General features: G+C 31.4%; 13 protein-coding genes and 1 non-coding gene across 25 annotated transcripts; 7 read left to right on the plus strand and 7 right to left on the minus strand.

The window, feature by feature from the left end:
• Window positions 1–6,287: 6,287 nt before the first annotated feature.
• On the minus strand, window positions 6,288–11,904 carry LOC101208017. Of its 4 annotated transcripts, XR_969161.2 has the most exons (11): window positions 11,496–11,897; window positions 10,705–10,832; window positions 10,536–10,607; window positions 10,207–10,352; window positions 10,003–10,117; window positions 9,841–9,921; window positions 8,717–8,854; window positions 8,014–8,101; window positions 6,889–7,014; window positions 6,665–6,758; window positions 6,288–6,565 (listed from the first exon to the last, which is right to left on the minus strand). XR_969161.2 is itself a non-coding variant. In XM_004148470.3 (10 exons), exons 1-10 carry the CDS (start codon window positions 11,791–11,793, stop codon window positions 6,736–6,738), a joined length of 1,215 nt encoding a protein of 404 aa, XP_004148518.1. In that variant the 5' UTR covers window positions 11,794–11,897; the 3' UTR covers window positions 6,288–6,735. The 4 variants fall into 4 exon arrangements, 2 of the variants coding, with proteins under 2 accessions (XP_004148518.1, XP_011652669.1); XR_004215147.1 differs by lacking the exon at window positions 6,889–7,014 and having other exon boundaries at window positions 11,496–11,904; XM_004148470.3 differs by having other exon boundaries at window positions 6,288–6,758.
• A 1,936-nt stretch (window positions 11,905–13,840) lies between these two features.
• On the minus strand, window positions 13,841–14,345 carry LOC101203507. Its single transcript, XM_011654369.2, has one exon. The coding sequence runs from the start codon at window positions 14,275–14,277 to the stop codon at window positions 13,978–13,980; it is 300 nt and encodes a 99-aa protein (XP_011652671.1). The 5' UTR covers window positions 14,278–14,345; the 3' UTR covers window positions 13,841–13,977.
• LOC101203906 (transcription factor MAMYB) lies at window positions 13,847–17,037 on the minus strand. 3 transcript variants are annotated; one of them, XR_004215148.1, is made up of 3 exons: window positions 16,042–17,037; window positions 15,622–15,820; window positions 13,847–14,441 (listed from the first exon to the last, which is right to left on the minus strand). XR_004215148.1 is itself a non-coding variant. In XM_011654368.2 (2 exons), exon 1 carries the CDS (start codon window positions 17,004–17,006, stop codon window positions 16,077–16,079), a length of 930 nt encoding a protein of 309 aa, XP_011652670.1. In that variant the 5' UTR covers window positions 17,007–17,037; the 3' UTR covers window positions 13,847–14,441; window positions 16,042–16,076. The 3 variants fall into 3 exon arrangements, 2 of the variants coding, with proteins under 2 accessions (XP_011652670.1, XP_004148501.1); XM_011654368.2 differs by lacking the exon at window positions 15,622–15,820; XM_004148453.3 differs by lacking the exon at window positions 13,847–14,441 and having other exon boundaries at window positions 15,190–15,820.
• A 1,220-nt stretch (window positions 17,038–18,257) lies between these two features.
• LOC101204155 (expansin-like B1) lies at window positions 18,258–21,197 on the minus strand. Its single transcript, XM_004148454.3, has 5 exons — window positions 20,730–21,197; window positions 19,762–19,868; window positions 19,458–19,636; window positions 19,115–19,247; window positions 18,258–18,779 (listed from the first exon to the last, which is right to left on the minus strand). Exons 1-5 carry the CDS (start codon window positions 20,875–20,877, stop codon window positions 18,579–18,581), a joined length of 768 nt encoding a protein of 255 aa, XP_004148502.1. The 5' UTR covers window positions 20,878–21,197; the 3' UTR covers window positions 18,258–18,578.
• A 1,533-nt stretch (window positions 21,198–22,730) lies between these two features.
• Window positions 22,731–31,736, minus strand: LOC101208260 (dynamin-related protein 1E). 4 transcript variants are annotated; one of them, XM_011654370.2, is made up of 16 exons: window positions 31,375–31,736; window positions 31,221–31,284; window positions 30,543–30,650; window positions 29,257–29,358; window positions 28,084–28,134; window positions 27,930–27,991; window positions 27,392–27,482; window positions 27,222–27,286; window positions 26,789–26,983; window positions 26,567–26,686; window positions 26,411–26,481; window positions 25,847–26,072; window positions 25,541–25,591; window positions 25,081–25,452; window positions 24,838–24,973; window positions 22,731–23,731 (listed from the first exon to the last, which is right to left on the minus strand). In XM_011654370.2, exons 1-15 carry the CDS (start codon window positions 31,648–31,650, stop codon window positions 24,848–24,850), a joined length of 1,980 nt encoding a protein of 659 aa, XP_011652672.1. In that variant the 5' UTR covers window positions 31,651–31,736; the 3' UTR covers window positions 22,731–23,731; window positions 24,838–24,847. The 4 variants fall into 4 exon arrangements, with proteins under 4 accessions (XP_011652672.1, XP_011652673.1, XP_004148519.2 ...); XM_011654371.2 differs by lacking the exon at window positions 22,731–23,731 and adding an exon at window positions 23,961–24,601; XM_004148471.3 differs by lacking the exon at window positions 22,731–23,731 and having other exon boundaries at window positions 24,609–24,973; window positions 31,375–31,735.
• Window positions 31,737–33,258: 1,522 nt separating this feature from the next.
• On the plus strand, window positions 33,259–33,454 carry LOC116402999. Its single transcript, XR_004215730.1, has one exon. It is a non-coding gene; the product is annotated as a U2 spliceosomal RNA (small nuclear RNA).
• A 759-nt stretch (window positions 33,455–34,213) lies between these two features.
• Window positions 34,214–38,581, minus strand: LOC101204395 (ras-related protein RABH1b). The gene is made up of 6 exons (XM_004148455.3): window positions 38,290–38,581; window positions 37,114–37,184; window positions 36,179–36,267; window positions 35,839–35,950; window positions 35,049–35,139; window positions 34,214–34,761 (listed from the first exon to the last, which is right to left on the minus strand). Exons 1-6 carry the CDS (start codon window positions 38,404–38,406, stop codon window positions 34,615–34,617), a joined length of 627 nt encoding a protein of 208 aa, XP_004148503.1. The 5' UTR covers window positions 38,407–38,581; the 3' UTR covers window positions 34,214–34,614.
• A 2,637-nt stretch (window positions 38,582–41,218) lies between these two features.
• On the plus strand, window positions 41,219–44,285 carry LOC101204642 (nuclear intron maturase 2, mitochondrial). The gene has a single exon (XM_004148456.3). It carries the CDS (start codon window positions 41,598–41,600, stop codon window positions 43,764–43,766), a length of 2,169 nt encoding a protein of 722 aa, XP_004148504.1. The 5' UTR covers window positions 41,219–41,597; the 3' UTR covers window positions 43,767–44,285.
• A 414-nt stretch (window positions 44,286–44,699) lies between these two features.
• LOC101208499 (putative invertase inhibitor) lies at window positions 44,700–45,689 on the minus strand. Its single transcript, XM_004148472.3, has one exon. The coding sequence runs from the start codon at window positions 45,494–45,496 to the stop codon at window positions 44,951–44,953; it is 546 nt and encodes a 181-aa protein (XP_004148520.1). The 5' UTR covers window positions 45,497–45,689; the 3' UTR covers window positions 44,700–44,950.
• Window positions 45,690–48,876: 3,187 nt separating this feature from the next.
• LOC101208742 (cytochrome c oxidase subunit 6B) lies at window positions 48,877–51,023 on the plus strand. 2 transcript variants are annotated; one of them, XM_031882121.1, is made up of 4 exons: window positions 48,878–49,175; window positions 50,049–50,149; window positions 50,556–50,637; window positions 50,777–51,023. In XM_031882121.1, the coding sequence occupies exons 1-4, from the start codon at window positions 48,963–48,965 to the stop codon at window positions 50,828–50,830; spliced, it is 450 nt and encodes a 149-aa protein (XP_031737981.1). In that variant the 5' UTR covers window positions 48,878–48,962; the 3' UTR covers window positions 50,831–51,023. The 2 variants fall into 2 exon arrangements, with proteins under 2 accessions (XP_031737980.1, XP_031737981.1); XM_031882120.1 differs by lacking the exon at window positions 50,777–51,023 and having other exon boundaries at window positions 48,877–49,175; window positions 50,556–50,770.
• A 2,398-nt stretch (window positions 51,024–53,421) lies between these two features.
• On the plus strand, window positions 53,422–81,899 carry LOC101208985. Of its 3 annotated transcripts, none has more exons than XM_004148474.3 (23): window positions 53,422–53,576; window positions 54,380–55,345; window positions 56,485–56,600; window positions 57,126–57,334; window positions 63,163–63,282; window positions 65,544–65,672; window positions 66,055–66,180; window positions 66,767–66,822; window positions 66,970–67,069; window positions 68,564–68,681; window positions 68,842–69,051; window positions 69,653–69,977; window positions 71,222–71,315; window positions 72,473–72,581; window positions 72,683–72,948; window positions 76,767–76,891; window positions 77,444–77,678; window positions 78,517–78,705; window positions 78,786–79,075; window positions 80,402–80,597; window positions 80,687–80,926; window positions 81,048–81,133; window positions 81,596–81,899. In XM_004148474.3, exons 2-23 carry the CDS (start codon window positions 54,519–54,521, stop codon window positions 81,750–81,752), a joined length of 4,323 nt encoding a protein of 1,440 aa, XP_004148522.1. In that variant the 5' UTR covers window positions 53,422–53,576; window positions 54,380–54,518; the 3' UTR covers window positions 81,753–81,899. The 3 variants fall into 3 exon arrangements, with proteins under 3 accessions (XP_004148522.1, XP_031737959.1, XP_031737960.1); XM_031882099.1 differs by having other exon boundaries at window positions 56,488–56,600; XM_031882100.1 differs by having other exon boundaries at window positions 81,023–81,133; window positions 81,596–81,734.
• Window positions 81,900–83,278: 1,379 nt separating this feature from the next.
• Window positions 83,279–86,728, plus strand: LOC116402414 (60S ribosomal protein L7-1-like). Its single transcript, XM_031881633.1, has 6 exons — window positions 83,279–83,598; window positions 84,968–85,169; window positions 85,675–85,772; window positions 85,861–85,998; window positions 86,093–86,195; window positions 86,273–86,728. The coding sequence occupies exons 2-6, from the start codon at window positions 84,978–84,980 to the stop codon at window positions 86,489–86,491; spliced, it is 750 nt and encodes a 249-aa protein (XP_031737493.1). The 5' UTR covers window positions 83,279–83,598; window positions 84,968–84,977; the 3' UTR covers window positions 86,492–86,728.
• A 2,152-nt stretch (window positions 86,729–88,880) lies between these two features.
• LOC101209229 (cation/H(+) antiporter 1) lies at window positions 88,881–91,575 on the plus strand. Its single transcript, XM_031881743.1, has 4 exons — window positions 88,881–88,976; window positions 89,071–90,060; window positions 90,233–91,158; window positions 91,293–91,575. Exons 1-4 carry the CDS (start codon window positions 88,881–88,883, stop codon window positions 91,573–91,575), a joined length of 2,295 nt encoding a protein of 764 aa, XP_031737603.1.
• A 23,095-nt stretch (window positions 91,576–114,670) lies between these two features.
• On the plus strand, window positions 114,671–117,288 carry LOC101213134 (BOI-related E3 ubiquitin-protein ligase 1). The gene is made up of 4 exons (XM_004148325.3): window positions 114,671–115,705; window positions 115,799–115,887; window positions 116,069–116,406; window positions 116,488–117,288. Exons 1-4 carry the CDS (start codon window positions 115,659–115,661, stop codon window positions 116,998–117,000), a joined length of 987 nt encoding a protein of 328 aa, XP_004148373.2. The 5' UTR covers window positions 114,671–115,658; the 3' UTR covers window positions 117,001–117,288.
• The last annotated feature ends 13,838 nt before the right edge of the window (window positions 117,289–131,126 follow it).

Consider the following 131,126-nt stretch of genomic DNA (forward strand, 5'->3'; position numbering starts at 1 on the left):
TTTCATTATTAACATCTACCAATGAACTTATTCTATGATCTATAGTGCACTTTCTACTAAAGTATTCAAAAACTAAGTTAAAAGTTTTTGATATCATCAAAATTACCAACTAACCCAACGCATCATTAAGCGAGCAAAAGATCTCAGGGTGATCGGATACATCTTTGTTGACAAAAGTGAGCCAATGGAATAATATTGTATGATCTAGTTAGGTATTGTTTTCTCGAGGAGAATACAAATTTGTTGTTACCAATACCTAGTGAATGGTCTCAAGAGAGGCAATGAAAGTGAACATAGACTGGGTTTTGGTTGGCTGCAAGAGGTGAGGGGGCATTGGTGGCTTATAGGCTTTAAGACTTCACTACTGCACCACCCTACTCTACAACACTAAAAAGAGGTTAGGAAGGTTTTGGAGTGTTGTTTTTGTATGTAATGTTGTGTTATGTTTCCATGTGGTGGGGTCTCGAGAGGATATCAATATATGTTGCTCATGGTGTACGTTGTGGCGGATTTGAACCTTGGGGTAATCAACCATGTGGTTTTTCGTGGAGGTGTGGTGTCTCAATGCCTTTACTTGTAGACTCCATTTAAGGATTTGTTGACGAGTTTTGAAAGCATGTGCCAATGGTGGACGATGAAGTAAGGCCTCAATTAGAATTGTTGTAGATAAAGGCTATGGTCTCTCCCCTATGGCTTACTCCCCCTCCTGTGGTTTTGTTTTTATCTCATAAGGACGATTAGCGACCAGGTGTAGTTTTGTGGGATCATAAAGGGTGACTTGGAGGGATGGGAGTATGGTACATGTGTGTGGAGAATATGATCTTTACTTGTAAAGGGGTGACCACCGCTAATGATTTAAAAATGTAATTACATTTCAAGTATTCGATTCAATCAACGTGGGGTCAAATAGTTTGACAAAAATACATTTGATAAAAGGAGGAGAAAGTTAATTTTATTGTTGTGAGGTCCTTCGTGGATGAGATTATTGAGTTGATAATAGGAAAAATGGTAGAGTGATTGTTGATAGTTGGATTGGTCTCTTGATTCTAAACAAAATTTGTTAGCTTATTGAGAATAATTATAGTCGTTGATAGCTTTTATTGTACGCTTAAAAAATAAAACAATACTATATTGTTAATCAACTTTCAATCAGAAATTATGAAGGAAAAAAAAACAGTAAGATGATAGTACGATATTGTTAATTAACTTTCAATGATGAAGAAGAAAAAAAATAGTGAGATGATGATACTACATCGTTAATCAACTTTCAATTAGAAATTATGAACGGAAAAAAAAATAGTGAGAAAGGAAATTTGTAAGAAAACAAATTAGAATAATTGAAATTGTAGTTCTCAAATATAATGGTTGGAAATGAATCATAATTTTTGTTTTTAAATAAAAGTAGAGATAGTGAGGTGAAAAGCTGTTGGATAAGAAGACCGGGAGGTACATGAAGGCAAGTTTGTATTGGTCCAGCGCGACCACATAGTAAAGTTGTCTGCCACAAAGAGGAAGAGAAATGAGAATGGGGCTCACAAAAGATCACAGGCAGGTGAGCGTATCTTTGGAAACAGTGTTGGGTACTAAATCACTTTGTCATCTTTCTTCTCAAACTCTTCTACACATTACAAAATGCTCAAACATTTTAGCTTTTCAATCCCACAAAAACTCAACTATCCTTTTCAATCTTCTTCTTAAAAAAAAAAAGGAGAAACCATATCTTTTCAATTGTCGTCGTTGAAAAAGAGAGAGAAAAAACACTTCTATTTGATCGCTTCAAAACTAAACATATACCTAACGTTACGATGGTGAACTTTTCATTGTTTTTTTCATCTAGAGAAGTTCTAAATTTGTTTTGAAGGTTAAGGTATATTTGAAATCAAAGTTTATTGCAAAAAAAATGCAAAATAAAATAATATGACTAGGTTTGATCGAAATTTAATGTTTGGTTCAATTTTTCCGTGCACCGCATGGTTTCATAATCAATTCATAAGGTATGCTTAAGATCGAGTCATGCAAATCAATTAAAATTGAATCTTCATGACACAAATAAAGTTGCACCACGTTTTTTCTAGGGGAAACATAATGAATCAATGATAATAAAAAAATCGACTCCATTGATTATAATTGTTGTTAGGCTATGTTCCATAATTGTAATAAAATATCAAGACCGCTTTCAAATCTATAGTTAAATAATGTAATCTAAGCAAGAAGTGAAATTGTATTTGAAAATGATGTAAATCTCACTAGCCCGTTGTTATTTTTACAAATATTGTCATCGTATAAAAATTGTAAATCTATAAGATTTACTTCACCACTACCGCTTAATCAAACTAAATCCAATTATTATACAAATGCTCCATCAATAAAAACCCATTAAAATTACACTAATTTTTATTACACATCAATAAACTTGACTTTAGCTACTTTCTTTCACTGGTTTAAATCAACTTCATTGTCACTTTTTTTAAATAATAAATTTCAATCAATACACGCCTCACTCTTTATAAATTAATTACGAACTTACTTTGGGATCGAATATAAACGACCTGTGATCTAAATTAAATTTAAAAGCAGAAAAAAAATATAAAAAAAGATGGCAACTCCAAATTAGTGTCACTAGTTGACAAAATGATCAAATTATATGGTCCAAAGTAAGGGTGAGTATCAATCGTGGAGTTGATTTACTGACCAAATCGACAAATAGTGAATGTTCGAACCAACTCCAATCATAAAAGAATACAAACCAACCATTGATTGTTTCATAGTTGGTTTAAGTTTTTGAAATTTCTAAAAAAGGTTGCAATTTAGATTTTTTCCAAACTGAGATCGATCAAATTCATCCTCACCTCCGACCAACCACCTTTTCTTTTGATCGGTTGGCAAGTTGAAAAAGGAACCAAAAAGAAATTAAAAGGTGATTGAATTAGAGGAATTGTTAAATAAAGCTTCAAAAGAAAGGGTAATGAAAGTAGAGCAGAAAATTTGAAGTATTTAGGGGAATTAGAGAACTTTTTTTTAAATAATATAAATTTTGAAATATAAGTAAAAAATAAAGTAGATGAAAAACTATTAACAAAAATAGATTTTTTAGACGAAATCGTGGACCATGAACTGGACTCCACATTTTTCATTTTTTCCTTATTTACATATATATATATACGTATGAGTTTCACACATTTTTTTTTCTCATTATATATATATTAATATTTAATTTCAAAAAAATATTTATTAAATTAACTTATTGATTTTCTTTTTTATTCTTTATATATATATAAATATATTAAATATCTCAATCTCCCATCTTCAATATTTTTTATTGAATTCATCTTATCTTTTCTAATTTAATGTAATTATTTCTTAATCAGAAGTATGCATATATTTTTTTTTCAATTTTCAATTTCTTTAAAACAAACACATATTATTAACAAAATATGTTATTAAAAAAATTAAAATAGTAACAATAATAATAGAGAAGTTGAACTTACTCCAAAATAACAATAGTAACAATTGAAACCACCAATGCACATTAATCATGTGAGTAATTGAATAAAAAAATTTAATGTTTATGACAAAAGGACAAATAAAAAGAATAGTAAAATAATTTAAAGTTGATTTCAATTACAAATTAGATTTAAAAAACTTAACTAATAATTGTCTGTTACAAATTATGGTAAACTTGCAAGCCTCTTAATTATTATTTTAATTCTTCTAATATATTTTTTAATAACATATCTTTTGTAATATGTGTTTTTAATTAAAAATTGGAAAGAAAAAAATATGTATAATCTTGATTAAAAAATAATTAATTAAATTAAAAAAAGATTAATTTAATAAAAAATTGAAGACTGAGTCTAAGATATTTAATATATATATAAAGAAAAAAAGAAAAAATTAATTCGATAAAAAAAGTTATTTTTAGAATTTGAATAATTAATATATCTATATAATATGAAAAAGAAGAATGGGTAAGACTCACTCATAATATATATAAATAACAATAAAAATAAGAAAGTGTGAAGTCCGAATAATATATATATATAAATAAGAAAGTATGGAAGCCGTACCATCTAACCTATTTTTGTTGATAGTTTTCCATTTATCCTAATTTTTATATATGTTTCAAAATTCACATTATTGAAATGAGTAACATAACATTGTTATACCTTATATTTTAAAAGAATTCGGAATTGGAACGAGTAACATAACTTTAGGAGAAGAGTGTTGTACCTTTGGTATAAGTATTTCATAATGAAACCAAAAGGCAAAGATATGTTTGTACACTCGACCATCATCAAACTTTCATCTCTCCTATCATTAATGATCATACCATATGTAGTATTTACAATTATAGCAGCCAAACTAAAAAAGTTGGTTTTTTAGCTTTAACTAATTGCCACAGAGAGATTTTTTTTTTTTTTTCCTTTCTTCAATGTAGTTTTCTCTCTTTCTAATTCTTTTTTCTTTGTTTGATTTATATAATTTTAACTATATTTATTTCTATTTAGAAAAACAAAATTAAAAACTAAGGTTTTTCTTTTAAAAAAAAAGTTGAGTTATTTTTAATAATACTTTTTCTTTTTTCAACAAATATTATTTTATTTGTTAGATTCAATTTTTTTTACTCATTTTTGTTTAATTATTTTTAACTTTTAGTAGTGAAATATGCTTTTATTTTTTAATTTATAAATTAGTCAAGTCACGAAATCTCGACTATTGTTTTATTTATAACATTTTTAAAATATTGGTTTGTGAATATTGTTTTATTTATAGCTTTTTTCAAATAATGTTTGGTGACTATTGTTTTATATACAACTTTTCCAAATATTGTTTGGTGACTTTTGTTTTACACTAATCATCATCAACCACCTCTAATCACCATCCATGATTGTTAGTCAGCTCCTATCAAAACCTCAACAAAATATTTTTTATTATAATTTACAATATTTATCCAGTTGTAATAAAAAACATTAAAATTTTATTCTTGACAAACTCTTAGACTATAAGAACATTGCGGTTATACTGAATTAATTCACTTCATCATAGTTGTAGAAGTTTTACTTTATATTTAAACTAATTATAATTTATTAGCTATTTTAGCCATATTAATTCATGAAAAAAACAACTAATAAACTCAAGTTGGAGAAAATATACCGGTTGAAAAAAAAACATTAACCATAATTTAAAATATTCTTTAAAAAGAACCATCAATTTTTAATTTAGTTTTCCTAAATACAAAGAATTTTTTTAAAAAAAAAAAAGACAAAAAGAAGAAGAAAAACAATTCTACTTATCAAATTATTTTCAAAAGTGCCCCTTTACCAAACTTTTTTATCCTTCAAAACTGCTATATTTTTCCAATTAAGCCTTAGTTTAACAATCTAACTTTGTGATTTCCAAGGGACATGATACTCATTTCCAAGTTCTTTTATGCCAATTTTCAACAACTCAGCATAAGATCTAGAAATTTTCTTTATAATTAGGTAAAAAAATAATCTAAAAAAATGTAAAAAGTAAAACTTGAACGAGAGTTGGAAGCAAAACTACCACCAAACATAACGTACTAATACTATGTCAGTTATATATATATAAATAAAGAGCATGAAGTTGAATGACTCCATGAACGCGTATAGTAAATCTACTGTATTTGAATCAAGTTGGTTCCTCCACTCTTTACATGAAAAAAGTCTTTTAATTTAAAAACTCGAGTACAGCTATACTTCAGTATCTCTTTGGCGGATACTAGCTAATCCTTAAAAATTAAAGCAATCAAGGACTAGTCCATCCATTTTCAGTAAAAAAGGTCCAAACTCCAATCTTTCCTTGGTCTAGCCTCTTTCTACCAGAAATTTTAACACTATAGTTGCTCCTTCAACAAACAGTTACAAAAAAAGTTGGAATCAAACTTTAGATAGTTTTACTCTCTTAATCCAAGTTGGTGTCACCTCCAGTTTTGGCTTACCTGATTTTTCTAAACCATTTGAACTAATGACAGATGCTAATGGCATAGGAATTGGAGCAGTTCTGTCCAAAGACTGCCAAGTTCTTTTTAGTGAAAAGCTAAGTGATCCGACAAAAAAGGGGTAAGATATCAGCTGGAAGTGGAACTTTATTCTCTAGATCGAGCTCTTCATCAATGGGAATACTATCTGATTTGGGAAGAATTTATCATCCTCAATAATCATTATTCTTTGAAATCTTTACATTCCTATAAGGATCGGTCGCATGTATGCTAGATGGAATTCTTTCATCCATAAATTTGACTTTGTGATTAACCATACTCCGAGTTATTCCAAATAGAACTATTGGTTTGATGTATTGAGTAATACAATCTCCAAAGTTTAAGAATACAGATTGATTGTCTCCTTTCAAAATATTAATTCACAAAAAGACAGTTCTTTAGAAACAACTTTTGAACCGCACACCCAAACAAAGTTCTCAAAAATGGCCTTTCTCAAGGTGGGTGGGGCAAAATGGTCCTCCTGAGAGAAGCAAAAGGGAATAATGATACATTACAGTACCTTCTACCCTACAAATTTGCCGCCATGGAAGTAGTTTACACGCCCTTAAACAAATACTTCGCTCAATTAATTCATGGCAGCCATACAACACAGCAAAAGCATAATAATTATGGACTTTGAATATTGATTGCTAAACTTGTTACCTGTTCTGATGATTCTTTTTCCTATTAAGCTTCTATTCCGTCTCTTAACATGTACCTGAACGAGCTCCATGTCATAAAACTACTGCCTTTGGGTCTGCGTGTAGTTTAATTATATTTCAAAGTCAAGAAGTTGATCAGATGACAATGATGGAGCAAAAAATATTTTAAAAAAAACTATAACAGGAAGCATATCTTTTTGTGTAAAAGATCATTTCACGACTCACTGTTTTCTATTTTATGATACATTGGGTCAGGATTTACTCCTATTGCCTTCCAGAAATTGGATTTGCTGGCGGAATTGGATTTGCTGGCCAGTTTCTTTTTCATTGAAGAGCTCAAAGAGCCTTCCACTGTTCAACAGAATCATGGACATTAGAATGTAGTGGCGATAGAAAGAGATAGGGGGGAGCATTGGTCAAATCAGTTTTTTGACCAAACCGTCACTGAAACGACTATGGTCAGATTAGTAAATGATCAAACCGACTCCAACAATGAAATACAAATCGACCATTGTTCAGTCGATTAGTCAGTTTAGGTCAATTTAGGTTTTAAATCTTTTTAAAAAATATCATCTGTTTGGATTTTTTTCCAAACCGACACCGACTGAATCCCTCCTCATCTCCGACCAAACCACCTTCAGTTCGGTCGATTAGCTAGGTTTTTCGGTCTATCATGCTCACCCCTAGAAAGAGATAGCAGAACAAATACCGTATCCCTCAACCAGATGCAAAGGTGTGTCTTACTGGCACAGTGAGCCTCTAACATTCCTTTTAGTGCTTCTAATAAGCTTAAATAGATCAATTTTACTCCTATTTTCGACTTTGACCTCCCAAATATATTGGTTTTTCGTTTCTTGTTTTTGATATTCTGTTCTTAACTCTTGACTTGAAAAGTTATGTTTTAGTGTCTCAAGGATTGTGAAGACCTATTTTAGTCCTCATCGCTAACATTTTTAAATGTTCAACAACAACCCAAATCCAGTTGGAAATTCAATACTAATCTCCACTGCAGTGCACGCGACTTAAAAATGTTTGTCCATATAAAGATTCACTAATTAGGATTTGGCATACATCATAATCTAGAAACATACGTGTTTTTAAGATTTCATCTCATGTGGGGTTGAAAATTCATTAAACATACATGTTGAGAAAGTAAGGATATCTCAAGCCCTTAACCACTATGCTAAACTCATGTTGGCAGGCATGCTAAACTATGCTAAACTCATGTTGGCAAGCCCTTAACCACTATGCTAAACTTCATCCGTTCACCACAATTTCATTTATAGATGAGAATGTTCCATTCTATATGAGTTAGAAAGAGAGATAAAGAAAAGGGCACTAATTTGATACCTTGCCATTCCCATACTTCTTTTCCATCACCCTTCACTAGTCTTGGGTAACGATCTATTCGTGAATCTTCCTGAACCAACTCTTCTACCTACATATAATGAATAAATTGTCAAGATTTATTTAAGAAAACAAACTTATAAAACGTCAATTAAAGTTATTTAAAAAATAATAACAAATAAATTTTATTGAACTCGTGTGTGGTAAAAAAGTACAAGGGAAAGCATCAAGAATGAAGTGACTGTAAATTGCCATGTGTAGAGGGCGAGCAGAATGTGTGGTCTTCTTATTCATGTAGTTCATTAGCATAGCATAGGATTGCATATAATTACTTGATTTCCAAATAGCAATTGCTACAGCCAAATAGAACCTACTTAACAGAATAAATCTCGTAATGAATCAAGAAATTATGTCATCTAAAGTTGTGATATGAAAAAATACAAGGAATTTTAGTTAGGTTTCAACGCGACCTAAGTAGTATAGCAAACTTTGAAGCCCAAACATTCAGAACTCCACCAATCAGATTGTTATTTCAGATAAATGTTTAGCATTTAAAACATATGATGCAATACAAAACAAGATGATGAAATAATTTATGACTTGATAGCTCTTAAGAAGCAAGTCAAATTGTTCTTCACCTCTAAGATGAGATATATAAATTCAAAATAAAATAAGACAAGAGGAGTGTCATAGAGGGACATGATACCTTCTTCCATAACAAAGGATTCCTCCTCTCTCGTGGCAAAAGAAGATGGTCACGTAACCTAGAAGCAACAACCCATGATTCACATTGACCGCTGTTTCTAGTTGACGTTAAAGCATTTTCCTCAAGTATTTCGCAAACCTGTGAGGAAGATAGAGAAAGTACCGCTAAAATGGAAAAATCTACATAAATGACTTTGTACTTGCAAAATATTTACACCTATTTTCTTGACAATAGAAGACGTTCTTAATAATATAAAACAAAAACTTTAAGGAAATAAATATAAAAAGGTTTCGTGCCTTCAATAACCTCAATACAATAAACTTCAAAAAATAATCTTGTTTGGAAATCAAGTGCATACTAAAATTCCTTTGGGGTTGTTTGATGAGGTTGTTCGGTGTTTGTTGTGCACAAAATAGAAATGGTAGAGTTGGAGAAGGGAAAAATTATCTGCCATGCTTTCTTTATCATTTTGCGGACATTTGGCTTGAGAAGAATAATAACATAGTTAGAGAGGTTAAGAGATCTTGTGAGGTCTCAGAGGAAACTTAGTTTAATGCCTCATTGTGGCCATTCATCACTAAGGTCTTTTTGTAATTATGAGCTTGGTCTTTTTCTGGGATATAGTCCTTTTCTATAGTTAAGATCAAGCTTTATATATATTTTTTGTGTGTGTGTGTGTGTGTGTGGGTGGGGGGGGGGGGGGGGGGGTCGGTTTCTTTTGTATACTCTTGCGTGGCCTTTAATGTCGAAACTGTGGTTTCTTATCTTGTCTCACCAAAAAAAGAAAAGAAGAAAAAGAATCTAAAGTTCATTTGTTTGTTTGTTTTTTTTAATAGAAATGGCAGCTTTCATGAATGGAAAAAATGAAAGAATACAAGGTTATAAAAAAGAACCAGTCCCCCCTTTAAAGAAGGGAGATCCAGCTAAGAATAATGTTTTCTATTCTAAGTTTCATTTGTGGAAAGGTCTTTTATTTGACTGTGTAGTATGTTAACAAAGTTAATCAGATAATGCATGTTTTGAGGACAAAATTTCGGCTTGAAATAGGAACCAACCCAACGACAAGACAAAACCAGCAAAGAAAAATTATTACGCAAAAAATAAAATAGAAAAGGTCATAATACCTGGTTGTACAGATCTTCAGCTCTATTTGTTAGGTATTGTCTTCGGTAAAGTTTCCATAGTAACCATGTGCATCCCACAAGCTGTACATCTCAATGTCATCAACTAACTTCAACATATTGTAAAACCTAATCAGTTCAAAGCTCCCTTGTAGAGTAGAATACCAGTAAGAAAACTGGCAAAACAACAAAAGCATGCTGCAAAACCCAGTGACGAATACGGCAAGTAAAAGGCTTGTAACTTTCAGCTAGCAGATCTGGGCATTTCAATTCCTTGATCCTACACAAGGAGGATGCAAAGAAATTCAATCAAATGATACACTGTTTCCACTGAACTTCAAGTTTTATACAAAATATTGAAAAGCATACCCGAGAGAATTTTGTCGTGTTTGAAGTAATCCACCAATAGTTTCCAAGGCCTTGCTCTTTGCATACATAAGGGTAGTGTTGTCAGAGCCAATACTTTCCACCAGCTCTTTACCATCTAGATCATCCCATATATCATTCTCTTTAACCTAGCAAAAAATACTCGGTCCTTTCAATTCAAAGCTGCAACTAAATTTCAGCCATTAACTCTAACAATTAACAGAAAGAAATTCATTCATCACGACAAACTAAAAAGGGGCAAGGCTAGAGAGACTTATAAGAGGAAATAAATACAAAAGTAAAACTTTGTTAGGGACATTGAGATAACAAACCCAAACTATCCCAATTCCATCGCATAAGAACTTAGCATTTGCTTCACAGAGGTGAGATTCTAGCCATTCTGACTGCAAGAATGAGATAAAGTGTGAAATTTGAGTCTTTGACAAATAAAAAGTGGACAAAGAGGATTCCAACTACAAGAGAAAAAATCTCTATACGTACAAGTTTATTAACTGCTTCATTGATTACTCCATCTTCTATACACAATCTTCCATGCTTTCTATAACCATGAAGGCATTCCAACTTACCATCACGGCATTCTCCATGCCTTGGACAAGGCTCACAAACATCTGAAATTAGTTACATTACATGATTTTGGTAAGAAGTATGGAACCATCAAATGGGAACCAAAATAATGAATACCAACAGATCGCTCCAAATGAAACTAGTTACATCGCTTTTACATTCAACTCGGAGAATATAAATAACAAAAACAGAATGTTATGAAAAGCAAACATTAGGGTAAAAGAAAAAGGGCCTTTAAGTATTTACAGAAAAACAATCGATGAAATCAGAACAAAGAAGAGACAGAATAACTTCTAATTGTATATCACCTCAAGATAACATGACAGATGAACATTTAATTTCCTTTCCACGATAAAACGGCTAAAGATAGACATAAACAAGCAGCGGCAATTTGATTCTATAGCCGCCCAAGCCAATTACTTCCAAGTTCCAGCATAACAAAATGTACTACCTCATGCCGACATTGTCCTTAAAAACATTCATTTCATGCGACTGGAAATCATTGTTGGCAAAAGAAAGAAAGAAAAACTAAATACAAATGTGTAAAAGTGAGCGAAAAGATGTATCTTAATTATGAATAACATTACTTCATAAATAACGAACATATACTACACATCGTTGAAATTTTCATTTCCAATTTCCTCATCTACGATTTTCTAAAACACTAAACACACAAACACAAGAAACAAAACAATGCCAAGACTTACCAGAAATAAAATCCGAAGAATCAGCGTCGGTGTCACAGAAAGGGATGGGATGGCGACTTGAAAGTCTAGATACGAAGAAGTTACAGCTCACAAAAACAAAGCAGGCGATGATAAGTACAGTAATGAGCGCAGCAAGATCATCCTTCGAGGGGAAGAAATCGCGAGGCGGTTCCTTGATAGACTTCAGCAACAACGAAGAAGATGAAACAGAGGAATCGACGCCAGAACCAGAACCAGAACCGACATCAGAATTCGGGTTACGCTTGACTTTCGTTCGCTTCTTCGGAGTTGAAGACATGGATCAACGTAGTTAGTTCTTCAGGCCTGCCTTCTCTCGCCAGCAGCAACCTTCTTTCCTTTGTTTTTGGTTTTCGAATGGTTATATGTGATTTTCTTTTAAGAGTGCCCCCGAGTATATCGAGAAAATTACGGAGTTTAATCTCTTAAGTTTCGTGGTTTAATGTTTATTTGTTGCTTAGGTCTCGAAAATCACATTCATCATGAATGTTCTAAGAAACTCTTTTTTGTTTAATTTTTTAAAAAAATGTTTAAAATATACTTAACAATTTATTTTGAATAACTCACCACGCTCTTTTTTCTTCAAAATAACTCATTTTTAAAACTAAACACATGAAAATGTAATTTTAACACATTTTTAAATTGTCCATTTCAATCTTTAAATTCTCTTTTCATGTTAATGTCGAAGATAAAATTGAAAACCGAGGAAGTGTATCTTTCAAACCAGACCAATTTTACGTAACTGTTAGTTGACAGCAAGCTAAGATAAAAAATCGTTAATGCGCATCAAGGATCGAGATCGAGAAACGTAATTGAGTAATTGAGGATCGTAGATGTATTACATTGACCAAGATCTAGAGATGATACTCCAAAAAAAATGGAAATCGAGATGAGATACAAGTTGCTTGCTGACTGCTGAACACATTTGTGTATGGACAATTGGGTAACTTCACACAAAACTAACAGAAGACCATTCATCATCACAAGCAACTAAAGAAAATTTCCGCAAGAAAATTTATATTCAAACTTTAATTTGATTATATCCTAAATCATAGTATGTGTTATCAACCAATTTTTATTTTTTGCTTAACGTGATTGTGCTTAATTTTCTTTCAAAGAGAAACGTGTTAATAAATATGCAGAAAATTCAAAATGTCATATTGCTTTAGAATCAAGGGTTGTTATACAAGAAAAAAAAGACATTATTTTGAAGTAAATAAATGGTTTGATTTTACCACTCAAATTGCATAAAATACCTCTGCTCCTATATTTTAACTCTATGAGTGGAAAGATGGGTTATCTTTTTACCCATTAACTTGAACTTCTGGGTACTGAGTTAGAGTTATATTTAGTCCTTCTGGGTACTGAGTTGGAGTTATATTTTGTCCGTAGCCACCCTAAGCTAATAAGAAAGTGAAAAACCTATTGGGTGTTAAGTGTCTGATCACCTAATAGATGAGACATTAATAGTCTCAAACGCAAAGCAATTCTAATGAAGTCTATGCAATGCCAACAAATTAGAGAACGAATGTGTTAATGAATCAAGACTACATCCAAATATACGTATAGAAACATAAATGATTAAAAGAATCAATAACTGATATCTTATTAGGTGCATCTTTCCTATCTACCACTTAACAAAACAAACTACCAAAAACATGGTAGTTTGTAAGAATCTTATTCGCTGTTGATTAAAACAAGTAGGTAACTCGGCGAGAATGCATCTTTTGTAAGATGGCAGAAACATCAATTACTAAATCTAAATTTCGAAGTCGGGTCAGAATCATGGTTTAGAGGGTTCTTTCTCACAGAATAGAAAAGCAAGATTTCATTGAGCAAAGGAAAAATTGGTTTTCACAAACAAGAAGCTTTCAATCTCTTATGGCCACACCATTACACACCAATCATACACTGGAATCATGGGTACTTGTTAAAATCACTTTTTTTTTCAGTACTTTCAATCACTCAAAGTTTTACATTAAAAAATGTAGTTTTCATATCATCCCCATTGGTTTGGAAGGATTGAAAGCATGTTTTACTGACAAGTTATTTTAACCATTCACTATTGCAAAATAACTAACCCCAGCATGCTTGAACTCTAAACCTGCCCTAAATTAAGAAATGGGGATAAATACTTGGTTGCCCCAAATCTCTAAATCAAAAGATGAACAATTTCTACTACCAACAGATATGCGAATGCAAACGCAAATGCAGTAAATTTCTTTTTCAATTATCAAAAAGACGATTACGGATTGTGATCAGCAGAAAATGGGAAAGGAATCCATGAAGAAAGAGAAAGAAGCAAGAATATTTAAAAAAAATCAGAAGACAACTAAAAAAGAAAAGTCAATTATATGCGAAAGGAAAATCCAAAGTCTCCTCAACAAGGTCGTAATTCACAAAGCTTTCTCTGCTAGAATAATCGTTTATAAACTTTGAATTTAACTTACATTCTCAAGCATCCTCAGAAGACGACACGAAAAAGAGGCGCATTGGAGTCGCTTGCCGGCAGAATCTCCCAGCGGCAGGGCTCGAATTCGTCTGAGACAGGGCAGTAACCGGTGAGAGTGACCTTATCGGAGGAAGAGGAGACGGAGCCGAACTCGAAGATGGTGACAGAGGTATCTAGTCGGGGGACTTGGAGGGCGCCATTCAGACCGGGGACTTCGGCAGGCTGAGAGAGGTTCTTGGGAGGAGGCTGCGGGGGCTTGGAAGTGGAGTCGGATGGCGGAGATTGGCCTTTCCACCACGAGAGGAGACCCATCGGGGAGAATTCGCGGGAGATGGAGTGAAGAATGGTTTAGGGTTTTGGAAATGAAAGAGGAGTTTGATTGAATGTGGATAAAAAGCTTTGGAGGTAACGTCGGAACGGTGCGTTTCTTCTGAGGTGTGAACATTCCATTTCCAACCCCCTCCTCAACTTATTCCCTACTTAAAATAAAATCACCACACTCCAATTTTAACGTTTTTAAAATTTAAGGATGTAATTAATTTTTAAATATTGAGGGTGTAATTGCCACTATGTAGAAATGATTTTTGCAGTTTTGTTCGTTTATTGATTTTAAATCAAAATTATTCATTCTAGCTTTTTTAGAGAAATTATTATTGTTTTGTGCTAAAAGAAAATATACTTTTAACTTACGTGAATGCAATAAATCTTTATCGTTGTTTATCATAATAGAGCATTCAACTGATGAACATGGTCGTCTATCGTTAAAGAACATTCATGTGTTAAAAAATGCATTGAAAACAATTTAATACTATATAAAAAATTAAAATGGTTTCTTTTTATATATATTTTGAGCAACATGCATCATTAGAAAAAAGAAATAACTAAATTAGGCCCATAAATGTCAAAAATACCCCTCATTTTTCAAGCCATTTGATTACCATTCATCTAATTACCAGATCTACATTTAGTATTTAGTTGGTCTTCTGAAATAGCCTTTTTATTACTTTTGCATTGGCATTTGATTACTCTTTTTTGTCTTTCTAATTTAATTAAAATTTTGCAACCTAATGCAATTTCTCATATATTTTCTAGTAACAAAAGTTTATAATTTTATAATTAAAATACTTTTTAAAAATTTAATTTATTAACATAAATCCATAAAATTAATTATGAATTCTTACTCAATATTTTTTTATTAACTAATATATGCTGATAACCAGAAGCTTAATCCAACAGTCAGCTATGCATTTAAAAACCAAAGAATCCCAAGCTTAAATCCAACAAGTTTGCATTTAGAACACAACATACATACATGTACATTTAATTATACGACGTGCGAACCTGCTCACTAACCAAACTTCACACACTTGTATATTTACCTCTAAACTTAGATTTCCTTCCGTGTGTGTATCTTTTCGAACTTTTTTTTACGTTAAAAAATTAACGGGGTGAGATAGCCCTACAAAATCAACCCAATGAACTCAACCTACAAAGGTTGGATTGTGTTGTGAACTTGTGAGGTGATTTTGGACGAAATAGGCCGAAAGCAACCTAAGTCCAAGAGAAAGTAGACCCAAGCTCAAAATAAGCCTAAAACCCCAACTAACCATTGAGCTAATCATATTTGATTATAGCTACATTAGGATTAGGATGTACCTCTAATCAATTTCTTTATATTTGAAACTGGTTGCCTCTTTTCGATTCTAGAGTTCTCCCTGTAAGACTTTTTCTTTATTTTGCAAGTCCTCTCTTAGGAGGGTGTGTTCTCTCATACATAGAACTCCGTGGGAAGTCCAAGATATCATCCAATCCATAAGGGAGTCTCAAATCCAAATCTCTACCCTTTGCAACTACCCTGAATTTGTCTCAAACAATTGAGCAGTTTTCATGGAACAATAATCTAAACAAAAGAAAGAGCATGGTATTCCTTTGCATCAAAACGTTAGCAGATCCATCCAATCAATCACCAAAGAAAATGAAAATGGTACGCAGATTGCAAAATTTTGATATATAACCAATCAAATGTGTAACAGCGGATGGAAACAAAATTTAGACAAATTCAAGAATTTCTATTACCTGTTTGATCTTTGATAAACTCCATCTCTATTCCCTCAAATTTCATTACCAGCTTTAGAATTTCGAAAATCCTTTTTCAATTCCCCAACTCTCTTCATACAAGCTGCCTTCGTCTTCCCCGGAACAGCAGCTGCGATTTTCTCCCATCTCATCGCTGAATCCTTTGGAAATGCCTTCAAAGCATTAAGCAATGCAATGTCTTCACCTGAACTCCAACCGCCGGCGACGGCGGCCGTGGTGGCTTCTTCATTGACGTTCTCAATTCTCTTATCCATTGGTTTCCTATTCTTCAGAAATTGAGCATATGAATCCTCATCGCCTAATTTCTTCTCTCCCATTTCCTTAGCCATTTTAATCACATTCTCCACTTTATGCCTTCCACCAAACGCCTCAGCAATTATCTCCCACCGTCTCGGTTTCCCCACAGGATGTTTCGCTAATTGCTTCTTCAAAAACCCTAATTCCGCATCGTCCCATTCCGCTTCCTCAATCGCAAAATCGACTCCATTTTTGCTACTCCGATGACCTACACCATTCCTGTTATCAATTTTCGCAGAGGATTTTTCAGCGACTTCGATTGAAGCAACGGCGATTTCATCGGTAGATCTACGCGGCTTTGAGCGCTTTTGAACAGGTTTCTTCTTCGAATCGTCCTCTACTTCGGGTTCGTCGTCGGGGATTTCGAGGATCGGACCTCGACCGACACGAATGTCGCCACCGGTGAGGGAAATGGGGGCAAAAGGGCCGAGGAGAAGGGAGAGAGAAAGCCAGATGAGAAGGGATCTGAAGGGTTCGAATTGGACGAATACGATTGAGAGAATGAGAAAAATGGAAGAGATTAGGAGGGTGATTGAGAGAAATAGCTTGGTGGAATGAGAATCTGATTGGAGCTCCATCGCCGGAGATGTATTGGCGCGAGAGTGGAAGAGGAACCTGGGCTTCGCATCTTCGTCCAGGAACTCCATTTTCAGTTCAGAGCTGAAGGAGAGAAAGTTTGACCGTTCTGCATTTTATAGGTCTGCGGCTGAATCCAAACGACGTAGTTTCTACGGTTGGAGGGTATTTAAAAGAAAATACTAATAATAATAACCATTTTTAATCCTTAAACTTTCCCTAAAAATAACAATTTAATTTCAAAGCCTTATTTTTCTTTATACTTAAAATTCAAGTCAATTTTCATTGGCTAAGAAGAACGAAACAACACCTTCGACTATCATCACCAACTTTCTTTCACCATCGTTGCCTATTAACTTTTGTTGGTCATTTTTATATGACTGTTGTTGGCTTTTTTTTTCAATTGTTTTATGGTATTCGTCATCGATCAACTTTTGTCAATTGTTTTTTTTATCGGCCAAGTGCCAACAACTTTTCTTGTGATTGTCACCATTTGATTTTCAAGGACCATTGTCACAATCTCTGATTATCATTTTACAGTGATTGTCTCCAACCACCTCAAACCACCATCCTCGATGATTATTGTCAAACTTTTATCAAAATCTCCACGAACAAATTCTATATATATATAAAAATTTACTCTATTACAAATCAAACAAATGTTTTACATAAGAACACTTTTCAGAAAAAAGTTGTCAGAACACACTTGTTTTTCTTTCAAAGAGTTTTTTGCAAAATGTTTATTGATATTGCACTGTTTAGAAAACATTTTTTTTCTTAAGTGTCATTCCAAACAAACCCTAAATTATATAACAATTTTATGAATAATATATCAATATTTTTTAAAAAAATTACAAATATAGCTAAGTATATTATAGTCTATATTCCAATATTTGCAATAACATAAACTCCTTTTGCTATATTTGCAATTTTTTTAAAATATTGATACACACAAATACTTTGAATCTAATTGTTATAGTTGCAATCATTCCAAGTCAACTATTTTGGCTAAGCTCACTCTAACAACATAGTTAATTAATAATTAAGTATTTGTTTATATAATTTCAAAAAAACATTTGGGTGATTATAATGTAACTCATGGTAAATCCAAACGGATTGAGCCCTTGATCTTGTTTGTAATTTTTAAGAATAGTTGCAAATATACCAATCAAAATTGAAATATTAGTATATATAACAACAACAAAATTATAAATACTAAAAAAGTATTAGACTTATATAGTTGATAGATTTATACTGATAGATTGCCAACGACATAGTAAACCACAAACTTATCAATGTAGGTTGAGAAAAATATTTGAATATGATGCCAATTAAAATTCGACATTTACGTCTTATACACTTATATATACCACAAGAACTCAAATATGTTATAAAAATTACATATACCCAACCAAATAATAGAATGATTACACATATGATTCAATACAACTCGGCCAAATATTCCAATTTCGAAACCAAAAAAGAAAAAAGAAAAAGGGAAACTACAATCAAACAAAAACAAGAAGAATTTTAATTTTCATCTAGTGAAGCAATTTATTTCCAATCAAAATAACTATAAGAAAATTTTAAAATAAAAAACATGAAGAAAAATTCTCTATATATAAGATGGAATGATGGTGAATTTAATTAACTTGAACTCCAGTGTCGTAGATATCTCCAGCCTTCCAGTCACGAGGAATATCATTAATGGGGACAATCCACTGCTCGTCTCCCTCCTCATTTGTCAGCAACATTCTCAACGACAACGGCCCCCTCGGTGGCGATGCTGTCGTCCACACAGTACCATAGCTTCGATCTAATAGCTTACACACGAAGTTCTTCGTCTGCAAATTGTATACGAACAGTTTACGGTTTTGATAAGTTTGAACTTATGGAACTCAAGATTAAATAGTTTAGGTCTTATACATTCAGTGAGATTTCTTCGAGCATGTCTTCAAAATCCATTTTAAGTGTTGTGTGAAAACTAAAATTTTACATTCTCTTCAAACTTATTTTTAGAGTTTGGGTAAGAATTCAATTGTTTTGTTACCTTGAAAAGGAGGAAAATCATTGTGATAAAACAAACACGTACTACTTTCAAAAACTAAAAGTGAAATAATTACTAAATAGGTACACATCATGATGATAGAACGAGCATATATAATGTTGAAGTACATACCTCACAAAGCTGAACTGCTGTGATATCATTTTTGCCTTGTTGAAACCTTATGACAAAGGCCAAGTAATGAGGAGCATTGCTATTCTCATCAATCTTTATTGTTATGTTTTTGTTTGGGTAACTGCAAGCCACTCTGTTCCACATGAAACAACAAAAATAGAGTTCAGAATAAATAAACAGCCTTTCTAACTATATCAGAGAACTTTTTGGACTATCTACCTAACTTATGACTCATTACGATTACTAAACGTATGTAAACAACAACAAAGTTCACTTTTTAGAAAATACAAACTTAAATGTAATTAGTGTCTCAAAAGTGTCGATCTTTATACGTAAAACTAACCGTTTGTATTCAATGTCAATGACACCAAGGGCCATCAAAGAAACAGCGGCATAAGGGGTTTGAGCCAACCCAGCATAGGCTCTTCGGCTCATAATAAAATCGCCAGGACCTGAGCCTTGATCTGTTATCACCACCATTGTTCCTTTCTCGGAGCACAATTCACTGTCTATGCACCTTATCTGTTCAATATAATTAATATTCCCAACACAATATATTAATATAACTTTTCTTTTTAAAAAAGGATTAATTAAGTTTTTGTAGTAAGAGATATATTGATATTGAATATTAGTTGATATTTGATCACCTGATAACAAGCTCCACAACCAAGGCCATTTCTGTAAAGATCAGAGGCAGTTGCAACATCTCCGTCGTTAATCGTTGCTCCGAAAGTTCCATACCCACATGCTCCATCTAAAATTAAATTAAATCGAAGGACATTACTCAAACGGTGCCGTATGGAGTGAAATAATTATAATTAACTAAATAACTATATTTGGTTCTAATAGTTTTGTTTAATTTTAGTTTTTGAAAATTAAGCTGGTAAAAGTTATTTTTATCTTTAATTTGTTTTTCCATGTTGGGTCTTTTTTACATTCTTTTAAAAATGAAATAAAAGTTTGAATTTAAAATGTCTGTGGTCTTACATTTTGAATTCTAATATCTTTTTATTTTTAAAAATAACAAAATAAATCAAAATATTTACGAGTTGTAACAAAATTAATTATATCATTAATAGTCTTCTATCACTATAGCATAGTCGGATAGAATTTGTTATAGGTTGTAAATATTTTATAAAATCTACTATTTTTAAAAATTTCTCTTTTAAGAATAATAAAAGGCGTGGTGAGTATAAAGAAATAAACATAAAATTTAAAAACAAATTATTTTATTTGTTTTTAAATTTTAAAAAATATATAATAAATTTTTAAACTTTCAATTTTGTATCTATTCGAACTTTAAATTTTTAGTAAGGGTCTAGGATTGTAACTTTTACTTTTGTGTCTAATCTGTCTAATATTGGTTCTTTTTTTTCAAATAAATGATTTCACTAATCAAATACTTTTTAAAAATTTACAAATTAACTTATAATAAAATAATAAAAATTCATTGATCTATTTTATTTTTTAAAGTTTAACAACCTATTAAATACAAAATTACGAATTTATAAATCTATGGTTTTTAAAAGTTTAACGACCTAGTTGACACGAGCTTGAAATTTAAAGTATTAAAACTTGCTATTGAACTAATATGAGACTAAGAGCAAGCACTTACGATCGGTTCCTTGCTCCTCCGAGTTAGGGTAATGAGCAGCTCGAGAGCGTGTGAAACAATCGTTACACGTGGCACTCTCGAAAAGCCTTTGCATGAGAAGCAAAGTTATTACGAAAGCAAAAACAGAAGAGAAAGAAGAGAGAGCCATGATAAAAGAGCAGCACACACACACAAGCTTTAAGGATGTTATTGAAGAAAGAGGAAAGAGGAAAGAATTAGAAGATGTGGAGATGCATTGAAATGGGGCAGTGTTTTTGAAGTATTTATAGTGAAATTTGGGTTATCCCTATCCAATTTCCTTTAGCTTTCGTTGTGTGTGTGTATATATATATTATAAAACAAATTGAATGTATTTTTTAAAAAATGTTTAGTGGAATTCTGTTAGTCTTTTTAGCTTTTTCCATAGACCCTTTCACTATGGTTCATTTGAATTCATTTTTGTGTTGTTGGACGAGAAACAAAGACCACTTTATCAGCTAATTAGATTATTAGTTTTTTTTCTCCCTTTTTTTATTTCTGTTGTTAGTGATTGTAATCATCAAAAAGGGAAAAGTTGGCAATATAAACATATAATATGTAACACGGTATCCTAGCATTATGAAAAACGTTTCCTGAAATTACGAAACTTCGTCCTCTGTTTCAAACCTACCCAAAATCATGTGAAAATTTGTTAGAATAAGAACTTCCTTCTCTTGAGTATAATCTAGGCGAACATCATAGTCACAGCTACCACATCAACTCTTTTATCCAATATTCAAACAAGTTTCAACTTCAACGATGATTTTGAAGCATTTAAGAAATGTTAAGGATAATAATTTTAAATTTTAGAAAAAGTAGTAGTTCTTTTTAAAAGGTTAAGATATTGGTAAAACAAAAAAAAAATGAAATCGTCATTTTCCTTCTAATAATATTGATAATTCAAATGTTAAATAACGATAAATATGAAAAATGTCATACAAACAACATATATATTAAGTAATTTAAGTACTACAAGATTAAACATGTATTAGGCATAATTTAAGTTCAAACTAGGTTATATAATTGGGCCATTTGGATTGAATATAATGTAAATTAATTAAGATTAAGATTTTTCTCTTTCACTCATTAAAAAGAGCATCTTTTTGGGGCACCTTCTCCAAAGCTGTTGATATCAAAATCGTGGAAAGTCTAAGAGTTTAAGATAAGTTTAGCCTACGGTTGTAATTATTTGATGAAGACATATAGAATTGAACCGAAACACTGAGTCAATGAGTCACCTAACTTGATCTTACATTGAAAATATATTCAATGGTTTTCTTCTTAATAAGAAAATACCCAATTGAATTTGTTTGCCTCAAAATAGAAAAAAAGTTCGGTGGATTTTCACTAACAAGGTATTGGTCAAATGCCATATCCGAGCATCTCTTTGTCTTTTCACATTGTGTATCAATGAAAGTCAGTTTGGTTTCCACTAAATAAAAATTGAAGCAAATCTATTATCCATTCGTATATTTGTGTTTGATATTGTTACTGTGAATGCAATCATCTTTTACCAGCTCATATGGCATCATTTTACAAACTTCTAATGCCATTGCGCCAGGATGCACATCTTTCAAGCAACAAGATTCTACCGGGTGTAAAGCTTGGATGACATCATAGTTAGGTGCTGATGATATATATTTAAATTCACCTTCAACCACCAGGTTAAGCTTTTAGGTGAATTGTCCATTTAATATGGTATCAAAGTAGGTTCAAGGAGGTCCTTTGTTCAAGCTCCTACATTGTTGTTTCCTTCTTAAACTTAAGTTTTTGGGGGAATTGACGATTTAATATTAGGTAATAAACAAGCTAATATGAGATTTTTATACGAATGACCTTCTCATATGAGATTTCATCCACCCTTAAAAACTAATGTTATATAACATGTTGTGATGTCCTAATTGGAGTAAACAAGTTAATATATTCCTGCTCTAGCTTCTTGTTTTTGTTTCTCACTCCCGTTTCTGTTGTTTCTTGCTCTTGTGAGAGGAAAAAGTACTGGCATTTAATCATCATGAAAGAGAAAAACAGAAAAATAAAAGGAACAAGAACTAAGAGGGAGTGAGATCGTAACTCCCAGGCACAAGAAACCAATTTTTGAGTTAACGGTACAATTATCTATCACAAAAGGATTACATTAAACAAGAGTCAACGATAATTAACTTGTCTTCATTTCTATGAGATCCAAAGTTCAAATCTCCTACCCGACTTTTTTTGTAGGAAGTTCACCTTCAAGTATCCCAATCAGAACGTGAACAATATCTAAAAGAAAGAGAAAAGACCCCTTGATACTTTCTAAGAAACTTATCTGCAAGAGATGCAAGAATGAGTTCATTGAATTTTGTTCAGCTATAGGTTTTAGGTAGAAATGAGCAGCCTTCCCTTCTATGCTGAAGTCCAAGATTGACCCTTTTATTTTTAATTGAGCAACATGGAACACTATGGTAGTTGACAATTGAAAAATGGCTAGTAAAGGACGGCAAACAACTTTTACACCGACGTAGATTTACAATAGAAGAAACCAAAAAAGGCTAAGACTTGGGAAAAGCATCATTATTCATGACATGGAATCCACTCTCTAAATAGTTCATCCCATCCTACCCAATGCTTGCTATGGTCAATCTTTTTGAGTTCTAACATCAGATCAATTGGTAAGAAGTTCGGATATATGTTAGGTTAAAATTTCCAATAAAAACATATTACCGTAGTCCTCACTAATAGTCTTGAGCCGAATATATAAATGTTTCTCAAATTCCTATTGAGGACTTGTTTGGAAATCGATTTTTTTTCCCTTTCTTATCAGTTAGCACTAAACTAGTGGTGGGGACTGCTTTCAAAATTTATTGAAATGACCTTTAAAAGATTAAAAAACTAAATTTAGACATTTGATATTTGATGGCATATTAAAGGGAAAATTACCTTTTTAGCCTCCCAGTAATGCATGGGTTTAAACCTTGAGTTTTCAAAATCACACACCAGTTTCCCTATTAAAAAATGAAATCAAATAGGTCTCAAAGTACAGCCTCCCAAAAAAAAAAAGTTAGGAAATTCAGCAGGATATATCAAGTGGTGAGGGGGAAAAGGCTGACAGCAGCCAGGCTAAATGCATTGACATTTGGACATTCCACATCAAAACTTATGGAAAAAGCAAAGCCACCCACAAATAAGAAAAGGAAAGGCAATATAAGTTCCAATATGAATAATCTCAGGGAGTGGTATGGAATATTGGATATTTATATTGGAGGGAAAGAAAGTGAAATAATATTATGGAACATTGAGACATAAAGTATGAAACTTTAAATTGGGTTAAAACCATCAAATTAGATGACGTTTTATGTATATATTTAACATATATGAAAGTTAAATTTGAGTGAGTTATGTATGATTTTGGTCAAATAACAACTCAATTGAGTTAAATTTGACAAATGCTAGCCTATAAATAGTAACATGTTTCTTCCCCTATAATATCCCACTTTAAGTCGAAGAATTCTCCACTTTCTTTTGATCTTGAGTTGAGTTGAGAGCAAGTAGCCAGTAGTTTTGTCAAATCCGAGTAGTTCTATGTTTTAGTTTTAATAGAACTAGTCATTGTATCTTGCTGAGCCAACTGCTATAGTTTGCTTGCAGCCTATGAAAAGCAAATAATTGTCTTCAAGACAATACTTATCACAAAAGTGTCTTGACTACCTTTTCAACCTCACAAGCTTTTGAGATTTTTTCTATGTTCTATGTTATGTCAATTTGTAAATCTTAGTATACCATCTGGCTCACCTACTTTTAAGTTTGAACATTATTACTGTTGTGGTGTAAGGATATGATGATTTTCCTTTCTTCGTGCACCCTTCTACGTCAATCTTCAAGTTGAAAAAAATTGATGAATTACTTGAATTGATATTAATCAAAAGTTAAGGGAAACAGAAAAGGCTTGGGGAAAAAAAGGAAGGACAAAGCAAAAATCAGAGCCTTGCCAGAAAAAGGGACCTAATCTAAGAAAAATCAAGATCAATGGGGGGAAACTCAGATTAAGAGCTTTATACTCATATGATAGCTAGCAAACTAAGGGAGCAAAAGTTGACCATAAAATCCATACCATTGTGTTTTCAAAACCATGAGACCGAGTCAATCTCATCCCTTGCTGATTTATGTAGTTCAAGCCTTTTGACACATTGCTTTCTCCTTTCAATCAAATCAGGATCTTCATCCAGAAGAGCTGCAAGTTGATTACCCTACAAAAGAATCAAGTAGTAGGCATATAATTCAGTGAATTGCGAGGGAAAAATGAAAACGTCTTTACAAGTGAACAAAAGTAGATTGTCAGCTACAAGTTCAATACCTCCATTTGTCCCAATTGCACATAAAAGTAATCTAATATAGATCGCTTTGCTTCCCTAACTTGACAATGAACAACAGCCTTTGGAATAGTGTTCCTCAGTGTCTCAGACACCATCCTGATATATGAAGAAATATTTGATGCTATCTGGTGAAAATGCGCCTCGGTGTACCTGTCTGTGCTAGGTGTAGCTGGTGAGTTTCCTCCCTTTTCATCTTCCTGTTGGAGCTTTCGAAAGAAGTCTACTGTTAGGTAGGAGGATTCCATGTCAACCAGTCGCAAGGTTGTCTTTTTGCTATCTTCTCGAAATCTCTCTAACGCTTCGTTTGCAGCTCTCGAAACTTCAGCTTGGAGAGTGGGAAAGCGCTTCAGCTCCTGTTCCATTTGAAGAAGTTAGCTCAGACAATCCTAAATTCCTACTTTGATTTAGCATTATCAAAATGTAATATTTTTTTAATGGAACCTGAGTTTCTGCCATTGATCTTCTAACGAGTTCCTTCAAAATGAAATGAACCTAAAAATACCAGATGGAAATTTTTCATAACAGGATTAAAAATCAATGAACGTTTGATTTAGCTAAAATAATCCACCTATTTACGTACACGTAATCACAAGGTATAGTTAGATAGAATACAACAAATACACTATACAACATTAATTAAAGGACGTTTTCTTCACTATTTGATAGTCCATTACGTAGTCAAACCATAACAATAAACAGCTCATATCAATAGGAAAATATGGCATGGGAAAAACAGGTGGCACTTACAGCATCAACTGAAGCTTCAGCCGGACGTCTAAAATAATTAACTGCTCCTTCAATAAGGCGCCGATACCCATGCTCAGGTGCAATCAGATGGGGTTGGTATCCATCGGCCTCCGATATTACTTTTCTCACATTTTGCAGTGAGAGATACCGATCAAAAGGAAGCCTTCTCAAAGCATGAGGAAGCTGATTATCAAAAACGCTATATATCCGGTCACCACCAGGTCGCCTGAGATTTAAAGAAAAATAGTTATGTGAAAACAAAACTAAGCATAATCCTTGTCCAGCTGTGTGGTTGAAGAAAACATCAAATATAAAGTATGCCTTTTACGAGTAATGTTAACTTGGACTTCAATCCAAAAGCCTGACAGCTAAAAAAAAATTGGCGTCTTTATACAAATGATAAGAGAAACATGCTCAACAAAAGACACACACACATAATGTCATTGACAAGCCTGCGCATCAATGAACAACGAAATTCTTGGTAAATACATACATATTGAAAATCAAACAACGGTTAAAAGATTTTGCTGATAAAATTCAATAGAAAAGGCATAGGTTATATACCCCCCATGGAGATGCTCCTTGAACACCAGGTCAAATGCACGGCAAAGTTCTAGGATGGTATACAATTGAGCCTGTTATATGTCAACCAAACAAATTTAGTTAATAGAGAAACAAATTAGATAGATCCAAGTTATTGAACAAGAAATAAACGATTACCCCAGAGTCTATAGAAACAGGCTTCCCAAGATGATCAAGCTCTGCTTCAATTTCATCAATGCTTTTGTTAATTAACGATGCAATGCCAGGCATACGAGTCTTTATCTGAGACTCTAGGTGCTGAAATCAAACCATTTGAGACTGTTATTTATGATGCCAATAGGAATTAAGTGAATACTGAATTAACGACTGAGTAAGAATGTTAATGCATCTCAGCTCAACCTTTGACAGGAGTTTTGCCAGATACTCTGACCCCATTGTACCAGCCAAGTGTCTGTAGTCAATACTAGAAGCAAAGAATTCACGCTCCCTTCGTCGAGCGGTAATCATATCAATATTCTTATTGATATCAGCTTGAGAACGGTTGACAACTCCAACCCAAGGGTGTTGAAGCCGATAGGACCTTCCATCAAGAACCTTCAAAGAGCAATTTTAGGAAAGCGTGAGGAAAGAAAAGGGATGCGGAAACAGAAGAATCGAGGATCACAAAGTTATCCATCAATGCATGCAGTGCTTGCTATTATTTTAAACCGTTTTGAAATAACATCAAGGGAGCAATCTCAATGAATCACGTTATTTAGTAAAGTGGCATCATTTAATGGGCAAGCGATGAATAAAATATAGAACTGAACACGTAAAAAGAATTAGATCTTACCTCCAAAGCATTTGTTCCTTTATCCATCAAATCAAGCTTTGTCAACACCCCAAAGGTCCTTTCACCTATGGAAATAATAGAGAGAGAAAACAGATATAAACATGCATTATAACTTGTATATAAGGCTGCATAATTCATTCATAATTGGAGCAAACGGCCAAAGAACATGCCTGTGGGATCAACCTCTCGAGAAAGCTTGATAGCATCAGATGTTGCAATATCTTGATTAGCCGGAGTTATGGCCAAAATAATGCAGTTTGGCTGAAGTTAAGAATTTAATTTATCCATGAACGAATCAGGAAACTTTTGCTTGCTGAAAAATTCAAATAAACATTCTAATAGCTTTCCTCTCGTTTATATCTTTATTTATTTAGACTCAAAGTCCATTAATGTAATGAGAGCTGCAACTTGTTTAAGGAAGGATCACTGAATTGAGACATCAACTTAATTGATTTCATCCAACTCATTATTTCAATATTCTCTTCTAAAACTAAGGTCTTCTACAAATAAGGGACGAAATGGAGCAAAAATTGCCGGAAAAGTAATAAATCTCTGTTTACATTAACTCCATTTTCTATTTTTCCATAAGATTTTGATTGAGACAGGCCAGCATGCGTAGTTTTCAGGCTAATTTAATTTATTACAACTCCAATGAAGTAACTCCATTAACTGGCAACTAAAGTTTTTTAGTAAAAGATACTTCCTTACCTTCTCGATATAAGTACGGACCATTGTCTCAATATCTTGAACGATGCTGTCAGGCTGTCCTTCTGCATCAGATAAATTTATTAACCTCTCAAAACGTGGTTGGAACTTATGATGTAATTTTATAATTATATAGGATGAAATTGTGGAAGCTTACCTACAGCAACCTTTGTTAAACCAGGCAAATCTATGAGTGTCAAATTGACCACTGCAATCAGATTAATGTCAAGAAACCAAAATATATTAATCATCAGTTAACACAGATAATTGATTACATAATAATATAGATTAGCTTCATCCATGAAAGGAAATGCAAAAGATATCCACATGATGATATACACGAGCAAAGCAAGCATTTTCACAATACAAAAGTAAGAAATTAAAACTATCCTAAAAAAGAGACAGCTGATTCTTTGAGATGAATGTCAAAATCATCAGAAACATTCACCTATCCTACATATAGTTCAGTTTTTCGTCAAACTAAGCAATATTATTTTAACTCTTTCTGGAGTGGAGACAATCAGAAGAGCAGCACCTGATGTGTGAGTGTAAATAATATGGATTTACCTCATTAAGAGGAAGAACCCTGCAATTATATTCTATGAACCAAATAGGCAAACCAAGCACAAGCCTGTTTTGGGATTGTATAATCATCCAAGAAACGTGGGAGCTAAGTATTTGAGATGTAGGTCAAAGAAAACAGAAACGCTGCATCTATCCAATGTAAGATTATAATTCTGCTAGGTATCTTAAACCTGCAACCAGAAAGATCCAAGAATTGAAAAACAGAGGAATTCACCCTCCATTATGAAGTTCCCTGAAGACAGAGTATCTGATTACAAGGAAAGATAATCAAGAAGAAAAAGAACGACAGGGAAACTTTAAGAACAATCCGCAGCTATTCGATGGAGCTGATTCTCTCCTGTGATGACAACACTCACTCCAGAAAGATTCCCACCTCTCAGCGTTGCAAAAACCCTTAATAAACCTTAACCAGACTGGTCCCCACCCCAATTCATCAGAGCCTTCTAACCAATTGTCCCTTGTTTCTTCCTCAAGTAAACGTTCTTAATTGGAGGTTTCACAGAGTTTTCATTGATTTATGTAGTAACGTTTTATCACCTAATCAAATTTAAAAGTATGGCATAATATAAAGAACCCATTTCAATGTATAGTGTGTTTAGCTACAATGAAAGCAAAAGCTAATGATCATCAGTACAAGTAAGCAAGGTAAGAAACTAATGAAGATAAAACAGGAAGAATCACTGAACATACAGAAAACAGATATTGTTGAATAATGAGAACCACAACATAAATCTAGATTTATTACCATTTGGAGAGTAGATACTGAGATGAATTGGAACAGGAGAAATTTGTTTTAACCTCCCAGTCAAGCTATCAGTTTCATCTTCTATTTCCTTCCTAACCAACGCTGCAAAAAACTAATAGAGGTTGAGAATAATGCCAGACAAGGTATCTAGATAATTTTACTGATTCTATGATGGAAAGAACGATAAGATATACATCACAACATTCAGCTTTGTAAACTAGGAAGTACTGCATCTTTCATTTCAAATATGTTGGAGACGTTTCAAGCAGAACTTTGTGTGTGTATCTAAAAAAAACAACCCAAATTTAAAAGCAGCCTTTTCTCGTTCAACTTTGATTGTGATGCAAGATAGCGACAGATATAATTGGAGAAACAAAAGAATATTTAGCCAGTTTAGGTGTATTTAGAGTTTGGAGGACAGATAAAGTACAACAATAATCCAATTCGATAGCTAAATAGGTAGAGACTCCTAGAGACTTTAGAACTACCACGATAGTCTATACCATGACTTTGAATCTTAATATGTCTCCATTAATCTGTTTGATTGCCGTTTTTACCTAGCATTTATAGGAATGCGAAAAAATTTGTGGTTTTATTAGTAAAGGTAACATTTGTCAGGGAAGAAATTGTACTGAGAAGCATAGATATGGATACAAGACAAAACAATTACACATTTAATAAAATATACATTTGTAAAAATATATATATCCATTTATATACGAAGAAAATTCAAAGTCGATGCATTTATATGCTTAAAAAATGAGTTTGATGCATTTTGCTCTCAATTCAAAAAAAGTGTTTACACATATTTAACAAATGTTGGACCCAAATTGACTCTGTATAGCTAGTGTCTAACACAATCATTAAGTGTCCAATACAAGTGTCCGACTTGTGTCCGACTTGTGTCCAACAAAGGCATGCTAGCAAAACTAAATTTTGTATGCTTCTTAGATAGTACACAACAAACCCTTCTCTCACCAACGTTTCAATTGTATACTTCAATTTATCAACCTTCAATTTTTTTTTCTCTTTTTTATGAAAAGCTGCTAAAGATTATAAATAATGATGATGATAATAATAATAAATTCTTTAATAACTAGTAACTACAAAACTAGAGTAATTATTTCCCCTCAAGTAATGGAAATAGCATAACACGAAGCACTCTGAAGCTAAATATGAAACTGAAAGCAAGAGAAGGAGAACTTTTCTGACCAACTAGAGGATATTTTATTGTCTAAAAATACAGAATGAGACATTTTATAATATTAAAAAACAAAATACCGTACAGAAATCAGTAAATTTTTTCTTCGGCAGATGAAGAAACTCTGCATACTCCTCTCTTCCTGGTTCAACCTTTTGGAGCTGCAAGACTAGAGGCCTCCGCGTAACAATTCCTGGAAAATAAAATTATCAGTTGGTGTGTTTAAATTATTAAGGAAGAGTAGGACCGTCGACGGATATTCTTAATCTTTGGTCAATAAACTGCTAGGCAGTAGAAATTCGAAGAATACGATTGATTATAAGGGATTTTGCCCGTTCAGACAGCGAGGTATTGCTATCCTCTCGAAAATAGTAAGTTCTAACTTAATTGAATGTAACATCCCGGACAAACTTCTAGCATTCCCTCCAGAATATAGATTCTTCAAGTCGCTGATAGTAGAAGTTCTTGGACCAACTTTAACACTGAACACATGCCTCGTGACTAAATCAATTAAATCATTTACTCAAGGTCCTCTATAGTTTTGTTGCTTTCCCTTCTCCATTACAGACTCAAATTAACAGTAAATATCAAGCTAATGTTTCTTCCGTAACTCCACACTTCGACGTAGACACACAACATATTTAACAGAAATCCATCCGAAATAAAGCAAAAACCATCACGAAACTCAACCGTTAATCATTTTACCACTTTCTAGAAAAAGAAAAACAACAGAACTAGAACCACCACTACATCCCTGACTAACCTGATCCCCGGGGAAGAAAATCACGACCAACAATGCTCTCCAACACCGATGATTTTCCAGAGCTCTACATTTCCAACCAAACACAAACAAAATAAAATTTAAAAAAAAAAAAAACAATCTCGCATGCATCAATAAAAGTCAGAGCAAAAATTACCTGACCGCCGACGACAACAACAGACGGAAGAGCCTCCCAAAGAGTAGGCAAAGCAGAGTCACCGCCATAATCACCAAGAACAGTACAAGCTCTCTGAATACGGTTAACAAGGGCGATCAAGGACTCCATGGCAGCCATTGCGCCAAATTGAGCGTTATGTACTAAAGAAGTAGAAGAAGAAGAAGAAATGGAAGCATGAGAGGAGATGAGGGAGAAGAAAATGTGTATGATGAGAGTGAAGAATGAGAAAACGTTGAAGAGGAGAAGCAGAGGCATTTCCTCGTGAATATATTATAGTTAGGGAATATGAGCGTTGGGAGACGAAATGTTGAGCGATTTCAACGGTGACACGATTCAACGTTCGTAACTCCCTCTTCTTAATCATCAAAAGAGTAATGAAATAATTATGTTTGTTTGTGTTTTTAGAGTAAAACGGTATCAAATATTTAAATTGGGTTTCAAATTCTTGCTTTCGGCGCCATCTCTTTGGTTGCCAATCACATTCTATGGATCATTTAGATTATAGTAATCAATCAAGGAATGTAATATAGGTGAATTTTAGTTTTTCGTGTAGTGATTCTTTAGCATATGCAGTAATTATATTTTAGGTAGGTTTATCTACTTACCGTCAAGTGTTTTAAAAATAGACAGCTTAGTTAATGAAAAATAATAATATAAACTGCAAAAATTGTCAACAATATCATATTTAATGAAATATATATAGGAGAAATTGGAATTCATCACTATTTTAGCAATAATAATTAATAATATAGCAACATTTTAAAAAAATTACAAATATAACAAAACTATCAATGATAGACTTGTATCGCGTATAGACTTCATATGGTATATTAGTGATAGATCAATATTTGCAACAATCGTTGGTAGAATTTGACAAATTTTGCTATATTTGCAAAAAATTTAAAATTGTGTTATATACTTAATTAATTTGAATTTAATTACTAAATTTGCAACTATCTCATATACATAACATATAGTAAAAAATTTATATTCTATCAGTAATAAGAATTAATAGATATTTATATGTTTCCATCAGTAACATTGAGAGACCCGATAGAAGTTTGTGGATATTTTAAAAAATACCCATATATACAGACTATATAATATATAACAATTTTTATATTCACGTTTTTTGATAAAATGTTGAAATATTTACAATATATAAAAAAAATTGAACTTATGTTGTACTTTTGTAAGTATTTATTTGTTTATTTTGTTATATTTGAAAAACGCTCTTAAATTATGATTAAAATTTTGACATTGTAATTTAAAACTATACAACAAAATTGTTACAAGTTTATCACCATTGGGTTGTATGCATGTCAAAGTTTATATGATATAAACTATCACTTATGGACCATATATTGAAAATATTTGTCTAAACGATAGAAGTCTATCACTTATAGATTTTAATATATTTACAATTTTTTTAAACGTTGATATATAATCAATTATCACTAATAAAATTGTTACTAATTATAATTAACATGAAATAAACTAACCAAATTAAAAGTGATTTTTTTAAAAGAAAAAAAAAACTATATATACTCTATAAAACAAAACAAAATGATTCAGTAAAGTATACAATTTTTGTTAAATGTTTTATTTTTGACCATTTTACCAATTTCATTACGAAATAAAATATTATAGTGATAGCAAATCCAGTTATAATTAAGATTATTGTTATTATACCAACCGATTTAATTCAAAAAATTCACAACGATGAGCTGTAAAAGTCCCATTGGAAAGCACCTCTGAATTTAAGGAGAGAGATTTGGAAGTCTTTAGTCCCACATGGGAAACTATTACCAAATTCTGCGGCATCCGCCAATATAAAACACGCCTTTGATCATCAGAATACTCATACCTTTCTCGGCCTTTTGGCTAAGATCAAGTGTAGTATCTGTTCTTATCAGTTTAATATCTGATACGTGGGCCATCGGCCCACACGATATTAAATTTATTTTTTATGGGTCAAGGCCCACCGAAGTAGCTTGCTACTTGGGCCTTTGCGCGTCTCCCTTGCCTTGCACTACTGCTTGGGCTTGGCGCAACCCAACAAAGCTCAGTCAAAGTAATTGTTTTTTTCACCCCGCGTATCTTTGTACTTGCTCTTAAATTTAAGTTTATATTATATTATATAAATAGCTTCTACAATATAAGGTTGTTCTTATTCTAAACGTTTCTTCTACACACTAACATCAGATTTGTCATTGTTACTAGGCAGGGGGTGTTATATAGGTATTTGCTCTTTTACGTTATTTAATTGGTTAAATTTTTGTTAATCATCTAGAGATTTGTTCATTTTTATTAGATAAAATGAGAGAATTAAGATACATTGTAGGAGTAAGAAACCGATCAAATGAGAGAATTAAGATACATTGTAGAAGTAAGAATGAAACCGATAAAATGAGAGAATTAAGATACATCGTAGGAGTGAGTAAGAAACCTCCTTTCATAACAATGAGCGATTAGCACGGACCTCCATTTACTCAATGATTTGCATTATAAATGGAAGAAAATTTTGTTTTGAACAGCAGGGAGAACAAATCAATTTATATTAAAATATTTTTTTCTTCAAATTATAAATTGAAGTTTTGGACTAGGAATATAGAAATAGAAGTCAATTTAAATTAGATGAATAAAAGAATTAAAGAAGAGCAAGATTTTTTTTTTTATAAACTTTATCGCTGACATGAGTTTTGTTATAATTGCCATTCTTGAATTCTTTAAAAAAATATTGCTATACATTTATTTGATCTTTAATTAAATCTTAAAGACATTACCTATTGCAATTAGCATACAACCATTGAAACCATTTCAAAGAACAAGGCAGAACATAACAAAAATCCAATGGAAAAACAAAATATTCTAGAGATGAATTACAACTTACAAGAAAAAAGCAAAATTCTGTAATCGAGTCCAACACATAATAATATTTTTTTTTTCTATTTTTTACACATCTCCCGAATCCCAAAACCCAAATAATGACTCCACCAACCACCAATACGTCAAATGACTCCATAAAATAACAACTCAGTCTTCTCTTTGCCACCGATTACATTTTACGAATTTAGTTCTGCTCAAGAAGGCATTCATAGATATAAAACCTCATCTTTGTTACCTGAATGGCTAACAGTTCAAGAAGGTCGAGGTGTTCAAAGCAAAAACCAAGAAACGCTGAATTCCTTCAATAACCCCGCTCGTATTTGTCCTTCATTAGCACGCGCATCCACTCGACTGCGGCTGGGATTGTGCGGCACCACTTCCTGTGGACTTCAGGTTAACATCCACCATGTCTTCTTGTTTTGTTGATGAGAGAGTTTCCATTCCCGGCAATGCTGCAGCAATTTTTCGGAAAAGTGCCTGTGGAAGTAATATAGTTCACCAGTTACAATGACACAAAAATAGACAAATTTAATATAATATCATCGCACTCTCTTGTGAGCTAGAAATATGAAGAATACCCAACAAGTGAATCAATATTAATGGGGAGAAAACAACATTGTAAGAATGGATTACTGGCTTTGATGCTATCTTAGGTCCAGGATGGATCAAGACAAATTTGAAATTATATTATCTAAACATGATTTAACGTAGATTCAGGTTGGAGGTATAGGTATGGTAAGAATGAAACTTCGTATTGATTTTACCTTGATATTGAATCCAGCTTTAGCACTTGTTTCGATAAACATGACATTTAGTTCACGGGCTTTGGCTTCTCCTTCCTCTATGGAGACTTGCCTAAGGATGCAGCATATGGGAAAATGGTGAGACAAAATGCCAAACAAGACTTCTTGGAAATGCACATATGAATACGTAGAGCAAGAAGAACAGTTGTAGTATTAGCTAACATGAGATTTCATCTCAAAACCAACTAGCAATGAGAGAGTAGCATTTAATTTCTATTTTATTAAGATTACGAGGTCCCTCGGTTTAACCAATGTGGAATCCTCAACAGGTAGATCACAACATCATGTTCTACACAAACAATATTTACTATTTTTCCACACATCACATACAATATGAACGTAAGATTATCTGATGAAGATACAACATACAACAAACTGCTGATATTATACAAGTAGGAAGCACTTGGAAGTATTTCCTAAAAGTTGAAAACTATGTATCTATATGGGGCGGGGGGGGAATTACAGATTGTTTGATCAGTTGCCTCATAAGAAGTACAGTAGTATTTGCATTGTGTAAGGAGGAGAATTTAAATATATGACCAGACCTTAATGTTTTAACTAATTAACTAATTGAATTATGCTTTGAGTATTTAAAAGGTAAAAAAGATATGAGAACTCCCTACATCCCTTCAAGATCATCAAAAATGTTTTGCTACCACTCAGATTTGGGTTTGCAAATTATTCTGATTTGAAACAGCCAAAATGATGGAACATGCACACAAAATAAAGAAAAACCATGGCCACCTATTACCTCTTCTCCACGAGGTCCGTTTTGTTCCCAACAAGCACTATAATGACATCACTGCCTCTCTCAGTGCGCACCTCCTCAATCCACTTTGAAGTGTTTAGGAAAGTTTGCCGGCCTGAGTGGCAACAGGATGAAAACAGTTAAAATAGTCCATTGACCACATCATGGCAAGAACTCCCAATCAAGTAACTATATGAGATTAAGGACCTAAAGGCTTTCGGATATTAGATCCCAGATCCATCCCAGGAGTATACAAAATAGTTTATCACATGGAAATAATACACATTTTCAAGTGGTTGCTTAATTATTATTCTCATTCTACAGAAAATTTCAGAATTCATACTTGCAACATCATAAACAATGACAGCAACAGATGAGTCCCTGATATAGCTTGGTATTAAACTTCTGAATCTTTCCTGTCCAGCAGTGTCCCTGAGAAACAAAGAGATAAAATTTTAAAATATACAGCAAAAACCCATATTCCTGGAAAGGAATAAGGAAGTTAAATGCTTCAATTAAATAGAATTAGAAGTGTCATGAATATATGTGCAGAATTAAAAATTAATACATTAGTTTAGAAGATGTGCCCAACCATCAAAGGACAAATTTGATTAGCACACCTGCAACATTATCATTTATTTGATTGAAGATATAGAAACCGCAGAGATATATTAAACGTTGCTTGTCACTTAGCTTCTAGATGAGATTTCCATAGAACCTAATTAGTTCCTTGTACAGTAAAATGAAGTCTTGTATATATTTGGAAAAGGATAATACACTTTGCATTCTTTTTTTGTCTCTCCTCTTTCAACCTTGAGTGGAAGCAGGCATAAAGTGAACAGGCCAGGCCAAGTTAAAAGAAGAAATAAAGGTTCTCCCCGGTAGGCCATGTTCAGAAAGAAAGTATGGTAAAAGAAAAGATTAGCAAAAGAGACCCAGAAAGAAGCCACGAAACTCTAATGAACTGACTCCCCATTCGTTCTGACAAGTGGCATTTGTATTTGTTTGAGATGAGTTTTTATTTAGACTTCATGATTGGAAAGAAACAATAGAATCTTTCAAGAGGTTTTTCTTGTTTTCTGGGATCAAATTATTTCTAGGGACAAATAATTCACACAAGTTCTTCCATTCTGAAGGGCAAATAAATCACATGCTTAACAACATGAAAATGTGATTTAGGGACAATTCTTGTAGAAGCGTAATGTGAATTAGTAAAACCAATAGAAAGCAGTCATCTATATATGAAAAATCATGAAAGTTAATGAATCTTTATATTACCACAACTGCAGTCGAACGGTACGATCTTCCAGATACATGGTTTTTGAGAGAAAATCAATCCCAATGGTAGCCTGAACAATGACAAAAAAAACAAATATATTGCAAGAAGTGAATGTGCGGTATAAATTTGAAACTGAAATTTAGAAAGAACTTCATAGTATCCCACCAAAGATAAAAGAAGGATGAAAATGAAAGATGGAAATGTGTATCTACCATCCACGTCAAACAGGATGAATCTAGCATATTTTTTACTTTTTATCAACTTAAAAACTAATCAGTAGCACGATCTACAAGATCACAGATAGCTAATCACTGATTCACTCCTGCTCCCTCTATAAATCCTGTTCTCCATAGTAGCAGGACAAATGTCCCAAGAGTCCAAGACCATATGGGACTTAACATGTCGTGCCATCATCATCAAAGCAGTTACAATAACCAAGATACATCCGATTTCATGAATCATACTGGGTTACAGCTTGGTGCAATTAAAATTACCAAATTTAACATAAAAATATTTATGAATCTTTGCCAATGTGTCAGAGAGAGATAGTCGAAGCATTTTTTACATACATGACATGGAACGAGCACATAATTGCACTATCAAGTCGAGAGTTGGATAATTAGCAATGCTCACCCAACTCCATGAGGTAAGGACTAAAATAGTGGTTGTTTATACTAAAAAGTCAACGAACTATTCTTCAAATTAATTCAACAAAGTAACATAGAGGAAAAAATTATGCAAAGCGTACTCAATAAACTAGTACTACATAGTACAAACTAATGTTGTCGACAAGAAACAACAACAAAGTTTGACACCATCCACCTGGAAGCAGCAAGGTCAGAATCATAGACTTAAGACTCTGCTTAATTACTGAACTCTTGACTAAAAACCAATATATTGAGACAATTACAGTGTGTAAAGAAAATGCTGATCGCCTACGAACAAAAACCAAAAGATCTAAAAACATAAACACGGAGTTCTCATCCTCCTCAATAACACAATCCAAACACAGCAGAAAAGAAAGCCGCATAGAATCGAAGAAAACTGCAAGAGGAATCAAAATTAAAGATGAAACAACAGGATCAGGCATTGATTAACAGTTTGGGAACCGATCCAAGCGCGCAGTGTGATAGAAACGAAGGATCTACACAACCAAGGATTGAGCAAGGAATTACCTGATATGTATTGTCGAATTTATCGTACATGAAGCGTGTAATGATGCTGGTTTTGCCAACAGACTGGTCGCCGAGAAAGACGAGCTTATACTTCGCCAGAGCTGAGGTGGGAGCCATTTCTGGAGAGATCTGTGATTGAAAATTCCGAGAGAGGAAGAATTAAGGGATGGAGAAGAAGATTTGGGAATGAAATGAAATGAGTTGCAAATGGAAGAAACTATGGATTTTGGTTTGTTCTTTGTGTTGATCTATGGATTTTGCTTTCAGTTTCGCACTAACTCATCAAAGATCCAAACTTCTTTACAAACGGGTCGGATCCAATTTCTCGGTTTGTTTTCACCCTTTAATATATTTTTTTTCTTTCGGTTAAATTCAAGATATTAACAAAAAAATAAAAATAAACGTAACATTTTTAAAATAACAAAATAAAATAAAATATTTACAAATTATAACAAAATTTTGAATTCTATCATTTATAAAAATCGAATTTTATTACTATCCATCGATATCAATATCTATCGATGTCTATTATTGATAAAATTTTGAAATTTGAATATTGTAAATATTTTGTCAAGTTACTATTTTAAACAAATTTTCTATTTTTATATGTTATTCTCAACTTGTTTAAATGGTTAATATATATATTTTTTTATAAAAAATGTAATTCTTGTTATAAAATAAGAATTGAACACAATTAAACTCAATTGTGTCGTATTTACAAATAATCTCTACGACCTCTACTTATATGATTTTAAGAATAATTGTTACAAAACCAAACATAAAAGAAAGCAAAAAAGTTAGGAAGATCCATGAAGACATTAATTGATGAATTTATAACCTAACAAGATCACGGACATTTAATAATATTTGATTTCGATTTAGAATATTCATAATAATGTTGTTGTTTTTTTATTATTATTGTTAATATGTAATATTTGACACCTTGATTATATTTTTCTATGAAAACGAATTTTGACAAATATATAAATGAAGCTTTATGAATAAATGTGTATTTCATTATCAATGTATTTGACTTGTGTCAATACCAATGTATTGGAACATTGACTTAAAGTCTTATTGAGTTCCTCTTCCAAGTGGTATTTTATTAAATACTTTATTTTATATGATATTATTGGCATGATTTGGACGTTATTTTAAACCATATTACATTTTGTTACATCTATGCCTTCCCTACGTAATTCCATTTTATAATATAACATGTTTAACTATGGAAAATCTTATTTTTTTTTATGAAGTCGTGTGAAAGTAGCGATTTAGTTTGTAAAGTATGATTATAGTATGTATAGTTATAGTTTTGTGACAGCGTAGTTCGTAAACTATGATATCCAACAATCTAATCCATATACTTTATAATTTTTTAAGGTATGTAGTATTATTATAAAATCTATGGTCCATATCGTGAAAATTTATAATGATGTATAATCCTTGATAAAATATCTTACATAGATGGATTAATAAACTAATTAGAGGACTCAATGTGTTTGTAAGCTACAAAGTATACAATATTAAAAATACACTTGATTTTGATAATTTTTTTCACAACAAGGATCCAATTGTTACAAATTTGAAAGTGTATGTGTAAAGAAATGATAGCATGCTAGAGAATACAGATTAAATTGAAATCAACAAACACCGCAAAGGTTAAAGAGTTACAGACAAATTCAATCTAATTATATCCCATAAAACTTGGGACCCAAAGTGATATTTAATAAGGGCTAATTTCAAGAATGATGTTGTTTTCTTCGAACTAATCGCAAAAACATGGTAACCAAGAAAAAAAAAAACAAACTAGGAGTTTAAGTTTAAAGTATTTTTTAAAAATAGGATGAAAATGTTGTGGAGAAGAGTCGTGTACTCGTGCACGATGTTCTTTAGTCCAATCACAACCCACCTGACCAGAATTATGATTGGAGTCGTGTTATGGTACTCGACTTTCTATGACAATCGTGTATCCAGTACACGACTTATCCACCTATGTTTTGCAATACTTTTACGACAACTTTGTTGTTTATAATAATTATTTAAATAGCATTATTTTTAAAAAAATATTAAAATTTGAAGTTGATTCCATATGTTTTTTTTTTTTGCAAAAGGTTGTTGCTTGTTGTATTTCTATCTAATGTACCTTGATAATTGCATTTAAAAGAGTCTCATACACCATGTAAACTTATTTGCACCAATCAATATGGATTGAAAAAACTATTTGTTAGTTAGTTCATTTAATGATTTAAATTGATTCAATACTTAGTTTGAGTTTTTAAAGTAACATAACCTGAAATTTAAGGTTCAAGTTAATTGTGAATAAATTAAATAATTACCTCTAAATTAAAAAAAACAAGTTAAAAATGGAAAAAAAAAAAAGGAGCTTGATTCTTTATCAACAATTATTGTAATAAAATACTAAACCATAAATGTGAAAAAAAAAATTAAACTAAAAACTTTTTAAAAACATTTACAATGTAACAAAATATCGCGTAATATTTGTAATAGAACAAGATATTTACTATATCCCATTTTCCATCGCTAGCATTTTTTTGAAAAACACGATAAATTTTTGTGCTAAGATTTTGTGGTATCAGATTCCTGGTAAAGAAATATTAACCACTTTTGTTTTTTTATTTATAAATATAATTTATATATATTCATTTTTTTTTTTGGACATGATCGAGATCCGGAATGTATTATTGTACTTAGTCTTGAAATGTCAATGAAAACCCTAAACCCTAAATCTCATTTTTCGTGTACTTGGAAATTCTCTTCTTATAAGACAGATCCCTGCTAGTTAAATGAACATGTCTTGATACATATAAACTCAAAGTCTATCGTAGACCTTTTATTTTATAAATATTTGGATTGATGTTGATGTATTTAAAAACAAATAAACACAAAACCCAAATATTTGAAATTAAAAACGAAACCCAATATGATATAACGGAGTTGAAGGGCATTGCTGCAAAATTCAAAATTACAAGCGGCGACTTCCACTGGGGGTTTAAGCAAAAGGGTTTTTGCTTTCATTTCCGCCGTTGCCGCTTCCTTTACTGGCCGTATTTTCTTGGTTATTCGTCGCATGATTCAGTTGAAGCCACAGTCTCCGTAGGGTTTAACACGGTTAGCTCAGACTTGGACGATAAACTTTTGCATTTCAATCACTTTCTGTAAACTTCTTGAGTTAGGGTTTGTGTTAATTTCTATGGTTTATCAATTGATACGGGTTTATGAATTGATGGTTCGTGAAATTCTTCCCGGGATATGATCTAATGTTCGAGCATAACGTTCTGCACTAAATGCATCGTGGCGTTTTCATATTTGCACATCGGATTTTTGCGAGTTCCAGTGTTGTCAGAACTAGCAGTGGATTTATTTTTTCCGAGCTCAATCCTCTGAAATCTAGTTTTCATGGATTTCCATTATGTAGAGTGTTTTCCTTTGTACCGGCGCACCGCCGGGCGCCTGATCCCAATGATCCATCCAACTTGATGAAGGAAGATGGAATCTCTGCTTGTTCCCAGATGTGGATAGAGAACTTTCGCGAACCGGATAGAATTGTTTCCAATTTGACCACGTATCTTCAGAAGTTTGAATTATGGGTTTTGGCGTACCAGAAAGTTTGTGCGGATGAGATGGGCTCATATATGCCTCGAAATGCAATACAAAGGTCAGCATTGGAAGATTTACTTGCCCTTAGAAATGCAGTTCTAGATAGTAGGTTCAATTGGGGGGCAAGATTAAAGTTCTTCATAAAATCACCAAAAGATAAGACGGATTATGAAGCATTGTCAAAGAGGAAGATAAAGGCTATATTGACAACGACACAGCCTGCTGCATTTCAAGATAAAATTGTTCAAGAGGTTCTGTTTTTGATCCTGGAACCAATTTATGAAGCTCGGTTTTCGCCAAAGTCTTATGCATTTAGGCCTGGGAGGAATGCACATACGGTGTTGCGGGTAATTAGAAGGCATTTTGCTGGTTATTTGTGGTATGTGAAAGGGGATTTAAGTACAATTTTAGATGGCATGAAAGTAGGGGCAGTTATAAATGCTTTAATGAGAGATATTAGAGATAAAAAAGTGATTGATTTAATTAAATCTGCTTTGGTTACACCAGTTATAACAAGCAAGATTGACGAAGGGGAAAAGAAGAAGAAGAAGAAAAGGAAGTATCAGAAGAAGAAAGTATTAGCTGAGGACGAACCAAAGCCTGATCCATATTGGTTGGAGACATTTTTTGGTTTTGCTCCTGAAGAGGCAGTGAAGAATCCTTCATGGGGACACTGTGGGATACTTAGCCCTCTTCTAGCTAATATTTGTTTAGATGAATTGGACCACTGGATGGAGGGAAAGATCAAAGACTTCTACTCTCCATCTAAGAGTGATGTTATATGGAATAGTCCTGAAGGAGAAGCAGATCAAGGAAATACGTCCTGGCCAGAATTTGTACCGACGAGTGGTCCGGACAAGACACGGAAGATGGATTACATTCGGTATGGAGGTCATATTCTGATTGGTGTTCGAGGACCTAGGGCAGATGCAGCAACATTAAGAAAGCAATTGATTGAGTTTTGTGATGAGAAATATATGCTCAAGCTTGACAGTGAGTGCCTTCCCATTGAACACATTACCAAGGGTATCATGTTTCTCGATCATGTACTTTGTCGAAGAGTCGTGTACCCAACGCTTCGGTATACTGCTTCTGGTGGTAAGATCATTAGTGAGAAAGGCGTTGGTACTCTCCTTTCTGTCACGGCAAGCTTGAAACAATGCATTAAGCAATTCAGGAAGCTGAGTTTTATAAAGGGTGATAGAGATCCTGATCCACAGCCTTGTTTTAGAATGTTTCATGCCACACAAGCTCACACAAATTCACAAATGAACAAGTTTTTGTTAACAATTGTGGAGTGGTACAAATATGCAGACAATAGGAGGAAAGTGGTGAACTTTTGCTCTTACATCTTAAGAGGTTCACTTGCAAAGCTATATGCTGCAAAGTACAAACTCCGTTCACGAGCGAAAGTTTACAAGATTGGTGCTCGAAATCTCAGTCGCCCTTTGAAAGAGAAGAAAGGGCAATCGCCTGAATACCACAATCTTTTGAGGATGGGCCTTGCTGAGTCAATTGATGGCCTTAAGTTCACTCGGATGTCTCTTGTCCCTGAGACAGACTACACCCCCTTGCCAAATAACTGGAGACCGGATCATGAAAAGGCCCTGCTCGAATTTATAATGCTTGAAGATCCTAGAACACTTGAGGAGCAACGTAGATGTATTAGGGAACTGGGTCTTGTTTCACCTCAAGATTACATTTCAATGCTTGTATGGAATTACAAGAGGAATGCAACCATGGATCAGATGTCCCTAATGAACAGTGGCGATCATCGAATATTGGGTTTGAACCTGGGCAGTCATGGTTCCAAATCCAAAGAATTGGAAGAGCATGACCAAGCAGCTGAAGTATAAAGTTCTTTTGTTTGGATAATATGCTCCATCTTCAATCCTAAGGAAAAACTTTGCATCCTTTGGACTCCGATTCTTTACCACTGTTAGAACATTCAAATTAACAATCCAAGACATTCGGTAAAATTCCAAGTTCTCAATGATTAGCACTGCTGTGTTTTTGAGTCTCATCTTAACGATATGACAACTGTCTCGGTGATCTGTATCAGAAACTATGGCATTGTATCAGGTATGGGTTACATATTCTCCTCCTTAAATTCGGAGGTTCTGTTTCCTATGTGGCAAGGAGCAGTCACTCTAATTTTGACGTGGATCAATTGTGGTTGGGATACTAAAAGGTTAATTTTGCCATCTGATGTACTTGGTCATTAATTTTTCGAATAGAGAATCATACAGCATTTTAGTTGCAGGTATATCTTTTCTGTTGATTTTTGAATACAGGATTTTGGTATATTTTTGATGCAGATGGTTGTATCAGGTACGAATTTCTCAAATAATTCCTAGATTTTTGTTTTTCGCTCATTAACTTGTTTAGTTTGTTGCTGAATTCTGCCTTCCAAACCTACCAAGAATATTCAAACAGGTACTTAATCGGCCTAAACTTGCTTTGAGATAAAATTTGCTGTGGCTGGGCTGGGATGCAGGGGGGAGGAATTCATTAGGTTGTTATTAGCAAATACCACTATTTATTGTTTTGTTGCAGAATTAATTTTTGGATTAGTCTATATTGATCGACTGTCTCTATTGTGTTGATACTAGTAAATACCAGTATATTATTGTTTTGGATCCAGAGAAGGTTGAAACTCATTTTGCCATTCTTTTCAATCTTTCCATTGAAGGACCAAGAGAAAAGAAATCAACTCGAGAGTCACAAACCTTGAAGTTTAGTGTGAAGGCTTATAATATAACCATAGTTCTTTTATAACAAACATCAAATAGAGGCAATATTACAATAGTACTATGAAAACTTTTCGACATAAACAATTGTCTACATTTGAAACGATGTAGTACATTGTTCTACAACAGAAACATTAATTAACACTCCCAAAACACAATACCATATACCAAAAGACACAAAAAGTACATATTATTGCTAAAAACCCTTTCTAAACACAGCAAATTTCTCTTCATAGCCCCAACTCGAAACCATTAAAAACTATAGGGCATCATCATCCATCACTTGACACTTAACACATATTGATAAAAGCAAGAGAAATTGCAACCAACTGAAAGAACCCATCATTGATCTCTGACAGAGGAGAAACTTCACCATCTTTTTCCTTATACCCATCTTCACAACTCACTGGTGCATCCATGGCTGCACTCACCCCTGTTTTTGCTGTCTCATAATCCTCCATTTTCAAACCTTTCAAAGCTTTTTCCAAATCAGAAACAGCCTCAGAATAAAGCTCTAAACAGCTCTTCAAACAATTCAATGAATATTGCCCCCATTTCTCACTTCTCCTTTTCATTAGCTCTGAAATCTCTGACCCAATTTCTGTGGCATTGGCCTTTGATTGGTTGATTGAAATCACAACCAAGTCTTTGAACTCTGCATCTTTGGAATTGGGACTGGCTTTCAGGGTTTGTACACATAGTTTGTAATCAACATATGGGTCTGTTTTTGCAGCTAATTTGCAAGAGTGTTGAACAATGTCCAAACCATACGCTAATTGAATAAGTGTTGGAACACAGAGAAGAAATAAAATTGATCTTGAAGTGGGGTTTTCCATTTTGAGAATTTGGGGATTGTGAGTTTCAAACTGAAGGAAGAAAGAGATTTATAATCCTTTTTTTTGTGGGTAGCACGTTCATGAAGAAAACCAGGTTTTGGGAGGACATTTATGTATAAATATGATGATTTTATTTTACTTTGGAGGAAAAAATATGATGGGATGGTGTTTCGAGTATGTGTTTTTTCTTCCCTTGATAGACTTTGACCGAAAGAGTGGCTGAATTGTGATAGCACGTTAGTTATTGAACTATTTCTCTAGAGTTTTAGATAATGGTTTGATTACAAATTAGTTTTTTTGGGGTTTGAGATCTTTCTTGTCAAAAGTTAAAGTTGACAATAGTGTTTATTGACTTAATTTTTTAAAAAATAGTATTTGTAGACTTAATTTTAGAAAACAAATACAAAAAACAAAACAAGGTTGAAAGTTTAAGGTTTTATTTAAACATAAAATTTAAAAACTTATTAGGTTAGTCAATTAGTTTTGAAAAGTTTTTTACTTTGTCAATTATTTATTAAGTACAAAATTATATGTTAATAGATTGTCATTTCTAAAAAGTTTGATGAACCAAATTCTAACAAACAAAAACCTCAAAGTCCATCAACTAAGTTTACAATAAACTAATTATTGTGTCTTGGGGTTATTAATTGCACATCTATTATTCTAACATCTCATGAGTGTTCTATAGATAAATGAGCAACATGGGATAAACAAACTTCGAATAATCATTTTTGTTATAAGGATCACATTTATACATTATTCAATGTGTAATCATCTACATTCTAACCATGTGTAATCATCTACATTCTAACTATTAGAATGTCACGTTGGCAAAAATTGTACCTCTATTGTCAAAAAATCTCTTCGATGAACACCTAAACAGAAGCGAAGTGTCCAAAAATTGAAGGCAAAATAAGCATCTGCTAAAAATGTTGGGGGCAAAAGAAAAGTTATCAATGATCTCATTTGTGTATACTAATGTATCATTAAATTTATTGTTTCATTATCTATGGTTTAGATAGGATACACTATTTTGATTATAACAAATTGCAAAATAGAAATTCTGAAAAGTTTGGAAGAGCACAATGGAAATATAAAGATATGTTTTCCAATCGTACATTATACTTTTTAAAAAAAGAAAAAATTGCTGAATTATTTTGAAAATGTGCACTGAACTGAAAGGTTGCTCTAAAACTAAGTTTGTAAAGCAACGTATGAATAATTTATTGTTAGAAAGAAAGAAATGATATTATTCTCTGCTTCCTTCTCGCTGTGTATCAAATGGCCGTCGGCCGACCTGTTCTATTGCTATACTTATGACACGTTTGGTGCATCGAATCCAATGGTCATTGAGTTGGAATATTATTTTTTATTAAATTGTTTTGTAATTTAAAAAAAAATGTTTACTCTTAATTTTTTTTTATTCACGTCATATAAATGGTAAACAATAGCAAATTTGACAAAATATTTATAACATATAATAAAATTTCAAATTCTATCAATAATAAACTCTAACAAACATAGATATGTTTATATTAGTAATAGAAATCTACCGGTTTTTATAATTGATTGAATTCAAAATTTTGCTATAACTTATAAATATTTTGTTTTATTTGCTATTTTTAAAAATGCCTCTTAGAATAATGGTTTTCAATGACAAAATTATTTAAAATATTTATAAATATAATAGAAATTTACGGTATATTTATATGTATCAAATATTTATAAATATAATAGAAATTTACGATATATTTATATGTATCAATGATAGATGACAGTAATACGTCGATGACAGTAATTAATTCAGTCTTCCTTCCAATATCAAAATATCACTATTTAGAAGGATACTAAACTCTTTCCTACTCATTGCTGCCATTTAAGTTTTTTTTTTTTTTCCTTTTGGTTATATTTTGTAAATCATTTTTTATATATATATATTCATAACAATCTCCATTATTCTTATTATTTCTAACAAGATATTTTTCAAATTAATAACTACTCTAATGATTATTATATTATAATATGAATGCTTAAAAACCAACCATTTTGATTAAACTTATAAATCAATCATACACAAATCGGTTTTATGCTTGATAACCCTTGAAAACGACTCAATATAATCACGACTAATTCCAACCTTACATTACATAATTTATATTATGATTATAATTTCTGTAAAAGGTGTATATGATGTCCCACCATATAAAACCAACCGCCCAAAGATTACGAAGTTAATTAGAATTCTTTAAATCAACGAGAAATATTTTCTTCAAAACTAAAATCAAATGTCAAGAAAAGATACGAAGAACAATCATTTCTTAAGATTTAATTTATAGATCATAGTTTAGATTGATATGGATAGATCATTTTTCATATGATATGCATAACAGTGAGCTTCGTATTGATTTGATATATATGTGGTAGTTTCTTCAACACATTTTTATGTTTTAAGTCACTATCGAGAGTCCAAAGAGATACATATTGAGCTAAAATCATAGATTTATGCTTGCTAGGCCGGCTTTAAACATCACTTGTGCAATATCAATTAGAATGAAATTGTATACAATTAATCAACGTAGGTTTTAATTTTCATACTAATTAATTAGATGTCTTAAACATTTTTCTTTAAGCATAACAAGTTTAATTTAATAGTAATTGATCTCATCTCCTATATATATTTTAGAGGTAGAGATGGCTCAAATCTCATCCAACCTTCAATTATTGCACTGAGGAAACGCATCTTAGATCTAAATATTGTGTTCCTATGATTAACTCTATAAACATTAAGTTTTATACCCATCACTATTGTTTTAAAAAGAAAATCCAAAGTGAACATTTTTCACTCTCTTTTATATATATATATATTGAGGTAAGATTTCTCAACATTGTTGATTAATTGGGGAGACAGACTGATATAAATACAGGAGAAGGCATTATTTAGCCAATAACAGAAGACATAATCCTATATTTAGAACTCTAATTTATTACTTTTTTGTCTACATTTTACCCAAGACAAAATCAAATTTAGCTAACAATTCCTAATACGTATTAATTACCCTATGGATCTTAATTATCATACATATTAACAATTCCTCAACAGCAAACTATTCTAAAAGAAATGAGAAAAACTGTACTTTAATTTTGTTTAAAATTATTATTCAGCAGAATGTAAATGATGATTAATTACCATCTTCGTGGATCTTAATTTTGAAATTAAACCTACAATTTAATTGTAAATATATAACCTTTATCTTTCCTCCAAAGAAAAATGGAGATGAAAATGATGATGACAGATGGGCCCTTGTTGAAGAAAACACGTACCAAGCACGTTGCAACGTGCATGGCTCCTGCTCCATAAACAGACCGACACTATCTTCTTCTTAAGACCTCAACGCCGTTCCCATTTTATATATACAAAGAAAGAAAAGAAACCCAGAAAGTAGAAAAGCTAAAAAACAATTTAATAATGTCAGCGTCTCAGATAGATCCTCACGACAAGATGAGATCTAGAGACATGAGCAAGGTGGCACGTGGCGAACAAGCACCAAGGCCAGCTCATGAATACGGCACCGTTTCAAAGCCTCCACCGCCTTCTTCCTCCTCCGTTCCTTCCGCTCAGACCAACCTCGACGGCAACGACGATGATCGCCGCCGCGGTAGTGAAGACAGAGATAATAAGGTCTCTTTCCTTAAATAAGTAGAAATGTCTTAGGTTGGATGCGTTAAGAAAGTAAATTTGCTATTTTTATAAAAAAAAATAGCTTAATTCAACGATACTTTACATGATTTTTGTTTCTTTTTTTATGATGGAGGTGAGAGGTTGGGAATGTTCCAAAAACTGATGGAAATTTAACCCAAAACTACTGATCAACCAAAGGTGGTTATCAACATACTGATGAGGGAGAGAATAATATTATGTTTGTTCATATATCTAAATGGTGTTATAAATTTATAATATTGTATTTTAAATCGTTAAACACATTTAATCCTAAAGAATAACCAAGAATTTAGTACTTTTACTTCAAAAGAAGTTAGAATATTGTTTTTATCAGCTCCAATGGGTAGGTCGCAGTTAATTATTCGTCTGCCAAGTGAGTATCAGTAAACTAACTAATCATGAGAAATAAATACTACACAACGATTATAGTCTATAATATGTACACTAGTGTATTTTCTCATTCTTCTTTTATATACACTCCAATTCATTCTTAACCAAACTCTCATCCATTTAACAGGACAGACTATCCACTTACAAAAAAGTTATATTTTGCGACCTTACCTAGAGTGAAAAGATCACCCACACACGTGAATATACTAAAGATAGCAATTCTCATACTTATTAGGGACCAAATTTATAATCTTTAACCGAGACTTTGAATCGTATGAGCGAACACAAAAGCTTAAAGGATGGTTAGTGTAAGTATATTATTCAGTGTAGAGATAGTATTTTTTTTTTAATCAATATATCTTATGAAGTTAGGGAGGTCGTGGGGGATTTGAAGTTTCGAATCAATGAAGAGTATCCCTTCACATTATAACATTGCATGTATAGGTGGTAATGGATGAGGGAGTAGGGACAGCGCCAAGCGATATTCGTTTTCCTTTCACTAATCAAACTCGCCATTGCTATGCACGATATTTGGAATATCATAGGTAAAATATACCTAATTATACACAGATATATATATGTTTTTTCAACCATTCGTTTCATATGCACAAGTCTTTGTCAGCCTCATTTAACATATGGGGTTCTATAGTTCCATAAAAATTGTATGGAACAAAGTGTACTAAGGGGTGGGAATTAAATCTCAATCTTGAGAGGATTGAAGGGCAATCTTACCACTATCTAACAGAGCATAAAGTTGGAACATCTTCGGTGTTTTTGAAGGGTTTGTAGTGACAAAACATTTGTTTCGTTATAAATTCCCAACCATCCTATCAACAAATGATGATAAATATAGAGAGAACCATTTTGATTAGAAAAGTGTGTGAATTAATTATATTTCTCTGTTCTTTATTTTTATTACTTTTGTCATATCATTTTGGCTCGTATTATTAGGTGCGTGCAGAAGAAGGGGGAACACGCACCTGAATGCAAGAAGTTCGCCAAGTATTATCGATCTCTATGTCCTGGTGAATGGGTGAGGCCGGAGATTTTCAGTACCACGGCATTTCACCTAATATCGTCTTTCATTATTCTGAAGGGTATAGCACACACACACACATGTATATATTAAAGTCTAGCTAGTGAATAAGGCCATATTTTTGGTTGGTGTGCAGGTTGAGAAATGGAATGAGCAAAGGGAGCTTGGGGTCTTTCCTGGTCCAATGTAAGGTTGTGGCTTTGTCATGTGTGTGTGAATAAATAATAAAAAGTGGTTCATATACGATTTATATCACTTTAGTCATGGGAGTCGGCAGTTCATTCACTTTTAGCCATTCCCACTTTTGTACATTGTGTTTAGAAATATGATCAATTTTTAAGTTTTTAAAAACAATTAATAGATCCTTTTAGTTTTGGTTGAAACTAACGTATGTTAATATTATTAAAAATTGACACAAAAAAAAAAAGAAAATCACAAATCAGTCGTAGCATATGCAAATTTAATTTTAATCAAATTTGCAAGTTGGACCGAACTGTTGCCATCTCTATAAGAAAGAAGGAATTAAAAAGGTATGGGAAAAGTGGACAAAACAGTGAAAGATAGGTATTGATTAATCACAACAATACAAAATTTAATTAATGGTAGTCCATTAAAAGCCAATTATTTAAGACGTTAAGGAACCCATTATGTACATTTATTGCAGTAGCGTTGAATGAAGACTAAACGATATTTTTCCCTTTTTTGGAGGGAAAGGGAAAGGGGTTTTAATGAAGGATATATGGAATGGTACGGTGGAGTCGATAATTGGGCTGTGCACGTGTACAAGCTGGCATGGGTCACTATAAAATTCATATTTTTTAGTCTCTAATTCTGAAAATATAAGATTTGTATTTATTGCATAACTTTGTCGCTTCTCCCTACAAAATTTGTGTGTGTATTGAAGTGGACATTCACGGAATATTTACCTATAAAGTATAAGGTAATAATACTAAAGAAAAATTAAAATTCTATTCTCTATTATAAGTAGATAAATTGTATCAAATCTTCATATTATGAGTATACGTAAAATGAGTCATATTAAACTTTTTTTACTATTTCTACATATTAGAGAAATATATAGATGTTCATATCATAAATTCTTTAGTTGTTTTTACCAGAGTTCTTTATACATATTAGAGAAATAAGTTCTTTATACATATTAGAGAAATATATAAATATAGATGTTCATTTCAAACCACCTACGCATGTCCTTCATGTATTTGTCGAGCATCTAGTAATTCACCATCTACTTGGGCGGGCACAGATTTGAGATTTTGATTTTTTTAATTTTCAAATTTTTATTTATTTATATATTATATTTGATCTATATATGTGTTTTGGTTGTGTCTCTTTCTTTTTCTCTTTTAAGAAAGTAGTTCCATTAGTTCTCTACATACAGAAGGATATCACTTCAATTACCATTAAGTCAAGTTAAATTTTGTTTAGGGTATCACTTAATAAAAACATAATTCTTTTTTGTATATGTGCTATATATGTTATACAACCAGTTACAAGAGAATGTAACTATAAAGGATTGAGATAGAAGTTTGATAAAATATTCAATTGTTTTTATTTTTATACTTTAATCTAATTCATCGTAATATATTGTTGTTAACGTGTCAATCTTTCATATATTTGTGAGTTCTTTTTATGCATTTTGACTTAATCTTATAGGATAACTTGATTTTATAATATTTGAGTGTTTAATAAACTCGTATGATATTTAGTTTTAAGTATCTAACTACTATATAGGTTGAAAGGTTGAATTCATTATCTAAGTTGTAATATTTTATTTACTATTATTGTAATTTATGTACTAAGTTGGCGTTATGAAAGGACAACGTTTGAATGATATAAGCCTATACCAGGGAGATGCCTCAAATTATGAGATTTAATGTATGCTCTTCTTTTAGTCAGACAACGTATAAAGATAATGTATGCTTTTTATCCACCTATTTTTCTAACTTTACTATCTTCAAATTCAACCCATACTTTTAATTATTATTTTTACATGTCTACCTCAAGTGAAATATTTGTACTAGCATTTATCATTTTTTAAAAAAATAATTTAAATGGCAACACTTCTTAAAATATCTATAAAAAAACATCACGATCTATTTACGATAGACAATAATAGATCAATTATCTTTCTCTATCACGATAAAATCTCTCGCAATGCTTTGTAAGTAGACCCTCACAGTTTACTATATTTTAAAAACATATTGATTTACTAGATTATATTGAAAAATAACCTAATAGCATTATATGACAAAAACATTTAGAAAAAAACAGTTTATGAAACATCATTTTGCATATTACGAATATGACAAGCAAAGACGACTATTGAATGACTATCAAGGAGTTATCGAGTTTTAAATATGCTACCTTTACAATTTAGAAAATAAGACAAAAATTTATGATAATAAAATATATGTCAGTTGCATTTTTCAAAATTGTAAAAATAGTAAATTTAAAAGTAAAACAACGTCGTATTTATTAAATTTACAATATACAAAAAAAATGATATTATGAATTATTTTTTAAATTTAGCAGTTTTCTTCTAACTAAAATGGAGTGATATGAATTCATTATTAATTTACTCAAACATGGAAAAAGAAAAAGAAAGTAAAAAGAGGCTAAAACGCAGTGGCTTAAACCTGAGAGAATGATGGAATTTACATGCCTACGGCCCTACATTACATGGAAAGGGAAAGCGAGCGAAAAATAAAAAAAGGAAGAAAACAAAAACTAAAAAGAGTATAATTTTTTTAATTTTTTTAATTTATGTGAAAGCATTGGAATAGTAATTTACAAAATAAGATCGATCCAAATTCTTCTTTCAAAGACGCCGGAGGGATGAAACTGAAATTTCTGGTCTACATCAGACGGATGATGATTGTTGTAAGATTGTTTCGGCCGCTTTGACTCTCGATGAGGTATATATACTTGAATTTTTCTTCCTTCTCTTTCTTTGATTTCTTCTTTGGGTTGTTGAATTGTTTGTAAGTTTCAGTGTCTATGAGCTTCAAGTGACTTCTCTTTCAGTTGTCAAGCTAAGAATTTCTTATGTTTTTAGCATAGTTTTGCCAATCTTATCTTGCATTACAGATTTGTTCATGTTCCATGTTAGAAATCGCTTTCATTTAGAGAAATGAACCGAATTATAATATGGTGGTGGAGCAACTGCTGTTAGACACCGGCGTTGTCATACACTGGTGTCATTTCAAATTTCAATTTTCCCACTAGAAAATTGTTGTTAGTAATAGTAATGAGCTGAACTAGTGTCACAAGCACACTTTCTTATGACTCCTAAAGCCATTATGTGACACTTGTTTTGGCCCTCGAACAATTCAGTAAATTCTAATTCAGGAAATGGGAGGCACAATAAGCGTATTTCGTAAACTTCACTCCTGTTTTGGAGAAAATAGTTTCAGAAAATGGGGTTAGAGAAAAAGGTTTCATAAACGTTTGAAAGCATTTAGATATTGTCTTTCACTTCTTGTGTTCATTCAGACTGGTTACCTAATCTAGAATTCAAATTCGAGGGCATGACATGTAGTATAAGTTTTCATTCAAGTGAAAATCTGTTATTGGATAGGATTCAGAGTGCATATCGGTAATACATATACCTATCACCGATCAACAAGAAAGTCTGCAGTCATATTATTTCTCTCATTTGCATTTTACAGGCATGCTGTACTCTCTGGACTAAATGCTATAGCTATTTTTCTGATTACAGGTTATATAGATATTAATGTTTCTGGTGCACCAGAAAGAGCAAATGCCACAAAGACTATTCTACTTCTGAGTTAATTTTGCTCGATAAATTCATCTGGAGTAATATGTGCGAGTATCACTCTGCAAAATAACTTGCAGTGATGTGTTCTTCCCTGTCGCACTGGCACATAGGACAGTATATTGTTTGGGGATGTTTATACATGTCTGTCATCTCCCTCAATTCACTTCAGTATGAAAGTGGAAATGTTTTTTCGAACGATTTGCAGCATGAATTCCGGCCAGTGACAGGCAATGGCTCTCGGAACATTAGTCCAATACTTTTTTCTTCTTCAAGTCATTTTGTATCATGCGAGGACCTGGGAGGTGTTGGGTCATTTAACACAACCTGCCTGTTAAACACAAACTTGTCTTTATATTCTGATTTCTACATATCTGGAACGGGGAATCTGGAAATACTTCCACATGTTGCGATTTGCTGCCCCATAGAAGGTTGTACGATTACTCTTAATATGTCTGGCAATATCAAAGTCAGTCACCACGCTGGCGTTGTTGCTGGTTCTGTGGTTTTTTCTGCTGCTAACCTGACAATGGAATACAATTCGTACATAAATACTACTTCCCTCGGTGGAGCACCTCCTTCTCAAACTAGTGGCACCCCATTTGGTTATGATGGATCTGGTGGAGGTCATGGTGGCCGAGGGGCCTCCTGTTTTAAAAGTAATCAGACAAGCAATTGGGGTGGTGATGTGTATGCTTGGTCTACATTGTCTGAACCATGGAGCTATGGGAGCAAGGGTGGTGGCATATCAGATGAAAAGCCGTATGGAGGGCTTGGTGGGGGACGTGTGAAACTTATAATTGTAGGTGTATTATATCTAAATGGTTCTATCCTAGCAGAAGGTGGGGACGGAGGATCAAGAGGTGGAGGTGGATCTGGTGGAAGTATCTTTGTGCATGCTGTAAAGTTGTGAGTATAATTCATATGGATTGGTTTAAACTTTTCAACTGCTTTCTCTTGAGGTTATGGTTATGATGCATATCTTTTTGCTAATCTAGTTTTGAAACCCATATAAGTTTAATTGCTGAATTTGTTTGTCTGTTATGTTTGAAGTCTTTTGGTGTTAATTTTGTTTATCTAATTTGAAGCCAGCATAAGCTTTTTGCATGTTTAATGCTAACTTAACTGTGTGAAATCTCAACAAAAACATCTAATACACTTTAGACAACATCACTGATGATAGTGATGGCACTGCAGTTTTAAGCACATGAAGTTACCATCAATACATGAGTAGTGTTTCTTTTAATGAATACCCAAAGTTTGAGAGGAAAAAAATGAAAGAATGTACAAGCATGCAAAAAATGAGAGCACACAAAAAGGGGAGGAACCTACAAAGATGACCTCAATATAACAAAATATACGTAATATGGTTGCCTCTGACATACATAAAATGAGTAATTATAAATTCAGGGAACAGGTTCCAAACGGCTAGGTTCTTTTTTTACTTCCTAACATATAGATTGCTCAGTGATGCTGGACATTTGGGGCTAGAGGAATGAGTGGGTCTTTAGGGGTAGGGAGAGGAGCATAGTGAGATTTGGTCTTTGCTAGATTTCATGTTTCCCTTTGGGATTCGATTTCAAAGCTTTTTTCTAATTATTCTATAGGTTGTTTTACTTAGTTGGTCCCCCTTCTGCTAGTTGGGTATCTTGGTGGGCTGGCTTTTTTTTGTATGTTAGTGTATTATTTCATTTTTTCTCAATGAAAGCAGGTTGTTTTATACAAAAAAAATAGCTTGCTCAGTGATGTCTATTGTTTGTTCTTGGGAAGTTATGTATCAGCTCCTTCACTGCTAGGCTTATGGCCAAATTTGTTTTTAGTTCCATTTGAAGGAATGGAATTCTTTGTCTGCTCCCTACTAGACCGCGAGAAAAAAGAAGGAAGAAAGATTTGAAAGTACCTTGATTATTTAATGGCGCTCTCATTGTAGCATACAGCAATCTCACAAATGAATGATGCTTCTGTTATCTTCAATATCGGCTCAAAGATCATGTACTGTCGGTTGTTTCATCTGTTTCTAATACTTGGCTCTCTTTCTATGTACCTAGAAGGGGAAATGGAACTATATCTGCTGCAGGCGGGAAGGGATGGGGTGGAGGTGGTGGGGGAAGAATTTCTCTGGATTGCTATAGCATTCAAGAAGATATTAAAGTTACTGTACATGGTATGTACTTTGGGTTGATGAATTATTTAATGTCATCATATGTTAGATGATATAGCATTTAATTTGCTTTCATTCACTAATTTAAGCTTTTAGGTTAATCGGTAATTTAAGATGTTATTAGAGCGACTGGTCTAGGAGGCTATGTGTCCAAACCCCTGCAGTTCTATTTCCTACCCAGTTAAAATTGCTTTCCACTTGTTCAGTCTTTTACATATTTGAAGCCTCAAGTAAGGGGGGATTTAGATGGTATAAGAACAAATTTTCCTTCCCATTAGTTTTATGTTTTTGGGTCAATTGGCAATTTAAGTTCATATAATAATTATTGTTTTATGTGATAATAAAGATCAGAAAGGATTCTACAATATTGGTTGCTAGGCTATCTGGCCTTGGGTAGTATGCCATTGCCTGTCTTGGAAACAAAAAATTCTAATAATTATAATACAATATTTTTATTTGACCTTCTGGAGTGCTTCTGATATCGAATACAACATTGGTAACTCTATGCTTGCACCATCCTTGTTTCAGGTGGTATAAGTATTGGGTGTTCTGGTAATGCTGGGGCAGCTGGCACTTACTTCAATGCTGATTTGCTTAGTTTAAGAGTTGGAAATGACAATCTCACGACTGAAACTGAAACCCCTTTGCTAGACTTTTCAACTAGTCCCCTGTGGTCAAACGTGTTTGTGGAGAATAATGCAAAAGCATTGGTCCCATTGCTGTGGACAAGAGTCCAGGTATTGAGTGACGTTTTCTTCCTTATGCTTCCCTTGTTGTATAGAGGTGGAAAATGCCTTGCTCCCTTATAACTTCAAATATTTGTTGATTAATTGATGAAATGCATGTATTACATGTTTATCAATCAATTGTTGAAAAAAACATTTGAAATGTATATAATGATTTCATATTTATAAGAGATGTTCTTTTCTAATTCAGAAGGTGCCGAGACAAGAAAACAGAAGCCTCTACTAAAAAGGGACTTCAACTGTTTAAAATCAGGAAAAATGGTTTTTAAAAAGTTATAAAAGAATGGTTTAATTAATTACTCTGTACCTAGTTTACATTCTAGATTTCATTCGTGCTTCTAGGATAGAGGATTTTGTTTAGCTCATTGTTATTGTTGAGTTTGATTTAGCTATTGTTTGTATCTGTTTTAGCCCTTTTTCTCTATGTCTAACTCTTTTGTATTTGAGCGCTAGTCTCTCTTGTTATTATTATTTATTATTTATTATTATTATTTATTAAGAGGCTTGTCCCCTTTAAAAAGAAGTTATAAAAAATTTAAAAAAAGAAAAAAAAAAGTTATTTAGTTACATGCACTGAAAGAGAGGCATTAAAAATTGTACTCAATATTGGGAAAATACTTCACTGTGTTTTAGATTAGAAAGCCACACATATATAGGTTTTTTTTTAACAAGATCCACACATATATAGATTACTCTTCGCAGGAGATTGTTCTAAATTGGCCGGCCTTTATAGCCCCCCACCCTGAAGTTCTAGAGTTTCTTGCCTTCCGAATCAGCCTTTTGCTCCAATCAGTTTTTGCTCAATCAAGGACTATTATTTTGTTTTGTATTCGGCTTGCTGCCTTGCTTATGTTTCTGTTTTGGATATTTTGTTTGGCCTTGTATTGTGGCCTTTTAAACTCTTGTTTGGCCTTGTTTTATGGCCTTTGTTTGGCTCTTGTATTGCTTTTAGAAACATTGTATTTAGGTTTTGTTTTTTTTCTCTGATTTTTGGATGTGATGAGGGCGCTAAGGGGGTGTCAACCTAGTTGAGATGCCTGGGTGCGCCTGCTGATCCTCCCCTCCTATTGCTCTTGTATAACCCTCATGTACATTGTACTTTGTCTCTCTATTTTCAATATTAATAATAGTGAGACTCGTATAATTTTTTTTTTAAAAAAGATAACAGGAAAGAAGACTAATGCCCAATGGATACGTACTCCACAAGGGAGTGAACAAGGAAAGTGATAAAAGCAACTAATATATAACGGAAGAAGATTGCAACAAAAAAAGTTAGACATTAAAAAAACATATATCCTGTAAAGAGAAGTCAACTAAAGATTTGAGAAGGGAGCACTAGGATGAAGTCTTAAGAACAGTTGAATAAAAAATCAACCTATTCACGAGACAAGCTGATACACATCAATCGAGAGGGTGGATACTCTCCACGCTTTATTATTCCCACCACAGTCTAGTACATTAAAGATTCCTAACCCCAAAATACAAGATCTAAATATAAGAGCAACCAACAAACTACTAACTAAAGGTTTGAGTTTTCATCCATAGCCCTCCTAGCATATTTTTTTTACTATTGGGTTGTCGCATTACCTAGGGTTGAGAGGTGTTGAAGTTAGAGGAACTTATGAAATAACTCCCTTAATTCATTCTATACAATGGAGTTCATTATGTATAGGCATACATGGAAACCTTGACTAAAGACTAGTAAATTACATTAATGGACAAACAACTAATAAGCTCCTATTTATATATGTATATATATATATATATATATATATATATATTTATATTATAACACTCCCCTTAAGTTGGAGCATATATATTAATCATGCCCAGTTTGTTACATAGGTACTCTAGTCAAACTCCATTCAAAGCCTTTGTAAAGATATCCCTTAATTGTTTTCCAGTCTTCACATATCTAGTAGACATCAAACCTTGTTGTATTTTTTCTCGAATAAAATGACAATCAATTTCAATATGATTAGTGTGCTCATTAAATACTGGGTTAGATGCAATTTGGAGAACAACTTTGATAGTCACACCACAACTTAGTCAGAATTCTAGTATTAAAACCTAACTCAATCAAGAGTTGATGTAACCACATTATTTCACACACTGCTTATGCATTTGATGTAGCCTAAGTAACCTCAAGGAGAAATCCTCCAAGAACCAAGATTGTTGATCTTTTATTAGAATGAATAATATGCCTCATACAAGAGGAGAAGACTCCTATTTATAGAGTTCTATTATAATCGAGGTAAAAAGGGAATTAACCTAGAATATTACCTAATTACTCAATTAACCCTTAGTCTTCTTACATCAGCATTGCTCTGTATTCTGACTCAACACTTGATCCCACGAGACCAAATTTCCTCCAACAAAAACACAATATCCAGAAATCGATCATCTATCTTCTTCTGATCTTGCCCAATCAGCATTTGAAAAACATTCAATGTTCATATGGCCATAATCTTTCTATAAAATCTCACGTCCAGGTGCAACTTTAAGGTAACATAGAATTTGTTGTACTGCATCCCAATGTTCCACTGTGGGTGAGGTCATACGCTGACTCACAATGGTTCTTTATCTCTTAGGATCCTTAAATGGTTCTCCATCTTTCAATAGTTGTAGACCAGGTATCATCGGAGTACTGCATGGCTTGGCTCCTAATTTTCTTGTCTTAGATAGCAAATCAAGCACATATTTTCTCCGTGACATAAAAATACCGTTATTGCTTCTCATTACTCCAATGCCCAAAAAGTACTTCAATACTCCCAAATCTTTAGTGTGAAATTGACTTTGGAGAAAAGATTTGAGAGACAAAATACCTGATGTATCATTGCTGGTTATAACAATATCATCAACATATAGAACAAGTAGAATAATTCTACTAATAGATCTTCAGTAGAAAACCGAGTGATCTGATTTTCTTTTCTTCATTCCAAACTGCTCAAGTGCGTTACTAATTTTCCAACCATGCACGTGGACTCTGCTTCAACCCATACAAGGATTTGCGATGGCGACACACTTTATCATTCTCCCCTTGAGCGACAAACCCCGGTGGTTGCTCCATATAGATACAAGATCTCCCAATAGCAGAATCAAAGACATCCAAGATTTTTCTTTCAATACCACATCACAAAGTTCAAGCAAATATTGGGTGATTAAATTCGGTAATCTTCAAAGCAGATTTGATAATCTTTGGGTTATTTCAAAACTTTTCGAATTTGATAGTTGGGTATAAATTAATGAAGCATTAGAACTCTTTTTCGATTCAAAAGTTATCATCAACCCTTTATTTGCTGCCAATGCTCTGATTGAATTGGAACGTGGTCCTTTGAGGGAGTTCATTGAAGATCCAGGCAAATGGCAAAGTTCACTACCTTAAGTGGAGAAAGAGATCTTGGATGTCTCTCGAGACTAAAGTTCACTCACCTTCTTTATTCTCTAGAGAGAAACGGTTTATTCTCGGTTAAATCTCTAACCTCTCGTCAACTAAATGTATTAGGAATTTCCCAAGATGGGTTGGTTGGTCACAAGAAAATTTCAAGAAGTTATGTGGACTTGAGATCAAGCATAACTTGAGTTATTTTCTTAATCATAACTCATTAGACCTAACGACCAAAGTTCATTACCTTAAGGTTTCTTTTTTTTTTTTTGGGTAATAAAAGATAAGGAAGTGGTTGAACTGAATTTTAACTCCATTTTTGGTGGTATCTCGATTGTTTACTCACCACTCTTGGAAGGAAGTTCAAAATTTTCTAGAAGACTACTGTCCAAAGTTCTATCGACCCTTTTATGGATGATAGGGCCTTGATGAAAATTTTTCAAATTAAAATTTGATGATAAGTAAAAGTTTTTTAGTGACCCTCACTTGTAATTTGAGCGTTGGTTTAAGAAGATTCACTTTCATTTGAAGTTATTAAAATTTATGAAAGCTAGATAGCAAGAATCATTTTCATTGGTTTAATAAGATTCGGACTCCCTACTTTCTCTTGGTTTACTCGTTGCTTTGTGGGGGACGGTAAGGACACGTTCTTTTGGGAGGATTAGTGGGTGGGGGAGAATTCCCTTTGTTCTTTATTTCGGTATCTTTATCATTTAAGTTGTATGATGGAACTTTTGGTTGGGTCCGAGAATCTCGTGTCTTTTTCTTTCGGATTCCATCGTAATTTGACCAATAATGAAATGACGGAGGTGGCATCTCTTCTTTCTTTGCTTGAGGGGTGCAATTTTAGGGAGGGGAGAAGGGATTTTCGTGTTTGGAATCCTAATCCAAGTTTGGGTTATACGTGTAAATTCTTGTTTAGTCTTTTGTTGGACCCTTCCCCCTTAAGGAGCCGGTTTTTCACGTGGTCTGGAGGATTAAGGTTCCTAAGAAAGTTAAGTTCTTTATCTGGCAAGTCTTGCTCAGTCGGGTTAATACTATTAATAGGCTTGTCGGGAGGAGCTTTGCTCGTCGTGCCTTTTTGTTCATTCTTTGTTGGAAGGTGGAGGAAGATTTTGATAATCTTTTTTGGGATTAACATTTTGCGCTGGCTGTGTGGAGCTCTTTCCTTCAGGAGTTTGGTGTTAATTTTGCTGGCCTTCAGAGTGTCAGAGTGATGATTGAGGAGTTTCTCCTCCATCTGCCCTTTAGAGACAAAGGGGTCTTTTATAGCTTGCTGGGGTATATGCTGTTATTTGGGACATTTGGGGTGAGAGGAACGATCAGATATTTTGTGGTAGGGAGAGGGACCATAGTGAGATTTCGTCTTTGGTTAGATTTCACATGTCCCTTTGAACTTTGATTTTGAATAACTTCTGTACTTTCTTCCCTTGGTAACATTTTACTTATTTGGTTCCCCTTCTTTTAGTAGGGGTGTTTTTGTGGGCTGGTTTCTTTTGTATACCCATAACCCATGTATTCTTTTATTTTTTCGTTGTTGATTTCATTAAAAATAAAACGAAGGCTGGATGGCAATAAGAAAACTTTTACCTTCAGAATACTGGACGAGTAATTCACTCCAAGGTATTATTGGCTGTTAAGAAAGTTATGAGGTCATCCTTTTTGGCATTGCGAAAAATTATTTATTCTCATAGAGGTTTGTTCTCTTCTCTATCCTCTCCTCCCCCTCTCGTCGGTTTCATCTCATCTCCGGTGACTTGTCTCGACTTCTTCTTTCTCTTTGGTTTCCTCTGTTCTACTATTCTCTTTTTGCTCCGGTTCTTTGTCATGGAATAGAAAGAGGTACAACATTCCTTTCTCACTATCACTCTCTCCCATTCTTCAGATGAGAATGATCAGTGAAAGAGCATAGACATTGTCATGGAATAGAAAGCTGTAAAGTTGACATTTTTACCTTTTCTTCTTTTGCATTTGGTTGGTTATGGGCTATTTTACGTGGAAGATATGGAATTTGGCAAAATTTTTAAATTTTTTGTATTATCCCTTTCTCATCAGAGTTGGTTCATGGAAGCTATTTCAGAAATACTTCAAGCTCCAGTCGGTGAAGCATCTTTTAAAGCCTACAGGGTTCTTATTTTGTAGGTCTGGAAGAGCTTTGTTTTTAGTTGCCCTTTGTCTTCTCCATTCTTTGCTTTCTTGTGCTTTGAGTTGTGTGATCTTAGCCTTTATTTGGTTTATTATTTTCATTGTATTTCACTTGTTGACCTTTTCGTTTGTGGAGATTTTTAATTTTTAGCATTAGTCCCTTTCTTTCTAAGTTTATATCAATCTTCTTGTTTCATGTTTTGAATTTTTTTTGTCCACGATTGCTTTACTTATCCTGAAATTCACTTACTTTGATAACTATCTTGCCTTTCGGCTCCATGGTTTCTAGGTTAGAGGACAAATTACTCTATACTGTGGAGGCAGCATTGTTTTTGGGCTCTCTGAATTTCCAATATCAGAATTTGAACTAGTTGCTGAAGAACTTTTGATGAGTGATTCCATCATAACGGTTCGACTCTTTCTTTTCCATATCAAACTTGTAGATATTTTCATCTACGTTTCTAAATCATGTTTCTTTTGCGTGTGTTTATTTGTTTCTTCTTATTGTCATTAAAAAAAATGATTTGGGAGTTTCTACCAGACACACACAGAGAGCTGAATGGTAAAATACGATTCCTACTTGAACTGCATGCATCGCCTTGGAATGAATCAGGACAGGCCAACTTCAATACTACCACCGCAACTAGACTCCAGTTCGGATCTAAGTTTAATACTAGCAGTGGTATTAGTCTTGATTCATCTTTATGAAGTCTTGGTACCATGGACTGGAAGATTGATGAAGGAGGCTTCTACCTATCCATACGTTCTACTTTTGCTTGAAAAAGGACGATAAAGAGTACATCATAGGGAATTATCTATGGACTGATAATTTTAAAATTTTAGTTTATCAATTAATCAATACCTCTTTAAATTAATATAAAACTATTTGGTCCTAACATTATTAATTTATAGAGGTTAAGTATGGTGATGAAATAGGGGGAGCATTTGCACCCTAGGAAGCACAGATACCGACATGCAACACGGCGACGCGTCAATTTTAGAAAAAGTAAGACACAACACGTCGGGGAGATGTTATTTTTTTAGTAAAAAAATTAAATATATGTTGTTCAACATATTGTGAAATATTTTAATTAAAAACATCAAAATGAGTTGTGGACTAAAAAATAAAAATAAAAAAGGGGAGAAAGAACTACTGGTTGGCCAAAAATATTTTGTTGAAATAAAAAAAATGAGTTGTGGACTCAACAAAGCATGAAAAAAATAAAAGAAGTAGGAGAGTAAGAAACTCGCAAGGAGCACGAAAACTTTGGGGAGCTCGAGGGAGTACTACCGAAGGGAATCGATGATGGATGTTCTTGCTGGCGGCAAGAGGGTTGGGCAGCGACTGGCAAGCAGAAGGGTGGCAGAGAGAAAAAAGGGGAGCACGACAAAGGTGGATATAAGAATGAGGATTCTTTATTTAGGCAAGATATTCAAAGTATTCCTGGAAAATAACCTTTTAATTGGCACACGGTTGGAAATTCATTGGAGTTACTTGTTTTTCAAAAGTCAATTCTTTTTCGAGTTGGAATATTAATGCGTGGTTTGGCCACCTACTAGAGGATGCAAGTTGATTCAACCGCCTATGGGGATCTCAAGAACAGGATGACTTAAGTTTTAGAAAGTGTTAAAAGTTCTACAACTATTCCTTACTTTTTTCTTATTGTCTCTATGGTGTGCTGTAGGAAATTATTTGCTACCTTTCATACCAATGGATTTTTGGTGGATCATTCAAAGAGAATGCCACTCAGATATAGGGAAGTCCTGCGATGAATCCTCATTCTACTTTACTTGCTGGGATTTTGTTTGGAAGGTACCCTCCAAAGGGTCTTTCATGAAAAATCACTGATGTGGCTCAATGTGAAGTTGCAAGAGTTAATGCATCCACTTGGAATGCCTATATATATTTTTTTGAAACAAAAACGAGTCTCTTCATTGCATTAATGAAATGAGACTAATGCTCAAAGGACAGTGGAAATAGAAAGAGCAAAAGAAATAAAAGGCATAACGGTTGAGGAGGTGACCCAGGCATCTCAACTAGGTTGACATCTCCTTAGCATCCTCATCATCTCCAGATAAGATACCCAATCCTTATAGACTTCCGGTTCAAGTGCAATACAAGAGGATACCAACTAGACTGAAAACAAAATTACCGAATGCCTTTATATTTTCATTACTCTTGTTCCGTTATTTATTGCCTTTTATTTTATTTTTATATATTGATTTTCTTATCAATCCTTTGGGGAGCTCATATTCTTTGAGTATTTAGTCTCTTTTCATTTTATTAGTGAAAAAATTTGTATCTAGTTGAAAAAAATGTTGATATCTGTAATCTAATTTCTTTTGTAGTATTCTAGATATGAGAATTGAGAGAGTAACAGATCAAGCAAATACTTAACTATTTTACTCTAGTGGTTGATTTCCAACACATATTTATTATTTTGATAAGAAACGGAGCTAGACACTATCGTTTTGAATTTTAAACGCACTGTCCATATTGTCATATTTTTCCTATCCATTGGATTAGAGTTCTTAATATAGTTTGTATGACTTCCATTCTTTCTTATGAAATTCCTTTGGAGGAATGCCCTTAGATCCAATGAGGGGTTTTATTTATTTATTTTTATTTGTATCAATTTCCAAAATGACTTGAATTCTCTTTGACTGAAGGTTTTTGGCGCCCTTAGAGTTTTTGTTAAGATGCTGCTAATGTGGAACTCTAAAATCCTGGTAGATGGTGGTAGGAACACGTTTGTTACTGCTTCAGTTCTTGAAGTCAGGAATCTGGTTGTTTTAAAGGTATTGTCCTTCAAACCTCTTCTACTAACTAAACTACATTAGGGGCAGGGTTTTATTTATTTATTATTATTATTATGAGTAAGTTTTTGAGTGGCTTTGATTAGCTTGTTATTTTCTGCTCAGGTTCGTTTTTAGAATTCCATCATATTTATGTTACCTAAGTATAGTCTTTATTTAAGTTTTAGCTTGTATTTTCCCTTAGTTCTTTTTGCTCTTAGTATAACTCTTTTGTACTTTGAGCTTTAGTCTCATTATTACTAACAAAGAGGCTTGTTTCCGTTAAAAAAAAAATATTATGATTAAGTTTTATGTACTTTTATATTTGTAGTCCTTTGGACATCTCCTAATACCTAAGTTCTCCATGATGCCTAAAATGTTGCAGCAAAATTCAAGCATTAGCTCGAATTCGAACTTGGGAATGTATGGTCAAGGGCTATTGCATCTGATTGGTGAAGGTGACACGATCAAAGGGCAACGACTATCTTTGTCTCTTTTTTATAACATAACAGTAAGCCGTCTTCACATTTTGGAGTTTTTATTATGATCTATTTACAATGGCTTATCGGCTTCTAAGTGATTTTCCATCATGATGGAAGCTAATTTTATACATTCTGTCGCTGTTTTATAAAATAACTGCAAGTCATCATCATAATATACATAGTTTATCTTGATGGAAGCTGTTTTATACAATGGCTTGCAGTTATTTTAAGTACATTTCCAAGACTTGGTACAGTTGTTAATGGGTCATTGTTTTTCTTCTACACCTCATCTCTTATGGATCAATGCTGTAAAATGTTATCTTGGAACTATAGTTTATCTTCTGGAAAGGTTATCACCTGAAAGAAAACATCGTCAAACCTAAGGTTTGATCATTTTGAGGTAGCTCATTTGAAGACCTCTTTTTGATCTTCAAATTCTAAGCTTCTGTTCTTAATTACCTGCTTCATTTTACATTTTCCATTCCTTGCATGAATGACATGACATTATCTCAACTGTTAAAAAGACTACCATTTTCATCGTCACCTCTTTACCCCACGAAAAAGGGGGAAAAGGAATCTATCGGTACATCTATTTAAGACTACTGGCAATGACAGGTTGGAACCGGTTCTCTCCTTCAAGCTCCATTGGATGAGGATGAAAGTAGAAGCCTGTGAGTATGTTTTATTTTATGCCTTTTTGCCCGACTTATTATTTTGTTTTTTTATAGGTAACAATTATTGAAGAGTGGCATGCTTTCTTTCTCAATCTCTGCAGCATTATAGGATTGAAATTCTTAGACTCAAGTTTCAATTTGTAGGGTAACAAAAGCAATGTGTGATAGTGAGGCGTGTCCACTGGATTTATTGACTCCACCAGATGATTGCCATTTCAATTATACACTCTCCTTTTCACTTCAAGTAAGAGATTTCATTTGGTGATGCTTTGCAACTTCATCTCATTTATCATGGTTTAGTTGCAAAGCGTTCAGTCTATTGTTTTCTAGATACTTTTCGCTGCCTGTTCAGACAAATAATTTAGTATATTGCTTTCCATCTTTACAGAATATGTCTTAAACATTCTCGTAGATAAAACTTTCTTACCAACTTACAAAACTATAATATTATATTCTTATCCTTTAGATTTTGCTTTTCAATTCAATTCAAATATTATATTTTATTGTTTTCATGCAATTGAAGAATTGGTGCTCACACACGCATGTACATCTATGAATTCTACAAGAACGCTCCCAAAACTAACGACACAAAAGTAGGGATGTGAAATTTGTAAGACAAGAAATCTGAAGCTTTATGCTGAACTAAGCTCTAATTCTCTTTAGTACTTTTAAGCTTATGAATAAGCCTTATCCCTGTCATTAAAATACACCTCTGAAAGAAGAAAACTCTAGTGTCATCTACTTCTAACGGTATGGAAAAGAACCATTGTGCCTTTCTAAGTTCCTTTTTTTTAGGGAAACAAAACTTTTTACTGATGGAATGATAAGGGACTAATGCAGTGCATAATTCTTGATGGAAGATAATAAAAGAAAAGCAAGAGAACATCAATAGAGTAAGAATTAAGCATCCCAAATAATATATAAAATGTGAATAATGGAGCCAGCAAAATGAAGGAAAAGGTGCAACAAGATGGCTCTGATATCAGTCAACTTTAGACGTGCAAAACATGTGAGTAGCTAAACTTGAAGAAGCATTTGAGACCTATCAAACCAAATTACCAAGAGCAAGGCCACAATGCATAAACCCAAAAGAAAATGTAATCTTCCAACAACTTTGCAACCACTTTGATTAATTAGGATTGGGATTAATTGTCTCTTTTCATTAATTCAATGAAAAGTGGTTTCCCTTAAAAAAAAAAAAAACTAGTTTGCTTTACAATTCTCTACAAAAAGAGGAATTGTCTTCTTGTATTCATAACTTTGATTCATAATAAAGAATTTAATTTTATTATTGGAAATTTCTTTCCTTTTATCCTTTAGGCTACATCAGGTACTCAAGAAGTGCGGCCTCACTCAACCTGAGACTATAATGTTTCTATCATTGGGTTCATTTTTCCTGGTTAATATCTTTGATGTATTTGCATCAGCATCATTGTGATTTTTAAATAATTTACCTGTGTTTTCCCATGAGAAGGTTGTGTTTGAAATGGTTTAGGGAAGGTGAAATTGTAATTATAGTCTATTTAAGTTAACTTCATGCAAATTTTCCATGCATAATTGATGCCATAAGAGCAGTGATCTATCATAATATGAACTTGGTTTGCATATTTGTGTTCGCTCTGCGATTGCTATTCTTGTTTTCAAATTGACTTTTAATTCCAAGAAGTGTTGATGTGAAAACTGCGGCTTTGCAATTTATCATAGTTCAATCCAAATGGTTTTCTCTTACCTTTGTTAGATTTGTCGTGTTGAGGACCTTATTGTTAATGGAATTATCAAGGGAAGTATTATTCAAATCCACCGGGCAAGAACTGTTATTGTCAATAACACCGGCATGATTACTGCATCAGAATTAGGTAATTAGGAACATAATACCAAAAACTGTTCTTATCACTTGAAAACCTGTTTCCTATTAAAATAATAGAAAAGCAATAAATGAACTCAAACCCTAAACTAACCAGGAAAATATGAGTTAGTGTTTTATGCTTTTCAATTGTGGTATATCGTGATGGTCAGGTTGTGATGAAGGAATTGGTAAAGGAAACTATTCAAATGGTGCTGGCAGTGGAGCTGGACATGGTGGAAGAGGGGGGTCTGGCTATTTTAACGGGTGGGTGAGTAATGGAGGTGAAGAATATGGCAATGCTGCTTTGCCCTGTGAACTTGGCAGTGGAGCAGAAGGCCCTGATCATTTTGATACACCTGTGGCTGGGGGAGGAATGATCGGTAAATATTTCTTCTACTATTGTGAAATATAAATGGTGAAGTTTCTCTAATGAACGTTAACAAGATAAATTTTTTTGTTTCGCTCCTTGTATAAACCTTGTGTACTCTGAGCTCTATTATTATCAATAAAGAGGCCGGTTTTCTTTTTTAAAAAAAATAACAAGATAAAGTTGGTGCAAATAGGTACGAAGTTGGTATTTATATTTTATGACGTAGCCTAAAGGGTAAAAGGATTTCTCCAATAATAAAATCAAATTCTTTATTAAGAATCAAAAGTTACGAATACAAGAAGACAATTCTTCTATTATTAGAGAGCTGTAAAGCACAATAATTCTAAGCCTGATTAATCAAATAAACTAATCCTGGTTCTAATAAACCAAAGGGACTAATCCTGGTCCTAATAAACCAAATGAACTAATCCTAACCCTAATTCCAATTCATCCAGAAAACTAATCCTAATCCTAATCCTAATCATTAGGGATTTATCAAAATATTCTAGTTTACTCTAGTCCTACTGCATTTTTCATCTCTGATATTCATCAATTTTTAGTCTCTTAAACTTATTCTCATGCATTGTGAATCCATGTGTTGTTTCTTCTAGTGATGGGATCCATTCAGTGGCCTTTGTTAACTCTAAAAATTTTTGGATCCTTAACGGCTGATGGACAAAGCTTTCTTAAAGTAATTGGCAACGATAATAGTAGCATGATTGGTGGACATGGAGGAGGTTCGGGTGGAACTATTCTTCTTTTCCTTCAGGAACTTGAGCTTTTCAGGAATTCATCTATCACTGTTATTGGCGGCAATGGTGGTTCTCTAGGTGGAGGTGGAGGTGGGGGTGGGAGGGTGCATTTTCATTGGTCCAATATACATGTTGGGGATGAATATATGCCTGTTGCAAGCATAAGTGGCTCCATCAATAATAGGTATGGGACTTCTAACTATAAACTATAGATGTTTTGGTATAAGATACAGGTTACGTGGCATGTAAACATTCTGTGATTCTTTTGAATGTATCTGATTGTGTATTAACATTAAGTGTAGAGGGTCAATATTTCCTGGATTAGGTGAGTTTAAGTGCTCCTGAGTCTATTCATATTACTTGGTTGATTCTCTGCAAAAATCCATCATGCAGTTTATCATGGCCTGATTTTTAGATTATTGAACTTTTCTAGTCTAAGTTATAAATCTTTTAATATAGCTGAATATGGTATTGATGGATTTCAGCAATCTAATTTTTTACAATCGAGTAGATTTATGCTTTTTGTTGGTCTTTCTTTTTTTCTTTTTCTTTTTTTATTTTAAAATTAGGTCTCCTGCTCTGATACTAAGTTGAAATTGAGAAGGGAATAGTGTAGTATTATTCTTCTTAATTATGAATCACATACAAGGTCTTCTTATATAGAAGAAAGACTGACCAACTACCAAAAGGGAAAAAAATATTAGAGATAAATGATTAATATACATATTCAACATTCAATATTACTAGAAAAATCAAACGAAATTCAACACTTCTTTATCCAATATTACGAGTTCTGATATGGCATTAATAAACCATTGCAATTAATGCTTCGTAGCCTTTAGAGTTTTGAGATTATTGTGCCTTCTGCTTTTGTTTTGAGCTGTTTTATGGATTTCAAAGCTCAGCCTTTTGCTTACTTCATTTTTCTTACTATTAGTTCCAAAACCTACAAGGCTACTGAAATTTCACTCTTCTCTAACTATGTATTTCAATATTCTTTGTGGTTTCAGAGGGTAGGAAGCCAATTATATTGTGATTTTTTAATGGATAAACCTTCTGTATGTGAATTTGTGATAGGTCAAAGTTGTGGCATTGCTCATACAACAAACACTTTGTGAAATCATTGTGAAGAATTATATCATGATCATCCATTGTTTAGTTTTCACATTTACATCATGTACATTTGAATGGAGAAGGTGATAAATAATACTAAGGCTATATTCATTTTGGATGAAAAGATGCAAGTTGGGGGGTTGTATTATGGTAAAAGCAGACGTGAAAACCTTATAAGACCAAAGCTTCAAAGCAACAATTGCAGCACTTGTTTCATCTTTTAGGAAATAGCTATCTCTAGATTCTAATTATATTTCCATTTCGTCTTTGAACTTTGTGATAATATAATAATGTACTTAATCTGGTGTCTTACAGTGGAGGTGCTAGCAACAAAGGTGGTAGTTATGGGAGAAAAGGCACAATTACTGGAAAAGAATGCCCTAAGGGCCTGTATGGTACATTTTGTGAAGTACGTTCAATTGGTTTTAGTACCGCTTCACTGTAGCATAAATCCTGGAATACACACAGCATGCACCGTTTGCACCATATAGAAACTTTCTTATCATAATTTTCTGGATACTCATGCGTGTTTCCGTTCTATAAGGGTAGCTTCCTTGCATGTTGCTGTGAATAAGATACGGTTATCCAGTGTTTTTTGTTAAGTTGACCAGAATACTTAGATTTTGCTCTTTGCATTTGATGATGATTACTGGCAAATGGTTAACTTGCGTTGACTGGTGTATCTAATTTGACATTAATATGTTTTTGAGCTAGAAAATCATCTTGCATCATTATATCTATGTGCAATTATGATTGTTTGGGAAAAATCAAATTTGACCCTAAACCTGTCCCGGATATATCATTATCGACCCTAAACTTTCAATTTCATTAAACTTGACCCTAAACTTAAAGTAATTTTTACCCTCAATTTGATTTTTTCTATTTCACTCACTGATTGCCTGAACCTGTTGTTTAGATTGAAATGAGTAAGATTTTATTTAAGTTGAAAAGGCTCAACTGCTTGAAAATGTCATCTAAAACATCTTTGGCCATCAAATTGCGGTTCTCCTGAAGTCTCCAAGTCATTGGTGATGGTCTTTCATTTCTCAGTTCAGGAGGGACCTGTTCACCACACTGAGCTTGAAAGATGGAGAAGAAGTTGGAAGTCTTATTTATTCCATCCCAATTCTTCCTCCATTTTCTGCACTGACATAGAAATTCTTATGCTACCTCGTCATATCTACCCTGTTCACTCTCCCTGAGCAACTTCTCTCAAGACTCGTTGGCATCAGTCACAAAGTAGAATATTTTAGGCATACAGTACACCATGGAAGAATAGTCACCCTTACACTTGCTTATGCATATCAGTTCATTATTTCAATGAAGAGACTCATTTCTATTTCAAGAAAAAAAAAAAAAGAAAGAACCTAATTGCTAGTACGTATGTTTGAATTAGGAATTAGCACATAAATAAATTATGCATGTTCGTATGTTATTGTCAAAGTTTCTTGTATAATCTAGCCTGTAATAGTGGGAAACATTATGGAAATTACTTGATAATATTATTCCAGAATGAATCTTTTAAATAGCAAACTATAGCATCAAATATTTTTTCCCTATTTACAGGAATGCCCTGTTGGCACTTATAAAGATGTTGAAGGATCTGATGCAAATCTTTGCTTTCCTTGTTCTCTTGACCTTCTGCCCAGTCGTGCAAATTTCATATATAGACGAGGTAACAAGATAAGTGGTTGTTAATGTTATTGTTTCAGCTTTATTTCTTCCTTGGAATGGTTTCAGATCTTCTTCTTGCTAAGATGTCCATACTTTTGACAGGAGGAGTTGATCGGCCATTTTGCCCGTATAGATGCATATCTGAAAAATATAGGATGCCAAATTGCTTTACTCCTCTTGAGGAGCTGATGTACACTTTTGGGGGTCCCTGGCCCTTTTCTGTGATATTGTCATGCTTTTTGGTTCTTCTAGCAATTCTGTTAAGCACACTCAGAGTAAAATTTGTTGGATATGGTTCTTATCGGGATGCTGATTCAATTGAATCTCACAGCCATCGCCATTTTCCACATCTTCTTTCCTTATCTGAGGTAATGATTACTATAAGGATATAGCCTAAAAGATAAAAAGGAGAACTTTCTCCAAGAATAAAACAAAGTCTTTATTTTTTTTTTAAAGGAGACAACTTCCTTATTAATAATAAGATCTCAAAGTATAAGAGGTGTATACATTGAGAATAATAAAGAAGCCTAAAGGGCGAGAAAGCTAGGGGATCAAAAGGTGCACCCGGACATCTCAACTAGGTTGACACCCCCTTAGCACCAAAACATCGTATCCCATTTATAAGACTGAACAAAACAGAGAATATGAATGATAAAACTTAAATGAGTCCAGCAAAAGTACACAGGCCGAGACTGGGAAAAACTACAAATAGAAAAAGAGGCCGAACAAAAACAGCTAATGAGAGATCCAAAACAGAGTAGCTAATCATCTTCCAAAACAGGACTTAAAGGGCTGGTTTGGAGAGGAAAGCTGTCCAGTTGAGACAAATATCTTGAATAGAGTAAGCCCCAAAATCCTTGTTTTTGGAAACCCAAGCTGCTGCATTTCTTTCCGAAGAGAGAAGGATTTCTGGACTCGGTTTTTCTTTGTTGTGAAAGATCCGCTGGTTTCTTTCAGACCACAGTTCAAAGAGGATAGCTTTTAGCAAATTTAACCATAATAGTCTCGGCTTCTTTGGGAGCGGAGGACCCTCTAGAAGCTGGAGAACCGAGGAGCAAAGGGAGCCATCAAATACCCAGGCAATGTTGAAAAAGAACAAAGTATTTATTATCAATTAATAGTTTCCAATAGAACAAGACAATTTCTTTATTTGTAGAGAATTGGAAAACAAACTAATTCTAATCTTAGTTAGTCAAAGAAACTAATCCTAATCCTAATAAACCAAAGAAACTAATCCAAATCCTAATAATTCAAAAAAACTAATCCTAACCTGGATCAGTTAAGGATTTAATCAAGATACCCTATTTCTACTACATCATTCTATCCATCAAAAAAAAAAAAAAAAAAGAAAATAAAAACTAGCCCTTGAGTTTTAATTTGATTGAAGTCTTTTCCATCCAAGACATAAGCCTTAATTGGAAGGCATTTATATTTCCCCAAAATTAATCTTGTTCTTGTACTGAAGTTGCTGTTTTATTATGCATTCTGTTATGGACTCCATGTATTGTTTGCTTCTGTTTTGTTGGACAATTGTGGTCTCTTGATGTCTCTTTTTTATTTTTTAGATAGAAACATTTTATTGATAAAATGAAATAGGGGAAACCCCAAACACCTAAAGGTGTTACAAAAATAAATCCAATTAGAAACAAGAAAGGAGAGACTATAGTTCTTAAAAGGGTGCCCAATTTTGCACCAATAGAAAACAGTGGATAAAACAATGTCCCTGAAAGAAGTAAAAGAGGAGGCGGAGTCCTGAAAAAGCCGCTTATTATCTTTTTGCATCCCTCGAAAGGGTGACCCACCAAGAAGGAATCAAGGATGTCCTTAATATTATTGGAATGCGTGATCGACCAACCAAAAGCATCCAAGATGACGTGCCAAAACTGGGTAGCAAATGAATAGTGCATAAAAAAACGAGATTCAGATTCCGCATCATTTTGACTCAAAACACCAGGCAGGAGAAAGAGACATATACAACATTTGGTGTTGGAGACAATCGGCAGTGCTAATGGCAGTATTGTCTCTTTTTTAGGAAATGATGAGAGTGCTAAAGGGGTGTTAACCTAGTTGAAATGTCAGAGTGCACTCGTCGATGCTTTTGTTTGTCTCTTCATTGTATCCTTATACACTTTGTATTGTCTCATTTCATTATCTCAATAGGGAGGCTTGTTTCCCTTTAAAAAAACTCACCCTTGAGTTTCGAAAAGACAGAAAAATACAAACTCTTTTTTTTTTCTGTAAAATCCCAAATAAAATCGTTGGCCTTGGAAATCTTGCACTTCAATTACAAAGATTGAAGGAGCCCATAAAATTTCTAAGAACTCAGTATGACTCATCAAAATTTTTATTTGGTTGCTGAGATCTGCAACCAAGATTTTGCTCAACCATTTTAGCCAAGGTTGGAGAACGAGAGCAACCCATAAATGGCTCTTCTGGAAATTTTTGCTCCCATAGGACCATTTGTATCAATATGCATTAGGATCCCGATTCCTGGATCTCTCCAAGAAATCAAAACAAGAGGATCAAACTATTTCTTTTGACCCTTTTTGAAATTTGATAAATGTTGGTGATCGTATATTTCATTATAGTTCTATGATTCAGAGTATCATTTCCTATTTGATCCCTTTGAATTCCATATTCCAAGTTGAGATCGGATCTATTCATTAAAAAGAATCGATTCAATACATTTCTTATGTACCTATAATATTGGATTTGAATAAGATTTCAGATCGATCTATATTGATTGACTGCCAACATTATGTTGTTGCTGGCAAATACCACTATTTTTTGTTTTGGATCTTCCAAATAATTCCCGGGGGAGGTCTGGACCCATTTTTTTCTGATCCTTTGATAAAAAGTTTCATTCTCTTCATAAAAAATAGGAGGTAGAACCAATACTTTTTTTTTTTCGATTCATCCCTGGAGTTGAATACCTCATTCAAGAATTGTTTTTGATCCAATCCGTAGGAATCAATAGAAAAGGCAAATCCCTTATGACACACCAGATCCGACTTGGTTATTGATAGAGTGAATAGATCTGCCATTTCTTGAGATCTCTTTTCTGATTCAAAATCGTGGTGTAACATGTATTCCCTCCTGTACCGGTTATGGAATAGATGAGATAATAAATAAATAGATTTTTGTTCAAGAAGGAAATCTTATTGGTTGTTCTTCTGGATATGATGAAGTCGCTATGGGGTGTCAACCTAGTTGAGATGTTCGGGTGCGAATATTGATTCCTAATTTTTGTAGCTCTTGTACTTTGAGCTATTGCCTCTTTTTATTAAAGAGATTATTTCTAATTTTAAAAGGTTTTTCCTAATCCTTTTTTATGAAATGGAAACGGAATTTTCATTAAAATGATGAAAAAAACTAATGCTCAAATTACAAAGAGACTTACATAGAGCTTTAAATAAAAAAGACCATAGCTAAGAATCAGTGGGCACCGAGTCATCTCAATTAGGTTGACACCGTTTTAGCGCTCTCATCATATCTTTGAAGTGAAAGAAATAACTGAAATCAGTACAGTAAAAGGCTTAACATAGGACTTAATACAAGAAAACAAACTTAAGATACATAGATAAAGAAATATTCCAGTTAAGGCAAATATCTTGGATGGAGTAATTTTCAAATAACTTGGATTGTGAACACCAAGTGGATGCAAGGAGCCAAGCTGAACTGAAACGATCTGACCAAACCACAGTGTTTTGAAAATGTGGGAAGCACAACTCGGAAAGGTTCCCTCTTTCAATTGGCATCACCAAAAGTTTTTCAGTTTTCCACCGACAATAGTCACCGTTGGCTTGGTCGGCTACTCTGATAACAAATTGATGTAGCCTAAAAGATAAAAGGAGAACTTTCTCCATGAATCAAAACGTAGTGTTTATTATCAACTAAAAGTTGTCAATACAAGAAGACAATTTATCTATTTATAGAGTATTAGAAACCGAACTAATCTTAATCCTAATTATTCAGAAAAACTAATTCCAATCCTAAAAAACCTAGGAAACTAATCATAATCCTAATCAATCATTGAAACCAATCCCAATCCTAATAAATTAAGGACTTGACCAATATACTATGATTTACTCTAATGCTACTGCATCATGTGACTAGAGATTTCCAAACAGTTCTGCAGTTGCATTTATTGACATATAATTCAGGTTTAATTTTTGTTTGTTTATAGGTACGTGGAACTAGAGCTGAGGAAACTCAAAGTCATGTTTACAGAATGTACTTTATGGGCCCCAATACATTTAGAGAGCCCTGGCATCTTCCTTATTCTCCTCCCAATGCAATTATAGAAATTGTGTAAGACGATAATTTGATTAGCTTAGCTAGAGTGGCAGTGTTTAAACTACTCATGTTCAAAGATGTTAAATTCATTTCATGTTCATCAATAAGGTTCCTAACGTAACGATGATCACGTCCAACTATCATCGTATGAGCTTAAGTTGTATGTTGATGCTTTGACAATGTTTATATTGAACTGAACTCATGGTCATAGAAAATCCATGAAACTGATAATGATAGGTATAGAGGCCTTCGAATTTCATGAGCTGAGAAATTTTCTGTTAGTTGTAATTTTAGACATTTAGACGTTAGACTAATCATCAATTATTTTTTCCTTGAAAAGCTTGATGTGTTAAGAGATAAATGCGTGTGTAAGTATTTTGGATTATATTGACACAATGTTAAAACCTAATCTAGACTAGTTTTTTGAATAAAGAACAATATCATCATGCTGCGTCATTCAATTTGGTTTAATGTCTCAATATGCACATGATATTGTCGGAGATTTGGGAAATATGTATTGTCCTTGAAGTTTATGTGGTTCAAGTAGTCTGTTTACATTATGCTCAGGTACGAAGATGCATTTAATAGATTTATTGATGAGATAAACTCAGTGGCTGCGTATCATTGGTGGGAAGGATCAGTGCATAGCATACTCTGTATTCTTGCATATCCTTGCGCATGGACTTGGAAACAATGGCGACGTAGGCATAAAATCCACCGCCTTCAGGACTATGTGAAGTCTGAATATGACCATTCATGTCTGCGCTCCTGCAGATCTCGTGCTTTATACAAAGGAATGAAAGTATGATTATAGAATATAAAATCTAATATTTTTTATGGTCTTTGAGCATTAATTTTAGGAAGCCATACTGCATTTGATGTTCTCCAAGTGCTTTTATTGGCAGTCTGATTATCAAAGAGGGTGACTTCTTGTCCTTCTATGATATTGATTTTTGTAAAGTCAAATAAAATATAATATACAATGTAGTAATCAGTTCTTGTGAAATTTATTTGCCTTGCTTTTTTTTTTTTTCTAATAAAATTCTCTTACACCCTCGTCGAAACTGAGTTTAATCATTGAATGATGTCATATGGTTTTGACCCGTTTGGGAGTTTGATCTTTGGATTTTTATGTTGGAGGATGATAATCTATAATCTACAAAATGACCTTATTGTTTGCTTACTCCTGGTGTGTTTTAAAAAAAGGGGTGAATGGATGAATTATTTCACTTACGAATGCCACTCTTCTCTCTCTCTCTCTTTTTTTTCCTGCTGTTTTGAGAGTTCTAAATGAGTCCCTTACGCCATAACACTATTCAATTATACGCTCACTGTTGATCGCTGTTAAAATTTCCTAAATAGGAACTTAAGTTACATGATTTTAGGGAGTTTGTAGAAATTTAAGGGAGAAATTAAGTCACCGAAGAGAAAAAAGTTGAAGTTTCTACCAGTTTCTTACAAATTTAGAGGAATTATAGATTACACCTCTTAGGTGTGGCGAAATTTTTTACTCTCCACTAAATTTCTATTAACTCACCCCATATCATGTTTTATAAGTTTTTATTCGGTCAATTAGATGGAAATGGTATGATTCTTAATTAACTTTATCCTACTTGACATCTGAATTGAAACTGATGCAGGTTGGAGCAACACCAGATTTAATGGTTGCATACATCGATTTCTTTCTTGGCGGTGATGAGAAGCGTTTAGACATAGTCTCAATTATTGAAAAGAGATATCCAATGTGCATCATTTTTGGTGGAGATGGCAGCTATATGACTCCTTATAACCTTCACAGTGATGCATTGTTGACCAATCTCATCGGTCAGGTAGATTCTACTTTTAGAAGTGGTTTTATTACTATTGACTAAAAAACTCTAACCTGAGATAAAATCTTCTACGTATGTAGCATGTCCCAGCAACTGTTTGGAATCGTTTGGTTGCTGGCATGAATGCTCAATTGAGGATAGTGAGGAATAGATCTATTCGTTCTTCCTTAATTCCTGTTATAGATTGGATAAATAGTCATGCAAACCCTCAACTCGAATTCCATGGTGTTAAGATTGAGGTCGGATGGTTTCAAGCTACTGCTTCTGGTTACTATCAGCTTGGCGTGTTGGTTGTAGCATTTGGTGATTATTCTTCTCATCAGTTAGAAAAATCAGATGTGTTGTACGAACATACTAATGAACCATCAAGGTACGCTTGAATAGTTTCTGGTTTATCATTGCTTAAGTTAGAATGTTTGTGTTAGTACCATGTAAGGGGATTCGAACCTCTAAATTCAAAGGAAGGAATGGATGCAAATTACTATTGAACAATGCTCAGTTTGGCAGTAAGGTTTCGTTTATAAAAGTTAGGTTAAAAACAAAATACGAAGAAGAAGAAATATTGTCTTGTTTCTACTTCCTTCAGTAGTTTTTCACCCTTCTCCTGCCAATAAAAGCATGTCCCCAGAAAATAATTATGGAAGTACCGTTGTTATGAATGTGACCAAAAAATAGTTACTGCCATTATGAGCTTGAGCTAAATCAAAAAGAAATTGCCTCGCTGAATTTTATTTAAGATATTTTTATTTTATATATCCCTTTGTGGCTAGCTTCAGCTATGTAATTTTGTTCTAAAAGAGGAAATGAATCTGATTAGCAACAAATAAGAAAATACCCTTCTCGATTGTGCCTCTTTCTCCTGATGGTGAGTGTCTTATTTAGGTTAGTACCGAATGAGTTTACAGGGTGATTGAGGGCTTTAAGGTTGTTAAGGATTTGGTTCTCTTGTTGTGCTTTAGTTTGTCAACTATGCTCTTTTTTGTTCGGTACAAGAGACGTCTTTTGTTTATCTAAACAGAAGTCTTTTCTTCTTTTAGCAATTTCATAAACTGAAAGAATAATCCCCATCATTTGCACAAATTGTTGCTCTTCGAAGTTGGGCTTGTGAGCTGCTTTGGTAGGGTGTTAATTTAGTCAGTTGGTCTGGACTCTTGTCCCATTCAAGTTTTAGAAACGATTGTCTTAAAAGTTAAAACATATTTAGGATGGTGACTCATTCTTATGAAGGCAATTTTAAGTGGAATCCCTTGTTTAGGATTTCAGGCTTAGGGAATAAGGATCTTGAGAGATTGATGAGGAATTTTGTGTGGGAATGGAGGGATCAAAGAGGGAGGAGGACCGAGGATCTCATTTGATTCGGTGAGAGGTGGTGCTCAAGCTTATTGAACTTGGAAGATTGCGTACTGAGTTTGAGATTACGAAAATGGGGCTTCTTCACTTGAGCCTAACACGTGGTATAGACTATAGAGTGATTATGATTAGGTTTGCCCTTACCCTTTAAATTTAAACGTGCACACACAGGAACTGTTTTTGCAAGATTGTTAATTTTTTTTCCTGAATTAAAGCTTAGTAAAAAAAATTCTCTTTCATGAAAACAGCTTTAGTAATGATTGAAGATTATTCATAACCATGACTTGATTTGGATTCTATTACAATAACTTAAAAAGTTCGCTGTATTGTCTATTGAATATGTTAGGGAGGATGCTACAAGTGAAACAGAATCTCTCACGCAGTTTGATCAGAGCTGGCAATCATTATCTCTAAAAAGGGTTACAGGAGTAGTAAATGGAGGCCTCGTAAACAAGGCTAACGTGAGATTTTTGCATTATAGATGGGACTTTCTCTATCCTCTCTCTCTTTTATTACGCAACAGAAAACCTATTGGACATCTGGTTAGTAGAAGTTAGCATATGTTTTTCATATATATGTCTAACAGAAGTACCTTCGTTACGATCTAACTCTTGAGACTTGAAAATTTCAGGATACTGTACAGCTGTTTATCACTATTGTGCTTCTAGCAGATATTTCCATTACCTTGCTTATGTTGCTGCAGTTTTATTGGATTTCACTGGTTGCTTTTCTTCTTGTGCTTCTTGTGCTTCCCTTGTCGTTACTATCTCCTTTTCCAGCTGGCTTGAATGCACTTTTCAGCAAAGAGCCTAGAAGAGCATCACTTGCTCGTATATATGCTTTGTGGAATGCTACTTCTTTCGTAAATATTGTAAGTTGGACTACGCTTAATAAAAATTACTTTGCATCTTTTTTTCTTTCTTCTTTTTCAATCTACAATTAGAACTTCTATTGTTACTTCTCTTAGTTCTACTTCACCGTGGTGGATACAGGGCGTGGCCTTTGTTTATGCCATTTTTCTTTATGTACTTTCAACTTTCCAGCCACCTAATGAGACAAATATGTGGAGCAACAGAAGGTGATTCTCAACTCATTTGTAATCTTTTTACCTTCCGTCATATCTGAAATTGATGAAAACCGAAAAGGGGATAGGGAAAATAAAGAAATACTGCTCATTTGGTAACCATTTCATGTTTAGCTTTTTTTGAAAATGAAGCCTATTTCTTCTTAATTTCTTCAATGATATGCAGTTACTCAAGTGTTGTATTTGTAGAAAAATTCCCTAAACACAAACTTCTTTTTTCCTTCAAAAGTTGACTTGGTTTTTGAATACATAATAAAACGTAGATAAGAAAGCTTGAAATTTGGAGGTGTGTTTATGGTTATGAGCCTAAGAGGTTGTTGTGTTGGAAAAGACGAGAGTCTTGAACCATAGACGAACTTGTGCTTTACTACTTAGAATTGAATGGCAATTCAATTAATCAATGATTAGTTTTTTCCCCCTAACCTCTTAACTGGTTTTGAATTAATTTGACAACAGGGAGACTGAAAAGTGGTGGATAATGCCTGTAATCCTTGTGATATTCAAATCAACACAAGCACAATTGGTTGATTGGCACATTGCAAATTTGGAAATGAAAGATATCAGTCTTTTTTGTCCTGATCCTGATGCTTTTTGGGCTGCTGAGTTTGCTTGATACTCTATCAACTAAGATTGGTGTGATGTTTTTGAGTTGTAAATGTCAAGCTTGTAAATCCATTTTTTTGAAACTACACGACACCACCTTAAATGTAAATAAACTTATTGACCCACGTAATCGATATGGTTAATTTTTATTTGTTTCCTTCTTTATTTTAATAAAACAAGAGCTCTTCTCCTATACAATTCATCAACTTATGACAAAATGAAAACGTTTTCCATTTTGAAAATATTTCTAATGATTTTGTTATGTACAATAGTTTCTTGGCTTTCGAGGAATCTTGTGCAATTTGGGCTACTATGGAGAACTGATTTGAGAGGTAAGCATTTTAACAAATTTTCTTCCCCCTTCTTTCTCTTTTTGGCAAAAATGATGGGTAACCAAAGCATTTTGAAAAAAAAAGTCTATGACACTTTTTTTTTTTTGCGTATTATACAAGTAATTAATGATATTAAACGGATATTAGAGGTTATCAATTTTAACTTTTGTAATTTAGAAAATTAGAAAATGGAGTGACATGAACACTATTATCATATTTTTTTTTTTTTTGCTATTTTTGTAAGTGTTTTATAAATTAAAATGTTACAAGGTATAACAAAAGTTTGATTTTATCAATAATAGCCGGTTATGGAAGTCTATCATAGAATTTAAATATTGTCAAATTTGTTATTTTTTACAATTTTCCATCTTGAAACATGTAGAGATATTTTTAAAAATAGCATAGTATTGAAACTATTTATAGTAGATTTTTTTTGTTACATTTTTGTAAATAATTTAAAATTTTCTCATGTTTCTTAAAATTTATTATTAAATAATAATAATTCAAAACTACTTTTTTAAATGGATTTTTTTAAAATAAAAAGATTGACAAACTATTTATACTTCACGTAACAAAATCACTAAAAGAACTTATTACACTCAATTTTTTTATGAAATGTAAATATTTTGTTAAACGTTCAATTTTTTTAAATCAATTTTTCTTAAATATAGTGAACAAGCTTCACTCTTGTTAAATACACAAATTATGGGTGTTTCTTTATTTATTATCACAAAACCTAACCACATTAGTATGTTTTAACTAAAACTTTGATAGTACTTAAGTTTAGTTAGAGAGACTAAAAGGATTTAAGTCACTCATTTCATATACAAGAACATATTTTGTTTCTTAGATAGATTCAACGTTTTATTTTATAAGTAACAGAGTTTATTTTTAGTTGTTAGCCAAATTCAAAAGGAAAAACTACTATTTAAATTTGATTTATTTTTTTTAAAACATTGGTAAAATGTAAATGTATAACAAATAACAAAGTTTAAAGGTTGAAGGAGTGTTTACATACTAACTTTTCAAAAGCTAAAACAAAAAAGTTTAGCTTATTTTCTCTCATTTCATAGGCTCTAGGGGTGAAAAACCGGTTGGATTCGGGTTGGATTGGACTTCAACAATATTTTTATCCAACCGAATTGAATTGGGTCGGCTAGCTTCGGTTCAAAAGTAAATGAGTTATTTAAAAATGAAATTAAATCAAACCCTCCTGCAGTTCGCTTCGCACTTCGCATTCCTTCGTCTTCGGCGCCAGTCCTTCGTTTTCGTTTTCGTCTTCGGCGCCAGTCCTTCGTCTTCGTCCTTCGTTAATTCTTCATTCGTCTTCCTCCTACACGAGTTCACGTGGGTTCGTCTTCTTCATTCGTGGGTTCGTTCTCCACTCTCCGTTCTCCACTCTCCGTTCGTCGCCATTCGCCATTTTCCGTTCTCTGTGGGTTCGTTCGCTGCAAAATTTTCAGGCCAGGCCATCTTGATTCTCATCGTGGATCTTCTCTTTCTCTTCTTGGATCGAAATCGCGGGTAAATTTCCTCCTCTTTTTTTACACGATTTTCAAACTTCTTCCATCTTTTCCTTTACTTTCTTCACTTCGCCGGTAAATATTATGGTTTTTTTTTTAATTTTTTTTTCCTGAATTGAACCTGGGTAGCTGGGCTTATTGAAATGCAATTCTGTTCTAAGTTCAAGTTCAAGTTCAAGCTCAAGCTCTGTTCATAATTTTTTCCTCCTCTGTTCATAATTTTAATAAGTAACTATTCTTTGATTAAAGAATAGTTATGAATGGATGCCATACTAAAGTTTAAAAAATAAAGACCGAAATTGGGTATTATGCAAACATTAAAAATTGAACCAAAGCTTTACTTAAAAAGTTAAAAGCTAAATTTTGGTGAAGTTTAGGGCCAAAATTAGATTCAAACTTGAAGCCTTAGGACGTTCCATGGATATGATTTGTTAAAGAAATGTCTAAATGCCAATTAGATTTGCAGTTATCCTTAGGAAGATTTGAAAAGGGGAGATTTAGGATTTATTTAGATTATGGCTGTGTGTCTAAATCTCCTACCTTGGATGATGATGTTTTTGAGTTTTGAGATGAGAATCACTTGAGTATTTCTTCCTTTCCTGCCTGCCAAGATGAGCGTAATTTAGTAGTTAAGGGTATCGACTTGATGCGGATCTAACTCAATTCACAATGGAGACTTATATAAAGTTCTGAAAAGAAATTGGGACCAAGTGTCTAAAATCTATTCATCTATCGAAGTGTAGGGATTGAATTGATATACTTACAAATATTCCAATGTATAACTTAAAGACATTTTGAGATATAAGGAATAATGTGTGAAACATATCCCATAGTTTTTGTAGTTAAGACACTTGTAATTAAGTTAGCCCCCAAAGGCCAACCCTTATTTATTTATTATTCATCATTTTTGCATCTTTTCTTTTTGTTCATATTTGGATCTTTATCCAGCAATGAAGCAGCCTTATTTGATACCATATGTCAGTGTGCTTTCAAAGCAGCTCCCAAAGGTCAAACAAAACATACACATGCCCTTCCCCTTATTTCTATCTATTTCTCTTCTTACATTTTAAATTTACATAAATTGTGTATATGTATTATATGTACTTTGCTATTTATGGTGATTGTAATGAATGTGTATGAGAGTCTAACATTATTAAAATTGGTTATTTTGCAATCACCATTTGAAAGAAAGAAAGAAGAGAGAAAAGAGAGGGGAAAAAACCCCGACCCGACTCGGGTCATAACTGAAACAGCCCCGAATATGCTCACTACTTTAAATTGGAACTTCTTTTATGCTCACTCTTGTATAGGCTACAGTTGGTCTCCTACAGTACTTGCTGATTTTTTTTTTTCCACCTTTTTTTCTATAGGTGAGTTACTATGGCTATGGCAGAAGAGGATCCTAAGCCACTTGCATATATACCGGAGATTATACTGAAGAAAAGAAAGGTAAATGAAGCAGCGGCATTGAGAAGAAAGGAGCAGTTGGAGTTAAGGAAGCTTAGTTCGAAGAAAAACAAGGATGGTTTTATTAAACTACCTGAGGAATTTGTCAGAGAATATCGTGCTAGGGTAACTCATCTATTTTGAATTTCATTGTGAAATGTGTTTAATTTTTGTGTTTTGTTTATCTATCACATCACATGTAATATCCTTTTGAGTTTGCCTTTGGGATATCAAAGGGTAGATATTTTGATGAAGTTTGCATTTTTCTTTGACCCTTTTATACATTCAGTTATATGATATAAATCTCCAGCACTTATTCTTCTTACGTGCAAATTATTGTTTTTATTTTTTTGAATCGTAGCATATGTGTTTGGTTCTGAAGGTTTGATGGTTGGGCAGACAACTCCTCTTAATCACGTTTTTAGTTTATTCTAATTGGATTCGCTAGGAGAATGTGACATGACATGTTAAATCTTGTGTCTGTATTTTTAGTTTTAAGGTGTTTGATAGGCGTTTTGTTAGAATGACATTTGAAAATATCTTCTGGTGGAATTTAACTTCAGGCCTATAGTTCCTAGCTGGCGACGCATTTATGACTCTTTTTTACTTCCATACAATCCTGGTTATGTAGGAACTGGACCTTGTCAAAATGAAGCACAGGATAAAGAGAAAAAGATCTGCTATTGTGCCATCAACATCTAAATTGATTTTTATAATTCGGATACAGGGGTAAGAGTGTTTTCTCATTGTCTTTCATCCCCTTCCCATTTTCTTTTGTAGCTTCTTGAGATCAATAATTCCTTCTACATTTTTCCAGCAAGAACGACATGCATCCAAAGACAAGGAAGATCTTATATAGTCTCGGATTAAGTAGAATTTTCAGCGCAGTTTTTGCCAAGGCTAATGAGAGTATTCTAGGGAAGCTACAGAGGGTGGAGCCATACGTGACATATGGGTATGGGAACCATAAAACTTCTTATATTAGCTCCTTTATTGGATTTTACTCTTTTGTTGTCCATGATTGTACTGAAATTTTAGCTGAATTTCAGATACCCTAATCTTAAAAATGTGAGGGAGCTCATATATAAGAAGGGATTCGCAAAGATAGACAAACAAAGAGTTCCTCTGACTGATAACAACATTATTGAACAGGTATTGGAAAAACCATCTTAATTACTTCACCGTCATTAGTCTGTTTCACTGTACTAATTTGATGGCGTAAATTTCAGGCATTGGGGAAACATGGTATCGTGTGCATGGAAGATATGGTGCATGAAATCGCTAATGTTGGCCCTCATTTTAAGGAGGTAATTTCCTTTTTATGGCCATTTGAACTTGAAAAGCCAGGAGGGCGCTGCCTTCAAGGGAAAAAGTCATCGTACAAGGAAGGTGGAGATAGTGGTAATAGAGAAGATGACATCAATGATCTGATTAATGAGATGAATTAGGCAAAAGCCTGAAGGGGGGGAATATCCAGTAGTTTCTGTAATGCAATTTTTGTAGGCTACAATGAGTTTGTATCTTGTTCAACTCATTTGCTTCATATGTTTTGGGTTCTTTTACGTTATTTCTTTTATGTCCTAGAGAAAAATGGAAAAGCTTGGATCTGTTATATATTTAACAACATAATATCATCCACATTATGTGAGAACAAAGCCTTCCACTTGGTCGACATTTTGTCTCTACTAGTTTGTTTCACTACATTCTTTTTTTGCATATGATGAATCAACGTAACCGAGAAAGCTTGGATCTGTTATATCTTTTTTTTTCTCTTCCTGATTTAGGTTTTGAGTACAACTTGTGATTGCTTTGGTTTATGCAAGTTATATACCTTTAGAATTGCACATTCAATTATATAATGCTTAGTGTCATCAAGCACCACTAATAATTGAGTGTGTCCCACATAATCAAAATAACAATTACTTTGTGAAATGTTGGGACTCACAATTGATTCCTATTAGAGAGTTTGTAAATATAATCAAATACTATAGAGTGAGTCCAAAATATTTTAATTCCCATTTGCTAATTACAATTTCAACATGTTTGACATTATTTACAATGATAAAAAAAAAATCTACGTTAATTCTCTTTGTTAAGCATGATCACTCTTCTCACACCTTTCAACAATAATCTATTTCCACATATTCAATCATAAATACATTCAATCATAAATGAATTAAGATACTAAATTGAGGTTAAAGGTGTGTTTGGATCAAACTTTTTAAGTTATTAATTCTAAAATAAATTAGGATAGCAAATTTTCTAGTGTTTGACATCTACTTAAAAATACTATTGAAAAAATGTGACAAAATATACCAAAGTTTTAATTCTAAACCATTTTTCATCAACGGATGTTTAAAAGAAAATATTTGTTTCGAAAAACATTTTTTTCACTGCTACCCAAAAATGCCTCAAAATTTTATTTACCTCTACCAGTAGTAAGGACATATGTCAAAAAGATATGAAAGATAATGAAACTTATGGGTCATAAAGCTATGTTAGAACTAAGATGGACCAAAACTAAAAACAATTGATAGATTTATTTTCTTTAAAAAAGTATAATTGTATACATATCATATATCAAGTAACATGCTAGCAACAAACTTGTAAATTTAATCATAAGACATCGCATTCAAAATTGGTATGCTCTAGCAGAGGTCCTAGCCTAACCAGCTTTGGTATGACAACATTGTTTCTCACCGGACAAACAATTGGGTTAGCCCACTGCAGAGCGGATCCGACCACATTGGCTCGAATAGTGAGCGGGATGACTCGAGGCCATCTTTCAGTTCCATACGATCTCTTCAACAGAAGGAATATTTTAACAAATTTTCCTTCTCCTACTTGTAAATGATTTTAATTTTTTTCTATCCATGTTTTTTAAAATTTATTATTTAATAATAATAATTCAAAACTACTTTTTTTAAATAGAAAATTTGACTAAATATTTACCCTTTATACAAAAATTGAATATAATATATTTTACTTTTTAGTGTTTTTGTGGATAACTATTTTATCAAATATTCTATTTCTCACCGTTTACCCTTTTAAAAATATAGATTAATTTAAATGTAACCCCTAATTTACTAAAACTATATTCCCCAAGCTACACTTTTCTTAAATACACAAATTATAATTATGGTGTTTCTTTATTTATTACCACAAAATTGACCAAATAAACTTTGTCAATTTCCAAAAAAAATATTAAGATTGCTTTCTTGAGTTTTCAGAATTTTGATATTGTGTCTAAAGACTATTGTTAGAAAGTAAAAACCAAACTCACGTATGAGAGTGGTACTTATAAATTTAATTTTAAAAAAAAAACCAAATAATTATCAGAATATTTTTGTATATGTATGTATTTTTATTTTAAGTAGACCATAGATTTCATTATATAGAAACCAACGAAGAAATTTTAGTTAATTGAACAATTATTTTTTAAAAAATTATGTAAAATATATGATCTCATAATCACATCCGATGGAAATAATCTAAATCCATAATTTAATTTGAATCATCTTGGTCAATTGATGGCCATGCATGCAATGTTCGAAGATGTGTGTAGGAGGAAGAGGTCAAATTGACAGAGCAAATTGTGGATCCTTTTAAGTTCATTCTCTTCTTAAGTATGTGGAGGGAAAAACTAACACAAGATTAGTTTAACAATCATTCTCATCATTAGCAATTCCTTCTCTAACTCGTAAAATTATTGTCAAATCAATTTCTCTACAATCAATCAAAGAAATACCAAAAAAAAACGAGAACGAGAAGGAAAGCAAAATGGACGCAACACATAGAATGGTTTGCCAAGACGACTTGTTCAACCCTTTGTCGTCAATGGGTGTTCAGGTTTCCTTCATTCTTGTCCTTTCTCACTTCTTCCATCTCGTCCTCAAGGCCTTCGGCCAACCCGGTCCCATTGCCCAGATTCTGGTATTCTCATTACACATTTCGAAGTTTGTTTTGAGTGGTTGTGAATCATTATGATGTGTTTTTTTAAAATGATAGATTTTGCATCTGCATGCAGGCAGGCATGGTGTTGGGTCCTACTGGGCTATCAAACATCAAAGCTATACGAGATGTATTCTTTCAGGCTTCAGCTGCTGACTACTATGAAATCTTTGGCTTTTTAAGTCGAATCATTTTCATGTTTCTTATTGGCTTGGAGACCGATTTCCCCTACATTCTCCGCAACCTCCGCGTCGCTGGCATTGTTGCATGCGGTGGTGCTGCAGTCGGTAGCGTCTTCGGCATTGCCGTCTCCTTCTTCCTCTACCAACAATTCGAAGAAAAAAGCAGTAGGTTCGGTTTTTTCTTCATAGTCATGCTGATTCTAGCGTACACCGCTTCCCCGATTGTCATCCGTCTCGCGGCCGAGTTGAAGTTCGCGACTTCTGACGTGGGAAAACTCGCTATTTCATCCGCCCTCATCAATGAAATGGCATGTTTGGCGGTTTTCAATGCAATTTTAGCATTGAGATCATTCCAAGAGTTTGGAAAAGGAATATTTTGTGCTGTATTCATTGCTGGTGTTGTGATACTGAACAAATACTTAGCGAGTTGGTTCAACAAAAGAAACCGTAACCAAAAGTACCTTAAGAACATGGAAGTGTTTTTTTTGTTGTCTCTTGTGATTGCAGCATCGGTAATAATTGAGCTTCAAGCATTTAACAGCATTGTTAGCAGCTTTATTTTTGGGGTAATGTTTCCAAAAGAAGGCAAATCAGCAAGAACTTTAATGCACAAATTGACTTATTCAGTGCACAATTTTGTTTTACCAATCTATTTTGGTTACGTTGGATTCCAATTTGATGGGAACAATCTTTGGAAAATGAGCAATGTGATTATTGTGGGAATTATGGTATTGTTGAGTATTGGGAGCAAAATGAGTGGAACTTTAGCTGCATGCAACTACTTGAATATTCCTTTGAATGAAGGAGTTTTTCTTGGTTTTGTTCTTAACTTGAAGGGACATGCTGATCTCTTGCTTATTGGTGGAGCCTCCAAGTCTATCTTGGTAAGTAATCATTATGTATTTTAATTTTTTTTGTTGGATAACTTAACGTTAACTTAAACACATCCTTCCATCTTAAATTGCATTTAAGTATTAATGTATAAAGTTAGGGATGATGATAACGTTTATAAAACTAACAATGGTCATGGTAGAGTTGTGTACCCTTTGGTTGCAGACATGGAGCAATCCTCGAGCTTACAACCTCCTCTTAATAAGCATAGTAATCAACACCATAATCTCAGGTCCTATCGTCGCCTTACTGATGCGACGTGAACACAAGCTATTTTCTCACGCCCACACCTCATTAGAGTACACGGACCCGACCCACGAGCTTCGTGCTCTAGCATGTGCCTATGGTCCTCGCCACCTAGCTGGCATATTCCCACTCCTCTCTTCCCTTAGCGGTGGTCACACTTCCCAGCTCTCCCCTTTCTTGCTCCACCTCATTGAACTCCTCCACAAGCGTCGTACTAATGTCTCGTACCACGAGCTTGAACAAGATGAATTGAGCGACGACGAAGGTTACGGAGGCAACGACGTGCTTGAAATCCATTGTGCCATCGATGCATTCATATCCGATACAAAAATATTCATGTCACTCTCAAAAGCTATCTCTGCTTTTCCTACCTTGTATGAGGATGTTTGTAATGCAGCTGAGGATTTGAGAGTTTCCATTGTGATTCTTCCATTTCATAAGCACCAAAGGATAGATGGGAAAATGGAGAGTGGGAAGGAAGGCATTAGAACAACCAACCAGAAGATTTTGCGCCATGCACCATGCTCAGTGGGAATTCTCGTGGACCGGGTTCAAACCGGGTTCTTGTCGTTCTCGCATTTGTTGGTATCCGATCATGTGCAGCATGTGGCGACGCTGTTTTTTGGTGGCCCAGATGATAGGGAGGCGTTGGCATGGAGTCGGAGAATGATTAGTCACTCAAGGATTAATTTGACCGTCATAAGGTTTGTCCCGAAAGCAACGTCTGATGTCGAGGGGGCGGCCACAACATCGTCGAGTGATGATGGTGTTTTAATGGCTTTACCTAGTTTGAGAACCACTTCTAGTGAGACTGATAATACCTTCCTTGCTGATTTCTATGACAGGTGTTTGTTTGCATCATTGTTTCTTTCCCTTATTTGTTTGTTTTTAGTTTTATGTTTGGTTTCTAGCTCCTAAACTTCATACTGCTATGGTCGTTTTTCACATTTGTATATTCATGGAATTCATTTCATGGTAGGCATGTCTCAACGGGACAAGTAGGGTATGTAGAGAAGCAAGTGAAGAATGGGGAAGAGACAGTGGCGGAGCTAAGAGACATAGGAGACATGTACTCTCTATTTATTGTGGGGAAAGGAGGGAGAGGTCACTCCCCTCTAACCACAGGGATGAGTGACTGGGAAGAGTGCTCCGAGCTCGGCACCGTCGGAGACCTCTTGGCTTCTTCAGACTTCAATATTAGTGGTTCCGTTTTGATCATTCAACAACATAGACACCAAAAGAAGGATCTTATTGATGACTAACATCTATCGTCGGTAGGAATAATAATTGAGTGTATAGCAACATTTTTTAGAAATTACAAATCTAAAAAAGTATATTTATGGTAGACTCCTATAAAATGATTTACACATCACTAATAGATCACTTTAATAGTTGGATTTAAATTTGACTATATCTACAAAGAAAATTATAATGTGCTTACTAATATTTTGTTTCCAATGGTTATATTAAAAGTTAATATTTGAAAAATCATTCTGTCATTTATTTGATAAAAAAAAATATATATTGGCCATATTGTTAAAACATGCCTCTATTTTTATCGTTCTTCCTTATTGTTGTCCCTTAAATTTCATTAGCATATGCAAATGAACAAAGTTATGACCTAACACTTAATCGTTAATTTTTTTCTATCGAAACTAACGTGTCAATTTTCAAGAACATCGCTAAACTTTTGAAACTTGCATTAACATTCTTGATCCCTAAAAAAAACTTAAAGACCTACACAGTATTAGTTTATAGATTAATGAGAGCTTTAAAGACTTCAAAGTCTGAAACTCGAGAGCTTCAGTCTTCTTCGAACTTTTAGTATTTTAGAGCTTCAGTTTTAAGATGCTAAGAGCTTCCAAAGACTTTGAAAACTTTAGTCAATTATTTCAGGGATAGTTGCAAATTTAGCAATTAAATTCAAAATAATTAAGTATATAGCAACATTTTAAAAAAAATTACAAATATAGCAAAATTTATCAAATTTTATCAATGATAGTGTCTATCACTGATAGATCATATTGTAAAAATTGGTCTATCACCAATAGATCATACGAGTCTATCAGTAATACAAGTCTATCAACGATAGTTTTGCTATATTTGCAATTTTTTTTTAAATGTTGTTATATCCTTAATTAATATTCCTCAAATAGCCATTCATTACAATCAACCATTGTTTCAGTATCCTACTCTAAGGAGGTCTAAGGAGGTGAGTTTTTCTATAGGTCTTGCATGGATTTGGGTCTAATTGCCTTTGAGCCCAAATGAGCTTATATTAAAGTTGGGTTTTGGCTCTTTTCTTTATTTTGCCTAACTATCTAGTATGAGTTTGTATCTAGTATGAGTTTGATTTGGGTGGGACTTTAGACCGGAACGACTTTAATTACTTAATTTGATTCAATTTTTTGTTTTAGACTTAATCAGATCTCTAACCAAATTTATTGATTGCATGTGGTTCAAGTTTTAATCATTGTTGGGTTTGATAAGCCTTTCACTATCCTATATCAAATGGTTATAAAAAAGAACTCGTACTGTTTTTTAGTTCATCATTTATTTGTCTTCAAATTTTAATTTAGGGATATGTTATTTTCATTGTGTGACCCTAACAAAATTGACTTTTGTTATGATGATCACATGACAAGATTTGCCGGTCCAAAATTTCTTTCTAACTACATTGTTTCTCAATCTATATATTAAATAGGGTAAAGTTTTTTTAAAAAAATTTAAATTTAAAGATATTAATGAAACTTTTAAAACTTCAATTATATCTTTAAATAATAATATTATTAAGTTTATTGTTGAAACTTTTTTTAAAGTAAAAAGTTATTAACGAAAATTTTCAAAATTCAAATATATAATACAAGATGGAAGAGTAAGATATAGCTAATTCAGTGTAAGAATTACATTTTAAAAGTAATTTTTGGAGGTTTAGAATTTTCACCAAAAGTTTAGGTTTTTCTTCTCTCATTTAATTAACATTTAGGATCTATGAGAAAAGTATATTCAAAATTGATGAACCAAATCTATAGTTTGTCCAAAACATTGTACAATATGTGGGGGAGGTGAGTCATTGAAAATTGATAGCATCTTTAATTTCATTAAATTGGATATAAAATACTGTTTCATTACATAAAAACCAATTCTCTGAATTTAGACTTTGAACATTTCATGATCCAAATACAAACCTCCTTCAAAATGTTTGCATTAAAATTTCTTATCTTATGTGGATGTTACCAAATATTATAATTATATTGGACAAAAGCTGTCCCTTTAGCTTTAGTACTTATGTTTCCCTTTAAATTTTAAATATATATACATATATATTCTTTCTTTTAAAAAAATCACTAACTCGATTTATTTATCAATTTAACTATATATGTCGGAGTGACTGAATCACTTATAACTAATATAAAATAGGGTTACTAAATTCGTGCAAACTTGGTATGTATTATTTTTCTAAGTTTGAAATTTTATAGTATTAAAAAAATATAAAATAATTTAGGAGAATAAAGACAGTCTCACATTGATTAGAAAAGAAAATGATCATGCATATATTTAGTAAGTAAAAAAAAAAAATAGAGTACTTGAAGAACTCTAGTTGCATGGATGCACGATTTTATGCGATTAAGCTAACTGAATAGAGAAGTAGATCTTTGTTGGAGAGAAAGGAGATTAAGGGTGCAATAGATGATCGTGTTAACAAGGGTGCAATAGGCTTTATAAGGGGCATGCTCTCTCTCTTTGTCGTCATCGATGGTGGACAAATGAAATAAGTCTAGATGAGCACGTTGTTTGAGGGGAGGTTTTTATGATTAGAAACAAAATTATACATGGATTGAAAAATGAATGATGGATGATATACAAACGAAGATGGTTATCCAATTTGATACGATGTCTTTAGAGTGATTACAAATTCAAAGTCAATGCATGTATGAAGTATAATAGCATACTATTATGAATATAAATAAGTGGAGGGTATGTTATCCGTATTTAAAATTAAAATTTTAAAAGAAGAAAAATATTCAATACAAAACCTAACCACATTAGTATGTTTTAATTAAAACTTTCATAGTGCTTAAGTTTAGTTAGACAGAGTGAAAGGATTGAAGTCACTCAATTCATATTCAACAATATATGCCTTAAACTTTTGTTTTGATTTTAGATAGATTGAACATTTTATTTTATAAGTAAAAGAGTTTATTTGGTTGTTAGCCAAATTTAAGAAGGAAAAACTACCTTCTAAATTTTGGTTTGATTTTTCAAAACATTAGTAAAAAGTAGATGTATAAGAAAGAACAAAATTTAAGCTAAAGGTGTATTCTTTAAGTCTTTAATTTTCAAAAGCTAAAACAAAAAAGTTAAGCTTATTTTCTCTCATTTCATACCATAATTTATCATTCTTAAGTACAATAGTTAAATCTTAGCTAAATTTAAAAAAAAAATACATTTTTAAAGCTAATTTTGTAATTTAAAAAATGTGGCTTTGTTTTAGAAAATTGGAGGTGAAAGTAATTTCTACAAAACTGATTTTAAAAAACAAAATAATTATCATGGTTCTAAACTTTTAATTCAGGATCTAATAGATTTTTTAAAATATTTTTAGGAAAGAATTGAAAATTTTGTGCTAAATTTGTAATTTAACTGGATTTTAATATGGTAAATTTGTAATTTTTTATGGAATATTATGGATTTTAATATGGTAAGTTTGTAATTTTTTATGGAATATTATGATTTTTTTTGCAAGATATTAAAATTATAGGGAAAACTCGTTGTTCTAAATATAATGTATGGTTAATAAAGTAAGTTTAGCTTAACAATAATTGGCATTAATTTTTTTTACAATACTAAATTAAAAGTTCAGGTACCTGATGTGGCATTATCCTCGTCCAAGTTAATTTTTCAACTTTTTAATTTTGTTAATTTATGGATTTGTTATTATTTTAATTAATTAGTAGTATTTTAATTTTTTTTCCTTTCAACTTTAGCTCTCTAAAGTAAAGCTAAAGATATGGTTGACAATTGCTTTCTCAAAATGAAAAGTAAAGGTTTCAATAAAAAGCTGATAAAAGAATAATTATAAATAAATAAATAAATAAAAGAAGAAGAAGAAGAAATATTTATAGATACCCATTTTATCAATAGTTGTTTTATATTTAATAACTTAATAAATAAAAATAAAAACTTGAAATCACTTTTTTTCCATCTTTGAAAACTCAAAATACATTTCTTAATTATTCATTTTATGGAAACATTTAAATTTTGAAACAATCAAATAAAATTTTGAAAACAACCTTTTTTTACTTTTTTTTTTTCTTAAATGACTATTGTTAATAGTTGAAGCAACTATATATCACTAAATAAACTTTCTTAAAAAAAGTAAAGAAAGAAAATTAAAGCAAACAATTTTTTTATTTTTATTCTTAATAATATTGATTAATTAATTAAATCTCTTTAAAGCCTTATCCTAGTCTTTTTCACATTTTTATTTATTTATTTATTTTCTTTTATAGAAAACTAGTCTATTTCACTTTCATTAATTTACTTTAACTTATTTTCATTATATCTCATTATGGTATTTAGAATGGACAAAATGTTGATAAGACATCACCAATGCTTGATAACGTAAAATTTATACAAAAATTTAATTGAAACTAACACAAAAAGAGCTTGTAATTACATTGGTCAAAACGAATTGAATTCAACGATAGTTTACATAAACTCTCATCATAGAAGTAGGAGTTTCGAATCTTCCAACTTCAATTTTTCTATTAAAGAAATGAGTACGGATTGAGAGGCCTTCAAAGAAGGATCGAGATAAAAATGGAATTGTAAAAAAAAATTGGATTTAGGTGTCTAAGTTAAATTACATTTTCTTCTCTTTTTTTTTTTTAACGGTGGAAATTATTTTAATACCAATTCATGATTTCATTGCAAGAAAACTTTAATTAGTGAATAAAAATAATTTCAGATAAATTTGAATTAAAAATAAAAATGGAGCATTTTATTAAAACTACATTTAAACCCAACTAGAAAATTGGGCTAAATTTTTTTTTTAAAATGTATTTGAGTGTGGAAATGAAATTATTCACTATAAGACTACAAATTTATTTATGTAATTCAACCTTTTTCTTTTCTTTTCTTTTTAAAATGAATCAACGTCTTAATAGAAAGAAAGTTAGGAAAGAATATAAACCATAATCTTATAAGCTTTCTTTTTTCTTTTCCCTCATTTTACTATATTTTATTTGAATTTAAGTTAGATTTTGACCTTTATTTTTTTTTTTTTGGAGATTTTACAAAAATAAAAAAAATGACAAACTATTTGTAAATATATTGTCAAATATTCTATATTTTCCGATTTTTTTTCTTACCAATTAAACTTCTTAACCTGTTTGAATATATACATTTTTATTAATTAAGAAAAAATATTTTGTAGGTATTTGTGGAAATACAATTTAAAAAACTTTATTTTGAAAAATTAATTCTCTATAAAGGTATTTTTATTGGTGAATTGAATTATCAAAATAGATGAGATTAGATGGAAGTGAACTTAGTATTTTAATATATTCTTAACACTTCTTGAATTTATTGTCAATATTCAATAATAAATAAATACACTAAAAAAGTTGAAGTAAATACAGAATAACTTTGTTTTGCTATCATGTCAGAAATCAAGAAAAAATAAACTGATTTAAATAATTAAAAAAAATCCAAGAACACAAATGAAATTGTTATGAACAAAATCTTAGTCATTCAACTTTAATAAGTAATAATTAAGTCTATGTCCTTTACAATTTGCAACAATTTAATTATTAGGGATGAGAAAAGTAGTTTTTAACCTTATAGTAAATAAATTTACACATGTAAAAAATTTTAATAAATCTTTATTGTAATTTTGTACCTTGAAAATTAAATAATGAGTTATTAAAGTTTGAAGACCATTATCAACTAAAGTTTAAAGACTAAAATTTTTTATTTTTAAAAAAAAAACACGATTGACTATTGATATAGATAAACGTCTTTCTTGATATTATCAACGTAGCTTTTGCTAAATACTAAATATTAAAATAATTTATAGCTCCACTTTTTTCTTTTATTTACACCTCTGTTTTTTTTTTTTTTTTTCTTCACTATAAATAACAAAGATTTAAAATATAAGGTTTTCAATAATATTCTAATTTTCATATGGATAATTAATAAGTATTAAATTATTTTAGCTAAAATGTCAATTTACATAGTATTTATATTATTAACTTCAAATCTAGATTTCATAATTGAAATGGTGAATTTTAGGCATGATCCAAGTAGTTTCATGAAATAATTTGAATAACATTTATTTTTTGAAAAATAAGTCCAAAAAAAGAAAATTTTACCATTGACTTTAATAAAGGTAAGATTGGAGATGGACCCATTTTGGAACTTAGATCCATATATATAATTGTGAGGGCAGAAGGCAAAGCCTCTCACACTATAAATTTGGGCCAACTACAAAAATTTGTGCCCAAAACTTCTCATAATCCTTTTTTTTTCTCTCTATCTTTCTAACTTTTAATTTTTTCTATTTTCACTCTAAACTTATATAGGTGTTTCGCATAGGCTCGAATGCATGATGAGTTATTAGCTTAGAGGTAGAGCATGCTCGGATTCAAATTTGGTTGTGGATTCATTTCCTTATCTTCAATTCATGCAAAATCATATATGGCTGGGTTTATTGAGAGCATCAGTGAAACGAACAAAAAGTGGATATCAAAACAAAGAAAATTAAAAAGAAAGATAGTCGTTTACAAATTTCAAAAATAAAAAACAAAAAACAAAAATGTCATTTTCAAATATAGTAAAATTTCCGTTTGTATTATTGATAAACTTCTATCAGTACATTGATTTTACCATCAATGATACACTTCTATTTGTGGTTATCATTGATAAAAACTGAAATTTTATTATATTTTGTAAATATTTTCAACAATTTTATCATTTACAATAATTTTTCAAAACAAAATGATTACCTCTACAACCTCTTAATTCTCAAACTCTTAATTCTCAAAACTTGAATTAAACTTTGGTAATACTTTTAAAAATGAAATAAACAACCAAACAAACAAACTCAAAAAATAGAATTCATATACCTAGTTCAAATAGTTATCAAACAGTGTCATAAATGCGTACGTTTTTATATAAAAAAAATGGCTACGCCTTGTGGGAAAAAAGAAGAAGGAAAAAAAAGGTGTGAGGGGGTGGGTGAAGTTTTAAAAGGGTGGGTGGTGAGTCATGATATAGAGAAGTGTTTTTTCATTGAGAAGGTGTTTGACAAAAGTCTTGTGATTGTGAGAGAGAAAGTGTAGGAGGAGCCACCACAATATTAATGAACCAACTCTCATCTTTTTACTCTATAAATTCTTTCTCCCAAAAAAAATTATTTAAAAAAAAACTTCATAAATGTTTGATTTGATGTAAAGTTGGTTCCTCACGAATCGTTTTTTTTTTTTAAATCAATTTTTAAAGAAAATAGAAGAGATGAAGAAAACAAGAAGACATTATTCCATAAAACTTAAAAAGAAATAAGTAACAAAATCCTATGTCTATGATATATTTGAAAAAAAGAAGATTGTATTTAAAAAGTATCGACAAAAGAAAATAAAAATACTCAATATACTATGAGTTGCAATTATTGTATTTATTGATTAGATGTTCCAATTTTTTTTCTAAAATCAATGCAATGACTTTGTGGATAAAATCTGCCTAAGTTCAATCTTTTTAATATAAAGATTTTGAATACACAATGTCATTCCTTGAAAATTGTTTATTTTTAATTTTCCTTTTCTAAAAAAAACAAAATAGGATATTAACAATAATGTCTTCTTTTTTCAAAAAGAAAAATAAAAAGTTTGTAGAACTATTCCATGGGATAAAAATCCACCATGGAAAATCTAAAAGTCATAAATTTGCTATCATAATTTGGAATGACATATATGTGTGTGTGTGTATTAAAGGCTAGCTATATATCATTTTTACCTTGGTGGGTTGGTGGGCTATGGCAAAATATAAAGTTTAAGAGAAATTGTGAACAAAGTAATATTTTCACACACACATATATATGGGTATAAGAACAAAAACTTCTTTACAATTGAAAAATGACAAATTAGCCAAAAGATTATTATCATTTTTGAATATCATCAATGTGGAATTTGATATGTTCCACACTCTTTGAGAATTGACATATTCAATGAAAGATCCTTTTCAATTCAAACACATACCCCATGTGAAATGGAATAATATTAATTTAAACCTAACTTCTTCCTACACTGAATTTAGTTAATTGAATAAAATATTCTTTATTTATGTTTGTGTTTATGTCCAACGATAAATTTCGAAAGAAAATAAATGATGAAATTTAAAAATGCTAATTTGATAATTGATACAATTATTATTATTATTATGTTAAATCATTACCCTTATTCAAAATATCTATTAATCAAAAGATTGTAAAAGAGTTAAAAAGATATCAAATATCATCAACTTTATGATATACATAAAATATTTTTACTTTCTATTTTGAAATTTATTCTTAAAAGAAAAAGTTAGTGAAAGGGATTCATAAAAATTAGAAAACACACCCAATAATAATTGCAAATGTTTCACAAAAAGATTAAACATGTTGTCACCATTATTTATTTCATCTCATCAAAAGTTATTGTTAAAATAATTTCGATAATCAATGTTTATATATAATTCATTCTCACGTAAATAACAGACAACAGATCTCAAAGTTTAAACATAAACAATAAAATATAACTTTTTGAAATTTAAACTACCAAGTAAAAGATCTTAAAAAAAAAAAGAAATAAAATGATCAAAACACACATCAAATTGAAGAAGTAAATATGAAATTTGATGAATGAGAGAGAATTGAAAGAAGACAAGAAAACGTGAACGCAAAGGAAAGAAAAAAAATTCTGACACGTCATTCATAAATTCATAATACGTAAAAATATTGTCAAGAGATGTAATTGCATTGAACACGAACTTTTTTTTTATTTATATATTCTTTTAATTATTATCATTATTATTGTTCTTATTTGGTTCAAGTGATGCATGTGATCTTCATCAATCTACCTCTTACAATATCACAATTATTTAATTATAACCCCAACAAATAATTCATCACTAAATTATAAAAAGTATACTCTACAAGAAGAAGTTTGAAAAGTTTCAATAATATTATTTTTTAAAAAAAGGTTAATTTACCATTATAGTTAGTTTTTGGATTAAAATGATTGAGTGCTTTAGTTTAAAAAAACTTCCTTCAATAATTACCTTAAAAAAATTTAAACTTATTTATGTCATTACGACCTTTCTAAAAATTTTAAATATAGTGTTGACATTAGAGTGCTAATTAAATTGAAGTAATTTTGGTTAAAAAATAATCATTTAAAAGTAATTAACGTACCATTCACTTTTTTATGTAGATATTTAACGTTTTTAGTTTATAATAAAAATAAATAGACGTTTGGAATGCAAAAATTATCAACAAGTCTTTATCACTTCATAACCTTTTGTTTTCATTCATTTCCCTCATTGATGATTATCCTAAAAATTAATGACTTTGAATAATTCCTATTGTGTCTCTTATATACTTTTTCTTTTATTAAATTTTCAGAATAAAAAGTTTTAAAACAAAATGATAGATTTCATGATATTTATATATATATATATATATAATTTAATCTAACTAATCAATTACAATAATCATTATTAATTTAAAACCCAACTTTTCCTTTAATTTCAAGGCCTGAAAAAAGTATTTTAAAAGTAATCTTTTAAAATTGTTTTCAATGTTTTTCAATCAAACCTTATATCTTTTCTTTGATGCAATTTATAGCTTTCCTAAAGAAATGTTTGTGTGCTTTCAAACTTTCTTTTTAATTCTTTATTCAATTTAAAATGGTGTGCTGATGAGTTGCTACCAAATCTCATGTCTCTTTTAATTAAGCTTTAACAGATTGTGATTATTAAATCAAATTTCTGCCTCTATCTCCTTGATTTGATTCATTGATTAAATTAGCTGTTGATTAGGTTTAAACATATAAAAATATTTTCTTTTCTTTTCTTTTCTTTATTTAAATTATTGTATCAATATCGATATGTTCAACAAATTAACTCTTAATATATGCATATATATTTTATTACTGAGTGAAGTTTAAGATATGTACTAAATCATTTGAAAGTATATGACTACTTAAACAGCTGAAAGAAAAAGGGTTTTTTTTAACCTAAATTTCATTACTTAGTAAATGGTGTCGTTGTGACATGAAGTTGTTTATTACCATTAGTTACGTTGATGGAACGTTTTGCTAATGTTTTTGTTGAATCTTTCGTAAATGTTAGTAAATGTCACTTGTGTCTAATAGATTTGTAATTTAAAAAAAAATTGTAGAATGTGTAAATGACCTACAAGACACAAAGTAAAAAAAAAGTTAAATTATATATTTGGTATAAAATGAAAGATTTATTATAGATCCTAATTCATAATTGAACGACTAAATACATGTCATCCTTAAATAGGAATTATTGTTTTTTGTATAATTCGATATTTCATGTCACATTCGATAACCATCCGATTTTGAAAAAATAGTTTTCAAGATTCTTGTTTTTTTTTTTAATTTGATTTGACATTTAAGTGCTCGTTCGAGAAAATTGTTAGGAAGCGAAAACAAATTTCAATAAACAGAAAAACAAAATCATTATTGAACAAGATACACCACTTGTTCAAAATTGCAAATAAATTTTTTGGCCATATTTTGAACACATACATATAGGGCTATAGAGAACAAGAATTTTTTGTTTCCTCCTTTACCCTTAACTCTTTTTAATAGAATATAACTGTTCGATGATATTTATTGAATCCAATACGTGAAATCGTGAAATTAATATCAGTGGAATATAGATATAAAATCTTTAAAATGAGACATTATTCTTCCAATGTATATGTTGCTTAATCTAATAATACAGTTTTATGTTGATGAGATGTCAGAGGCATTCACATATCAAAGTAAATGCATAGAATTAACTCATCGTCTTCTTTTGACAAGAAATCTTTAACCGTTCGCTCATATTCCATCTGTTGTTAATAACCAAATTGCTAACCGAATGACGAGTTTGAATATAAAAAATATAGAGAGAGAGTGTCCAAATAATTAATTGATTAAAACTCTAGATTTAAAATTTTAATCATGGCTAAACATATATATATAAATTAAAGATGATAAAAGGAATAAAACTTTAGTGTCCCACTTGAAAAAAAATGGCACATTTTACTAATGAGAGAATAGAGAATCTTCTATGTTAGAGTTGGAAGATTGGAGAAGAAGAACATCACAATCCCAATTTTGGTCTTTACCAATTCCATCTTATCAAAACCAACCAAATTAATTAAATTATGCACACATTCACATTAATTAATTTAATTATTGTTACTTTATTTATTTATATAACATATTCTATATTTATACATATCTTTTTTTCTTAACTTTAAAGGCAACATGTGGAGTATGCATCCATGGAATTGCTTTGTGTGATTCTTAAAAATGTAATAGAATAATGATGAGAAATGAGAAATGAGTGTGGTTATATTTAATTATCGTTGTGAAAGTGAATTAAAGCAACTAAATAAATGATAATTAATTTTTATAATTCTTGAATGAAGAAAAACCTACTTAGATGGTAACATATTTAAAGTCAAGATATATATTGTATGTACTTACACTTTAATTTTTGCAATGTCTTCCTATTCGTACTCACTTATTTAATGACTAATTAGCTTGTTCTCTTGAACCTCTAACTTTTTAGTCAATTAATCTTATTTTAGGTTATATCGATATGTTAATTCAAACACATCGCTCAATTGATTATATCCAATTAACTTTGACTACCAATAATACTCTTTTAATAAGTTCAATAATACTCGTAGTTGAAGACATTTGAACATTTAATTTTATTATTGGTCATCGAGAATATATAACCTAAACCTAGTTGAATTAAACATGCTTAGTACACAAAATTTATATTCATCCTTCAATTATCAATAATTTCAAACAAAGTGTAATATTTTTAAAAAGAATTAAACCTAATCCAAAAGATCAAGAACCAAATCTTTACAATAATTGTGTAAAGTATGAGTACAAAAACAGGGATTTATATACATATATACATATATTAACTTGATTTCTTAAAAAACTTCAAATTCATTTCTTGAAACTTCAAGGTAGTTGCTTCCATATATAAATATTTATAGAGCAATCAAGACTATGATTGGTTGAAGCAAAATGGGTTGCCATAGAAAGAAAAGTTAGTGGGTGTGGTTATCCCTACCTATACAAATGAGTATGATTGTAGCAAAATTAAATTAGCTAAGTATGATTGATGGAAAAGGAATAGGAATAGGATTTTTTTTATCTCAATATAGACAAAAGAAAAAAAAAAGTTAGATAAAGGCTTTGTGGTTTTGTTGCTTTTGCCTTTCCCTTTCTTTTTTTTTTTTTTCAAAATTGTTATCATCTTGCCTCTACAAATTAATAATACCCAACTCAAACATTAATAAATATAGAAATTGTTTTTATAATCTAATAGAAAATAATAATGTTCACTAATTTCTCTTATTTTTCTTCTCTCTCACTAGGGCTTTTTAATTGTTCCTAAATAATTTTGACCATTGGTGGTGGTATGCATGGGATATTCCTTAAAAAGAATAGTATATGTCTATATATATATATATATAAGTCACATAGTTGATTATGGATTCCTTTGAAAAAAATGGAGAATGATAGATCATATGCTAAGTTAGTTATATATAGAATGAAGAAATAGTATTAGAAAAGGAATTGGATTTGGACAAAAAGAATAGAGATCAACTTAAAATGTTCAAAACAAGGTTATTAATTTATACGATTTGTGATTCGAGATTTCAAAAAGTCAAAAAATTGTGCTAGAATTGACACAATCCCACCAAAGAAAAATGCCAAACCCATTGTGCCTTTGATCTACATGGTCCCCTAATAAGCATCAAAAATAAGAAAACCCTTTTTCAACTCACAAAAAATTCAAAGAAACACATCAAAAGTTTCATACAATCAACAAAAAGATTTAATTATCTAATGAAAACTTCAATTTAATTCTTTGGCTCTTATATTTGGTCAAGAATTGAAACTATTAGATTTTTGTTCCATTTTGTGTGTGCTTGTACTCTAAGCTAAGTGTTTGGTTCACTATTTTTGTATATACATAAGGACTTTGTTATACCAAAATGCATTTGAATGGAGGGAAAGCTAAGGTACAACCTTCTGTTTCCATTGGATTTCAAAATAAACAAACCCTAGATGAAGAGAGGGGACTAAGAGTTGTTGAATTCGCATAGTTGGGACCAACAACAATTAATTTTGAAAATTATGTTATGTTTCAATCAATAAATAAATATATATATACACACATATATATGAAAGAGAAGAGTAAATAACCTAATTAACTATAATTACCCTAAAAATGATCAAAATAACAATCAAACTAATCTCATGATATTAGGTAACCACATGACTTACAAACAAAAATTGTACTTTCTTACCTTATATCACCTAAAACGAGTTTGAGCACAGTGTCGAATTTTTCGAAGTGTATAGTTATCATACGGACGAAAAAGTTCAAGAAAATGGGTTAGAGCATATTTCTTTTAAGTTTAAGTGTGCTAACTTTGGTTAAAAATTTTTTTGTATTCTTTAATTTGAAAGTGAAAAAATGCAGTATAAAAGTTTTGAGAGAGTGCTTTTATAATTGGATTGAGATAGAGAAGTATTCTATGTGATTATTTTAACAATTTTTTACAAGATAGATTGTTTTTTATGATTTGTGGTTTTTTCACATTAATTCTTGTTTTTCATTCACTTTTATTGATTTATTTTATTTTTTTTGTTTATTTCATACCTAAGAAATTGTAGGTTTCCTCCAACACATACTTTAATTCTAATCGTAAAACATCGAGTTTCTTAAAACTTAAGTTGATGGATAAAAGTAAATATCAATTAACATCCTCCACTCACACGTGCATGTATGTTAATTAATTTGAATCCAAATCTCAACCGAGAGTATTAATAAACCCTAAAACTTGGTCAAATTGGAGGTAGGCTAGGGGGAATGGTAGAAGGGAATTTGTAGTTATGATGAAATTAATGGGGAAGGGTTTGATTTTTGGAATAGTGGGGACCAATTAGAGTTGCAATTAATGGTAATTAAGTGCCCTAAATTAAGGGTAATTAATCAAATTTGGCAACAAAATGAGGGAATTCTCTCTAAAAAAAAAACTATGGAAATTAAAAGAAAGAAAGAAAAAGAAAAGGTGATAGTGATGTGATGGGTGCAGTAGTATTATTAGTGATGTGAAACCTGTGCTGTGATCCGTTGGATCAGGGGACCACTCATCTTGTGTATTTATTCATTAAATTTTTGTTTTTATTATTATTATTACTATTTATTTTGATTTTGATTTTTGTTGCTCAAAATTGCTTTGGCATTCATTGTGCTCTGCTGAGGTTGCTTCTACTCTTCTTTTGCTCATTGGGAATTACATCACAAACGAATACTCTTCAACTTCACATTTCAATCAACCCTACTCCCATTTTTCCATTTTCATATCTACCTCTTTTTTTCAATTTTATTTTAAGAATAAGTGCGTTTTGTTTGTATGTATGCACGATCAATAATTTTCTTTTACTTGCATCGAAGGTTTAGGGTTTAGGGTTTAGGGAGAATGAGTTTTAACGGTTATTAACTTTTTAATTTAGAAAATAACTTGTCTTTGTCTCCTTACATTCACTCCACATTTGATTTCCTTTTACTTGCGTCAGGTATGGATACCTAATTTTGATTGTATCTTTGCTTATATCGTAAAATCATCACTTTCACGGATTGGTACACTTAGGTTGCAAAATTTGTGAATTGTTCTTTTTTTTTTCTTGTGTTTCTTAGTTATTTATTTTGAATTTATATTAAATGCAAGAGAGAAGAAAAAAGAGGCAAAAATTAATAACTCATGAGGGTACATAGGACAGTATTCTATAGACAATATAGGTGGCCTAAGATCAAAAAGTAATTATGGAGGATGAGTTCATGGTCCAAATAGCTCACCAAGTTAGAATCTTTTTAACTCTAGTTTCTCTTCTATGATTTTTATGGATGCAAGCAAATAGTTTCGAATTTTCATACCGCGTTAATTCTCTCTTATCTCTATTTAAATTATACAATCATACCATCGTGAAAGTGGTTCTTTTAGTAAATTGAATTTATTTATTTCCAAATATCAACCACACGTTTTTCTTTTATCGTTCTTGTTGATACCAAAATTTAAAAACATATATATGACTTTCACTTCGGTAAAGTTGTAATGTGTGAGTGAGAACTTGAAAAACATGCAAAAAAAAAAAAAAAAGTTGCCTTGATGACAATGTCAAAAGATGATGAACTCTATAATAGATAAAACCAAGTCAAAAGCTTCAATTCTAGCTAGATGAAGTTAAATCAAGATTAATTAAGATCCTTAACGTAAAGTCATGACAATATATTCATTATTTGATTTCATTATCACTTCATTTTAGATTTATCTTTGTTGGTCTACTCCATAGCATTTGGTCTATTTTTTCAAGTTCAAATTCACGTGTATTAACTCTAACTCTCAAATTCGAATTCATGGTTTATTATTATTATTTTAATTGTTTAACTAAACTCATAGAGCCAACTTGAAAGTATAATTTTTTAGAGCACACACTTCTACAAAGAAGACAAATGAACAAAACAACTGTACTATCATGTTTCATTTGGTTATTTATTAATAACATGAGATTTGGACAAACTTGCTATCTATTTTCAATGTAGCATTACAAAATTTAGGAGTTTGGAATAATAATACTTATAATCTATAATTTCTCAATCTAGTAGAAATCTTCAATGTTGAAAGATACTTCATTTCTAATTTATTATGATGTTTACTAGATTTTATAACGTATTTTAACCAATTTTATGAAAAGAGTTTAAGTAAAAATGAATTTTAAAAAATATTTTGTTATTTATCATAACTTTTTCTCTAGTTTGTGAACAAGATCATTTTAGTATTAATTTTCTTAATTTTGAAACAGAAAGGTAAGGAGTTCTCATCCCACACCTAACGTTTATTGTGGATTTTAACAAATAAATAAAATAATCTAAAATATTTTAATTTTGGTATATATGTTTTCGCAGTCATTTACACTCTTTTAAATTGTAATATCTAAATCGGTTAAATAATACTAATAAGTTTTAAAAAATTGATAAACTATTTACACTAAAAAAATGAACAAAATCAGTAAGAGACGTTATTAATGAAAACTTGTCAAATTCCCTATATTTACCATTTTCTATTTTTAAATTTATTAAAATTACAATAATTTACATTAACATAAAGTAGACCAATGAGATTACATGAACCAAAATGTAATGAAACTCAAATACAAACCAAAATAACATTTAAAAACTTTTCTCTTATTGTACGAAAATAGTTAAATTTATTGTTATTGTTCTTATTATTTGCAAAAAAATGGCTCATAGAAGTTAAATTACTAAATAGAAAAGAATAATGAGAAAAATAAGTTTTGGAAACAAGTTGTTATTATTATTATTATTATTTGTCTTTTTAAAAACAGTCCCTAACAATACGAAATGTGGATAAGAAAGGAATGAGCAATTTAAATAAGAAAATTTTGTTGGCTTCAAATTGAAAATACCAAAATTTATACAAAAATGGAAAAATAAATAAAGGTTTGTGAATAGTTTTAATATTATTGATATAATATATTTCAATAATCAGAAAACAATATTTCTGTCCTTCCTTTTTTTTTCTGTTCATCTTCAAAAGGAAAATTTTGTTTATTTTTCTGGAATTGTTTCTTAATTTCAGTTACATCATATTATCTAAATTCAACACGTAAAGAAAATAAAAGTTCTAATAAATTTCAATTCACACGTGTTCACTGTTCTAATTTCTGTTTTTGTCTCTTTTATTTTAATTTATAAATATATATTATATATATTTTAGGAAAAGAAAATGATTGATTTGTAGGTTTAAGTGTATCTTTTAATTTTTAACAAAAAAAAAAAAAAATATCTTTCAATCTCTCAACTCTTCTCTTCAAATTTCTAAAATCCCTATTTTAGTTCTTTTTATCTACAGTTAAATCTAAGATAAATCATTAAAGAAAACAAATTGTAAAATTAATTTACGTTTATTGTTTAGTTTTTATTTATTTTTTTATAACAAAAACATTTAAAAGAAAACCGCGACATCTTTTTTTTCAATAATGTTAACCATCGTTAATAAATTCAAAATAGTTATAATGTGAGTATTTTAATTATTTTAATATAAAACAAAAACTAAATAAAAATTATAATTATATTCACTTCAAAATTATTTAAAATTAAAGAAAACTAAAGTGTAAAGACCCTAAGGATAAAGAATAAAAATTTGAAGACTATAAACCAAATTAGAAACTAAAGAAAAATAGAGAGGTAATGTTTAGAACTAAACCCAACTAGCAAATGATATATATATATTTTTTTTGTTAATGTTATTTAAGTAATTATAACTTATGAACTAATAATTTTTTTATTAGAAAGTGAAAGTAAATATAAAACCAACCATACAACTCCCAAACTCTAAAGCATAGATAAGCTTTATTTTCCTTATATAATATTTTGATAATGGTGAGGTTTAAGAAGAAAATTAGGAGAAGGGTGGGAGTGGAACCCACTTGAGATTGAAATCAAAGAAGACTCCAAAGTTAGTGTGTGTGAGTTTGTGTGCCCTAAAATGTGAATATATATATATATATATATACATACATAGGGTTTAGAGGAATGGGGATTTGAAGAGTTGGCTTTGATTGTTATTTCACAACCAAATACCAAAACAACTCACCCACACTCTTATGTTACCCCCATTTTCTTTCTTCTTCTTCTTTTGTATATTCTTCTTAAATTATCATTATTATTGGAATTTGGAAAAAAAAAATAATTCACTATCACAAACCACCAAAAGTACTTTGGCTCCTTTCCTCTGACACATCATAAATACATCCCAACCTCCTTATAATGTTTCTTTACAAAAAAAAATGAGAGAGAAAAAGAAAGAAATTTCAAGTTTCATGTTTTCAATGATATTCCATTTCCATGTGTATATCTTTCAATAGCTTGAATCATGTGAGTTAATATGAATTAAACTTTACCCTTAACTCTTTCTTTAAAGTACTAATGGGGTATATACATTTGTACACCTCCTAACTCTTTATTTCATCAATTATGGGCTTAAACTTTTCAAAATTATTGTAATTTCAACTCTATTTCATTCTTCTTTATATTATCAAAAAATTGTCAAATTGACCTCTATCTCGAAGGTGATATTATTAGCCATGTATTTTATTGGTTTGGAAGGATATATTTTTAGGTTAGAAGTAAATATTTAGTACTAATTTAATTTTTATTTAAATTTAAGAAAAAGTTCGTCTCACATTGGGCAATGTGTGCTTCACCAATGAATCAACAACAAAATGGAAGAAAATGTCAAAAATATATTAGGTCAATGATGTTTGGCTGCTTCTAGGTGTATATTAAGTGAGTGCCATTGAACATTAATCAACATCTTAATCCACTCTCTCTAATTAAATATTAACCCATCCTATTTATTAATTTTGCACTTATGACCCACTTACAAAGCCATTCTTTGGAAGAATCATAAACATTGCAGGAAGCACTTTGTTAATATCTGACATTAATAGCAGAGAGAGGGGGGGAAATGTAGACATGGTTAAAAAAGTAACTCTTGTATTTTCTTGAAGGGAAAAGATGTTTCCAGATAAAAAAAATTACAATCTAAAATTTATAAAGAGTTCATAAAAATGATAAAAGTGTTTGATAAAATTTATTAGAAAGATTAATTAAGATGCTTAATTAGTGGATTAGCATCTATTGTATTAAAAGTAAATTTGTCTTCTTTTTCTTTATTTATTTTAACATTAATATATAGTGCTTGAAATGAGAGATTTGATCTGAAAAATAGTGCTTTGTGTGGGTTTCAATAGATTCTTAATAATGCAATTAATAATGTGGACCATATATAAAATTATAGACACCATTTGGTCAAAATACACATTAAAAATAAATATATTTTAAAATAGGATTAATATACAGAAAAGCAAGATAATAGCCTGCAAACACAAATAATAATATTCTGACAATTTCAGATGTATGTTTCCTATAACTTCTTTTATTTTATTTTTCCATCCACCAATTATTCGAATGTGCAATGATTTTATAATTAAAACCATCTTAACTAAATTTACAATTAAATTAAACAATCTCAAGATTAAACTTGATTTGATTTAAAATATCTCAATTGCTTGTAATATAATCTCAATCTCAATCAAAAATGTTGATATTTTCACATTTTGATGAACTCGAACATCACCCATTCGAAATTGGAACCAAATACAATATAAAATGGTCAAAAGAAATTTGGGTAGGGTAATTAGAAGGAATATTTTGCTTTAGGAGAATAGTAATGAGAGAATATAAGATTGATCTAGTGAATGATAGAAAAGGATATAGGGGTTGAGAGGGAGGGGAAAGGGATGTTTTTCTTTTTCTTTTTCTTTTTGGCAAATTTGTTAGAGTTGCAATTAATCCATCAAACTTATACAATCTATAATTATATATTTTTAAATGTTCGAGACTTATACAATCTATAATTATATATGTTTAAATGTTCGATTTCAACATTTGTATAGGTTCAAGTGCCAAATTTTTACCATTAAAAGTTTGATGATATAATTACAAATCTCACCCTAGGGTGATTTTTGCTATTATCATTTTTTCCATCAAAAGTTATAAGTGTAAAAGTTAAGCTATCAAATTTTAACATTTACATAAATTTAACAATTCAATTTATACAACTTAAAATTTAATTTAAGAGTGCAATTACAACTTTTCATGATTTTTTCAATTAGCTTTTTTTTTCTTGTTCTTTTTTTTCTTTTTTGAAATTATTAATGAGAAGGAAACTAAAGTGAGAAGCAAACAAGGGCTCTCATTCTCTCTTTAACCATTTAAGAAAACAATACAAAAAAATGGTACCAAAGCAATACAACTCATTGAGAATAGAGTGAAAAGGAAAGGCTGTCTTAAAGGAAATTTCATGAGAGGAACAATGGGGTGTGAGTTGGAAGATGAGTTAGAGGGAGAGAGAGAGAGAGAGAGAGAACAGTCATATTTGGCCTGCAAGAAGAGACCTTTTTTTTTTGTTTTGTGGGGTCTAAGCAAAGACAAAAATGCTTGATGGCCAATTCTAAGCACTTGTTTTTTCACTTCTCTTCTTTTGTGGCCTTTATTTTTATTGTTGTTGTTGTTATTATTTTGTTATTTTAATCCCTCTTTTCTTTTCTTTTCTTTTTCTCTGTCTTTTTACATCTATTAATCAAAGTTAGGTTTAAAACTCCCAAAATGGGTTTTGGAAAAGATCAACCACACCAACTTCTATGCTTTTCTTCTTGGTGGATTTATTCCATTTCTTCCCCTCATCTTTTGTCTTACCAATATAATACAATCCCCTATATATAATATATGTCAATTTTAAACAACTTTGAATATGGGATTTTTTAACAAGAGGATCAGAATTCTCTGATCGTGATGTTTGTCTTTAAAATTTTAGAATAATGAAGTATTACCCTTTGTCATTGTCATAATGCACTAAGAGTGTGTTAATTATTTGTACTATCCCACACATTTATTGGATGTAAAATTTAATTCCTCACTTACAACTCTAAACCTTCATTGCAAGAGATAATATGGATACGTAGCTCACTTTTAGTGTGCAAAAGATCTAATTTCAAAATCTAAAATAGACACAAAATTTTCGAACATCCATAAATAAAATGGTATACAATGTAAAATTAAGAGAATAATTTCCCAATCATATCCTTACCCCACTCCACACCCAAAAAAAATGATGATTATAAAGTTAAATTATGTCTATATTTTCGTAGTCCCTACCCTTAATGCGTGTCGACATATAATTCAAACACAACAAAAATATAAAATATACATATAACATATAGTACAAATAGAGAAGGTATAATTGAACATATCAAGATATAAACAAAAGAAAATCTGATAATCTAAACTTAAAATCAAGTTTAATAAGGCCAATTATTTAGGGAAAGTTATTTAAAAGTATACCAAATAAATGTTTGATTATAGTTAGGTAATGCTTAGAAGAGAAGAAATGATGGTTCATTATGTAATAAAAATTGCACATGCTTAATGGAAGGGGTAAAGTAAGTAAACTAAAATTACAATGTCAATTAGAGCAACGGGCAAGAATAATTGTAGCTTAAGCTTTTACAACAAAGTAAAGTTTTGATTATCATTAAATGAAATTTAAATCGGAATGATTAATTTAAGTTCTTATTCACTAAATACAAGTTTAAATATTTTCAAATATAAGTAATAACGAGTTAAAATATAATTGTAGTTCATTTTTAATCTTCATGATTTAGTTTCTAATTTTTTTTAATTCAAAATGATTTATTTCATATACTTCAAAAATGTAATAATTGAATCTTGGTTGTCAATATAATTTCTACACTTGTACAAATTTAATATACCCTTAATAAACTAATATAACACGTATTATTATGATTGCCCATGTTGAATAATACTTTAGGTCAATTGTTCATGTCTTAACAAGTTGGAAGGATATGCATCCAAACTAATATATATATATATCACTTATTATTGCCCATGTTAAATAATACTTTCAAGTCCAGTTCCCGCATTACATTTTACTTTTTAACTTTTTTTTTTTTTTTAGTTTTGGTTCAATTTGATTTGAGGAACCTTAATTTTTCAGTAAATACTCATCATAATTAGTTTTAATAAGTTAACTCCAAGTTAACTAAAGGAGTAAAAGTGTAAGATAAAAATATTTAGAATCAAATAAAGGTTAAACTCAAAACTAATAAATAAAAATTTGACATTTTAAAATGTAAAACTCAATAGTAAAAGTTTTGAGTTTTGAAATTTAGAGACCAAATAAATGCTAAACTTAAAACCTAGGAACCAACTAGTATTTTTTTCCCCAAAACTTATAAAAGCCAACTCTTTGTTAGACAAGAAAGTTAGCTAAATAAAACTTCAAATATTAGAAAATGCATTTTAACTTTAAGAAACCACTCATCAAGAAATCAAAATTTACAAAATTTGTCATCAAAAGTAAGATAAGAAATAATATCAATGACTAGAAAAGTCATTAAATAATGGAATTAAATCCTAATTAATAAAATTAGTCATTACATTAAATTTTTCAACAATTTTGTTATTTTACCTCAAATTTTTTCATAGCAACCTATTTTTGTTTGTTTTTTTTTTGGTTGAGTTTGTGGAGAGAATTCCTAATCAAACACTTAGCTCTCTTTTTAGACAAGAATTCCTAATCAAACACTTAGCTCTCTTTTACTTTTCCCTCAAAAAGAGAAATTAACCACTAAGGCCATAAATAGTGTGTGTATTGTCTTGTCAATTTCACAATAGGCAAAATGGAAAGTTTAAAACAAAGGTAGATTTTCAAGGAGATTTGAAAATTTCATAACCAAGCAATAAATAAATAAAAACCCCCCACCTCAATGAACATGATTCAAAAAAAGAAAGCTTAAATTTTGACTTTAATCCCTATACTTTAGTCATATTTTCAATTTGAACCCTACATTTTTTGAAAAGTTTCGTTTCCGTCTTCTTACTTCCATTTAAAATGATCAGGTAAAACATTAATTTTGAATATAGCAAATGAATTTTATGAAATTACATTTTTTATTCAGTTCAACAATTATCAACCTTATGAAATTACATTTATAATAATAACTCAAGTTTTTTTTTCTTAGTTCAAAAGCATACATCGATTTGAACCTCAAACCATTTAGTTCATGACATATTAAACCAATTAAACTATACTCAAATAAGTAATAAGAGTCCAACAAATCACAATCACTGGAAAATACAAGTTTGGAGCTATATTTCCTCCAATGGATTATAAGTTCCAATCTCCACGTAACTTTACTTTCTAAAAGTAATATTCTAAAAATAACAGTGATGATAATGCATAGAAATTTGGTCTTTAAAATTTAGTTCATATGATTTATTATTATGGTTGGATAAAATACTCCTAAATAATCTCTTGAGTAGGGATATCAAATGAAAATATTTTTGAGAGAATGGGACCAAATTTGTAAAAAAACTAAATTTAAAATGAAAGAACAAAAGAAGGAGAAATATAATTGTTGACGAAGGAAAGGGTAAAAAAAGAAAAGAAAACTCAATTGACACAAAAGGTACAAATCCAATTTAAAATAAGAACCTTCATGGTTGGCACAGTTTGCCAAGCCATTGTCCCACAAGAACAAGAAGAGAGAGAGAGAGAGAGAGGGAAAAAAGGGTATGGGCCATTTACAAACAACTCCAACACAAGACGTGTAGATGGCTACAGAACCACTGCTGCACGCCCATCAACCACCTTTTTTAAAAAAAAATTCTCCAAAAATAGGTAGGGAAAAAAAGAGGATTTTTTCAAAGATGAAAGAGAGTCATCCTCGAGAAAAGCCAACACCGATTCCAACCCCACGAGAAGAGAGGAAGAGAAGGAGATGGAAATGAAAAAAAGGAAAAAAGCAGAATAATAAGGGCAACACTGCCTCTCCCTCTCTCTCTCTCCCTCTCTCTCTCTCTCTCTCTTGGACTGATTCGTTTCAATCGCATCTCTCTCTCTCACTCTATTTATATCACAGACAAAAAATTTAATTACCATTCAAAAATAATAATTATTATAATTTTTAAAAATTTGTAGAAAAAAAAAAGAAAAAAAAAAACTAAAAGGGTAGGTGACAAAGATGGTGAAGAAGGCAAGAAAAATGGTGAAGGTGAAGGTGGAGATGAAAATGGTGGTGCCCTCTTACCAGACATAAATTCATTTCCTTTTTTTTTTCTTTTCTACATTACAAAGTTACAACAAACAAAACTCCCATTTTCTTCTCTCTCTCTCTTATTGAAGAGTCCGTCTAGTCTAAAGACTTGAAAGAAGAGCATCTTCCTTGTCTTTCATGCTTCTCTTATGCTACCTTTTATTATTATTGTTATCCTTCATTCCTAATCTTCTTCACATTGCCTCACCCACCTTCTTCTTCTTTCCCTTATCTTCTTCAATCTTCAATCTATAATCATTCCTTTCTTCATGGCTGTTCAGGCTCAATATCCTTCTAATGTTTTGTTATTGAACAGGTGTGTGTATTTACACATTTTCTACTTACTCTTCTTGTTTTGGTTGTTAAGTTTTTCCAAATCTTTTAATGGGTTTTTTGGTTATGGTTTTAGGAATGGTCAAGAAGGGCATGATTATTCATTACAGCCACAACCAGGGGGTTTTCTTGACCAAACTCATATGGTGTTCAACAATAATATAGGTGAGTTTTCTTGTACATTGTTTTTTTTTCTTTTTTTTTGATGGATGGATTTCTTTAGGTTTTTTATTGTTCTATTCTAGTTATGGAACATCAGACAAAAGTCTTGAGATAAATTTGAGTTGTGAGAAGAGGATGTACCTTTTAGAAATCAATTAATCAATTGAATTTCTGATGAAACCAGGAAGCAATTCTCGAAAGAGAGGAAGAGAAATCTCTACTGCTACTACAACCATCGCGACTCCAATCAATCTATCTCCATTACAGCACCAGCCTTGTCCTCCTCTTCTTGTTGACCTTGCTAAGCTCCATAACCACCAAAACAATGTCGTCTCCACCGGCCTCCGCCTCTCCTCCGGTGATCATCAACAGAATCAACAGCAACAGCAACAGCAACAACATAATCAAAACCACAATCTCGTTCGTCCATCATCATCCGCCTTCTTACCCCTATTAACAGAGGATTTCGCCTCAAATTTCAAACGGCAACAAGAAGAAATAGACCAATTCCTTCAAGCACAGGTGCAAATTCACTCCCTAACACACAACGAGTTTCATCTTCCGTCTTGATTTAAATTTCTGAAGGAGTTCCGTCCGTCACAGGAAGAGCAACTACGGCGCACATTAGCAGAGAAAAGACAGAGACACTACCGTGCGCTCCTCGATGCGGTGGAAGAATCGGTCGCCAGAAGGTTACGAGAGAGGGAGGCGGAGGTGGAGAAAGCCACGCGCCGTAATGCCGAGTTAGAAGCACGCGCCGCCCAGCTAAGTGTCGAGGCACAGGTCTGGCAAGCAAAGGCTAGGGCACAGGAAGCCACCGCCGTATCCCTACAAGCACAACTGCAACAGGCGATGTCCGGCGGTGGATGCGACGGAGGAGATGGCGGAACCGTGGGCGTGGAAGGACAAGCCGATGACGCAGAGTCGGCTCATATTGACCCGGAACGAGTCGTGATTTCGGGACCGAGTTGCAAAGCGTGTAGAAAACGGTTGGCTTCGATGCTGATTTTGCCGTGCCGTCATCTCTGCCTCTGTACAGACTGTGACCAAGTGGCTCAGACTTGCCCGTTATGCCATTCCAAACGAAGTTCCAGTGTAGAGGTCTATCTCTCGTAGGGCCCAAATTCACGGCCCAGACCACAGCCCAATTCAGGTTTCTCCCGGCCCATTAACTGGCCCGGACAGATCAATGGGCTTGGATTTTCTTTTTTTCCTTTTTCATAAAATTTAAAAAAAAGTATTTAAGTAATAAAATAATTACATTTCCTTTTTATTATTATCAATTTTATTTTTATTTTTTTAGAAATACTCTCATAGACCAACTGAGATCTCTCTCTCTCTTTTTTCTCTTTTGAAATCGCTTTGAAAGTAATGTACATTGGCCACATTGTGGATTCTTTTTTTTTTTTTTTACTTTTATGAAATTTCATTCATTTATCTGTTCATTTTTTTTTTTCAGAAATGGAAAACTCATAATGATTATTTTATTTTTCTTTATTTATTTGTTTTCTTTTTCATTTTACAAACTCAGTTAATTGACAATGGAGATGGAAAGATATAATCTCGATTGTGTTTTACATTTAATAACTATTTGTTTTTAAAATTTTGTCTTTGTTTCTCCTAATTTTCATGGGGTTTTACTGCTTTCTTTCTAAAATTTACTTTTAGATTTTATAGTATGGTATAAATTAGACAACATTACCAAAAACATAAAAATAGAGTCTAAGAGGGATAGAATTTGAAATTTTACTTTATTTTGTAAACATTTTTGTTGTTTCTTTTTCTATTTGAAAATATCATATCTTAAAAATCAAATGTTTATTAAATGAGAAGTTTTGTTTTACTATAAGCGAAAAATGGAAGAAAATGTGTTAAGGTTTTATACAATATCATAGCATGTTTTGATTGATTTTCTAAGTTTGTTTGTAAAAAATACTTTGATTTTTTATTTTTGTGTCAAACTAGGGTATTGGTAAATATTTGGTTTGTTGGGGGGCTTTTGGATGTGGAAAATTTTGACAAAAATATTAACAAAAGGACCGTGCTAGGAAAATAAAATAAATAAGTCAAATGTAGTATCCTAGGGCCAAACGCGCCTAGCTAAGCTTGGTACAAGTCGATGTATCGACCTCGAACTTAGCTAATATTGAACCTGACAAAATGCTTAATGGAACATGTGTCCATGCCCCTACCTAGAAACATCGTTTTAAGACCAACATGGTCCTATTGAAGGTGTTTGTCACGACCATGGTTAACGACAAGCTTAGCAAAATGGCCAATGTGAATGAGTGCCTCAGCTTGAGAAAATAAAGGGTTTCTATAACAACTATTTTCAAATATAGCAAAATGAATCAAAATATAACAAAATATTACCATCTGAGATCAACTACTATTTGTGTATGTGTTTATTGTATCATCATAAACATAAATAGTAGTGTATCATGTTCTATAACATATAAGTTTTGATATTTTACTATATTTGAAAGTATTTTCAAAAGTTTTGTCATCTAAAAGAACTTCCCTTATCATAATATCACCCAACCCAAAAGTTTACGAGTTTGACTACGCTTATAAATACATCATTTATAGTTTTAATAATGTGTAGGTTTTCTTTGTTTTGCTAGTCACATTTCTCTCCCTCAAAACAAATTTACTGTTGTTGCAACGAAGATCCTATCATTTTATCTGTTTAGATTTTAGCAACAACATGCTTTTTTCTTTCTATTTTTTATTGTTCAAACCATTTTTAGAGAAACTTTTACATTATAGAAATTAAAAGAAAATTTATTGTCAATGAAAAAAAATGCTAAAAATATTTGTAAAATATAACAACATGATGAACAATAAACACCGATAGAAAATCTATAGAATCTGAAAATTTGCAATATTTTAATCTAGTTTGTAAATGTTGTGAGCTTATATAAGTTTTGCAAAATAAGTGGATATTGAAAACTATATAGCTAAGCAGCTTTCACTTAAATCATAAATCTTTTTATTAATCAATCATAAAAATAAAATAAAATAAAAACGTGTTTTTAGAAGATTGAATAGATTTTGGCCCAATGTTCAAAAAAACAAGTGAAATTTAGCATTTTATTAGTGTGAACCACATGTGAAAGTACTAATTTGTCTCTAAAATACGCACGAGCGTTTGACAATCAACATTTTTTTCTTTCTTTCTCTTGCACTTGATTTTTTTCTCTCATTTGTGTCCAAGGACATCTCGAGTGCATTCACTTCATCTTGGAAGTGTAAATTTGAGAAAGATGAAGAAGTTGGAGCATCATGAAAAATAGAGGAAGAAAGTTTGAGCCAGAGGAAGGAGCTTTTTCCAACCGATGAAATAAGCAAAAGACCATTTAACCTTTTTTTTTTTAGTTATCATTGTGCCAATTTTCATTTCATCCATGCAAAGTTTCCTTCACTTTTGTTATTAAAAGTACTTCATACATTCCTTATGCTTCTTATCCTTCCTCTAACTTGTTAAGCTACCTCATTCAATTAAATTATATATAGGCTATAACAAGAAGAAAGAGAGTAAATATATCGTTTGAGTTTTGATAAATAAAAAGTGGGAGAACAATGAAAATTTGAGTCATACTTTTGAGAACAATAAGTAGAAGAAAAGATAAAATAGTTTCGAAGTAGTGTAGACTTTGATTGATGGTTTTGCAGCACAAATTAATATCGATATCAAATTGTGATCGAAGAAAATGTTTCTTTGTTGGTTCATTGTGTGTTGGGTGATTCATCATTTAATTTGTTCAAATTAGTGTAGACTTTAATTTGAGTCATTTAATTTGTTCAAGAGAACAAAAACAAAAGTCACAGTCCAAGAGGAAAACTTTAGATGGCCATTTGGGCCATACATATTAGCTAAGCTCTGTTTAAAAGAAATTGGGTCAGTCGAGGCCCATGTTTATTGTGGCCCTTTCAAGCCCAAGAAATGATCGTTTGTCTCTTTACAATTTACAAATCCACTAAATGATCGATTTTCAATTTCTTCAAGTTAAAAAATATGACAATAACAATAGTATTGTTTAAATCTCTTTAACCAATTCTTTTATCCTTTTGAAATAGACACATCCAATGTGTCCATTGAAAATTTTAATGCTGAAGTTTATTACTTCAAGACTTCAAAATCAAAAATATATATTCGCCTATTCTATTCTTTAGAAAATCAAAAAATTAAATATTAGATCGAGTATGTAAATTAAAAATACACGTATTCACAATGGGATTTTTGTCAACTGAATATCATTTAAGGAAATAATGATGATGATAATGAAAAAAAAAATTGTAATAATGGGGTATAGTGGGAAATGAACTTTTTTAGACAGAAAAAAATAATTATTATAATGTTAATGAATGAAAATATATTTTATGATATATAGTGTATGAGTAGATATATTAATCATAGTATAATTTGCACAACTTAATGTTGTTTCCTAGCTGTCTACCGCAGCCCACTTGAGTGATAATATTATTATAATCACTTTCATGTGCTTATTATTGGCTTTTAGGGAGCATTTAGTGTAGGAATTAAGATCATAGATCTTGAAATCTAATACACTTTTATTCTCATTTGCCTTTTAAATTAATTCGTGACACTCAATTCAATTGGATTCATCACTAAATATTTTATTTAATATTTTCTGAGGACGTATCATTTTAAATAAATTGAACCCATTTTCAAAACAATTATTGTCTTTTTTTTCAATCATATGTTTTTGAAGAAATGAATTAAATAGGTTAACATTTAATTTACAGTGGAGAAGAGCATATAAAAGATTTAATAAATTACAAAATGTATTTTTTTTAATTAGTTGTAAGGGGACGAACTCATACTCCTCAATTTATTGGACCAAGACCAAATATTTCTTCTAAATAATTTAAAGATATTTACATTAAGACTTTATATTGTACCTTTTATTTGCAAAGGATATAAAGTACAACAAAACTAAATTATTAACAAAAGAAAAATGTAAGAAATTACAGGTTCCCAGTTTAATTTTTTTTAAAAAAACCAACAAGTTCCAATCTCCACCAATGTATTTATTGAATTAATATAATGTTTGATTTTAAACCTTTCTTGATTTTCATGTACCAAAATTTGTTTAAAAAACAAAAAATTATGTTCTTTTAATATATTCTTTCAACTATTTTAACACTATTTTTAACCACTCATTCTCTCCCTAGGTTAAAAGATAAATTTTTTTCTTATATAGAATGATGTATATCTTCATATTAAAAAATAGTGAAACCACATATTCTTAATATATGGACAACGTTATCAATGTGTCTCAATTCATAAGTTTCTAATACTTTATCCTCTCTTATTTTATTATGTTTAATTTACTAATTCTAATATATTTTTATTGTTATTATGTTTCACGAATTTCTATACATTTCCAACCTATCTCAAAGTAATTCTAAACCTAACAAAAAAAAAAAAAGTAATTTAACCATTTCTAAGCCACATGATCCCAATCAACAAAACATTAACGTCACACATAATATAAAATCTAAACAAATTAAAGTGTATATGATCACTTCAACTTTTGATATATATAATATGCAATAAACACCAAACCACGAGGAGGTGTTTACGTGGTGCCACTTCAAGAGCAATGAATTAAATAATATTCAATTGAAATAATGACGAAGCTAAAAGGTGTGTGATATAGGTGTTTATTAGGGCCCCTAGCTAGTTTGGTTTTAGCTTTATAATTGAGTTTTGATGTTGATTATTAGGTTAAACAAAGGTGACATAGAGATGCATTATTGAGATGAATGAGGAATAAAGAGTAGTTCTCCACCTAACCAATAAAATATGAAGAACCAATACTACTACTAATAATAATAATCAACTAAAAGTTTTAAAAGGCTCAAGTACATAGCCATCATTAAGCTTAGCTAGGCCAAGCTCTAATCTTGATATTAGTGGTGTCTAGTTAATTAAGAGCATGATTTTGCTACAACGAATTGAATTTAAAAAAGAAGAAACACATTAAATCAAATCAATATTTTTAAACCTATCCCATTATGTTGGATATTTTGTATATGGATGTGTGTAACAATGTAAGTGCTTTGATTTATTACTATTTTATTTCTCAAATTTTACTAAGAGATTCTATTTTTATTTTTTTAATATATATAGAAAGAAGTGATTCGAATTTAATTACCACTTATGATTATTTTATTCTCATTTTTATTTAATTAAAAAGGTACTTTATAATTAATCTTTTGTATTTCTCCAAAGAAAACACCTTGTTGGTTATTTTTTTTTCTTGATATATACTAGTTTTTACTTGTACTTTTTAGTAAGTGAAGTATATATTACTCTAGGTTGAAGTTTTAATGAGTTAATGAGTTGATTATCACTCTTTATTGGCTAGCTATGACTACCTAGCTAATGTAATTTCAAATAAAACTATGGACGAAGCTCAACGAATCATGTCCAAATCTATGAATATTAGTCAAGCTCAAGCACATTAGTTTATTTTAGCTTTTATTAGCTTTCAAGGACCTATTGTCCTACAATTGACTAAGGTAAGTGTGTTGGCCTAAGGAGCTATAGGTATAATGTTAAAATCGAGAAAAGAGGTATGATAAGATGCTGATGTGACTCTACTCGACTTGTCATTATATACAGCTTTTGTTCAATTGTGAATTAACTAGTGAAAAAATTATCAAAGTTGTTATATGTCAAATTATTTTAAACTAACACGATGATTGTAAGAAAGTGTTACACTCGAATTTAAACAAAAGCATTATCATGGTTAGTAATATGATTGTGTGATTTGAAATTAATATCAAAAGTGACATTTCACAACCCTACAAGGCCTACACTAGTAAAGTTTATTCCTTTACAATTTCTTTTTGCTAATAAATGAGAATTAGGGGTTTTCTTTGCTCATTAGGGTTTGAAGTTGAAGAAATGGGAGTGGTGAAATAAATGAATGGTAATTTATTGGCATCATCACCGGCTTTTTCTAAATTTACCTTTTTGAAATTCTCGGTTCTTCTAAAATTAAGAATGACTAAAAGTTGTCACATCAATGACCAAAGCACTTTTTGACAAATTTACCAAATTTACTATTCTTTAAGGTAAATAAATAATTTCTTTAGAAAAAAATACACAAAAGAAAAAGAAAAAAAGCACCGCCCATAATAGGAATTTCCACTTTACCGTCCATCAACGGCCCTTCGTAAAGAAGGATAAACAAGATCCGTGCCTAACGAAACAAATAACATAAATTACAAACACATCCCCTAATTTTCTTTTACTTCAAATATACCTTTTCTTTTTAACTTTTCATATTTATTTTCAATTATTCCTAAACTGAAATTAAAAAATTAAAAGAAATCATCAAATTATTTACGTCATCATGATTAGATTCAAAATTTAGCATTTTCCTCTCATAAGAATTTTGGACGAAATAATGTTTAATATTACTTTTGTCTATTACTTTTCAAAATCATATTATTTATTTATTTATCTTAAGCTAATAAAAATTCGATATCAATTTTATATCCATGAAAGAGAGTGATTGTATTAGTTTAAAATGGAGATTTGAGAGTTCCAACCAGTGTGAGTACTTTCTAACTAGTCGTTTGTAGTATTTGTACTTCTTAACTAATTAATCTCTTATGGCAATGTATTAGAGACTGAAATGAAAAAAAATGTAAAGAATATGAGTAAAAGATACATAAAACAAATTAAAATTAAATAGGGAAGAAGAAAATTAATTTAGTGCTTAGATTCGGAACTGTAGTTTATTAGTTGCTTTCACTTTTCCTGGTGCAGCGTGCCAATTGACACCCATACACGTGTCTAAAAAGTCCCAACACGTGTCACGTAGACTTTGACGGATGTGGCATTAATCTTGGAATTGGAATCAAATATTAGTAAATAATTTTCATTATGTAAATAATAAAATAAATAAATAAATAAATGATTCGAGAGAATTTATTCTACTTTACCTTTTCTTTTTTCTTTTTTTCTGTTTTTAAATTATTGTAATTATTCTTTTTAGGGCCGCTGACGCCTCCCTTGGTTAAGGACATATTAAAAATAAAAAGTAATGGTTAAAATATAATTGAAGGGATGGGTGGCCTTTAATTTAGGGGACATGCTGGTTCGTAAGGAAACATACGTGGGAACCTACTGTTTGTCCACGTTTCGTTTTTGGACAAGTTCTTTGCATTTTACTTCTTATGTGCAAATAAAATGTGATGCGGAATCGCTTTTATCACGAGGTTTGTCCACTCCCACTATTTATTATATATTTTACTACTTTTTTTTAATTATATATGTATATATATTATTAATAATACACACTCATAAATTAATAATAATATGTTGTTTTTTTTCTAAATATTTGTAATTAACAATAACTTTCTTTAATTACAATTATTTTGGTTCATTAGAAGTCACTAGACACAATTTAAACCCAAAAGTATGTTAAAAATAGCAAGAAAAAATCTTTTGATAATAGGATTAATGTCACCACATTTTTTAAATTGTAAAAAGAGCAAATTTAAAAATCGATAACATTTTAATAGTTCTTTGATAGCTCTTTGATAGTTATCTGATATCATTAATTTTATTGTGTTTGCAATATGTAGAAAAAATAATTGCAAACTGCTATTAACTTCTTTTTTTTCTAATTGTTAGATGTAATTTTCCTTAATAATTTGAGTTTAGTGTAATGAACCTTCTAAATTCTATTTTAGAAACTATTTTTTAAATTACATTATTCAAATAAGGTAGGTTTTTAAATTAATGCTTTTATGTTTTACTTTTACACATTATTGAGATGTAAAATTATATTTAAAAGGATAGAGTATATTAATAAATACAATATTTCTTATATTTGGTTTTATGACTTGTAAATAGGATTCAACTGAGCATTATTACAATAAATTGTCAAAAAATTCCTTAACTCTTAAATTGTGTTCCATATATATATATATAAATAAATGGATAGTAAACAAGATTCATCTTATTTACTTTTAGATTTTATTATATTTTCAGTCATTTTAGACATAGTGTTGTATGTTTAATTATTATTTCCAACAAGTCTTACCTAATATAGCTATTTTAAAATTAACTAATCTACTAATATATAAAATATAATTTACGTTTAATATGAAACTCTAAATTAAGTTTCAATTTTGTGTCTTTAAATTAAATTAAATTTATAAAAAAACGGTCACTTATAATATATATATTAGAATAAATCTTCTCAACATACATCAATAAATCGAATATGTTGTATTCTTTAATCAAAATAAATTCCCATTTTGCATGGTGAAATCATGAAGTTCTCCCATAATAATGAATAATTTTCTATACACATTTTTGAAAGTTGGGAAAATGGTTTACTTGAATCACTTTTCAAACACATTTTTAATTATTTAAAATTAATTTAATATTTTTTTATGTCGTTAAATATAGTTTTCATACCATCGAATTTAATTTTCAACAATTAAAAACATATTACAAAACAATTGTGATAACGGGTGACTAAATATTTTGATAAACTATAAAATAGATACAATTCTATATTAAAGTTTGTTTTTTTTGAATGATTTCAAAATACTTTTTTTAAAAAAAATACAAACTATTTACTTTCGTACAAAAAAAAACAAAACTCTAAAAGGCAATAATATATTACACTTCATTAGTTTGTAAAGGTAAATATTTCCACTATTTTACTATTTTTAATTTTTTTGAATTATTTAGTAATGATTTCAAAAGATATCTTATTACTTAGGTTTACTTATTACTTAGGAAGGAAGATTAAAAGATGGAAATAATTAATATGTGAATTATTTTATATTGTTTTTTTGGTAGAAGGAATAATTATGGGAAGGAATCGTCAATTGATTGGAATGAAACTGTGGGAACCAAAAACAAGAAATGAAGAGCAAAATATTCGAAAGGGCTATTGAGAGGAAAAGACAATACCAAAAATTTCAAGAAATTAAAATATAAAAAAACCCCAAAATAAAAAGAGGGAATATATATTTATATATATATATATATATATATAGTGGTATTTGGTGATTCACCTACTTTGCCAATTATATTATTGTAAATTAAATTGTAAATCCATGGGTGGTTCTTTGTCTACACTTACGCACATAGAGAGACTTTTTGTTTAGGATCCTAACAAGTTTTTGAGTGTTTATATCAACCATCACCATCACTGTTCGGCTGTTTAATTCATTTGGTTTATTTTTTAGGATTTTCGATCATTTAATTGTCTTAAACAATCTCTATATATGAAAAGATTAAACGTGATTCTATTAACACATGAAATGATGCATCGAGGTGAATGATTTACCTAAAGAATTTTGTTCGAACAAAATCGAGTCTCTTTTTCTCAAGACTGATAAGTCATTCCGATCAAGTAAATCTCAGGTTGACGAGTTTGGTATAGTAATCTCATTTTATTATGAGGTGTATTATTTTAACACGAGATTAAATCAACCTCTTTATTATTCAAACTTAATATGGGTAATTGGTTAAAAAAACAACTTATAATTGTAGTTTATATTTTGTAAATCTGATAGATCAAGGAAAACTATGCAACTGATCACTTATCCTTAGAAGATACAAGAGTATGGATTGGTATTTAGCTTTCAATATAACATCTATTTAGGAGGAAGCCATTTCAATGAGGAGAGGAGAGTGTAGAGTTCTCTTCAATGCCTCTCCAACGTACCACTTCACACCGAGGAACTTCAAGATAATTATGAGTAAAACTTTAAGTTTAATTTTAAAATTAAAGGAAAATAGTGAAATGTAATTGATCATTAAAATTCATTTTAATTAAATAATAAACATCCCCACTCAACCGAAAAGTGAGTCTTTAGTCAAAATTAGATTTGAATTCTAAAAATCAAATTAAAAATAATTCAAATTATAAGAATGAAATAAAGATAAAATTGAAACAAAATTCACTAATTAATAATAAATAAATTGACAAGTAATCACTATATTTTCTTTTGAAAAACAAAAAAGGGAATTGATAAAAGTGTATAATGAAAAATAAACTCACCTTGAAGCAATGATTAAAAAGAGAGAATAGAAATAGTAAAAAAATAAAGTGGAAAACAACTAAAAGATGGGAGGAGGCAATGAGGTTGCCCCAAACCATGGAATGGGCTTCCCACTTTCTAAGAGCATGCCACAAAAGTTTATATTATTTCTCAAACTAACCTCTCAAGTTAATTGACAATTCTTATAATTTTTAGAATAAAAGGAGAAAAAGAAGGTTTAGAAAGTGATATCCAATAATAGTTAGTGTACCACTTTTATCAAAACTAAAACGTCATCGTTTCTTTTACTTTTAGCTTTTTTTCTTCAAACAAAGAAACAAACAATTGACAACCACCATTACCAACTCTCTCACCACATCTAAACAAGCAAGAGAAGAAGAATACTATTTAAAAAAACATACTTACATATCAAACAATATCGAAATCACAGTAGAATTGATAGAAAAATTCACACATATCACTTCTGAAAAATGTAAAAAAGAAAATGTACAATATTAATATCATTATCAACAAAAAAAATGTTTTCATTAAGAATCTAAATTATATTTCAGCTAAATAAATTATCATCTTATTCAGAAGATTAATGACTTTCAACTTCAATGGAAAAGTTGTTCTAATCTCACTTCGAATCAATCATACATAAGCCCTCCAAACTTAGTTCGACTTCACCAAAGCTGTCACAGTTACACTCCTACTCCTCTAGATGAATTTGCAATCACACTAACAATCATCTTGCTCGCAACCTCATATAGATGATAACCAAATTACATTGACCAGTATCTAGCAGCTTCTAGCGCTTAGTCGTAAATGGAGACCAAAAGAATATAGGAGAGAGACAATATGAGAACATAGCCTTAATTGGTCATAAAAGAATAAAATGAAAACAATGAGTTTAAAAATGGTATGTTTACTGTAAAATTTTAATTGAAAGTATGAAATGATGCTGTATATTTAAATTTTCAACCGTTTTCAAAGACAAATACGCATTCCTTCATGCAAACATTTGGTTAGTTCCAATTGCGTACTAAACACGTCTTTAATAATTGCACATTTATGGAATATCATATAATAAAATTATTACCATAATATAAAAACAATAATAATAAAGAATATTGTTGTTTACCATTTTATCTCGATGTAAACAGAAAGTAGAAAAGGCCAATAAAATTTCATCATCGACCTCTCAGCCACGCTTTCACGACTGTGGCTGTATATATAATATCACTATAGTAGTGTTCAAAATTATTAATAAAAATACTTCCTTTTCTTTTTCTTTTTAATTTGGAAAATGACAACTCATGATGAGAGAGTATATGTTTTTTATTCCTTTTTACTTTTTTCATTTACGGGTTAGTAATTTAGTTTTATCTTAGGGAGATGATTTTCATATCTCAAACATGGAAGGTTCTTTAGGAGAATGGAATTGTTAGTGTTAGTGTTATTCTTTTTTCAAATATCTTTAAAATGAAAATATTATAATTTACTAAGAACGAATATCCCTACGATATAGTTTTGATAGTATGATATATTTAATTATTTTTTTAAAAAAAAGTAATCATTTAAGTCTTAACTTCAATATTTTCTTATTCCACTTTAATTTAATCTTAAAAATGGAGTATGGAATCGGACGGCGAATAAAAACAAGAAACGACGACGAATCAGGATCTGGCGTTCCAATTTGTTTAGGAGAGGAAGGTTTGATTTATTTATTTTTACACGGGGTTAAGTCGCGGCACGTGGCGGTGTTTTACCATGGAAACCCAAAGGCCACGGAGGGGGCAGAAGAAGTCCACACGTGTAAAGAGAAAGCAAAGAGCAAAATGCACTGTGTGATTTCTGCCCGTTGATTCATGGGCAGAGGGGACAAGAACCTCGAAAAGAGAGCTCCTCTCGTAATTTAAAAATAATAATAATAGAGTCCAAAAGGGCCGTTTAAGTGGGACCCAGATTCAATGACTTAGGAAACTGGGCTGGGCCGTGGGAGGAAGAAGTAGTAGTAAGTAGCAAAACGACAAAAGAATCTTGTAGTTTTAATTATGAATATAAATTTGAGGGCGGATTTATGACGTCAGGTTTCTTTTATGGGGAATGTAGTAGAAACCGTGGGTTCGAGGGAGGTATCCGACCACTATTGTTACGGAGAGATCGTAGGGACCCTAGTTTTAAAGCGCGTGTTTCACACCGCTTTATTTCTTCCTTCCACTTGGTGTATTAGCTTTTTTGAATTAAATTCAAAATAAAACATTTAGTTAAATTCAATAATAGATTTTATTTTTATTTATTTTATTTCATGAAACGTAAATAGTTTCTCAAATTTTTTCTATTTTTTAATTAAATTTTGTCTTACGTTTAAACAAAGTTATAATTAAAATTTAATCAATATCTTAAATAAATTGAACCATGTCATTACAAAATTTTGAACTCTTTAAGTAGTTCTATATCATAAAAACTATTTAGAAAAGTAAAAGAAAATACTATTTATGAATTTAATTTTATCAAATTATAATATTATCTCTACACATAGTTAAATTATATATTTATTTTAATTATAGTTTAGTTTCATTTAGAGTTGATAACTATTTATGAGATTTTATTAAATTAAAAGTATTCTATTTGAATTTTAAAAATTAAAAAAAGACGACCATAAGAAAAATATAAAATTCTAATTTTTTTTTTCTAAACTAAGGACTAATTATGCACGTCAATTGTTACTTAACCTCCATTATTTATATTTTATTAATTTTCTTTGGACAAGATTGAATAGTTTAAATAATAAAAATTAATTTTTTTCTTCATATTATTGGTGGTATAATTGAAACATGCATGTTGTATAATTTAACTTACACCCGAAAAATCAAAATAAATTGGTGTATAATATATAATAGTGCAACATTTTGTACCTTGAATTCGTGAATGAAAGTTAATTAAAAATATGTAAATTTATTTAATTGTTGAAATAATAAAAAATTATTTTTTTTCATAATATTAGTGGTATAATAATTGAAACATGCATGTTGTATAATTTAATTTAGGTCCAAAAAATTAAAATAATTTGGTTTATAATACATAATAGTGCAACATTGTATACCGTGAATTCATGAATATGAAAGTTAATTAAATGTTGAGTTTTATTAATTATTTTTGTATTATTAGTAACGTATAATCTGTAGGTTTTGTAGGATTTCCTTATTTGATTGTGAAAACATTAATAGATCATTTATGTGAAAAGAAAAATAAAACTTTTATTTCATGCATTAGGTAAAGAAAATAGTTTGATTAATTCATGAAAATAAATATTAAACTTTTTAAATACATTAGATATATATGAATATACAATTAACATAATCACTAAGATATATTCGATGGCAAATAATAATTATAAATAATAAATGCATAAGATACATTAAAAATAAAACCCTAATTTGAGTCGAACTTAAGTAATATCTAATTTAAAACAAAGTCCCAATTTGAATATGACTCATTACATAAATAATATTTAATATTTCTAACTTTATGAGGACTCAAATTATACTATCTCTAATATATGTCATTCATAAGACCTTCCTTCTATGCCTAAATCGACCATTATCTTGAGAATATCAAAGTTTTTATTACGATTTTTTCTCAAAATTACATTCGGACTTATTTCATGGAGATTTCCACGAAGAAGAAAGATTCTTGTTTTAATTTTCTTTCTCAAAATCAATTTACATCCCCAATATTCAAAGTAAATAAAAACTTTGGAGTAATAAAAGTAAAATCTTTGTAAAGTATATCAATTAATACCATATTTTAAACTTTAGTTCAAAAATCAATCACTATAATTGTTTCAACTAATCTCAATTGATGCAATATTATAAGTCCAAAACATTTATAAAAGAAATAACATAACCAATTCTAAAAAAATATCAAAATAAATTAAAATATTTACGATCTATAACAAAATTTTCAATTATATATATAAATTAATTGACTTTTGTCACTATCTGTCAATATCTTTGAAGCTTATTAATGTCTATTATTGATATAATATGTAAACTTTGCTATATACGGTAAGTATTTTATAAAATTTACTAGTTTTTATAACTTTTGAATGAAATGATACATTTCATCTTTTATTAAGTTGCATTTGAAATTTTGTATACACAACATTTGAATATTGTATACGT

Source organism: Cucumis sativus, chromosome 3, assembly GCF_000004075.3.
Source record: "Cucumis sativus cultivar 9930 chromosome 3, Cucumber_9930_V3, whole genome shotgun sequence".
NCBI lineage: Eukaryota > Viridiplantae > Streptophyta > Magnoliopsida > Cucurbitales > Cucurbitaceae > Cucumis > Cucumis sativus.

Excerpts from the sequence above, each read along its gene's own strand:
- LOC101208985 (XM_004148474.3), top strand. The coding sequence starts at position 54,519 with ATGTGTTCTTCCCTGTCGCACTGGCACATAGGACAGTATATTGTTTGG. Across the intron at positions 67,070-68,563 it reads CACTCTCCTTTTCACTTCAA|ATTTGTCGTGTTGAGGACCT; the intron begins GTAAGAGATTTC and ends TACCTTTGTTAG. Across the intron at positions 71,316-72,472 it reads TGTATGGTACATTTTGTGAA|GAATGCCCTGTTGGCACTTA; the intron begins GTACGTTCAATT and ends CCCTATTTACAG.
- LOC101208742 (XM_031882120.1), top strand. The coding sequence starts at position 48,963 with ATGTCAGCGTCTCAGATAGATCCTCACGACAAGATGAGATCTAGAGAC. Across the intron at positions 49,176-50,048 it reads GTGAAGACAGAGATAATAAG|GTGGTAATGGATGAGGGAGT; the intron begins GTCTCTTTCCTT and ends TTGCATGTATAG. Across the intron at positions 50,150-50,555 it reads CGATATTTGGAATATCATAG|GTGCGTGCAGAAGAAGGGGG; the intron begins GTAAAATATACC and ends TCGTATTATTAG.
- LOC101208260 (XM_011654370.2), bottom strand. The coding sequence starts at position 31,650 with ATGCCTCTGCTTCTCCTCTTCAACGTTTTCTCATTCTTCACTCTCATC. Across the intron at positions 29,359-30,542 it reads GAAAAAATTTACTGATTTCT|CGTTGGTTAGGAAGGAAATA; the intron begins GTACGGTATTTT and ends AGTTTTTTGCAG. Across the intron at positions 26,482-26,566 it reads CTGTTTCTATAGACTCTGGG|GCTCAATTGTATACCATCCT; the intron begins GTAATCGTTTAT and ends GACATATAACAG.
- LOC101204642 (XM_004148456.3), top strand. The coding sequence starts at position 41,598 with ATGCATCGTGGCGTTTTCATATTTGCACATCGGATTTTTGCGAGTTCC.
- LOC101208499 (XM_004148472.3), bottom strand. The coding sequence starts at position 45,496 with ATGGAAAACCCCACTTCAAGATCAATTTTATTTCTTCTCTGTGTTCCA.
- LOC101204395 (XM_004148455.3), bottom strand. The coding sequence starts at position 38,406 with ATGGCTCCCACCTCAGCTCTGGCGAAGTATAAGCTCGTCTTTCTCGGC. Across the intron at positions 35,951-36,178 it reads CATTGTTTATGATGTTGCAA|GCCGGCAAACTTTCCTAAAC; the intron begins GTATGAATTCTG and ends GTTGCCACTCAG. Across the intron at positions 34,762-35,048 it reads AAGCTGGATTCAATATCAAG|GCACTTTTCCGAAAAATTGC; the intron begins GTAAAATCAATA and ends TTACTTCCACAG.
- LOC116402414 (XM_031881633.1), top strand. The coding sequence starts at position 84,978 with ATGGCTATGGCAGAAGAGGATCCTAAGCCACTTGCATATATACCGGAG. Across the intron at positions 85,170-85,674 it reads TCAGAGAATATCGTGCTAGG|GAACTGGACCTTGTCAAAAT; the intron begins GTAACTCATCTA and ends CTGGTTATGTAG. Across the intron at positions 86,196-86,272 it reads ATAACAACATTATTGAACAG|GCATTGGGGAAACATGGTAT; the intron begins GTATTGGAAAAA and ends CGTAAATTTCAG.
- LOC101213134 (XM_004148325.3), top strand. The coding sequence starts at position 115,659 with ATGGCTGTTCAGGCTCAATATCCTTCTAATGTTTTGTTATTGAACAG. Across the intron at positions 115,706-115,798 it reads AATGTTTTGTTATTGAACAG|GAATGGTCAAGAAGGGCATG; the intron begins GTGTGTGTATTT and ends TTATGGTTTTAG. Across the intron at positions 116,407-116,487 it reads ACCAATTCCTTCAAGCACAG|GAAGAGCAACTACGGCGCAC; the intron begins GTGCAAATTCAC and ends CGTCCGTCACAG.
- LOC101209229 (XM_031881743.1), top strand. The coding sequence starts at position 88,881 with ATGGGTGTTCAGGTTTCCTTCATTCTTGTCCTTTCTCACTTCTTCCAT. Across the intron at positions 90,061-90,232 it reads GAGCCTCCAAGTCTATCTTG|ACATGGAGCAATCCTCGAGC; the intron begins GTAAGTAATCAT and ends CTTTGGTTGCAG. Across the intron at positions 91,159-91,292 it reads CTTGCTGATTTCTATGACAG|GCATGTCTCAACGGGACAAG; the intron begins GTGTTTGTTTGC and ends ATTTCATGGTAG.
- LOC101203507 (XM_011654369.2), bottom strand. The coding sequence starts at position 14,277 with ATGGGTCTCCTCTCGTGGTGGAAAGGCCAATCTCCGCCATCCGACTCC.
- LOC101203906 (XM_011654368.2), bottom strand. The coding sequence starts at position 17,006 with ATGGAGTTCCTGGACGAAGATGCGAAGCCCAGGTTCCTCTTCCACTCT.
- LOC101204155 (XM_004148454.3), bottom strand. The coding sequence starts at position 20,877 with ATGGCTCTCTCTTCTTTCTCTTCTGTTTTTGCTTTCGTAATAACTTTG. Across the intron at positions 19,637-19,761 it reads GTTGTGGAGCTTGTTATCAG|ATAAGGTGCATAGACAGTGA; the intron begins GTGATCAAATAT and ends TATATTGAACAG. Across the intron at positions 19,248-19,457 it reads ATTGACATTGAATACAAACG|AGTGGCTTGCAGTTACCCAA; the intron begins GTTAGTTTTACG and ends CATGTGGAACAG.
- LOC101208017 (XM_004148470.3), bottom strand. The coding sequence starts at position 11,793 with ATGTCTTCAACTCCGAAGAAGCGAACGAAAGTCAAGCGTAACCCGAAT. Across the intron at positions 10,833-11,495 it reads TTCTTCGGATTTTATTTCTG|ATGTTTGTGAGCCTTGTCCA; the intron begins GTAAGTCTTGGC and ends AACTAATTTCAG. Across the intron at positions 8,102-8,716 it reads ATCCTTTGTTATGGAAGAAG|GTAGAAGAGTTGGTTCAGGA; the intron begins GTATCATGTCCC and ends CATTATATGTAG.